Source organism: Mixophyes fleayi, chromosome 3, assembly GCF_038048845.1.
Source record: "Mixophyes fleayi isolate aMixFle1 chromosome 3, aMixFle1.hap1, whole genome shotgun sequence".
NCBI classification, from domain to species: Eukaryota; Metazoa; Chordata; class Amphibia; order Anura; family Limnodynastidae; genus Mixophyes; species Mixophyes fleayi.
Window position 1 is genome coordinate 8,085,529 of NC_134404.1, and position 144,179 is coordinate 8,229,707.

General features: G+C 45.0%; 1 protein-coding gene across 4 annotated transcripts; it reads right to left on the minus strand.

Annotated features, from left to right (window-relative positions):
- Positions 1-17,101: 17,101 nt before the first annotated feature.
- Positions 17,102-105,919, minus strand: MAPRE3 (microtubule associated protein RP/EB family member 3). 4 transcript variants are annotated; one of them, XM_075201060.1, is made up of 8 exons: positions 105,830-105,919; positions 76,734-76,787; positions 31,657-31,784; positions 30,282-30,427; positions 28,758-28,959; positions 23,323-23,471; positions 21,691-21,843; positions 17,102-21,301 (listed from the first exon to the last, which is right to left on the minus strand). In XM_075201060.1, exons 3-8 carry the CDS (start codon positions 31,775-31,777, stop codon positions 21,233-21,235), a joined length of 840 nt encoding a protein of 279 aa, XP_075057161.1. In that variant the 5' UTR covers positions 31,778-31,784; positions 76,734-76,787; positions 105,830-105,919; the 3' UTR covers positions 17,102-21,232. The 4 variants fall into 4 exon arrangements, with proteins under 4 accessions (XP_075057161.1, XP_075057163.1, XP_075057164.1 ...); XM_075201062.1 differs by lacking the exon at positions 105,830-105,919 and adding an exon at positions 90,887-90,983; XM_075201063.1 differs by lacking the exon at positions 76,734-76,787 and having other exon boundaries at positions 105,830-105,879.
- Between the last annotated feature and the right edge of the window lie 38,260 nt (positions 105,920-144,179).

Genomic DNA, 144,179 nt, shown 5'->3' on the forward strand with positions numbered 1-144,179 from the left:
CTTGATGATACGTTCTGTGGAGTATCATACAGCTGAGATAGTTGCAGCATGAGCTGAATAGTCTGTGGAATAGTACACAGCAGAGACAGTTGCAGTTTGATCTTTATGGTCTTTAACAGCAACACAATCAGCTTGATGATACGACCTGTGGAGTGTCATACAGCAGAGATAGTTGCAGCATGAGCTGAATAGTCTGTGGAGTAGTACACAGCAGAGACAGTTGCAGTTTGATCTGTATGGTCTTTAACAGCAACACAGCAAGGCACTGACGATCCAGATGAGAGCTCACAGAGTAGGTAGGAACCTAATCAGACTGGTAACATGCTCAACAGGCCCAGAGGAAAGAAAGGAAGTGCCTTTTCAAGTCTGGAGCCAACGCAGGAACCAATAGGAATCTAATTAGAAGTAGACAGGTAATCAGTCTGCACCTGTGCAGATCAGAACTTGGAGGTTTGAAGTCTGTTAATGAGACACCTGTGAGTGTCTCAGTCTTTGTCTGTGGAAGCCAAATGAGCAGCGTGTGACAGTTCGTGACAGATTGAGATTCTTCCATAGATTTAGCAGATAGTAACATAGTAACATAGTAACATAGTTGATGAGGTTGAAAAAAGAGACCAGTCCACCAAGTTCAACCTATTTTGGATCTCCTGCGATCCTGCACTTATATTTGAAATTGACCCAGAGTAGGCAACCGCCAATCTGTTTGAATTGTGAAAATCCCCCCCAGACCCAATATTGCAGTCCTATGTTTACCCTATATCCACTACTATCCTTCATTTTAATTAACGGTCGTATCCCTGGATACACTTTTCCGCTAAAAATTTGTCTAACCCTTTCTTAAACATAGCTATTCAATCTGCCATCACAACCTTCCCTGGCAATGAATTCCATAATTTGATTGCCCTTACTGTAAAGAACCACTTCCTTTGCTGGTTGTGAAATTTCCTCTCCTCTAATCTTAGGGGGTGACCGCGTGTCCTGTGTATAGTCCTTGGGGTAAAAAGTTCCCATGAGTTCTCTGTATTGACCCTTAATGTATTTGTACATAGTAATCATATCTCACCTTAGATGCCTCTTATCTAATGTAAACATGCCTAAACTGGCTAACTTTTCCTCATAACTTAATGACTCCATACCTTTTATCAATTTTGTCGCCCTTCTCTGAACCCTTTCTAGTTCCAAATTATCTTTTTTATAGAGTGGTGCCCAGAACTGTACTGCATATTCAAGATGAGGTCTTACCAATGATTTATACAGTGGCAAAATTACACTGTCTTCCCTTGCATCTATGCCCCTTTTTATGCATGCAAATACTTTATTTGCCCTTGCAGCTGCTGCTTGACATTGAGCACTATTGCTAAGTCTACTGTCTACGAGCACTCCCCAATCCTTTTCCATTATAGATTCTCCTAAATTAATTCCATTTAATTTATAGATTGCGTTCATGTTTTTGATCCCTGAATGCATAACCTTACATTTATCTGTGTTAAACCTCATATTCCATTTGGCCGCCCAATCCGCCAGTTTATTTAAGTCCCTCTGTAGAGAAGCTACATCTTGCTCTGATTTTATTACCTTACAGAGTTTAGTCTCATCTGCAAAAATAGAAACTTTACTCTCTAAACCATCACCAAGGTCATTAATAAATATATTAAAAAGGAGTGGCCCCAGCACGGAACCTTGAGGTACTCCACTTAAGACTTTTGACCAATTAGAAAATGTTCCATTTATCACAACTCTCTGTTCCCTATTCTCTAACCAGTTTTCGATTCTCTAACCAGTTTTTATCATCTTTTTGGATCTGGAGGGCAAAAGGGAAGCCCAAATTGTATTTTATGTTGTGATCTCTAAGAGTTTGAACATTTCTTTCATCTCTTTCCGTTTGCGTAAAGCAGAGGGGGCTAAGTCTTGGAATTTTAATCCCATCCACAGAGATCTCATGGTGTTTTCTAGGTTAGCTGAGAATGACGTCCTGTGATCGGGGGTGAAAAGCCTGATGGGCTCTGTCTAATAGAAGTAATCAGAAATGGAGGGTGCAAGTATACGAGAGAGACGTAAAAGAAAGTGTGGCCCCCCAATATTTTCTTATGAATTCAAAGATTATTAAGTCCGCTTCTGTTCTCAGCGTCCGCTTGTTTATCAGTAAGAGATTGTAGACTGTTGTGTATAGAAGCAAATTCTTTTTCGGAGAATTTTTGGAATTGGATAATTTTATTCTTGAGATCATTCTAATGTATCAACTCGATTACCAATGTCGGCGACTTCAGAAGAGAGATTGGCCAAAGCTCTGGTCACTTCATCTTTAATAATCTGTTTAATGTTTCTCATTTCATAGAGAAAGGTAGCGATGTCTGCTTTGGTGGAATGGGCAGAAGGATCATCTACTGTGGAATCCATCTCAGAGTCACTACCAGCAAAGATGGTGAAGATGGCGGTCTGGATGAGGTGGGACAACTCGGCATACGGTATTTTACAATTGATTGAGAACCAGATCCCTAATTTTTAGGCATTCTTCCTATAAAGTAGTGAGAGATTAGGAGTGAAACACGTCTAGTTTGGTTTACATAAAATGTTCCATTAATGAATGGTCCACGCACAGGACAGAAAGAAATAATACATTGTATTTAGTTGACTGAACAAAAAGAGCAGAATACACATATTGGAATTGTGTTTCTTGTTAATGGTGGCTCGAAAAATAACAGATGATTGTGCTTTTAGATTGTAGGTGTCCAGAATGTGGTTGTGGGGTATATATATATATATATATATATATATATATATATATATATATATATATATATATATATATATATTAGAGGGCTATGCAGAATTCAGAGCTTTGAGAAAAATAATGAGCTCTATACATATAGAGAGTTAGATTGGAGTGTTATATCACTCTCCCGTGCAAAGAATATACAGTATGTGGGTTCCAGAAGCAGACACAGATGGGTTAGTTATTAAATAGTAGTTGTTGAAAAGTTATTAGTAGTTTAGAAATCAAGACGTCTTAGTATCTAATTTTGGACATAATGTGTTTTGATATAGTGTGAAGAAAATGTTGTCACAATAGCTGAAATATATCAAGTCACCACTTAATGGTAATGTACACCCAGTTTAAATCACATTTATATATTGTGCTATTCAGACAGTTATCAGGAAATAGTAAAACAGATGTAATGGTAATATTATACACAGTACTTATTATAAGAAAAAAACCCAAATACGATGAAGTTAGACTACTGCAAAATTTAGTTTTTCTTTCCTTTTTTTTCAGTTTAGAATCTTCTGCTTTGCTATGTTGTACTATGATAGCATTGAGGTGGGAGAGGTGTTTTAATGCCTGTGGCTGGATCACATAGGAATAACTTATTGTAGATATTTATTTTAATTAAGGGTGCAGTGCACCACTGTATATCATTGCAAATTGTCACGAACACGCTCCCAGCTGCCGTGACTTTGGGGTGTTTGCTGTATGAGGTCACACACGATTCCAGCCCGCAGTCTCTCTACCTATCACACAGGTTATAGACCTACGGAATCGTCCCCAAACACAGCGCTCTCACAGCCCCAGACACGTCAGGTTTGCCACCACCTATTGAATACAGGCAATAGAAACCCAATATACTGTCCCACACTGCCACACAGGCTTCTAGTTATCCACAAACTAACAAGACCCACTCCAGCACACACAGGGTTAACTCTTCACACCTCCAGACTGTTACACAAATGTAAATACAAGCACACACAGCTTGTTAATCAAATGTATCAACAAATCACACACTGGCATTCCAAGGGTTAACCTGGTTGAGGAATCTCTCATCTAATAGGCTAATGGATCCGTTAGAGTATCAAGGACGCAACTTATTAAATTATAGATTTAATATACAAAAAATACAGGGCATTCAGATATAAAGAAAAATAATGAATAGACAATTAATATATTTACATAACAAGCAAAAACAGTTTAAAATAAAAAGGCCTACATTCAGATTTGCACTTACATGAATTGCATTCTGGCCAAGGGGAATTGGCTAGGAAGATGGACAGCTTATCAATGTAACTTGATTTCCCCAAAAGTCTGGCAATTTTTCCTTTCCACACACAGGTTTTTAAGCCAAATGAAATGGGATGGTCTTCACAGGGGCAGTGTATAATGCTAATAGGGGGTAGGGATGTCCCCTGGGTGTCACTATACTTTGCTCACAAATATTCCCAGAGTCTTGTCCTGTTGGTAATTCTTCACAGATATATCTCAGAGAAATAACTCCCCCTTCAATAAACTGGTTACAATCTCCCGCACATTTAAATACCAAACATAATGGAATTATGACAATGGGAGATACCTCTTCCAAAGATATGTGATTTTAGCTGTTCCCTGATACCCCCCGAACCATCATTCCCAACCCTGGTGTGATTTCTGCTCCTCAGTTTGGAGTGACTCCCAGATTTCCAGAAATATGAACTATGACAACATTTTCCTTTGAAGGTCATATTTCTATATACCTGTATAGGCTTTCACATGCTGCCTACCAGGATCTCCAGCTGTGATTGGCACCACAAAGTCTATTCAAGTGTCTAAAGCGAACAGTGAGACATCCTGGAAGCTGCTAAAAGTGGCAGGCTTATCTCCTCACACTAGGATGTAAAAAGCCATCAAACACAATTACATCAGACTCTCCGGGCCTGAGTCATTAAGGAGAGCAAAGCATAAAAAAGGAGTAACATTTGCACCTGGGAAAAAACCATGTTACATTGGAGGGGGAGGTAAATTTAAAATGTGACGACAGATTCATAGTTGGGGTAGGACATGTCCTAGATCAACTTTAAATTTCAGTGTAATAATAAATCAAGTATTTGTGTGCTAGATGAAAAAACAGCCAGTATTTAACTTATGTGCAAAATAATAAACTAATTTGCACCCCTTTCATTGTAGCATGGTTTGTCCCAAGGAACATTTACTCCTTTTTTGCCTTAATGACTCAGACCCTCCGTCTTTAATTTTTACACTAACTTATCAATGGATTCATTTGATACAACCTATTTACACTGCAGTTATGAATTATCCCTTATAAATAACTGCAAGCTCTCTATGTTCATGACACAAATGTACTGATTTTTTTTTAGATTGTGTGTATTTCGGTATAGGAAATGTATTGATGTCTAATGTATTATACTAGGTCAGAGGAAGTCTGTTTTGCTGATAGTAGGAAATGCTAAGTAAGTGTTTTCATCGCAGAAGTGACAAAAACCTGCTTTAGCCTGAAGGTCCAGCAGGAGATCGTTGTCACGTCGTGACCTGTTGTCACGTCTTGTTAGAGAGACAGGAACCTGTCTGAACAATGTAGACTCAAGATACACACAATGTAAGATATCAAAGATTGCTGTAAATTTTAAGTTAAATTTCAAGTTAAATTGCGTTAACTCCACGTCTAGAGAAATATCACATCCTGATGTTGAATCATCTGATGTGAAAACAGAAGCTTCGGTGGCGGTTGGATCAGGGGGCTGGTTTACTCCCTGCCAGGAGTTGTGTCAGAATCTGTATAAAAAGGAACTCTGTTTGACCAGACATTATTATACCATCTGTACTTCTGGAGATCACTTAAACTAGTGTATGTAACTGTTCTTTTTAGGAGCTATTAAACATCACTGCTTAAGTAGCTTGCTGTGACGCCTACTTACCTGCTGTAATTTCTGTGACCACAAATTAGACCAATCTGATCTGTTATCCAGCTGTTCTGAGGTTGGGACCCAGTGTTTCAGTACCAATGCTCTATCCGCTACCTACAACTCTGTCCAGTGTGATAGGTCAGGTGGAACCATCCACAACAATCCTGATCTGAAGACAAGAAGTCACGGGTACCAGCCCAATCTGATTGGTTGCTGTAGGCAACATCTCCACTTTTTCAAATCTGCAATTTAGTAAATATACCCCTTAGTGTTTTAGTCAATGTGTAATAATGTCTTAATTATGGTGGCTATAATAGATATACAGTATATTTATGTGATATAGATACTATTCTGTTGGTGATGTTTAAGGGTTATTACTGCGATCAGTAAATAAATATATAAAATTTCTTCACAGTGAGAACCAGGAAATATGTAGTAATGCTACTTGGAAATCTTTTAGTTATTAGATCAATCAGTTCCGGAACAAGTGATTTTGGATGATAAATAATAGGAGGATTTGTTATGTTGTGTTACTGTCTTAGAATAGAAATTAAACAGTGAGGTATTCAGGAGCTGTTGTGGAGCAGCCACCTCTATGAAGACTATAAAGACAATACTCGTCTCTTGTCGGATAACTCATGCCCAGACCCGTTCTTCTATTTAGCACTTCTCCAGCCCCTTCTTATTGGCTCCTCATAATTATTTGGGTATTTAAGGTACCTGACATGGCAGTCAGGTGCCTGTTCTTTGTGCTCACTTCTGTGTAGAGTGTGGACTTGGCTCCCTATGCTCCTGTATACCTTTCTGCAGACTATATTTGTGTTGGACTCCACGCTGTTCCAGTGACTCTACAATCAGCTGGTCAGAGTCACCTCCTCATGTACAGCCCACAGTTCAGCATTATTCCTCATCAGACTATATTTGTATTGCTCTCCTTGCTGTTCCAGTGACTCTCCTTGCTGTTCCAGTGGATCTCCATTCAGCCATCCAGTGTTTCTTCCTCGTGGTCTTTCTACAGTTCTGAGTTACCTTTAGCAATCAGCTATCCATACTCAACTCTCCTAGTGGGCCTGTCTACTGCTCACCCAGGGGGCCGCAACCTGCGGGGCAGGGGCTGCAAAGACCATACCTCCTTGCGGGGGTTCCTGGCGAAGACAACCTGTCCTGTTAGGGTAAATTAGTGCCAAACTAGTCAGATCTGGGGGATCCAAAGTTTGTCCTTGTACTCCATGACAATCACCTTCCCAAATACCCCCCCATTTTCTTTTTTTTATCTTTAAATAATTATTTACTTATTTTATTTCTACTCCACCCTTTTTTTATTTTTGTTTTTTGATCGCGGATCACTGTTACACTCTTCACTTTCTATAATATTACAGCATTTGTATCATTTTTTGGGTGACCCCATCTCCAGATGTAATATATGAATACGGAAGGAAGCAAATCTTTATCCTGTATAGTTTCGATTTTTGTAAGGATGTATTTATTGGTCTATGTGAACACGACCTGTGTAACTGTCACGAGCCGCGGCGGCGACTCGCTCCTACTTGCGCCCCCGCATCCCAGCCGTCGTCATGACCACTGGGACGTCACTTCCGCTTTGTCCTGGTCGTTGCCAAGGCAACGGTTGGGACGCTCTCTGGTTACAGCGCCGCGTCCCGGCATCTAGGGCAACCGGGCGAGCGCGCAAAGTAAATTAAGTTATTTCCCAGCTGGGCTGTTGACTCCCCCTGCTGTGCAGGACATTTTCTATTGGGCCACATCTGTATATATAAGGCAGAAAGGAACAAGCCCTCCCTGCCGGTTATAGTCCCTACTACATGCAAACTACCCTGCTGTATTCTGTCTCATTGCCTGCTATTCTTCATTTGATTACCGTTACAGACCCTTGCCTGGATATTGACTTCATGGATTGCCTGTGACCCTTGACCTCTTGCCTGGATTCTAACTCTTCATATTTGCCTATGACCCTGACCCCTTAGCCTGGACCTCAACACTGCTACTTTACCTGTGACCTTTAGACCTCTGGTCTGGACCTAGACGCTGTCATTGCCGGCTACATATATACCTTGCCGGACTTTCACTCCACCTCTGTATTACACCAGCGCTACGTTCTCAGGTATCAGCTCCTACTACTAGAGTACAAGACCTGGGGGCATCAGAGTACCTGTGAGCGCATCTAGCTCTACGGGAAAAGCGGTTCCTAAAGGCGAAGACCTCTGAAGCGGTTCTAGGAGCCGATGCCTGGGACGTGAGCCGTAACAGTAACACAGATCTTTCTCAGCTAACGATCATCCCAATCATACTAGGCAGGTCTTAATCTTTTCTTAGTACGGAACAATATTACCAGTACTGCCGTCTGTGTTAAATAGAGGTCTTACAGAAAGGGATAAAAGCAATGATAGTCCTGGTAGCAGTTAGCAGCTGTCTTCTTTACTCAGTGTAGGTAGCGGTGTACTCAGCACTGATTCCTTTCTCAGCTGATATCAGGATGATGACAGAATTATGGGCAATCCATGTAAATGGCGCTGTATCTCCCAGCCACTCGGTATCAGACTAAAGTAGGCTGTGTAGAGCTGTGATTACTCCCCACACATCGGTGTCAAAGACCAGGGGTGCAGCCGATTCAGGGACAAATATGGACAGCTCCATTGATCACCAGCATTTGTCAAAATCAGAGATAAGCAGGAACAGCCCCACTAATCGTCAGTAGCCATCCAACCGAATCAGAGGTTTATATTCAATAAACAGTATTATTCTGTAATAATAATTAGAATATTTACGGCATCGGGTAGGTTAGGCCGCCGGAGGAGGCTTAATTTATATATATTGGAGCAGGGTATTACAGGAGCTGACGATTGTAAGTTCAGCTAGACAGATGGATAAAAACTGTCAATATGGTGTATGTATTAAAAAGATTCCCCAGTGAGGAACAATGACAGAAAGTCCAGTAAAAGAGCTTCTCCCTTGGCAACAAACATCTCAAACTAAAGCTCCTCTATTTCAGAAGAAGAATCAACAGTATCTGAATATGTCAGTAGCCCTTCAAAGCAGATATATCCTTCTAAAACGAATCTGTTGTATAGAGCTCACAGAAAATATGTGTAGCCATCTTGGCTTCCAGGCCCCTCTCTGTCAGTTTATTTTTATGCGTGGAAAAAAAATCTATCTGAGGCTAGTTGAATCACACTGGACTGGTGTGATTTATCTGACTGAAGTGTGTGAAGTTCAGCTTTAGAACCCCAGAAGACGATAACTCCAATATGATCTTATGACAGTGTATATTGTAACCAATGTGTTTACAATGGACATATAAAAATAGAGATGAGCGCACTCGGATTTCTGAAATCCGAGCCCACCCGAACGTTGCGGATCCGAGCCGGATCCGAGACAGATCCGGGTATTCCCGCCAATTGCAAAACTGAAACCGAGGCTCTGAGTCATAATCCCGCTGTCGGATCTCGCGATACTCGGATCCTATAAATTCCCCGCTAGTCGCCGCCATCTTCACTCGGGCATTGATCAGGGTAGAGGGAGGGGGTGTTAGGTGGTCCTCTGTCCTGCTATATCTTGTGCTGTTCAGTTCTGTGCTGTGCTCTGTGTTCTGCTCAGTCCAGTGGTGCTGTGTCCTGTGCTCTGTCCTTCTAAGGGCATTGTTATTTCCCCATTATTCCCAAATTATAAAAAAATTCAAAAAAAGTTATAAAAAAAATTACAAAAAAAGTAATTATAAAAAAAAATAAATAAATATCCCTAAACAATCCTGCAGTATAAGTCTAGTGGTACTGCTATATTACAAAGTTCACTCATTCTGCAGTATAAGTCCATTGGTACTGCAATATTACAAAGTTCACTCATTCTGCAGTATAAGTCCAGTGGTACTGCAATATTACAAAGTTCACTCATTCTGCAGTATAAGTCCAGTGTTACTGCGATATTACAAAGTTCACTCATTCTGCAGTATAAGTCCATTGGTACTGCAATATTACAAAGTTCACACATTCTGCAGTATAAGTCCATTGGTACTGCAATATTACAAAGTTCACTCATTCTGCAGTATAAGTCCAGTGGTACTGCAATATTACAAAGTTCACTCATACTGCAGTATAAGTCCATTGGTACTGCAATATTATAAAGTTCACTCATTCTACAGTATAAGTCCATTGGTACTGCAATATTACAAAGTTCACTCTTTCTGCAGTATAAGTCCAGTGGTACTGCGATATTACAAAGTTCACTCATTCTGCAGTATAAGTCCATTGGTACTGCAATATTACAAAGTTCACTCATTCTGCAGTATAAGTCCAGTGGTACTGCTGTATAACTCCAGTCCAGTGGTACTCTCCTGTGCCGCATATAATTTTTAAAGGCTTTGCCGAGTGTGTGTGGCTTCGGGGTACACTCTCTTGGGCTACATATAATGCAGAACAAAAATTTGGAGGATAAAGTAGGGAAAGATCAAGACCCACTTCCTCCTAATGCTGAAGCTGCTGCCACTAGTCATGACATAGACGATGAAATGCCATCAACGTCGTTTGGCAAGCCGGATGCCCAATCTCCTAGTACAGGGCATGTAAAATCCAAAAAGCCCAAGTTCAGTAAAAGTAGCAAAAAGTGAAACTTAAAATCATCTGAGGAGAAACGTAAAGTTGCCAATATGCCATTTACGACACGCAGTGGCAAGGAACGGATTAGGCCCTGGCCCGTGTTCATGACTAGTGGTTCAGCTTCACCCAAGGAACTAAGCCCTCTTTCCCCCCCCTACAAAAAATTTAAGAGAGTTATGCTGTCAGCAACAACACAGCAAACAACTCTGCCTTCTAAAGAGAAATTATCACAAATCCCCAAGCTGAGTCCAAGGGTGTTGGTGGTTGCGAAGCCTGACCTTCCCATCACTATACGGGAAGAGGTGGCTCCTTCCACCATTTGCAGCACGCCCTCTGCATATGCTGAAAGGATCCCCCACAGTCCAGTTACAGATTTGGCTAATGAAGGTGTGAATGTTGTACACCGGGATGAGAATATTGATGTAGCTGGCGCTGAGGAAGATGTTGATGATTATGATGCAGACAGATACCAAATTGCCTTTCTCAATTTCTATTTATATTCTAGATGATATAACTGCTGAATAGTTTTCTATTTTACTCCTAGTAGAGAGGGGATCTGATGCAGACAGATACCAAACTGCCTTTGTCCATTTCTTTGTATATTTGAATTTCTAGTTCTATAGTCTATGCAGGCTGCTTTTTTTATATTCAACTACAAGTGTAGGGTGGGGGGGGGGGGGCATAGTTAGCCACCAAAGTAACGTAGTCCATTTAATTTCACTTTCTAGCTCCACAGTCTGTGCAGCCTGCTTTTTTTATCTTCAAAGTATTTACAAGCCTTGCAATCTAAATTAACAAGAGGTAGTGACGTGCTAGAACTCCACCCTCTATATGCTGCAGAGGATGGAGGAGCATCAAAAGGCCATTCAAGCCTACACAGCCACCAACGACATAGGAAAAGGAGTGGGGATGCGCCTGAGTCAAGCGCACTGAAGAATGATTTCCGTGTTGTGCAAGTTTCTGCAGCCATTTGAACTTGGCACACGAGAAGTCAGTTCCGACACTGCCAGCTGGTACACCATTGCGATTCCACCAAGCATGTAGCTCTTGTGGATGAAGCCCTTCCTACGCTTTGCCGGGATCCGAGGGAGGTCAGTCTTTTAAAGTCAGAGGAATACATTCTGGCCACCGTTCTCGATCCTCTGTTTAAAGCGTATGTTGTGTCTCTGTTTCCAGCGGACACAAGTCTACAGCGGTGCAAAGACTTGCTGGTCAGGAGATTGTCCTCTGAAGAGGACCGTGACATGCCACCAGCTCCACCTTCATTTTCATCACTGTTTGTGCAGTTCCAAAAAAGAGGAACTGCCATTTCTATTGCTACCTTCTTTCTTTCTCTATTTTAAAAAAAAAAACAACTGCCATTTCTATTACTACCTTCTTTCTTTCTATATTTAAAAAAACAAAAAACTGTCATTTCTATTACAACGTTAATTGTTTGTGCAGTCACAAAAAAGAGGAACTGCGCCCTTAACTGCTATGTTGGTTTTAGACGTCCATCCGGTGTCCGCCATCTGTGCACTGGAATTCAGACCAGTTGAGGGTTTTATTATTATATTGTGGCCCCGGTACCAAATTGGGTACCGGGGCCACTCCACTACGCAGTCCAGATACTTTTTTGGTGGAATTCAGACCAGTTGAGGTTTTTTTTATTATATTGTGGGGACCACTCCACTACGCAGTCCAGATACTTTTTTGGTGGAATTCAGAACAATTGAGATTTTTTTTTATTATATTGTGGGGACCACTCCACTACGCAGTCCAGATACTTGTTTGGTGGAATTCAGAACAATTGCGTTTTTTTAAATTATATTGTGGTCCCGGTATCAAATTGGGTACCGGGGACACTCCACTACGCAGTCCAGATACTTTTTTGGTGGAATTCAGACCAGTTGAGGGTTTTTTTATTATATTGTGGGGACCACTCCACTACGCAGTCCAGATACTTTTTTGGTGGAATTCAGAACAATTGAGATTTTTTTTTATTATATTGTGGGGACCACTCCACTACGCAGTCCAGATACTTGTTTGGTGGAATTCAGAACAATTGCGTTTTTTTTAATTATATTGTGGTCCTAGTATCAAATTGGGTACCGGGGCCACTCCACTACGCAGTCCAGATACTTGTTTGGTGGAATTCAGAACAATTGTTTTTTTTTTATTATATTGTGGGGACCACTCCACTACGCAGTCCAGATACTTTTTTGGTGGAATTCAGAAAAATTGTTTTTTTTTAATTATATTGTGTGGACCACTCCACTACACAGTCCAGATACTTTTTTGGTGGAATTGAGACCAGTTGAGGGATTTTTTATTATATTGTGGGGACCACTCCACTACGCAGTCCAGATACTTTTTTGGTGGAATTCAGATCAATTGAGTTTTTTTTTATTATATTGTGGCCCCGGTATTAAATTGGGTACCGGGGCCACTCCACTACGCAGTCCAGATACTTTTTTGGTGGAATTCAGACCAGTTGAGGTTTTTTTTATTATATTGTGGGGACCACTCCACTACGCAGTCCAGATACTTTTTTGGTGGAATTCAGACCAGTTGAGGTTTTTTTTATTATATTGTGGGGACCACTCCACTACGCAGTCCAAATACTTTTTTGGTGGAATTCAGAACAATTGAGGTTTTTTTTATTATATTGTGGCCCCGGTATCAAATTGGGTACCGGGGCCACTCCACTACGCAGTCCAGATACTTGTTTGGTGGAATTCAGAACAATTGAGGGTTTTTTATTATATTGTGGGGACCACTCCACTACGCAGTCCAGATATTTTTTTGGTGGAATTCAGAACAATTGTTTTTTTTTTTATTATATTGTGGGGACCACTCCACTACGCAGTCCAGATATTTTTTTGGTGGAATTGAGACCTGTTGAGGGTGATATATTGTGGCCCCGGTACCAAATTGGGTACTGGGACCACTCCACTATGCAGTCCAGAAAGCTACCTCGGTGAAACGTTTTGGACTAAAAACAATATTGTGAGGTGCAGACGCGGGCTGGGAGAGGCGTGGCAGGTGTGGAAGTGTCTTTAAAAAGCTGAGACCAGCTACAACAAATTGTCAGACTTGTGGGAAATCAATTCACATTGATAAGCTGTCCATCTTCCAAGCCAATTTCCCTTGCCCAGAAAATGCAACTCATGTAAGTGCTACTCTGAATGTAACCCCTTTTATTTTAAACTGCTTTGCTTGTGTATGTTATCTCAATATATTGTTTATTAATTATTTTTTATATCTGAATGCCCTGTACTTTTGCATATTTAATCTATAACTTAATATGTTGCGTCCTTGATACTCTAACAAATCCATTAGCCTGTTAAGAAGAATATAGCTCGACCAAGCTAACCCTTTGATTGCCAGTGTGTGATTTGTTGATACATTTGATTAACAAGCTTAGTGTGTGCTTGCATTTACATTTGTGTAACAGTCTGGAGATGTGAAAAGTTAAACCTCTGTTTCACTGGTGTGGGTCTTGCTAGTCTGTGAGCAGCTAGAAGCCTGTGTGCCAGTGTGGGACAGTATATTGGGGTCCTATTGCATGTATTCAATAGGTGGGGGCAAACCTGAAGTGTCTGGAGGGTGGGAGAGCGCTGTTTGGGGGCGATTCAGTAGGTCTATAACCTGTGTGATAGGTAGAGAGACTGCAGACTGGAATCGTGTGTGACCTCATACAGCAGGGGTGGGCAAACCAGTCCTCAAGGGCCATAAACAGTTCATGTTTTTAGGATTTCTGTCTGTAGAAACAGCTGGGATAATTACTGACCCAGCCAAATAGATTAACTCAGCTGTGCATGATTAAAGAAATCCTAAAAACATGAACTGTTTATGGCCCTTGAGGACTGGTTTGCCCACCCCTGTCATACAGCAAACACCCAAAGTCACGGCAGCTGGGAGCGTGTTTGTGACATACTCCCTTGTTTCATTTTAGTCTACCCAGCCACATTTCCTCATATCTGACCCTTTTTGTGTCATTATATCTGAAAGTCCTACTGCCCCTGTGCCTCTCGTCTCTCCGGATTCAAATTTGATCCATTTCTCTGTAACCCTCCTCTTCTGCCCGCTTGTTGCAACTTTGCTTTACCTTGTTTTATATCTGTCTTGTATTCTTCTGGTCACTCAGATCTGCTCTACACTTCAGGTGTGTCTTCCTCTGAGTGCTCATTGTAAGACTCCACTTTATAAACCCTCACCTCTCCTTCACTCATTTACAGTGATAGCGCTTGATATGCTAGTTTCCTGGTTCCTGTATCTGTAAATATATATGCTCCTCACCTTTCCTCGGTAGTTCCTGACTCTACATTTATTTGTCTCCTGATACCTGGATTGGCATCTTACAAGTCTGCTGGTTCTAGGCTCTGCTTACATTTGTCTCCTCTGACTCCTGTCATTTGTTTTGCATCTAAATGCTATTCATGTAGCTCAACTCAGTATTCCCAGGCACGGACTGCACTATTGCTCATTTGTGATGCTTTGCAGTGATCACTGGACGCTGTGTTACTCTGTATCAGAATTGCCTCAGAAACATTGTTTATACTCTTGCATTCTATCAAAGATTGTGTAAACTTGCACCAGCATTTCTTCAGGGACACTGTTGATAACCTTGCATTTGCCTCAAAGTCTGTATATATATATATATATATATATATATATATCATATATATACATATATTGTGGCTGATTACTCATCCCTGCATTACCTAAGGGCCTGTTTTCCCTGTCTGCTCTTGATTACTGCAATAAACTCCATATTATTTTTACTACAATATAACCGTGTAATTCTTGTGATTTCCTAACAGTACCACTCACACTATTTCCTCATATCTGAACGTTAACTTCTCATGTTAACCCTCTAGTCTGCCGCTATGCTATCTGTCCTCATATCTTGTATGTTACACCTTATCTCTAGTCTGCCGCTATGCTATCTGTCCCTATGTATTGTATGTTACACCTTATCTCTAGTCTGCCGCTATCCTATCTGTCCCTATGTCTTGTATGTTACACCTTATCTCTAGTCTGCCGCTATCCTATCTGTCCCCGTGTATTGTATGTTACACCTTATCTCTAGTCTGCCGCTATGCTATCTGTCCCCGTGTCTTGTATGTTACACCTTATCTCTAGTCTGCCGCTATGCTATCTGTCCTCATATCTTGTATGTTACACCTTATCTCTAGTCTGCCGCTATGCTATCTGTCCCCATGTCTTGTATGTTACACCTTATCTCTAGCTTGCCCCTACATCTGTCATTTCTTGTATGTTGCTCCTTATCTCTTGCTTGACCAATGCCTGTCTATCCCCATGTCACATATCTGTTACCCCTTATCCAGTCTGCCCAATGCCTGTCTATCCCCATTTCACATATCTGTTACCCATTGCTTCATGTTTATTGTTTGCCCGCTTATTTATCTCCGCCAGTCTGTCCTTCTCCGTCAGTATGTCTGTTTACCCTCTTGCCTCGATGCTTATGCATATTTGTTTCTGTCTCTTGGATCACCCCATTTTTCATGTAGATTATGTTTTATTTCCTGAGCCCTTGTCTGTTTTCATTCTTTGCCTCATAACTGTTGTCTGCTCACAGCCTTGTTGCTTATTGCTGTGACCAGTCTGTTGTCTGTGTGTGATCTATATCCTTCTTCTCTACCCACCTCTTCTCTTGTCTGCCTCTGCACTTTCCTCGGTCTCTCATTCTGGCCATGGTGTGAATGCTGGCACTGCCCAACTCCTCACTGTACGGGCACAGCCGAGGATGCTCTTGGCATGACCTCAATCTGCCTGATTGGATACGTAGAACAAAGTAAATCAGGGATCATGACCCCCTCCCCTGATCAGCCGCCCCCAGCAATTAACTTGGATCCAATTCAAAGCCTTCACTTTCATTCTTGCTCCTCCCAAGCCAGAGAGGATCACTTCATCAAGGAGACCGATCCCCTTTGTTACCATGATGAAGTGCCTATTGTTCTGTAAGGAATTCCAGCAGACACCTAGGTACCTACCCAGCAGGGAGTAGAAGGATTTGCAATGAATGAAGAGACACCTCAGTCATCCCCTTTGTGACTGTGTCCAATTCTGGAGCTTCAAGATATTTTGCAGCTACCCAGGGTGTATCCCGACATCGTGGCTATTTGGGTCCCTTTTAAAAATAAGTGTGTTCTATCCTGAAGACTGGTGTTAGAGTTTCAGCTCCTATGAGACTTTGCTGTGCTACTGTCTCCATCTGGAGAAACCTGTGCTTCTGATAGCCTGGTGTGCCTACAGGACTAGCGTGAATGGGTGTCAGTTCTCTACTAAGCTGGCAGAAGGTGATGTGGCCGAGCAGCCGGGATCTGCAAGTGGACATCTCTATCCATAAAGAAGTGTCCGGAATGGACATCACTTGGAAGGAATGTTTGTACAATGCCTGCACTCATACTTTATACATCACTCATGAGGATTGCACTGCTGTCATTGGTGAACCTGCATCAATCAGAGACTGTGTTTGCATAAGGGAACTACCAAGGGGTTGATGGCTCACCTGGCTGTTGCTAAGTGTATTTGTACATAGTGTTGCTACTGTTTGCATTATGTCATTGTATTTTGCATTAAAAGATCGCTCCAGTGTGATCTGTGAACCCAGGCAGGGGGTGTGGGTGGGGGAGATATAGTTTGAACTACGGCTCTAGTACCCCATACCATAACTTCCAGCTGCGAAAATTAAAGTTTTGAGGACATCCTGAAAACCTACCCTGTAAAGCCCAGGGATAATAGCCTTGGTGATCAAGCATCAATATAATCAATGTTGAGTAATCATCGCAGCAATATAAGAAAGGAAACGTGCTATGTTATTTTTCCACACCAGTTTATTTGAAATAAAAACGTAACACAGATGCAAGTAGTGCGCAGTAGTGGCCATAGTGCTGATTGACAGATGATAAGAGGGCTCTGGTTTGGCCTTGGATAGAAGCCATGAATGGAAGAGCCCCACAAATTTCCTGCATGGTTCCATGATGCATTGAAAGGTGTGTGAGAAACTGAAGGCAGCAACTCAAACTTCATGTTCATCTTGAGCATGTTCAGATATTAAATGATATTAGGAAGAGCAGCAAAGACATAATTAAAATCAAATCAGAGTGAATCGAAACTTTTAAATCTGTTTCCATTCTTCAAAACAAACCTGTCCATGCAATTTACCTCTAGTGACGATCGCCCGCTTGGTAAATCTCCTACGCAGTGTAACATCCCAATTTACAATTATTTATATAAACAGTTTTCTGTAAATATTTTCTGGTAACTCTTATCTCTTACCTTTTATTTACTTAAATACAACAGAATGCAAAAAATAAATTAAAACATTGAATGTGTCATAAAATATTAGTCACAAATGAATAAAAAAGAAACTTAAAGTGACATTGGATTTACTACAACATACAATGTCTACAAGTCTGTACATTTTGCCACTTTAAAGGTTATTCAGACATGTTGAAGTGTGGGTGCATGTAGATTTGCTTTGTTTCAATGTTTTTACTAGGTAGTGAATACTGATCACCAAACACGTGCGCTCTGAAATGCCAGTGGAAGCGCGTTCTAAGCTCTCTATTTTGGACAATTGAGTACAGAACACTTGATTTTCAGGGGGCACCTCATACAGAAATATTAACCATACTGCTCGCTGTTAACGATGGATATAAAAATGCTGCAAATATGTATGCACCTGTACTTCCAAGATGTCAGGAGTGAAAGAAACCATTAAACAGACATCTATAGCTTGCAACAATGACAAAGAGTGCACCTGAAGGGTTAACATCATGCTGTTAGTAGCAACCAGAGACTTAGTACCACTGTGTGTCAGACCATTAAACTTCCATTGAGTTGCTTTTTCAGATATGCCTCTGTGCTTTCTATTCTGTAAATAAGCTGCATCCTACACGTCACTCTTTCTTCTTGTAGCAAAGAGCTGGACATGGAACCAACCTCAAGTATGATGTCAGACTAAGGGCTAGAATTACTAAACTGCGGGTTTGAAAAAGTGTAGATGTTGCCTATAGCAACCAATCAGATTCTAGTTATTTATTTAGTACATTATACAAAATGACAGCTAGAATCTGATTGGTTGCTATAGGCAACATCTACACTTTTTCAAACCTGCAGTTTAGTAAATATACCCCAAAGTGTTGGGAGCAGCAGCCTTACACCTGCATTATTGTATACATTCCCAATATCTGTTTATACCATAAGCTTGCTCATAACGTGCACAAAAAGGGAGCGATCACTGCACAATAATGCAATAATGTCCTGTTATGATTTTTTTTCTGAAAATAAAAGCAATCACATTTCTTTATCCTGTGCTGTTTCATAGCCAGTAAAATATGAACCTATTGTGCCACCACGGCGGTCCCCCGTCGTAGGCTGCTCCGGTAGAACAAATAATTCATTTTCAGCAAATACGTTAAAATAAATAAGCAATTCCCGTTCTCATTACAACACAGAGAAATCTCATTCCTAGTCATTTCCACTTGTGAGCGACGGATGAGATCCCAATGATCCCTAACCCTCTCACTACCATAGGGCGAGACCCCGGGCCAGGTTTACTACTCGGAGTTGGAACTTCAGCTATGATGGAATCTATGGACATAAAAGTACTCCGTACTTCTTCCGTGACTCTGATGTGGCTTTGCTATGGTTTATGATGTGAGATACAGTAACTCTATGTTGTTACAGATATTTGGAACTAGCGTCACATAGCTCGAAATGTATTTCCCAATTATTAGAAAACACTCACTGTGGAAATAGCTTGGAAGCTGCAGAATGTATCTTATTATGAATCTAAATAGATCCTCTATGGTTTTGCTACAAATCACTTGAAAATCATATATCTGTTTTATTGTAAAAAGTAAAAGTGGGATATAGCTAAACTATAAATTGCAGGGCTCCCTGACAGTGAAAGGGTTTAGGTGCGGAGCTCGTCACAGTGACCAATGTTTGATGTCCCTTTTGATTTGGAGAAAACTTCTCTTGTGTTGCTATATGAGTTGGGAAAAAAAGTGCATGAAGAATATATATATAAAAATTATACACAACTGAGCTCTAATGTCAACCAGCCCCGGACCAAGTAGAGCCCAAAACTCAGTGGCAGCAAAGAAATATATTACAACAGACTTGGAACCTGGGAGATGGAAGAAACATGGAAGACAACATGGATCCCAGAACAACGATTCAAGAGAATAGGACAGGAGACTAGAAATAGCATATTTATTATGAATTCTGTGTCCTACTGCTTAATGTATAGATGCAGCGTTTCTCTACATGCTGGAGATTCATTGCAGGTTTATGAATGCTCTGTGATTAAATGATCAGCCAGGTCAGACGGCTTGAAGGTTTTTGTGACAAAAGTTGTAGAGTCTCAAAAATGGGTATTAACAATCCCGTGTTATAAGTCGAGGTTCTTGAGGAAACAGGAGACCAGTCGATATGTTCATGTTAATTCTTCAGAAAGGTGGAGATTTCATGTGTCATGGTGACATAATCTGAGCAACATGGAACTGATTGGACTTTATCGGTAGACAGAGATTATTAGGATGAGGTCTACATGTGAAAGATGAAGCTGCAGACATACATACCTTAATGGTATCTCGCAAGTGCAGTATAGGTGTATCACAGTCTTAGGTACATCTATAAAAAATGTGTTTAACAATTTAGCAAACAAATGTGTTATTAGGTATTCTCAAGAAGGATTTACCAAATTTGCAACATATTTTTAAATGTACTTTTATCTTCGAACATCTCTAAAAATTTGCTTTTCTATAATATCACTACGGTTGTTGGATAAAACTGGGACAATCCAAAACAAATTTATGATTAGATCCTATAAGGGGAAATATTCAAGTTATCTGTTCCAGTTTGTACAAGGCTCAGTGTTCAATCTAGGTCTGTCTGGAGTAGATTACAAGAAGTGCCATGTAGATCACGGCCTAGGATGACAGAACTCCAGGGGTGACTAGCTGTCTGTTAAGTTCCCATTTATGTCCCCAGTTTTCTTACTATTTGTATCTTTATTAGGCCTTGAGGAGTGAGTGTGGTGAGTTACACCTAGCATATAAAAATCTATGCTGATTTTGAATTACTAGCAGATATATTTATTTATTTTATATAGATTTAAGGAGGTGGAGGACTGCATTGAATCTCTGTGGAAACTGGAGGCAGTCTAGGTGTAAACAAAATCTTAGACTGCACATAGAACAATGACCTAGTAATCTGCTTCAGGTTTCTTGGCGATTTAGTTATTTGTTCCAATTTGTACATAGAACAATGGTAATGTTAATTGTATCAGACTGTGCACAGTAGGTGAAAGGTCTAGTTATTTCTTAAAGACCATGAGGACGAATGTTCCGTCTCTCTGCAGGTCCCATTTTTCTTGTAGGTCTGGTTGAGGTTGGAGGTTTGGTTGCATTTTTACTAATAAATACAATATAGTAAGAAATTTACAACAGCCATTTTTCAATTTTGAATACCCCATTTCAGAAGTAGAATAAGGAATAAAAGAAGAGGACAGATGAAATGAAAGGAAGACAGGTATAGAGGTGTAAAAACACAATAACCAACCCCACATCGACAATTGTGTGATCAGAGATCATATTAAAAAGGGTTAACGGAGAACAAAGGCAATTAACATTAGCTATACATCTCCCGGCAGAGGGCGGGGGGGGGGGGGGGGGTCACAATCGCCTGATAAATAAATGAAGTGCTATGTTCAGCAAAGCAGAAATCAATGCCCCAAGAGATGTCAATCCCACACCCGCACTACAGAATCCCCATTTCATGGACTGGAGGCCCATTGTAGCTGTGATGGATGACACGAGCATTGTGAGTGTTGATCCCAACCTCAGGTGTTCATCTTGCAAAATGGATGATGGGTAACGGGCAACAAGGAGCATCACCGTACGATGCAAAGGGGCCACGGGGACATGAAGGGGCGGTCAGTATTCATCCTGATCCTCAGGCTGAAGATCCTCAGTCTCATCTTCTTCTGGAGGAGCAAACCCTTCCTGCAGTAATAAGATAGTACAATTTAATGGCCCAGGTCTAGATATAGAAGGGGGGGCTAGGACTCAGAATAAAGGGGTTGCCCACCTTCAAGTCACTTTAATTTACTGACTTGTACATGCAACATATTACTATGTACATTTCCTTATCTTTGTGCCATATAAATACATTATAAAGCAGAGTTGATTATTTTCCATATACTTGACCACAAGTCCCGGGCACAGTAAATACCCAGTGATGAGGGACCGGGTCCAATGTATCAGTGTGGGGTAAAGGTGGGATCCCCTTTTAATGTTTTGGCACAGAAGTAATTTTTTTCTCGGTGGCTGGATCATGTAAACCGATATCTGGAGTGCTACAGAGACAGGATATCCCTGAGGGGTGACCGCACCTCTGTGGCATAGAGGATGTCGATGATTTTGGAGAGGACTGCCGGATTCTCGCTCTCATGCTCCTGACAGATCAGCTCTATGTCTCGCAGTTTACTGAAGTAGAAATCCCGTTCTTTCTCCAGCCCATCAACAGTCAACTTCAGCTCCATTAACTAAATATGGGGAGGGGAGACAAGGGATTAAAAGAAGTGCACTTGCCACCTACACGCAGTGGAGTCAGCCATATTGTGAGCTGAATGAAAACTTCCAATTCACTAGGAGTCAGTGCCTGATGGATTTCATGATGCTGCATTTGGATGAATATCAGTGCAGTCAACAACTATGAAGACATAACACTCAGACCTTATGTTAATCTTTTATTGTTTACACTTTCTGCAGATATTACAGGTCACTTATGAAACCACAAAACATGCATCTTCCGCATTGGAAATGCCTTTTGTGCCTATTTTTGCATGTGAAAATGACACCACTTGCAGAATTTTCTACCTTCTAGTAGGAGGTGCTGAGCGGATCGGTACATTTTTTACTGAATGAGAGCTTAATATGCATGGTTGAGGCATTCTCTGTTTGGGTAGGGGGAGGGGGGTAGTGGTCATTCTACCTCAAAAGGACTTAGATTATACAAAGCCTTGTACATAATGAAAAGCCGCTATTGGCTATACTTTCGTCCTTTTTTAACCTTCCATGTACAAGAAAGCACTTCTAGGTATAGTTTGACCAGTATAATTAGAAAATTGTAAACACAAACTTGCAACATTTGATCCAAACAGACCCAATGTCCTCTAACTCCCATAAACGGGAGGAAACAAGGAACAGATGAAGTCATAGTCTCCCTCTTTCCACCATGCAAGTTGGACTGGCAAACCTACACAAATAGGCATAGGCTGGTTTTCTGGGTACAGGAGTGTGAATATGCCAGGCAGACATATGGGCACACTGAAACCTTTGCATGCCCTCATGATTTGTACTTTGGTATTGACCATTACATACAATCACAGGATGGCCTGTTGCATATGCAGCACAAAACCATATAACCAGGTGCTAAAATTCAAAGAAATAATAATATTAAAAAAATATAAAGAGAACATACATAGAATGCTGGCAAACCAGTTGTAACAAGACAATATGTGCTGCTTCTAAAAGAGGTCAACAAATGTGAAATAAGAAAAATGTGGAAATATCCAATAGGACCAAATATGCAGAAAGATATTAGGTCCTCTGTGTCCTAAATCATTGTAAGAAAACAAAGTTACACCTCTCCTGAACACACACCCAATGCTTCACTTAAAGGATTGGGTGCTTTGTGGTAAATAGGGTTCCCCAGGGCACACGGTGGTGTTTTCGGTGAATGGGAATTGAGTAGGGTCTAAAGAGTGTTTTGGGGCAAGTCAGGGGTTTTATAGTCATGTAGGGAAATGTGAAGGGTGTTTTGGAATCTAAGGTCATGTGATGTCTCTTTCTTTGATTAAGTGTTTGGTTTTAGCTTGTTACTAACATTAAGTGGAAGTGTATTATTAGTGACGTTAAGTGCAAGTGTATCAGGTGGCCATTACGAAGATAGAACCAAACACACATTGCATGCAGGTGGTCACCTAAAACTTGGCCCTGGTATCTGTGCTGTTCCATCTCACCTGCTGGTTAAGCTCCATTATTTGCGTGTCCAGCTCGCTGCCACCGTTCCTGGCAATGGGGAGGATTTTTCGCACAGGGTGGGACATGTTCTGCAATCGTACCAGGGGCTGCAAAGTCTTATGACCTGTTGGAGACGTTCTCTGTGCAACTGTGTGAAACAAAGAGAGGAAACAGTTACTTTATAACAAAGAGACGCATATGAATCACAGAGATAGCTGATTTATTGTCTAGGATGGGAAGCCAATAAGCTGGTAGCAATTTGCGCTGGCTAGGTCTGAGGTGTTGAGTCTAATGGAATCTCCAGTTTCCACCCGGGACCTCCGCAAGGTCAATATGTAGTTTAAGGTTGCGGCAAGCAAAACAGGTACAGAAATGTAAAACAAGCCTGCATCAGAGTCACAAGCAAACCATGAGAGTCAGGAACAAGCTAGGTCAGTGTCAAAAACAAACCATGAGAGTCAGGAACAAGCTAGGTCAGTGTCAAAAACAAACCATGAGAGAGTCAGGAACAGGCTAGGTCAGTGTCAAAAACAAGCCATCAGAGTCAGGAACAAGCTGGGCCACAGTCACAAGCAAAGATCAGAGTCAGGAACAAGCTGGACCACAGTCACAAGCAAACCATCAGAGTCAGGAACAAGCTAGGTCAGTGTCAAAAACAAACCATGAGAGTCAGGAACAAGCTAGGTCAGTGTCAAAAACAAACCATCAGAGTCAGGAACAAGCTGGGCCACAGTCACAAGCAAAGATCAGAGTCAGGAACAAGCTGGGTCAGAGTCACAAGCAAACATCAGAGTCAGGAACAAGCTGGGTCAGAGTCACAAGCAAACATCAGAGTCAGGAACAAGCTGGGTCAGTATCAGAAGATCAGATAAATAACACTTAAATACAAGGAATGCAAACACAACCTACAGCTTTGACACAAGGGAAAAGACTGAGCAGTTTAAATAGAAGGCGTCTGGCATCACAGGCATACCCCTGAACGCGAGCATATAGGTCACTGGGAGTGCCTCAACAGGCACCAGTATATAAAATGTGCCTATTCAGAAAATACTGACTAAAATGCACCTAGCTGGTCATGCATGAGGACAGGCCTCTACAGAGTGACGGTTGTAGAAACACAAGGAATGGATCACTATACTATCTCTATATGAAGGATTTTAAGTGTATTACTGGTTAAGCATATGTGCCAGATTTAGAGGTCATTGATAGCTCTTGTCTCTGCCTTCAGAACTAGAGAGCCTAATATCAGCCTCTATCCCAGGAACTACAGGTATACTGCTGATCTCAGCCTCTATCCCATGAACTACAGGTATACTGCTGATCCCAGTTGATTTGCAACTTTTAATTCACTGTCCTTGTCCTTTGTTTAATATTTTGCGTAGCTTTACTTTGCTAGGATGACTTCATTTTAATGTATACTAATAAAAATCTACTTTTATTTACACCTTTTCTAACCAATTATCCTTGAGTGCCCCGGTATATAACCTCTGTCCTGTCTCTCTTCTCAAATACTGCTGATCTCAGCCTCTATCCCAGGAACTACAGGTATACTGCTGATCTCAGCCTCTATCCCAGGAACTACAGGTATACTGCTGATCTCAGCCTCTATCCCAGGAACTACAGGTATACTGCTGATCTCAGCCTCTATCCCATGAACTACATGTATACTGCTGATCTCAGCCTCTATCCCATTAACTACATGTATACTGCGGATCTCAGCCTTATTCCATGAACTACAGGTATACTGCTGATCCCAGCCTCTATTCCATGAACTACAGGTATACTGCTGATCTCACCCTCTATCCCAGGAACTACATGTATACTGCTGATCTCAGCCTCTATCCCATGAACTACATGTATACAGCTGATCTCAGCCTCTATCCCATGAACTACAGGTATACTGCTGATCTCAGCCTCTATCCCATGAACTACATGTATACTGCTGATCTTAGCCTCTATCCCATGAACTACAGGTATACTGCTGATCTCAGCCTCTATCCCATGAACTACATGTATACTGCTGATCTCAGCCTCTATCCCATGAACTACAGGTATACTGCTGATCTCAGCTTCTATCCCAGGAACTACAGGTATACTGCTGAGCACAGCCTCTATCCCAGGAACTACAGGTATACTGCTGATCTCAGCCTCTATCCCAGGAACTACAGGTATACTGCTGAGCACAGCCTCTATCCCATGAACTACAGGTATACTGCTGATCTCAGCCTCTATCCCATGAACTACAGGTAAACTGCGGATCTCAGCCTTATCCCATGAACTACAGGTATACTGCTGATCTCAGCCTCTATCCCAGGAACTAAAGGTATACTGCTGATCTCAGCCTCTATCCCATGAACTACAGGTATACTGCAGATCTCAGACTTATCCCATGAACTACAGTTATACTGCTGATCTCAGCCTCTATCCCATGAACTACAGGTATACTGCGGATCTCAGCCTTATCCCATGAACTACAGGTATACTGCTGATCACAGCCTCTATCCCAGGAACTACAGGTATACTGCTGATCCCAGCCTCTATCCCATGAACTACAGGTATACTGCTGATCTCACCCTCTATCCCAGGAACTACAGGTATACTGCTGATCTCAGCCTCTATCCCATGAACTTCATGTATACAGCTGATCTCAGCCTCTATCCCATGAACTACAGGTATACTGCTGATCTCAGCCTCTATCCCATGAACTACATGTATACTGCTGATCTCAGCCTCTATCCCATGAACTACATGTATACTGCTGATCCCAGCCTCTATCCCATGAACTACAGATATACTGCTGATCACAGCCTCTATCCCATGAACTACAGGTATACTGCTGATCTCAGCCTATATCCCATGAACTACAGGTATACTGCTGATCCCAGCCTCTATCCCATGAACTACAGGTATACTGCTGATCACAGCCTCTATCCTATGAACTACAGGTATACTGCTGATCACAGCCTCTATCCCATGAACTACACGTATACTGCTGATCCCAGCCTCTATCCCATGAACTACAGGTATACTGCTGATCTCAGCCTCCATCCCAGGAACTACAGGTAAACTGCTGATCACAGCCTCTATCCCATGAACTACAGGTATACTGCTGATCACAGCCTCTATCCCATGAACTACAGGTATACTGCTGATCACAGCCTCTATCCCATGAACTACAGGTATACTGCTGATCTCAGCCTCTATCCCAGGAACTACAGGTATACTGCTGATCCCAGCCTCTATCCCATGAACTACAGGTATACTGCTGATCTCAGCCTCTATCCCAGGAACTACAGGTAAACTGCTGATCACAGCCTCTATCCCATGAACTACAGGTATACTGCTGATCACAGCCTCTATCCCATGAACTACAGGTATACTGCTGATCCCAGTCTCTATCCCATGAACTACAGGTATACTGCTGATCACAGCCTCTATCCCATGAACTACAGATATACTGCTGATCTCACCCTCTATCCCATGAACTACAGGTATACTGCTGATCTCAGTCTCTATCCCATGAACTACATGTATACTGCTGATCTCAGTCTCTATCCCATGAACTACATGTATACTGCTGATCTCAGCCTCTATCCCAGGAACTACAGGTATACTGCTAATCTCAGTCTCTATCCCATGAACTACAGGTATACTGCTGATCACAGCCTCTATCCCATGAACTACAGGTATACTGCTGATCTCACCCTCTATCCCATGAACTACAGATATACTGCTGATCACAGCCTCTATCCCATGAACTACAGGTATACTGCTGATCTCAGCCTCTATCCCATGAACTACAGATATACAGCTGAACTGTTGGCATGAAAGGACAGGACTTGTCTATTCCACATATAAATGAGCCATTAGGGAGGGATGGGAGTCATATATTCATAGAAGAATGTTTGACCTCCTCTAGGTGGCTGTAAAGCAGATTGCTTTCTAGCTTACTGGAAGGTGAATCTCGATATATCTGTGAGCATCAAGCAAATCCCGGTCACTGAGCAGATCAGAACTTGCTGAAAATGTAAAAAAAATACGACAAGACTGAGTTTTAAATCTATTATTTGTTTTGGGCATCGTTATGTTTGAAAGGAGATGCTCTCTGTTAGTATGAAGAATTATAGGCATATCTTAAATGTCTCAAATGATATCCATGTAATCTCTCAAAAAGATTTCTACTTTCTGTATTAAACTTTTTAGTAGTTGAACAATTTCTTCCGAGGGGGCGACTGCTTTAAGGTTGTTTGTTGCTGTCAGTTTCCGACCTTGGTTTGTATATGTTCTAATGTATCTTTCGTAATTGTGAGATCTAGAAAAGTAAGAGCATCTTTCTGAATTTTGTAATTGTAATTTGTATTCCCACCTATCATTGTTTAAGATATCTAAAAAATATTCAAATGGTAGTGGTAAAGTATTCGCAAACCATTGTACTCCCCTTTTGTTCAAAAGGGGGAGCCCCTTCACTGGCTCCCCCTCCCCTACAAAATCCTTTTCAAGCTCCTCACTCTGACTTACAAGGCCCTCGCCAACTCCACTGCTCCCTACATCTCTAACCTTATCTCTATTCACACTGCCTCCCGCCCACTGCGATCGTCCAACGATTGTCGCCTCTCTTCCCCTCTGATTACCTCCTCTCACGCACGTATCCAAGACGTCTTCCTCGCTGCCCCCTCCATTGGAACAAGCTCCCCCGCTCCATCAGAACTTCCCCTAATCTGTCCTCTTTCAAACGAACATTAAAAACCCACATTTTCTTAAAAGCATTCCAGTCACATGCCTAACCTTCCATCTGTCGGCTACCTCTCCCTCTAATCCCTTCTTCCCTTCTCCCCCCCTCCTCGACTCCATCTCCATTTCTCCCGTCTCATCCTTGTGTATGTCTTCCCCTCCCTTTAGATTGTACGCTCCTTTGAGCAGGGCTCTCCTACCTCCTGTTTCCATCACTTTTAACTGCGCTCTCCAGCTACTCAGCTCACCTCCTCTCTGTCCCTCTGTCTCCTCTCTTCTCCCCTCAGTGGCTCTTAACCTGTCATCCATGTCCACCCTCTTGGGCCCAAGTTACCTGCCTGTACTGACTATTCCCCACCCTCTCTTTCTAGCTGTGCTTTGAGCCCCCAGAGTTATAGTGCTTACTGTTACTTGTACTGTGCTGTTTCACCTTGTACTGTGCCATTGTTTGTCCTTGAACGGCGCTAAGGATACTTTGTGGCCCTATAAATAAAAATTAATAATAATAATAATAATCTATCTCAGCCTCTGTCTACAGAATCTGAGGCTGCTGTGGAATTCTGTCTCTAGAACCAGATGTTAAAATCAGCCTCTAACTTCAGATTTAGAGGCTGTTACTGAGTTTCATTCTACTTCCATGTTTGAAGATAATGTTTACATTATCATACATGGTTTGTTGCCAGACAGATGAAGGTTACTGTACCTGCTGTGCCAATGGGCTTCTTGGGCTTGTAGAAGACCTGGTCTCCAGGGTTGGGAGCGGCAGCCAGGTCCTGCCCTTGTCTCGCCAGCACGGGGTCATAGTCCTTCCCATCATAGTTTGCATCAAACAATTTCTTGAACCATTGGACAAATTCAAAGTTGTCCTGGAATCTCCCTTTAACGAGTCTTTCTACGGGGATAATCTGTAAAGAGTAGAGAAGGTGCCTGGTGTTTATGTGTATACTGCACACTCTGGTGCCATAATATAGGGTTAGAAAGTCATTAGGAATATGCTCATATGGAAACAATTTCACAATATAACCTAAAAAAACCTATATATATATATATATATATATATATATATACATACATATATATACATATATACATACATACATACACACATACACAATACTGTGCAAAAGATTTAGGCAGGTGTGGAAAAAATGCAGCAAAGTAAGAGTGTTCTCCTTTCAAAAGTAGAAGTGTTAATAGTTTACTTTTATCAATTACCACAATGCAAAGTGAATGAACAGAAGAGAAATCTAAATAAAATCAATATTTTGTGTGACAATCATTTGCCTTTAAAACAGCATCAATTCTTCTAGGTACACTTGCACACAGTTTTTAAATGAACTAGGCACGGAGGCTGCTCCAAACATCTTGGAGAACTAACCACAGATCAGAGATGGGAGTGATGTGGAGCTACGTTTAAAAATTGCTTTTGAAATATGAATGGCTCCATTTACTTAATTACACAGCTACAGAGCCTCTACGTTAATGACACATGGGCACTTCAGTGTTCATAGAGCGAATCAGTACCTCTGTGTCAGGAGCTTGGTGCTTATACTGAATGATATGTGCAGGCAAATAGAGTGATTAATAGCCGGTTCTTGGGCTAAAACATACATGAGCACAAAGTGGCTATGTGCGTTAGCTTCAGGTGGGAAAAAAACCAGTGAGGGACTGTTGATGTGGGATTTGGGTTACACCGTCTGTAGAACAATTCTCCAGAAGTAGATTTTTCCAAAAACTGATAAGCTGCAAGTCCACGTTCTAATTACTGTTAATTCAGTAGAAGGTGAAACACCTCATCCTAATTGCCCAATAATGATTCCACCTTGTATCAGGTTTGTAGTTCAGCATCAATAATTTGCTCCTGCTCTATGGATGTTGCCAAACACAAACAAATCAGAGTAAAAGAACATACCACTATGACTGCCATGTATTTTATTTAATGTCTTCTATCATAGAGTATTAAGATGTATCAAAACCTGTTTATTTAACAGCCAGTCTGAAATAAATGGACTGCCATTATCTCCTGAAGCATGATAAGCGATAACCATATCTAATAGGAGACAGTCAAATCTTCCAGTGACACAGTTTATATTTTTCGTAACTAATTATGCGTGGACAAAAAGCCATGATAAGTTTCGTAAGTTACATACAAATCAACATGCACGTACAGGCTCTGCATGAGCACAGACACTCAATCATACACTTTTAATGGGGAAAAAGAACCTACTTTGTCGACAGCCTTTTTCTTGAAGGCTGCCTGTAAGACTTTGAAGTTGTTGATGTATTCGTGCTCCAGCTTTGCCTGGAACTTGACTTTCTTCAGCAGGATAGAGCCTGGGAAAAGCATGTCCATAAACTGACAGTATGCGGCCCCTGTGGAGAGATAACAGCTCTGTCCACCAGTGCACAGGATGTGGGATTGGTCTTACTAACTTGATAGACAGGGACATCTATAACCGTATTAATCATACAAATCTTTTCTCACACCTCACTCCTTCACTACTTTCCTGAATGGGTAACTCCACTTACAAATGTTAAAATATTATATTTCCTATTTAAAATCATAATGCTGAGTGCCAGAACTAACTGCAATAACTTCTAAAGCTTTAAATAGTGTTCCGCCCCAAAATCAGCAGTTGATGACTCAGACATGGCTGTTGCTGCCATTTCACAATTGAGCAGCAACAATAGGAGACAGAATTGAATAATGCCCATCTCTCCACTTAATGCATGCAACACATTATAAAAACCCTGCAATGTAACGTCCCCTAATATGAGCAAGGCTGGGTCTGCAAAGAAAACGCAGCTGTTCTAGTGCATTATTACAGCACAGAACACTCTCCATTTGCATCCTGCAAAGTAGCAGAGATGAAACTGGAAGTTCCTTGGTTTCTGAGTGCTCCCAGATTTAATGGTGGCTACACAGCAGTAGAGAGCAGCCAACTCCTGATGGCATCACGCAGAGGCAGCACAGTACAGCACCTGACTGCTGTGACAGCACATTGTGTCTCCTCGCTGAGCATGACCTCCACGTAGCCCTCACTGCCTGATCGTATCAAGGTCCTATTATTATACTGTCCCTGTATATCAATGTGCTTGAAAATAAAATAAAAGGTGCCTATAACCCTTAGGTGATTGGTTCATGACTTTAGCCCCATCAGTGGCTGACGACTTAAACTTTAGTGTTCTGCGCATATACATTCCCATAGCCATTAAATTCTATAGCCGGGGGACGTCATTGTTTACACCCAGTTTGATTCTCTTACACACACCGTCATTATAGCATGTCCGTGGGAGATTGGTATATGGCGTCAGAATCTTTTACCTAAGAATAGTTGCTCTATCTTGGTGTAGTTTGGTATGAGGGTTATGGCCAGTGTATCCGGGTCTCTTACCTGAGCACAGCTGCTCTATCGTGGTGTAGTTTGGTATGAGGGTATGGCCAGTGTATCCGGGTCTCTTACCTGAGCACAGCTGCTCTATCTTGGTGTAGTTTGGTATGAGGGTATGGCCAGTGTATTCGGGTCTCTTACCTGAGCACAGCTGCTCTATCTTGGTGTAGTTTGGTATGAGGGTATGGCCAGTGTATTCGGGTCTCTTACCTGAGCACAGTTGCTCTATCTTGGTGTAGTTGAGTTGTAAGGCGTCATTGACCCATGCCAGCATGTCATGTCGACTCATGTTTTCAATGGTCACAGATGTCGAGTAAACATTCACTGCCATCCCCCAGCTGAAACACAGAAATCTCATCATTAATTGACATTCATTCTTGATAAGTCTTGATAAGTCATTGAAAAAATGTTACAGCACTGTTACCTGTTCGCAGCAACACACTTTTCTAAGAGATAACATCCACCCCACCATCATACAGTACAGCAGTTACTATCCCTCCATCACTGAGATAACATCCATCCCATCATCATACAGTACAGCAGTTACTGTCCCTCCATCACTGAGATAACATCCATCCCACCATCATACAGTGCAGCAGTTACTGTCCCTCCATCACTGAGATAACATCCATCCCACCATCATACAGTACAGCAGTTACTGTCCCTCCATCACTGAGATAACATCCATCCCACCATCATACAGTACAGCAGTTACTGTCCCTCCATCACTGAGATAACATCCATCCCACCATCATACAGTACAGCAGTTACTGTCCCTCCATCACTGAGATAACATCCATCCCACCATCATACAGTACAGCAGTTACTGTCCCTCCATCACTGAGATAACATCCATCCCACCATCATACAGTACAGCAGTTACTGTCCCTCCATCACTGAGATAACATCCATCCCACCATCATACAGTACAGCAGTTACTGTCCCTCCATCACTGAGATAACATCCATCCCACCATCATACAAATCAGCAGTTACTGTCCCTCCATCACTGAGATAACATCCATCCCACCATCATACAGTACAGCAGTTACTGTCCCTCCATCACTGAGATAACATCCATCCCACCATCATACAGTACAGCAGTTACTGTCCCTCCATCACTGAGATAACATCCATCCCACCATCATACAGTACAGCAGTTACTGTCCCTCCATCACTGAGATAACATCCATCCCACCATCATACAGTACAGCAGTTACTGTCCCTCCATCACTGAGATAACATCCATCCCACCATCATACAAATCAGCAGTTACTGTCCCTCCATCACTGAGATAACATCCATCCCACCATCATACAGTACAGCAGTTACTGTCCCTCCATCACTGAGATAACATCCATCCCACCATCATACAGTACAGCAGTTACTGTCCCTCTATCACTGAGATAACATCCATCCCACCATCATACAGTACAGCAGTTACTGTCCCTCCATCACTGAGATAACATCCATCCCACCATCATACAGTACAGCAGTTACTGTCCCTCCATCACTGAGATAACATCCATCCCACCATCATACAGTACAGCAGTTACTGTCCCTCCATCACTGAGATAACATCCATCCCACCATCATACAGTACAGCAGTTACTGTCCCTCCATCACTGAGATAACATCCATCCCACCATCATACAGTACAGCAGTTACTGTCCCTCCATCACTGAGATAACATCCATCCCACCATCATACAAATCAGCAGTTACTGTCCCTCCATCACTGAGATAACATCCATCCCACCATCATACAGTACAGCAGTTACTGTCCCTCCATCACTGAGATAACATCCATCCCACCATCATACAGTACAGCAGTTACTGTCCCTCTATCACTGAGATAACATCCATCCCACCATCATACAGTACAGCAGTTACTGTCCCTCCATCACTGAGATAACATCCATCCCACCATCATACAGTACAGCAGTTACTATCCCTCCATCACTGAGATAACATCCATCCCATCATCATACAGTACAGCAGTTACTGTCCCTCCATCACTGAGATAACATCCATCCCACCATCATACAGTACAGCAGTTACTGTCCCTCCATCACTGAGATAACATCCATCCCACCATCATACAGTACAGCAGTTACTGTCCCTCCATCACTGAGATAACATCCATCCCACCATCATACAGTACAGCAGTTACTGTCCCTCCATCACTGAGATAACATCCATCCCACCATCATACAGTACAGCAGTTACTGTCCCTCCATCACTGAGATAACATCCATCCCACCATCATACAAATCAGCAGTTACTGTCCCTCCATCACTGAGATAACATCCATCCCACCATCATACAGTACAGCAGTTACTGTCCCTCCATCACTGAGATAACATCCATCCCACCATCATACAGTACAGCAGTTACTGTCCCTCCATCACTGAGATAACATCCATCCCACCATCATACAGTACAGCAGTTACTGTCCCTCTATCACTGAGATAACATCCATCCCACCATCATACAGTACAGCAGTTACTATCCCTCCATCACTGAGATAACATCCATCCCACCATCATACAGTACAGCAGTTACTGTCCCTCCATCACTGAGATAACATCCATCCCACCATCATACAGTACAGCAGTTACTGTCCCTCCATCACTGAGATAACATCCATCCCACCATTATACAGTACAGCAGTTACTATCCCTCCATCACTGAGATAACATCCATCCCACCATCATACAGTACAGCAGTTACTGTCCCTCCATCACTGAGATAACATCCATCCCACCATCATACAGTACAGCAGTTACTGTCCCTCCATCACTGAGATAACATCCATCCCACCATCATACAGTACAGCAGTTACTGTCCCTCCATCACTGAGATAACATCCATCCCACCATTATACAGTACAGCAGTTACTATCCCTCCATCACTGAGATAACATCCATCCCACCATCATACAGTACAGCAGTTACTGTCCCTCCATCACTGAGATAACATCCATCCCACCATCATACAGTACAGCAGTTACTGTCCCTCCATCACTGAGATAACATCCATCCCACCATCATACAGTACAGCAGTTACTGTCCCTCCATCACTGAGATAACATCCATCCCACCATCATACAGTACAGCAGTTACTGTCCCTCCATCACTGAGATAACATCCATCCCACCATCATACAGTACAGCAGTTACTGTCCCTCCATCACTGAGATAACATCCATCCCACCATCATACAGTACAGCAGTTACTGTCCCTCCATCACTGAGATAACATCCATCCCACCATCATACAGTACAGCAGTTACTGTCCCTCCATCACTGAGATAACATCCATCCCACCATTATACAGTACAGCAGTTACTATCCCTCCATCACTGAGATAACATCCATCCCACCATCATACAGTACAGCAGTTACTGTCCCTCCATCACTGAGATAACATCCATCCCACCATCATACAGTACAGCAGTTACTGTCCCTCCATCACTGAGATAACATCCATCCCACCATCATACAGTACAGCAGTTACTGTCCCTCCATCACTGAGATAACATCCATCCCACCATCATACAGTACAGCAGTTACTGTCCCTCCATCACTGAGATAACATCCATCCCACCATCATACAAATCAGCAGTTACTGTCCCTCCATCACTGAGATAACATCCATCCCACCATCATACAGTACAGCAGTTACTGTCCCTCCATCACTGAGATAACATCCATCCCACCATCATACAGTACAGCAGTTACTGTCCCTCTATCACTGAGATAACATCCATCCCACCATCATACAGTACAGCAGTTACTGTCCCTCCATCACTGAGATAACATCCATCCCACCATCATACAGTACAGCAGTTACTATCCCTCCATCACTGAGATAACATCCATCCCATCATCATACAGTACAGCAGTTACTGTCCCTCCATCACTGAGATAACATCCATCCCACCATCATACAGTACAGCAGTTACTGTCCCTCCATCACTGAGATAACATCCATCCCACCATCATACAGTACAGCAGTTACTGTCCCTCCATCACTGAGATAACATCCATCCCACCATCATACAGTACAGCAGTTACTGTCCCTCCATCACTGAGATAACATCCATCCCACCATCATACAGTACAGCAGTTACTGTCCCTCCATCACTGAGATAACATCCATCCCACCATCATACAAATCAGCAGTTACTGTCCCTCCATCACTGAGATAACATCCATCCCACCATCATACAGTACAGCAGTTACTGTCCCTCCATCACTGAGATAACATCCATCCCACCATCATACAGTACAGCAGTTACTGTCCCTCCATCACTGAGATAACATCCATCCCACCATCATACAGTACAGCAGTTACTGTCCCTCTATCACTGAGATAACATCCATCCCACCATCATACAGTACAGCAGTTACTATCCCTCCATCACTGAGATAACATCCATCCCACCATCATACAGTACAGCAGTTACTGTCCCTCCATCACTGAGATAACATCCATCCCACCATCATACAGTACAGCAGTTACTGTCCCTCCATCACTGAGATAACATCCATCCCACCATTATACAGTACAGCAGTTACTATCCCTCCATCACTGAGATAACATCCAACCCACCATCATACAGTACAGCAGTTACTGTCCCTCCATCACTGAGATAACATCCATCCCACCATTATACAGTACAGCAGTTACTATCCCTCCATCCCACCATCATACAGTACAGCAGTTACTATCCATCCATCACTGAGATAACATCCATCCAACCATCATACAGTACAGCAGTTACTATCCCTCCATCACTGAGATAACATCCATCCCATCATCATACAGTACAGCAGTTACTGTCCCTCCATCACTGAGATAACATCCATCCCACCATCATACAGTACATCAGTTACTGTCCCTCCATCACTGAGATAACATCCATCCCACCATCATACAGTACAGCAGTTACTGTCCCTCCATCACTGAGAAAGCATCCATCCCACCATCATACAGTACATCAGTTACTATCCCTCCATCACTGAGATAACATCCATCCCACCATCATACAGTACATCAGTTACTATCCCTCCATCACTGAGATAACATCCATCCCACCATCATACAGTACAGCAGTTACTATCCCTCCATCACTGAGATAACATCCATCCCACCATCATACAGTACAGCAGTTACTATCCCTCCATCACTGAGATAACATCCATCCACCATCATACAGTACAGCAGTTACTGTCCCTCCATCACTGAGAAAGCATCCATCCCACCATCATACAGTACATCAGTTACTATCCCTCCATCACTGAGATAACATCCATCCCACCATCATACAGTATATCAGTTACTGTCCCTCCATCACTGAGATAACATCCATCCCACCATCATACAGTACAGCAGTTACTATCCCTACATCACTGAGATAACATCCATCCACCATCATACAGTACAGCAGTCACTGTCCCTCCATCACTGAGATAACATCCATCCCACCATCATACAGTACAGCAGTTACTGTCCCTCCATCACTGAGATAACATCCATCCCACCATCATACAGTACAGCAGTCACTGTCCCTCCATCACTGAGATAACATCCATCCCACCATCATACAGTACAGCAGTTACTGTCCCTCCATCACTGAGATAACATCCATCCCACCATCATACAGTACATCAGTTACTGTCCCTCCATCACTGAGATAACATCCATCCCACCATCATACAGTACAGCAGTCACTGTCCCTCCATCACTGAGATAACATCCATCCCACCATCATACAGTACAGCAGTCACTGTCCCTCCATCACTGAGATAACATCCATCCCACCATCATACAGTACAGTAGTTACTGTCCCTCCATCACTGAGATAACATCCATCCCACCATCATACAGTACAGCAGTTACTGTCCCTCCATCACTGAGATAACATCCATCCCACCATCATACAGTACAGTAGTTACTGTCCCTCCATCACTGAGATAACATCCATCCCACCATCATACAGTACAGCAGTCACTGTCCCTCCATCACTGAGATAACATCCATCCCACCATCATACAGTACAGCAGTCACTGTCCCTCCATCACTGAGATAACATCCATCCCACCATCATACAGTACAGTAGTTACTGTCCCTCCATCACTGAGATAACATCCATCCACCATCATACAGTACAGCAGTTACTATCCCTCCATCACTGAGATAACATCCATCCCACTATCATACAGTACAGCAGTTACTGTCCCTCCATCACTGAGATAACATCCATCCCACCATCATACAGTACAGCAGTTACTATCCCTCCATCACTGAGATAACATCCATCCCACCATCATACAGTACAGCAGTTACTGTCCCTCTATCACTGAGATAACATCCATCCCACCATCATACAGTACAGCAGTTACTGTCCCTCCATCACTGAGATAACATCCATCCCACCATTATACAGTACAGCAGTTACTGTCCCTCCATCACTGAGATAACATCCATCCCATCATACAGTACAGCAGCTACATCCATCCATCACTGAGATAACATCCATCCCACCATCATACAGTACAGCAGTTACTATCCCTCCCTCCATCACTGAGATAACATCCATCCCACCATCATACAGTACAGCAGTTACTATCCCTCCATCACTGAGATAACATCCATCCCACCATCATACAGTACAGCAGTTACTATCCCTCCATCACTGTGACAAAACGAGTATGATATGTGAATTATAGCAAATACTTTGTATAGCCCTTCTTTTGTTTCCCCAGCCCATCAGACTACAACTGCATTGTCCAATTACATGTGGTTAAGGGGACATTGTAATTCAATTTAAATATGTATATTTTGTATTATATATTGATGACTTGAAGTAATGTTATTCATTGTCCTTAAACTGAAGCCAGGAGGGTTATGGGTAAAGATCAGGTGGTGTCTAGGATACAGGTGAGAGGGCTTGAGCTGCATTCATTCTCCCCCCTCCTTCCTCTACAGGAAGCATGGAACAGCTGGGGACCCTGTGACATCACAAAGTAGTGTAAGGGGTTAATTTTAGGAGGGGCTCACTGCTACCTTATCCTTGGAAGTAGGGGAAGCCAATTAAGCATCAATTGTTCTCCTTAGGACTAGTCCAGACGTTCTGTCTGCATCCCAGCAGGGGGCTTCTGTGAAAGGACATCTCATCTCCACTGCCCTGTCCAAACCCCCTAGTCCTGCACTGGCCAATGGGGAAGTAGAATAGATGCAGGGGTTTGTCCAGGGAGGGGAAAGACTGTGGAAATTAGACCTGTGATATATAAGGAACAACTCCAGGGGGGAGGGGTGTTCATGCTTGGATTTCATTCAGGAAGGTGCAAGATGGAGTTTTGAATTGTCGTTTTCTAACTCGAGTCTATATATGCAGCTGAGAGGGATCCATGGGTCATGAAGTCTGGACAGCAGGTGACTATATCTCCTTAAGTTATTGGGGTAAGGGACAGATGATGTGGTAAATCAGCCTGGCATTTATTTACTGTGTGTACATAATATTGTAGTGTGATTTGTATGACAATAAATATACTGTTGTATGTTTATAACTGCATTTTGCCTGAGTGACCATACGAATCCTAGAAGGTACTGGGTAGCACTGGGCCAGATAAACCCGGTATCTTCACATTTTTGGTGGCAGCGGTGGGATCACTCAGTCCCAGGTCCTATCTGGGTAGAGCTGCAGGGGAACTGTATCGTGATACATTCCAGGGCTCTGCAAAGCAGTTAGCACTAGAAACCAGTTACCACATTATCCTGAACTTACTCCTAAAGGCTTTAAGGTAGAAAGTGTCACGAAAAGCGTTGTGGGCTTTAGGCGAGGGAAGATGCCGTCTAAGTGCCGATTTGATAAGGGGAAGCGCACCCCGCCAGAGGAGAGCGGAAGATGGAACCGTGTCTCAAAGAGAGGAAATCACAGTGAGGTGATCCCTGGAAGTAAAATGGGTGTGAGCTCTAGGAACAAGAGAGCAGATCACAGCCCAGTGTTGAAAAAGTTCCCAAAGGAAGGGATGAAGCAGTCCAGTACAACCAGGAGAAAGGTGTACTGGGATGAAGGACTGTGGGAGTGTCTGCAGGATGGGGATATGGATGTGTTGCACCACCCCACCACAATGCAGCACATTTTGGATTATTGGGATGAGGAGTGCCCAAAGATTATTATGTGGGAAAGAGCCAGTCTACAGGAGAAATTGGAGAACCTGTTGGATGTGTTCCTAATGTTGAAAGAGGAGGCAAGTGCCTGTAATTTTCAGGATGAACCAGCATGGGATGATTTTACACATGAAGTTATTTGTACTATGCAGAATCTGGCCAAGGGAGAATCCAGATACAACAATAATCAGCAGTACAAACAAGACGTAAATGGACTATTACAGCACAGGGACATGCCTGATGAATCCCCTGCAAATGTATTAATAGAATCTGTCCCATTAGCAGATTCTACAGATCCACTAGAGACAATGAGTATGGAGGAGCTGATAGTGGAATGCCAGATCCGGGGTGTACCTTACCTGTACAGCACACACATGGATATCCTGAAACGTTTGTTAAAAGATCAGGAGAATCCCGTCAATGCCTTTAGTGTTTATAGAAAATGGATGCTCACTTTAGGTCCCCACATACCTCTCTGGGAACAAATGCAATGTCTGCAACAGAGTTTTGAAGAAGCAGAGGATGAGGTATGGCGGCAAGGATTTACGGACACTGAAATGTGGCAGGATCAGTGTTATCGAGTGAATACTGAAAAATGCCAATTGGAATATCTTTTATCACACTCTAAAAAGATGGCTGCTCAGTTTGTTAATCAGGGGGAGGTCCATCCCAGTGGATTAAATACAGTTGCCCAAGCTACTATCTTGGGGGAGACTGGAGAAGAACTGCTTGGTGAGGATGTTGTACCTCTGACTACTCAGAAAGGATTAGGAGAAATTCTCCCATTTGGTGACTTGGATGGAAAAGAGCTACCAAGTAAGTACCATGTAGTAGCATCTTCTGATAATTTGCCAGTGTTATTGGAACCTGAGACTGTGTCTGAGTTAGAACAGAATTACAGAAAAGACCAGTTATCCTATCCATCCCTGTTGTGCCTGAAAAGAATTTGTTTAATGAAGTAACGCAGGATACCGCATGTGTGCTCTCCGGGGCAAGTGATGTACAGCTTTACCCAATTGTGACAGAAGAGAATCATAAACTTGCGCAACATATGATCTCAGCAGAAATCATGTTTACAGACTGTAGGACAGAATTAATGGGAGAGGATAAAGGAATTGTCATGTCAGAGGCCACTACCATGGGGCCCTGGGAAAATTACACTTATGCCTTCCCCTATGCAGAATTGGCAGATGAGGAGATGTTGACTGAGTGAGTGTCTGAGAGGGCACCAGTACAGCAAGATTCACCAGCCCCACCAGCTTTGATGCATCGCACTCCGGCTCCAAATCTGGGAATCCAGGACCCAATACCAGAGGCCTGCACTGGACCATCCACTTTGCTTTGCTGCCAGGAGGACAAGTCTGTGTCCAATGAGGATTCACACTACCCCGATGCGCCAGAGGCGAGGGAAGTAGTGCAACAGTTGGATGTGGTAGCAGGGGAGGGGAGATGCACACAAACATACTTACAGGGGCACCCACATGTGGTTTGGGAGGGGGACAGAGGATTCCCCATAAGCAAAGAATTAATGGAGCCCCCACGCTTGCCTGCCACTGGGCAGTTGTCCCTTGAGTGTTTGGGGGAGGGGGGATTGGATCTTTGCCAGAAACAAACGGACAAGGAGCCAGAAAGTTTGCCTGCCACTTGGCAGTTTTCACTTGAATATGTGGGGGAGGGGAGCATGGTCTCCAGAAACAGAGGACAGGCCAAGGGACTATTTGCAGTTGGGCAATTAAGGGTGGATAAGGCACACAAGGGATGTTGGACTACAACTCTCCTACCATGGATGTGTGCACAGGAGTGGCCCAGTTTTATTGTTGTCTCATCTTATGACACAGGGCAGCATAAACCCCCACTCCAGCGGAGTGGGAAGATATGCCTGCAGCCATGGGACCCTGGTGGGAGATTGAGGAACTGTGTACTGCTGTCTACCTTGCCATCAGACCCAGGAGAAACCACAGCAGGCCAGAAACTTTGGACTTGGAAGAAATGATTACTTGGGGCTAGGGAGCCACTGGGAAACAAGGGCTAAAAAAGTAGGGGAGGAATGTGACAAAACGAGTATGATATGTGAATTATAGCAAATACTTTGTATAGCCCTTCTTTTGTTTCCCCAGCCCATCAGACTACAACTGCATTGTCCAATTACATGTGGTTAAGGGGACATTGTAATTCAATTTAAATATGTATATTTTGTATTATATATTGATGACTTGAAGTAATGTTATTCATTGTCCTTAAACTGAAGCCAGGAGGGTTATGGGTAAAGATCAGGTGGTGTCTAGGATACAGGTGAGAGGGCTTGAGCTGCATTCATTCTCCCCCCTCCTTCCTCTACAGGAAGCATGGAACAGCTGGGGACCCTGTGACATCACAAAGTAGTGTAAGGGGTTAATTTTAGGAGGGGCTCACTGCTACCTTATCCTTGGAAGTAGGGGAAGCCAATTAAGCATCAATTGTTCTCCTTAGGACTAGTCCAGACGTTCTGTCTGCATCCCAGCAGGGGGCTTCTGTGAAAGGACATCTCATCTCCACTGCCCTGTCCAAACCCCCTAGTCCTGCACTGGCCAATGGGGAAGTAGAATAGATGCAGGGGTTTGTCCAGGGAGGGGAAAGACTGTGGAAATTAGACCTGTGATATATAAGGAACAACTCCAGGGGGGAGGGGTGTTCATGCTTGGATTTCATTCAGGAAGGTGCAAGATGGAGTTTTGAATTGTCGTTTTCTAACTCGAGTCTATATATGCAGCTGAGAGGGATCCATGGGTCATGAAGTCTGGACAGCAGGTGACTATATCTCCTTAAGTTATTGGGGTAAGGGACAGATGATGTGGTAAATCAGCCTGGCATTTATTTACTGTGTGTACATAATATTGTAGTGTGATTTGTATGACAATAAATATACTGTTGTATGTTTATAACTGCATTTTGCCTGAGTGACCATACGAATCCTAGAAGGTACTGGGTAGCACTGGGCCAGATAAACCCGGTATCTTCACAATCACTGAGATAACATCCATCCCATCATCATACAGTACAGCAGTTACTATCCCTCCCTCCATCACTGAGATAACATCCATCCCACCATCATACAGTACAGTAGTTACTGTCCCTCAATCACTGAGATAACATCCATCCCACCATCATACAGTACAGCAGTTACTATCCCTCCATCACTGAGATAACATCCATCCACCATCATACAGTACAGCAGTTACTATCCCTCCATCACTGAGATAACATCCATCCCACCATCATACAGTACAGCAGTTACTGTCCCTCCATCACTGAGATAACATCCATCCACCATCATACAGTACAGCAGTTACTGTCCCTCCATCACTGAGATAACATCCATCCCACCATCATACAGTACAGCAGTTACTGTCCCTCCATCACTGAGATAACATCCATCCCACCATCATACAGTACAGCAGTTACTATCCCTCCATCACTGAGATAACATCCATCCCACCATCATACAGTACAGCAGTTACTGTCCCTCCATCACTGAGATAACATCCATCCCACCATCATACAGTACAGCAGTTACTGTCCCTCCATCACTGAGATAACATCCATCCCACCATCATACAGTACAGCAGTTACTATCCCTCCATCACTTGCTGAGATAACAGTTACAGCTAACGTCTATTGACATAACCTTTTAGAACAGATGGTAAGGGGTCTTCACCTATAGCAGCCGCCTTTACCGTAGAGTTAATCACACTCACAGGTATTCGGATGCCCCTAGGACTTAACTCTAGTGTAGTAAAAGTTTATGTGAAGTACCGTAGCACAGAGGTAGGAGGCAGATAACCGTCATACAGCAAACATATAGCAGGAGCAGGCCGAGACTCATGGGTCCGAAGCGAGCAGAGAAGTCAGTGACAGGCCAAAGGTCAGGGCTGGTAGAAGACTGGGAGAATCCAAGAGACAAAGTCAAATGTCAGGGGCAATCAGAATACAAGCAGAGACAGAGTCCAGAAACAAGCCAAGGGTCACAACAGAAGTCAATCAGAATTCGGGCAGAGGTTCTTTAGGGAACAGAAGCAGGAGCAGATCAGGTAATGTGTGGCACAAACATTATATCCGGCAGGTAGGCTAAGCCCTCCCTGCCTTAAGTACTGCAGTGAGCCAATCACAGTGTAGCCCACTAAATCAGCCACAAACCCCCAGCTGTCACACTCATTGGAAGGACGCGGCAGTGGGCAGAAGAGCATCCTAGTTGCCATGGCATTGGCCGGGACACAGATGCTGGAAGTGACGCCCTGGCTGCCAGGGGAACAGCTGGGATGCCGCTACAGAAAAATTCAGCTGAGCTGTTGCGGCTAGCGTGATGGCTCGTGACAATAACATCTCACCGATGCACAGTAGAGAAGTGATCACTTAGTCATCATTAGTGGAGATAACTTTCATCCCACAATCGTAAAGTAGAACAACTCGCCACTATACAGTACAGCAGCTACATCCATCCATCATTATCTGAGACCATAAAATAGAGCAGTGATCATCCCTCCATAACTATTTTAATGACATTCAACACACCCCAGTACAGAAGTTACATCCTTTCATCAGTAGGTAAGATAACATCCACTCCACCATTATACAGTACAGGAGAGCAGAGCTGAGATAATATCCACCTCAAAACCTTGTACTAAAGCAGCGGTCATGCTTCCATCACCAGCTGAGATAACATCCATCCCACCACCATATAGTACAGCAGTGAAAATTTCTCCATCACTTCCTGATAAAACATCCATCTCACCACCAAACAGTGCAGCAGTTGCATGCCTCCATCACTAGCTGAGACAACATCCATGCCTCCATCATACAGTACAGCATTGATAATTCCTCCATTAGTTCTCGAGATAACATCCATCCCATACAGTACAGCAGTGAATATCTCTCCATCACAAACTGAGATAATGTCACAAATTGTGTTGCTCTGATGGCCTTACCTGCCGGTATTGGCGCTGCTATGTTGGGAGGCGCGGAGTCTAAACACGCCTCAGGTCTTCACCAGGGATCCCCACAAGGAGATTTGGATTTAGCTGCAGAGCATGAAGATCTTCCTTACACACCCAAGACCGTTCATCGGGTCCATAGCCCTTCCAATGGACAAAGTACTGGGAACGCATGTTACGGGTATCCAAAATGTAACTGATCTCATACTCGTTGCCAGAAGCAGTTAACAGAAGCTGTGGAGAAGAAGTCTTGCGGGGGAATTTATTGAGAATCAGTGTTTTCAGCAGAAACAAATGGAAGTTATTGTGAATCTTCAGAGAGGGGGAAGATGCAGCCTGTAGGTTACCAGGTTGATGACCTGTGTCACCAGATATGGCCCAAAAAATCGTGGAGCCAGTTTCATCGATGGGACCCGGAGTCTAAGGTTCCGTGTGGAGAGCCACACTTTATCACCTGGATGAAGAATGGGGATAAATCTTCGATGATGATCTGCAGACTGTTTATACCGTTGAGACGCTTTTAACAAGTTCTCTTTGGTTGAGGTCCAGATACGAGCAACATCTCAAACAAGAGAATGAGCGGCCGGAACAGTAGGTGCCAAAGGAGGAGAGAAATCAGCTAGGATGGGATGGGAGCCGGAGACCGTAAAGAAAGGGGAGGATCCAGTGGAATCGTGTATGTGATTATTATAGGCGAATTCTGGCCAAGGGAGCAAGTTGCACAAGTCATTTTGATTAAGGGTGGAAAAACAGCGGAGAAATAGTTCAAGATCCTGGTTTACACGTTCCGTCTGGCCATTGATCTGAAGGTGATACCCCGAGGAAAACTTTAGGTCAACTCCAACTACAAAAGGCTCTCCTGAAACGAGATATAAATTGTACCCCATGGTCCGATATAATCTCCTGTGGATAAACATGAAGCCGGAACATCTCTTCTATAAAAACTAAAAGGTACGAAATGGGCCATCTTAGAAAACCTGTCAACAATCACCCAAATAGTATTGAAACCCTCACTGGGGGGCAAATCAGTGATAAAGTCCATGGAAAGGCTTGCCCAAGGACGCTCAGGAACTGGTAAAGGCAGGAGCAACCCAGATGGAGGGAGCATAGGAATCTTGTTTTGGGCACATATATCACAAGAGTCTATGAACTCTTTAAGATCAATCCGGAGGGTGGGCCACCAATAGCATTGGGATAAGAGAGAGATGGATTTTTTGAACCGGCGTGACCAGCAAATTTAGTAGCATGGGCCCAGCGGAGGGCTTTGAGGCGAAGGTGAGGTTTGAGCTAGGAACATCCAACTGGAGGAGTCCTGACACTGGTCAGAGCAATTATGCTGGAAGGTTCGAGAATGTGAGGAGGTTCAGCTGAGGGTGCCACATCAGATTCATCAACGGACCTAGAAAGAGCATCCGCTCGAGAATTCTGAGTACCAGAGCGAAAGGTAAGTTTCAGGTTGAAGCGAGCAAAGAAAGAAGACCATCTCGCCTGAAGGGGATTTAGGCAGCGAGCGTCCCGGAGATAAATTCAATTTTTGTGGTCTGTAAAGACGGATCACTTTCAAGGAGGTGGCGCTATTCTTCCAACGCTGACTTGATGGCAAGTAATTCCATATCTCCAATCCCGTAATTGTGTTTAGAATAGGAAAATTTTTTAGAGAAGAATCCACAAGGACGAAGGATACAAGAGGAAGACTTTTGGGAAAGGACAACTCCGACCCCGACTGAGGAGATGTCTACCTCTAAGAAAAATGGTTTCCCTTGGTCCAGTTGGGTTAGGACAAGTGCAGACAAAAACTTTTTTTAAGGAAGTAAATGCGGAGATGTCCTCTGGGGACCATACCTTAGGATTCACTGATCATCGAGTGAGGGCTGTGCTGGGAGCAATAAGTGTGGAAAACTGATCGATGAATTATTTATAATAATTGGTGAAACCAATAAAACATTGAACAGCCTTTAGACTCAGTGGTTGAGGCCAATTGGTGATAGCAGAAACCTTCTCCGGATCCATCTGCAAACCTGAGCCAGAGAATATGTAACCGAGAAAAATAATTTGAGATACCTCAAAAATAAATTTTTCAAGCTTACAAAAAAGTTTGTTTTGTCGTAAGCGGGACAGAACCTCTCTAACATGAGAACGGTGGGAGATGAGATTGGGGGAAAAAAATCAATATATCATCCAGATATACCACCACGGACTTATAGAGAAGGTTTCGGAAGATCTCGTTAACAAATGACTGGAACATAACTGGAGTGTTGCAAAGCCTGAAGGGATACTCATAGTGCCCATCTTAAATACTAAAGGCAGTCTTCCACTCATCCCCCTCACAAATACGGATTCAATTGTAAGCCCCTCGTAGGTCAAGCTTAGAGAACATCCTTGAACCACTGATTCGATCAAATAGCTCTGAAATGAGGGGGAGAGGATACCTGTTCTTTACAGTAATGGTGTTCAACTGCTGATAACCGATGCAGGGGCGCAGGGTTCCATCTTTCTTATCAACGAAGAAGAATCCTGCTCCAGCAGGAGAAGAGTATTTTCTGATGAAGCCACGTTGTAAATTATCGGTGATGTACTGAGACATAGCCTGATCCTCTGGAAAGGGAAAGAGGAAAGAGGATAGATCCTACCCCTGGGAATGGGCTTACCAGTCTGCCAGTCAATCAGGCAGTCCCACGGACGATGCTGGGGAAGAATCTCAGAGGCTGTTTTGGAGAAAACGTCTTGAAAGGAAGAATAGGCAGCAGGGAGCTTCAGGTGAGAGGAGAGCATTAAACAAGATGTGGGAGAAATGTTCTGCTTCTTGGGCTTAACTGTGAGCAGACATTTCTTGAAACATTGAGAACCCCAGGAAGTGACCTGTGCTGAACTCCAATCGAACTGGGGATGCATGTAGTCTGAGCCATGGAAGACCCAGGATGACCGAATTTATGGACTGGAGTAGAACCAAAAATTTGATCCATTCAGAGTGCAATACCCCTACCGTCAGATGAACTGGAGAGGTAACGTTGGAAATGGAACCATTAACAACACGATTTCCATCCAAGGCAGTAAGGAATAACGGCTGAGGCAAGTCTCAGATTGAGATTTTAAGTTGCGATGCCAAGGTGGCAGAGATGAAATTTCGGTCACCGCCGGAATCCACGAAGGCAGAGGTCACTATGGGGGCCACTAGGAGTGTCCAGCGACATGGTCATCAAAAAGTCTGGTTTGGAAGTGAAACAGGGAGTGGAAAGTCTGACTCCTAGAACGGCCTTCCTGTCACCGACTAGAAGGGAGCGTTTCCCGGCCGTTTAGGGCAGGAAACTAGCAGATGACCAGCCTCTCCACAGTAGAGACAGTGATTCTGTCTTAGTCTTCTCTCTTCAGGGGACAACCGGGAACATCCTATCTGCATGGGCTTGTCCGGAGGAGCTGGGTTCGGATTCTGAAACCGAGGATCTAGGAAAGGAACAAAGCGTCTGGCAGAGGATATCTCTTGAGCACGTTCCTGGAAGCGGAGATCTACCCTATTACATAGGAAAATGAGGGAGTCAAGATCTTCTGGAAGTTCACGGGAAACCAATTCATCATTGATGCGATCCGAAAGGCCCTGCGAGAATGTTGCCACAAGTGCCTAAACGTTCCACTTAAGCTCGGAAGCCAGGGTGCGAAATTGAACCGCATATTGACCAACAGTCTGGGAACCTTGGCGTAGAGAAAGGAGGCTTGAAGCTGCAGAAGACACCCGACCTGGTTCGTCAAATATTTTCCAGAATGCTGTTATAAAAGAAGACATTCAGAAGGAGGGGATCATCTCGTTCCCACAAAGGTGAGGCCCATGCCAGGGCTTGTCCTGAGAAAAGAGAAATAATGAAACCCACCTTGGAACTTTCAGAAGACAAGGCTCCGGAGCTACATTCGAAATGAATGGAACATTGGTTCAGAAATCCCCGACATCTCTTAGGGTCCCCATCAAATTTCTCTGGTGTAGTCAGCCGCAAGGAGGAGAAATAGGAGGACTGACTCCAGACGAAGTCGTGGCAGCGGGTTGAGCCACTGGTAAGGAGGCCTGAAGGGAATCCAGACAGGAGGCAATACCTTGAATACATTGAAGGACCCTGGCCTGCTCGGCATCGTGTTGTTCAACCTTTTGAGCCAAGTGGAGCAGCAAATCCCGGGTGGAGGGTTCACCTTGTCCTTTAGAGGTCATGGTCAGAGTATTTTGTCACAAGCTGTGTTGCTCTGATGGCCCTACCTGCCGGTATTGGTGCTGCTACGTTGGGAGGCGTGGAGCCAAAACACGCTTCAGGTCTTCACCAGGGATACCCGCAAGGAGATTTGGGTTTAGCTGCAGAGATGTGCAGGTCGCAGCCATCCCAGGTAGCGACCAGGTCAAAACTGAGCGGGCAAAAACAGGTACCGAAGGATAAGGCAAAAAAAATCATCAGGAGGTCAAAGGTGAAACCAGAGAATCAGGATGGGTCCAAGGGAGAAAGCGAAAGAGTGGTCAGGCAGAGCTGGGGTCAAGAATCCAAATAGTTAATCAGTACAGGATACAAACAGTGCTAGAGCCTAGGAACTAGATACTCTGGCACCCTAGTGGTGCCAGAGTCAGGGTTAAATACAGGGTGTCTGTCAATCATTGGTGGACGTGGGGTCGGCGGTCAGTTGTTCTGACCGCCGACAGGAAGCGCTGGCCGGCATCTCCGTTGCTAGGAAACCTGGTGTGTGTCCGGGGACGGCGCCTGAATGACAACTTGCATCCCACCATCACCATCAAAGTAGAAGATTGACCATCCATCCATCACTACTGTAATGACATCCATCTTACCGCCATACAGTACAGCAATTAAATCCATCCATTGTTAGCTGAGATAACATTCATCTAAACACCATAAAGTATACCAGTGATCCTTCCGCCACCACGAGCTGAGAGAAAATAAATCCCACCACAATTCATTACAGCAGTTACCATGCCTTCATAACTATCTGAGATAACATTCATTCCAACAGAAAGTACAGCAGTGACCATTCCTCCATCACTAGCTGAGATAGAATAAGTCTCACCACCATTCAGTACATCAGGTACCATGTCTTCCATGTCTTCATAACTGGCAGAGATAACATCCATTCCACCACCATAAAACACAGAAGTGACCATCCTTCCATAATTAGCCTACATCCAACCCACCACAAACAATAATATTAGAATGTAGTTATGAAAATGTTTTATATGTCATTGGAACCATTTCTTTACAATTTTGAATATAACTTTTGGAAATGGAAGTGAAGTCAAATTTATTATTTCTGGCCAACCAACTGAACAGTATCCATGAATAAGTTGACGCTTATTTCATTGGGCACCACCTTTAGTAAATGAGTTGTACATGGTTGACATTTGACTTACATGGATGATAAGTTTCCATCTTTTTGTACTACAGAGTTTGGCCTGGTTAGCTCTAACTGCTCCAGCCCAGAACAACATGGGCAGCTTAGTAACACTCCAGTGTTTCGGTGTAATATTTTTTATAGATGCCGGTTGTGGATGGATCACTAAGATATAACTTAGATATAAATTTATTTAAATTAGTGGTGCAGTGCGCAATGTATGTAATGGCACATGTACTGCAAATGTACTGGAAAGTATTGATGTCTGAGGTTGTATGCCATGTTGGAGGAAATTTGTTTTGTAACTTTTCTGAAGAAAGGAAAATCTATGCTAGTTAAACCTTTTCATCCGAGAGTAACCAACACATAATTTTAGCCTAAATACACAGCAGAGGATCATTACCGTTCTATCCTGTGTAATCTGTCCTGTTAAAAAGATAGGGGAACTACATGAATAATGCAACAGCAAGTAATTTGAGAAATCACAGGCTGGTGTCAATTTTGTTAGGTTTAAAAGCCGTTAAATACAACTTTAAAGATTATTGCATCCTGATGCTAAACATTGAATGTAATATCTCAGACTTTGTGGTGCCAGGGGCAGGAAGCTGTTTTAGAGACAGTATATAAAGAGTCCTGTTTGACCATGTAATGTATTATACCACCTGTACTTCTGGATGATCACTAGTACCTCCAGCTAGTGTGTAAATGTCCTTATGAGGACCCTTCAGCAATAAATATCACTGCTTGAAGATTCTACCTGACACCTATTGCCTGCTGTCTCCTGAGACCAACAGATAAGAGCTTACACTCTAATCCATTCCCCGGCTGTCCTGTGTTGAACCCAGCGTCTCTGTGTCAATGCTCTACCTGCTACTCAGCAGTCCTGATCAATAGTAAGTGGTCAGGAGATACCTGTCAGTCTCCTGCAAAGAGTTGCCTCAGAAGCTATACCAGCTACCGAGAAGTAATCAGTTCCAGGTGCCGGTGAAGAAGACTGGTGGTAGTGAGTAAATCCGGTTACACTAGAGATAAGTGATTATGGTAACTGGTGATGTAATAAATCATACTCATAGATGCAAAGGGAGATTTAATAATAAATAAGCCCCACTGTGATAAAGGTATCCACAAACACTCAGCAAACGCTGGGCTGCAACAGGATAGTATCACAGAATTAAGTTACTAGTAATTTATTTATGAACGGCGCACACAGCTCAGAGGTACAAAGTGAAACCAGAGCATCTAATGTCATTGTCCTGCTCACTATAACAAGAAAGAGACGCGTGTAACAAAGAGACCCAGGTAATAGTAGATTTTACACAAGTGACAAATAACCACAATATTCATAAGTTTTCTATACAAAAACCCATCTCCAAAAAAATCAGTACAGCACTACCCACCTTATAACACAATTCATAATGTAGCAGGGAACTACCATGTGCCAATACCAGGGGATGTGTATAATCTTATATGGCCGCAGTATATAGATAACGGATACAATGATAGGGGGTGTGTATACTTTTCATCAGGCCGCAGTATATAGATAACAGATACAATGTTAGGGGTGTGTATACTTCTCATCAGGATGCAGTATAGAGATAACAGATACAATGATAGGGGGTGTGTATACTTTTAATCAGGCCGCAGTATATAGATAACAGATACAATGTTAGGGGTGTGTATACTTCTCATCAGGCCGCAGTATATAGATAGCAGATACAATGTTAAGGGTGTGTATACTTCTCATCAGGCTGCAGTATATAGATAGCAGATACAATGTTAGAGGTGTGTATACTTCTCATCAGGCCGCAGTATATAGATAACAGATACAATGTTAGAGGTGTGTATACTTCTCATCAGGCCGCAGTATATAGATACCAGATACAATGTTAGAGGTGTGTAAACTTCTCATCAGGCCGCAGTATATAGATAACAGATACAATGTTAGGGGGTGTGTAAACTTCTCATCAGGCCGCAGTATATAGATAACAAATACAATGTTAGAGGTGTGTATACTTCTCATCAGGCTGCAGTATATAGATAACAGATACAATGTTAGGGGGTGTGTATACTTCTCATCAGGTCGCAGTATATAGATAACAGATACAATGTTAGGGGGTGTGTATACTTCTCATCAGGTCGCAGTATATAGATAACAGATACAATGTTAGGGGGTGTGTATACTGCTTATCAGGTCGCAGTATATAGATAACAGATACAATGTTAGGGGGTGTGTATACTTCTCATCAGGCCGCAGTATATAGATAACAGATACAATGTTAGGGGGTGTGTATACTTCTCATCAGGTCGCAGTATATAGATAACAGATACAATGTTAGGGGGTGTGTATACTTCTCATCAGGCCGCAGTATATAGATAACAGATACAATGTTAGGGTGTGTGTATACTTCTCATCAGGTCGCAGTATATAGATAACAGATACAATGTTAGGGGGTGTGTATACTTCTCATCAGGTCGCAGTATATAGATAACAGATACAATGTTAGGGGTGTGTATACTTCTCATCAGGCCGCAGTATATAGATAGCAGATACAATGTTAGGGGTGCGTATACTTCTCATCAGGCCGCAGTATATAGATAGCAGATACAATGTTAGGGGTGCGTATACTTCTCATCAGGCCGCAGTATATAGATAACAGATACAATGTTAGGGGTGTGTATACTTCTCATCTGACCGCAGTATAAAGATAACAGATACAATGTTAGGGGTGTGTATACTTCTCATCAGACCGCAGTATATAGATAACAGATACAATGTTAGGGGTGTGTATACTTCTCATCAGGCCGCAGTATAGAGATAACAGATACAATGTTAGGGGTGTGTATACTTCTCATCAGGCCGCAGTATATAGATGACAGATACAATGTTAGGGGTGTGTATACTTCTCATCAGACCGCAGTATATACATAACAGATCCAAGTGAAAAACAGAACCACTCTGAACCAAGTCACCGGCCCCAACTCCCAGTACGTTAGATACTGATATAAATGCAGGAATATTAAATGAGCCCCTCATCCTGTTTCAGAATACAGGGACAACTCTGTGATGGTAACTAGTAACATTCAGGTTATAAGTGGAATACCAGAAGAAACGATCTGCAATATTTGCCGTTGTATATTTAGATGTAGCTCTGCAAACTACTAACACAGAAAGCAAAGAAAATATTCTGCAAAAAGTTAAGAAGAGCTTTAAATAATACAAACGAATAAATCAACAAGTTGAGCATCTGTAAGAGAAGCATAGTGTCCCATCCCCTGTACTGTGTATAATCACTCACACACCTGCAGAGTGAGGAGACAGCAATAACTGGACCCTGGATCCTACCTGTACCATCGCTCCTCTCTGACTATGTGCTTTCTGTAGGGGATGATGGGATCCTCCTCAGGGCTGCAGTGGCCTCGGGAGGTCAGAAGCGGGGAGGGCATTGGGTGTGGAAGTGTCTGAGATGCAGAGAGGAGATGCTGGCTCAGCGTAGAGACATCTGACTGCACTGAGTACAGAGGAGAGCAGCAAAGGGTTTAATGATGGGAGGAGCTCAACTAATACACAGTACACTGTGCCAGCCTTATATATGTACAGTACTGATACCCGGCACATCACACACAGTACACTGTGCCCTGACACAGTGCCAGCCTTATATATGTACAGTACTGATACCCGGCACATCACACACAGTACACTGTGCCCTGACACTGTGCCCGTCTTATATATGTACAGTACTGATACCCAGCACATCACACACAGTACACTGTGCCAGCCTCATATATGTACAGTACTGATACCCGGCACATCACACACAGTACACTGTGCCAGCCTTATATATGTACAGTACTGATACCCAGCACATCACACACAGTATACTGTGCCCTGACACTGTGCCAGCCTTATATATGTACAGTACTGATACCCAGCACATCACACACAGTACACTGTGCCAGCCTCATATATGTACAGTACTGATACCCAGCACATCACACACAGTACACTGTGCCAGCCTCATATATGTACAGTACTGATACCCGGCACATCACACACAGTACACTGTGCCAGCCTTATATATGTACAGTACTGATACCCGGCACATCACACACAGTACACTGTGCCAGCCTTATATATGTACAGTACTGATACCCAGCACATCACACACAGTATACTGTGCCCTGACACTGTGCCAGCCTTATATATGTACAGTACTGATACCCAGCACATCACACACAGTACACTGTGCCAGCCTTATATATGTACAGTACTGATACCCAGCACATCACACACAGTACACTGTGCCAGCCTCATATATGTACAGTACTGATACCCAGCACATCACACACAGTACACTGTGCCCTGACACTGTGCCAGCCTTATATATGTACAGTACTGATACCCGGCACATCACACACAGTATACTGTGCCAGCCTCATATATGTACAGTACTGATACCCAGCACATCACACACAGTACACTGTGCCAGCCTTATATATGTACAGTACTGATACCCAGCACATCACACACAGTACACTGTGCCAGCCTCATATATGTACAGTACTGATACCCAGCACATCACACACAGTACACTCTGCCCTGACACTGTGCCAGTCTTATATATGTACAGTACTGATACCCAGCACATCACACACAGTATACTGTGCCCTGACACTGTGCCAGCCTTATATATGTACAGTACTGATACCCAGCACATCACACACAGTACACTGTGCCAGCCTTATATATGTACAGTACTGATACCCGGTACATCACACACAGTATACTGTGCCCTGACACTGTGCCAGCCTTATATATGTACAGTACTGAAACCCAGCACATCACACACAGTACACTGTGCCAGCCTTATATATGTACAGTACTGATACCCGGCACATCACACACAGTACACTGTGCCCTGACACTGTGCCAGCCTCAAATATGTACAGTACTGATACCCAGCACATCACACACAGTACACTGTGCCCTGACACTGTGCCAGCCTTATATATGTACAGTACTGATACCCAGCACATCACACATAGTACACTGTGCCCTGACACTGTGCCAGCCTTATATATGTACAGTACTGAAACCCAGCACATCACACACAGTACACTGTGCCAGCCTTATATATGTACAGTACTGATACCAGCACATCACACACAGTAAACTGTGCCCTGACACTGTGCCAGCCTTATATATGTACATTACTGATACCTGGCACATTACACACAGTACACTGTGCCCTGACACTGTGCCAGCCTTATATATGTACAGTAGTGATACCCAGCACATCACACACAGTACACTGTGCCCTGACACTGTGCCAGCCTTATATATGTACAGTACTGATACCTGGCACATTACACACAGTACACTGTGCCCTGACACTGTGCCAGCCTTATATATGTATAGTACTGATACCCAGCACATCACACACAGTACACTGTGCCCTGACACTGTGCCAGCCTTATATATGTACAGTACTGATACCTGGCACATTACACACAGTACACTGTGCCCTGACACTGTGCCAGCCTTATATATGTACAGTACTGATACCTGGCACATTACACACAGTACACTGTGCCCTGACACTGTGCCAGCCTTATATATGTACAGTACTGATACCCAGCACATCACACACAGTACACTGTGCCAGCCTTATATATGTACAGTACTGATACCTGGCACATTACACACAGTACACTGTGCCCTGACACTGTGCCAGCCTTATATATGTACAGTACTGATACCTGGCACATTACACACAGTACACTGTGCCCTCACACTGTGCCAGCCTTATATATGTACAGTACTGATACCCAGCACATCACACAGAGTACACTGTGCCAGCCTTATATATGTACAGTACTGATACCCAGCACATCACACACAGTACACTGTGCCAGCCTTATATATGTAAAGTACTGATACCCAGCACATCACACACAGTATACTGTGCCCTGATACTGTGCCAGCCTTATATATGTACAGTACTGATACCCAGCACATCACACACAGTACACTGTGCCAGCCTTATATATGTAAAGTACTGATACCCAGCACATTACACACAGTACACTGTGCCCTGACACTGTTCCAGCCTTATATATGTACAGTACTGATACCCAGCACATAAGACACTGTGCCCTGACACTGTGCCAGCCTTATATATGTACAGTACTGATACCCAGCACATCACACACAGTACACTGTGCCCTGACACTGTGCCAGCCGTATATATGTACAGTACTGATACCCAGCACATCACACACAGTACACTGTGCCCGCCTTATATATGTACAGTACTGATACCCAGCACATCACACACAGTACACTGTGCCAGCCTTATATATGTACAGTACTAATACCCAGCACATCACACACAGTACACTGTGCCCTGACAATGTGCCAGCCTTATATATGTACAGTACTGATACCCAACACATCACATAGTTCACTGTGCCCTGACACTGTGCCAGCCTTATATATGTACAGTACTGATACCCAGCACATCACACACAGTACACTGTGCCCTGACACTGTGCCAGCCTTATATATGTACAGTACTGATACTCGGCACATTACACACAGTACACTGTGCCAGCCTTATATATGTACAGTACTGATACCCGGCACATCACACACCGTACACTGTGCCAGCCCCATATATGTACAGTACTGATACCCAGCACATCACACACAGTACACTGTGCCCTGACACTGTGCCAGCCTCATATATGTACAGTACTGATACCTGGCACATCACAGACAGTACACTGTGCCCTGACACTGTGGCAGCCTTATATATGTACAGTACTGATACCCAGCACATCACACACAGTACACTGTGCCAGCCTTATATATGTACAGTACTGATACCCAGCACATCACACAGAGTATACTGTGCCCTGACTCTGTGCCAGCCTTATATATGTACAGTACTGATACCCGGCACATCACACATAGTACACTGTGCCCTGACACTGTGCCAGCCTTATATATGTACAGTACTGATACCCAGCACATCACACAGAGTATACTGTGCCCTGACACTGTGCCAGCCTCAAATATGTACAGTACTGATACCCAGCACATCACACACAGTACACTGTGCCAACCTTATATATGTACAGTACTGATACCCAGCACATCACACACAGTACACTCTGCCCTGACACTGTGCCAGTCTTATATATGTACAGTACTGATACCCAGCACATCACACACAGTACTCCCACTGGTACACCCTCACACCTAACCTACTCCCACCTATACTACTCACATTAGTACACCCTCACACCTACCCTACTCCCACCTATACTACTCCCATTGGTACACCCTTACACCTATCCTACACCACCTATACTACTCACACTGGTACACCCTCACACATACCCAACTCCCACCTATACCACTCACACTGGTACACCCTCACACCTACCCAACTCCCACCTATACTACTCACACTGGTACACACTCACACCTACCCTACTCCCACCTATACCACTCACACTGGTACACCCTCACACCTACCCAACTCCCACCTATATTACTCACACTGGTACACCCTCACACCTACCCAACTCCCACCTATACTACTCACACTGGTACACCCTCACACCTACCCAACTCCCACCTATACGACTCACACTGGTACATCCTCAGACCTACCCTTCTCCCACCTATACTACTCACACTGGTACACCCTCACACCTACCCTACTCCCGGATATACTACTCACACTGGTACACACTCACACCTACCCTACTCCCAGATATACTACTCACACTGGTACACCCTCACACCTACCCTACTCCCACCTATAGTACTCACACTGGTACATCCTCAGACCTACCCTACTCCCACCTATATTACTCACACTGGTACACCCTCACACCTACCCTACTCCCACCTATACTACTCACACTGGTACACCCTCACACCTACCCTACTCCTACCTATACTACTCACACTGGTACACCCTCACACCTACCCTACTCCCACCTATATTACTCACACTGGTAGACCCTCACACCTACCCAACTCCCACCTATACTACTCACACTGGTACACCCTCACACCTACCCTACTCCCACCTATACTACTCACACTGGTACACCCTCACACCTACCCTACTCCTACCTATACTACTCACACTGGTACACCCTCACACCTACCCTACTCCCACCTATACTACTCACACTGGTACACCCTCACACATACCCAACTCCCACCTATACCACTCACACTGGTACACCCTCACACCTACCCAACTCCCACCTATATTACTCACACTGGTAGACCCTCACACCTACCCAACTCCCACCTATACTACTCACACTGGTACACCCTCACACCTACCCTACTCCCAGATATACTACTCACACTGGTACACCCTCACACTTACCCAACTCCCACCTATACGACTCACACTGGTACACCACACCTACCCTACCCCCACCTATATTACTCACAATAATGCACCTGTTCAGTAGACATTAGGATCACCCTAATAAATGTTTTTTGTTTTTTTTATTTAAATTTCTGTGTGTTCATTTACAAACTTTAATCCACATTGGTGTTGGACGTATCGTGCAGTGTCTTGTGTAGAAGAGCACAACAGACCTACACCCAAATTCATCAGTGCTCGTATCTTCAGATCAGTTCCTTTTTAAATTCTGGCACATGCAGAGATAATTTATGAGCGTTCTAAAACAAACGCACAATGCGCTCACTATGCGTCCCTTTTATGAATCAGGCCCTGTTACTGGTTACCATGATCAAGCAGCATCTTACATACCGTCATCGGGATATGAGCTGTATAGATGCCATACAAACCTGCAGGAGTTGTAGCTGCTACTTGTGACAACCGTGACCACCGCCACAGTCAACCACGTCCTGCTCCACAGCAAATCACATACTACAGCACTGCCAAGAGCATCCTGCATCCCTGCTAGATACATACAGTACCACAGCCTACCGTATCCTACCGCACAGCCAACTACATCCTGCATCCCAGCCAAAGACACCACAGCCACCTGCATCCTCTATGTCAGACAACTGCCTCCTACCCCACAAACAACCACAGCCTGCTCCAGACATCTACTTCCTGCACCACAGCTAACCACATCGTGCACCACAGACAACTGCTTCCTGTACCACAGCCAACCGCTTCCTGTAACACAGCCAATGGCCTCCTGCAACCCAGCAAATTGCCTCCTGCAACCCAGTCAACGGCCACCTGCACCACAGCTAATGGCCTCTTTCAACACAGCCAACCAAGTCCTGCTTCACAGCCAACCGCACCTTGCACCACAGCCAATGATCTTTGGCACCCCAACCAACTGCCTCCTGCTCCCCGGCCAACCGCCTCCTGCTCCACAGCCAACCACGTCCTGCACTACAGCCAAGCACACCCTGCACCAAAGCCAACTGTGTCTGAAACTATAGCCAACTGTCTCCTACACCACAGTCTACTACATCCTGTATCACAGCCAAAGACATCCCACAACACAGCCAACTGCTTCCTGCACCACAGCCAATTGCTTCCTGCACCACAGCCATTGGCCTTCTGCACCACAGACACTGCTTCCTGCACCACAGACACTGCTTCCTGCACCACAGACAACTTCTTCCTGCACCACAGACAACTTCTTCCTGCACCACAGCCATTGGTCTCCTGCACCACAGACAACTGCTTCCTGCACCACAGCCATTGGCCTTCTGCACCACAGACAACTGCTTCCTGCACCACAGACAACTGCTTCCTGCACCACAGCCATTGGTCTCCTGCACCACAGCCAACTGCTTCCTGCACCACAGACAACTGCTTCCTGCACCACAGCCATTGGTCTCCTGCACCACAGCCAACTGCTTCCTGCACCACAGCCATTGGCCTTCTGCACCACAGACAACTGCTTCCTGCACCACAGCCATTGGCCTCCTGCACCACAGCCAACTGCTTCCTGCACCACAGCCAACTGCTTCCTGCACCACAGACAACTGCTTCCTGCACCACAGCCATTGGTCTCCTGCACCACAGCCAACTGCTTCCTGCACCACAGACACTGCTTCCTGCACCACAGCCATTGGTCTCCTGCACCACAGCCAACTGCTTCCTGCACCACAGACAACTGCTTCCTGCACCACAGCCAACTGCTTCCTGCACCACAGCCAACTGCTTCCTGCACCACAGACACTGCTTCCTGCACCACAGCCATTGGTCTCCTGCACCACAGCCAACTGCTTCCTGTACCACAGACAACTGCTTCCTGCACCACAGCCAACTGCTTCCTGCACCACAGCCAACTGCTTCCTGCACCACAGCCAACTGCTTCCTGCACCACAGACAACTGCTACCTGCACCACAGACAACTGCTACCTGCACCACAGCAATTGGTCTCCTGCACCACAGCCAACTGCTTCCTGCACCACAGACAACTGCTTCCTGCACCACAGCCAACTGCTTCCTGCACCACAGACAACTGCTTCCTGCACCACAGCCAACTGCTTCCTGCACCACAGACAACTGCTTCCTGCACCACAGACAACTGCTTCCTGCACCACAGACAACTGCTTCCTGCACCACAGCCAACTGCTTCCTGCACCACAGACAACTGCTTCCTGCACCACAGACAACTGCTTCCTGCACCACAGACAACTGCTTCCTGCACCACAGACAACTGCTTCCTGTAACACAGCCATTGGTCTCCTGCACCACAGACAACTGCTTCCTGCACCACAGACAACTGCTTCCTGCACCACAGCCATTGGTCTCCTGCACCACAGCCAACTGCTTCCTGCACCACAGACAACTGCTTCCTGCACCACAGACAACTGCTTCCTGCACCACAGACAACTGCTTCCTGCACCACAGCCATTGGTCTCCTGCACCACAGACAACTGCTTCCTGCACCACAGACAACTGCTTCCTGCACCACAGACAACTGCTTCCTGCACCACAGACAACTGCTTCCTGCACCACAGCCATTGGCCTCCTGCACCATAGACAACTGCTTCCTGCACCACAGACAACTGCTTCCTGCACCACAGCCAACTGCTTCCTGTACCACAGACAACTGCTTCCTGCACCACAGCCAACTGCTTCCTGCACCACAGCCAACTGCTTCCTGCACCACAGCCAACTGCTTCCTGCACCACAGACAACTGCTTCCTGCACCACAGACAACTGCTACCTGCACCACAGCAATTGGTCTCCTGCACCACAGCCAACTGCTTCCTGCACCACAGCCAACTGCTTCCTGCACCACAGCCAACTGCTTCCTGCACCACAGACAACTGCTTCCTGCACCACAGACAACTGCTTCCTGCACCACAGACAACTGCTTCCTGCACCACAGACAACTGCTTCCTGCACCACAGACAACTGCTTCCTGCACCACAGACAACTGCTTCCTGTAACACAGCCATTGGTCTCCTGCACCACAGACAACTGCTTCCTGCACCACAGACAACTGCTTCCTGCACCACAGCCATTGGTCTCCTGCACCACAGCCAACTGCTTCCTGCACCACAGACAACTGCTTCCTGCACCACAGACAACTGCTTCCTGCACCACAGACAACTGCTTCCTGCACCACAGCCATTGGCCTCCTGCACCATAGACAACTGCTTCCTGCACCACAGACAACTGCTTCCTGCACCACAGCCATTGGTCTCCTGCACCACAGCCAACTGCTTCCTGCACCACAGACAACTGCTTCCTGCACCACAGCCAACTGCTTCCTGCACCACAGACAACTGCTTCCTGCACCACAGACAACTGCTTCCTGCACCACAGACAACTGCTTCCTGTAACACAGCCATTGGTCTCCTGCACCACAGACAACTGCTTCCTGCACCACAGACAACTGCTTCCTGCACCACAGACAACTGCTTCCTCCACCACAGCCATTGGTCTCCTGCACCATAGACAACTGCTTCCTGCACCACAGACAACTGCTTCCTGCACCACAGCCATTGGTCTCCTGCACCACAGCCAACTGCTTCCTGCACCACAGACAACTGCTTCCTGCACCACAGACAACTGCTTCCTGCACCACAGCCAACTGCTTCCTGCACCACAGCCATTGGCCTTCTGCACCACAGACAACTGCTTCCTGCACCACAGACAACTGCTTCCTGCACCACAGACAACTGCTTCCTGCACCACAGACAACTGCTTCCTGCACCACAGACAACTGCTTCCTCCACCACAGCCATTGGTCTCCTGCACCACAGCCAACTGCTTCCTGCACCACAGACAACTGCTTCCTGCACCACAGACAACTGCTTCCTGCACCACAGCCATTGGCCTCCTGCACCACAGACAACTGCTTCCTGCACCACAGACAACTGCTTCCTGCACCACAGCCATTGGTCTCCTGCACCACAGACAACTGCTTCCTGCACCACAGACAACTGCTTCCTGCACCACAGACAACTGCTTCCTGCACCACAGACAACTGCTTCCTGCACCACAGACAACTGCTTCCTGCACCACAGCCAACTGCTTCCTGCACCACAGACATTGGCCTCCTGCACCACAGCCAACTGTTTCCTGCACCACATCCATTGGCCTCCTGCATCCCTTCCAGCCGAGTTCTGCACCAGAGCTAACTGCTTCCTGCACCACAGACAACTGCTTCCTGCACCACAGCCATTGGTCTCCTGCACCACAGACAACTGCTTCCTGCACCACAGCCAACTGCTTCCTGCACCACAGACACTGCTTCCTGCACCACAGCCATTGGCCTTCTGCACCACAGACAACTGCTTCCTGCACCACAGCCAACTGCTTCCTGCACCACAGACACTGCTTCCTGCACCACAGCCATTGGTCTCCTGCACCACAGCCAACTGCTTCCTGCACCACAGACAACTGCTTCCTGCACCACAGCCATTGGTCTCCTGCACCACAGCCAACTGCTTCCTGCACCACAGACATTGGCCTTCTGCACCACAGACAACTGCTTCCTGCACCACAGCCAACTGCTTCCTGCACCACAGACAACTGCTTCCTGCACCACAGCCAACTGCTTCCTGCACCACAGACAACTGCTTCCTGCACCACAGCCAACTGCTTCCTGCACCACAGCCAACTGCTTCCTGCACCACAGACAACTGCTTCCTGCACCACAGCCATTGGTCTCCTGCACCACAGCCAACTGCTTCCTGCACCACAGACACTGCTTCCTGCACCACAGCCATTGGTCTCCTGCACCACAGCCATTGGTCTCCTGCACCACAGCCAACTGCTTCCTGCACCACAGCCATTGGCCTTCTGCACCACAGACAACTGCTTCCTGCACCACAGCCAACTGCTTCCTGCACCACAGACACTGCTTCCTGCACCACAGCCATTGGTCTCCTGCATCCCATCCAGCCGAGTTCTGCACCACAGACACTGCTTCCTGCACCACAGCCATTGGTCTCCTGCACCACAGCCAACTGCTTCCTGCACCACAGACAACTGCTTCCTGCACCACAGCCATTGGCCTTCTGCACCACAGACAACTGCTTCCTGCACCACAGCCAACTGCTTCCTGCACCACAGACACTGCTTCCTGCACCACAGCCATTGGTCTCCTGCACCACAGCCAACTGCTTCCTGCACCACAGACAACTGCTTCCTGCACCACAGACAACTGCTTCCTGCACCACAGCCATTGGTCTCCTGCACCACAGCCAACTGCTTCCTGCACCACAGCCAACTGCTTCCTGCACCACAGACAACTGCTTCCTGCACCACAGCCATTGGTCTCCTGCACCACAGCCAACTGCTTCCTGCACCACAGACACTGCTTCCTGCACCACAGCCATTGGTCTCCTGCATCCCATCAAGCCGAGTTCTGCACCACAGACACTGCTTCCTGCACCACAGCCATTGGTCTCCTGCACCACAGCCATTGGTCTCCTGCACCACAGCCAACTGCTTCCTGCACCACAGCCATTGGCCTTCTGCACCACAGACAACTGCTTCCTGCACCACAGCCAACTGCTTCCTGCACCACAGCCAACTGCTTCCTGCACCACAGACACTGCTTCCTGCACCACAGCCATTGGTCTCCTGCACCACAGACAACTGCTTCCTGCACCACAGACATTGGCCTCCTGCACCACAGACACTGCTTCCTGCACCACAGACACTGCTTCCTGCACCACAGCCATTGGTCTCCTGCATACCATCCAGCCGAGTTCTGCACCAGAGCTAACTGCCTTGTGCACCACAGACAGATCTTTATATGTTATACCAAAGCTGGACACGGGTAGAGAAAACAAGACCATAAAGCAAATCATTCCTGTTTTGTGCTGAACACAACAATGACACAAGTAAAGCAGTTTCAAGGTAATAAGTATGGGTTTATGGAAATACAAGTGAGCTATATCAGTGTCCTGATGGTCTTTATAAGAGCACTAATTCTAAAATACAAGTTGGCTTATAAAACAGAGCTATTAACAAGGTTTGCAAAGAAATCTGTAAATGTTTGATTAGATTATCAGATCGAAAGAAATTTCCTATGAAGTGCTTCTCCTTTGGGGCATATGGCGGCATCGGAAAACCTGCGGAGTTTGAGGCCAATATGCCGTACTCCATCTGTTCTGTTTACCACACTCTCTCCCCCCTGTAGTCAGGGGAGCGTCGAATGGTTGCGCCATTTGTGTATAACAAACTTTCTCCACATAAATAAGGTAATTATATTGTACATTAATTGATTGTATTTTAGAATTATTGGTGGTAAAACCACAGTAATCAGAGACCATAAACAAGCCTGAGCATTGCTGAAAAAACAGACAGTACCAGATCTCATCCAACACAGTCCTGGGGGAAAATGTATCAAGCTGCGAGTTTGAAAAGTGGAGATGTTGTCTATAGCAACCAATCAGATTCTAGCTGTCATTTATTTAGAGTATTCTACAAAATGATAGATAGAATCTGATTGGTTGCTATAGGCAACATCTCCACTTTTCAAACCCGCCAGAAACTTTCAGCTTTATACATTTACCCCCTGGTGTTGTTAAAAACACAGATGATGCAAGAATCCAATAAAGTCATTCTGGGATTTCCAGAACGCATAGATATCACAGGGCTGTAAATAAATCAGTCTGGGTGTTGCTGAAAAACAGATATAAGCAGACCCCAATCAATTCAGTCACTGTAATCCTGAGCACATAGATGTTACCAGGCTCAAGTACAGTAAGTCCTGGGTGTTTCTCAACACATAGATGTTACCAGGCCCCAATACAGTAAGTCCCAGGTGTTACTGAACACATACATGTTACCAGGCCCCAATACAGTCAGTCCGGGTGTTCCTGAACACATAGATGTTACCAGGCCCCAATACAGTAAGTCCTGGGTGTTCCTCAACACATAGATGTTACCAGGCCCCAATACAGTAAGTCCTGGGTGTTCCTCAACACATAGATGTTACCAGACCCCAATACAGTAAGTCCCGGGTGTTCCTGAACACATAGATATTACCAGGCCCCAATACAGTAAGTTCCGGGTGTTCCTGAACACATAGATGTTACCAGGCCCAATACAGTAAGTCCGGGTGTTCCTGAACACATAGATGTTACCAGGCCCCAATACAATAAGTCCGGGTGTTCCTGAACACATAGATATTACCAGGCCCCAATACAGAAAGTCCCGGGTGTTCCTGAACACATAGATATTACCAGGCCCCAATACAGTAAGTTCCGGGTGTTCCTGAACACATAGATGTTACCAGGCCCAATACAGTAAGTCCGGGTGTTCCTGAACACATAGATGTTACCAGGCCCCAATACAATAAGTCCGGGTGTTCCTGAACACATAGATATTACCAGGCCCCAATACAGAAAGTCCCGGGTGTTCCTGAACACATAGATATTACCAGGCCCCAATACAGTAAGTCCTGGGTGTTCCTGAACACATAGATATTACCAGTCCCCAATACAGTAAGTCCGGTTGTTCCTGAACACATAGATATTACCAGGCCCCAATACAGTCAGTCCGGGTGTTCCTGAACACATAGATATTACCAGGCCCCAATACAGTAAGTCCCGGGTGTTACTGAACACATAGATATTACCAGGCCCCAATACAGTCAGTCCGGGTGTTCCTGAACACATAGATATTACCAGGCCCCAATACAGTCAGTCCGGGTGTTCCTGAACACATAGATATTACCAGGCCCCAATACAGTAAGTCCCAGGTGTTACTGAACACATAGATATTACCAGGCCCCAATACAGTAAGTCCCGGGTGTTCCTGAACACATAGATGTTACCAGGCCCCAATACAGTAAGTCCCAGGTGTTCCTCAACACATAGATATTACCAGGTCCCAATACAGTCAGTCCGGGTGTTCCTGAACACATAGATATTACCCGGCCCCAATACAGTCAGTCCGGGTGTTCCTGAACACATAGATGTTACCAGGCCCCAATACAGTAAGTCCCAGGTGTTCCTCAACACATAGATATTACCAGGTCCCAATACAGTCAGTCCGGGTGTTCCTGAACACATAGATATTACCCGGCCCCAATACAGTCAGTCCGGGTGTTCCTGAACACATAGATGTTACCAGGCCCCAATACAGTAAGTCCCAGGTGTTCCTCAACACATAGATATTACCCGGCCCCAATACAGTCAGTCCGGGTGTTCCTGAACACATAGATGTTACCAGGCCCCAATACAGTAAGTCCCAGGTGTTCCTCAACACATAGATATTACCAGGTCCCAATACAGTCAGTCCGGGTGTTCCTGAACACATACATGTTACCAGGCCCCAATACAGTAAGACCCAGGTGTTCCGGAACACATAGATGTTACCAGGGCCCAGTACAGTCAGTCCGGGTGTTCCTGAACACCTAGATATTACCAGGCACCAATACAGTAAGTCCCGGATGTTCCTGAACACCTAGACATTACCAGGCCCCAATGCAGTCTGTCCGGGTGTTCCTGAACACATAGACATTGCTAAGCCCCTGTACAGTCACTCCGGGAGATCAGAGGCCCCTAGTTAAGTCCGGGTGTTGTGGAACACACACGTTAAACAGGAAGCCCAGGCAAATCAGCGTGGCTCTTCCTGAACACCCACGGTCTAACACAGGAGCGCCATGCTGGTCAGCCTGTGCCTAGGAGAATGCACCTGACAGGCGATCCCGGAGAATTCTTCCACTTTGGCATTGTGGTTACAGCTGCAAGATGGCCAGAAGAGGAGCGGGTGCTCATGTTGACACGTGACTGGTGAATCCCAAGTTGCTTAATGCCACCACCCAGAGGATTCTAGGGAGTTAAAAAAAACAATGATGACCTATAGCACTCCTTATAGGAAGCACTGACCTATACTATCTGGAAGAGAAATAACTACTTCATTTTCTCCATAGCAAACATTCACTTGTTTAATAAATTGGTAACAAATTCTCATCCATCGTGCAGATAATGTAATGGTAACACTACTGCCAGTTTAACACACTCTGAGCCAATGACACTCAGTGTAAAGTAATGTAACAAAAGGATAGTATAGATATTGTGGCAAAGTGGCATATTTTCCACAGTTCCCCTATAACGGAACTGTTAAAAACACAACTAGTCTGCAGCAGCAGGCTGCAGACAGGGTTAAAGTTTCCCTGTGATCCACTTTTAGCACACAAACAGGTGTTCCACATGGGTGTGATTGGTTTGCTGTGATTTGTTTGTAGTGCTTAGGGTGGAGGATAGAGACACTGTCTGTATGTGTAGGTGGGACCACTGATGCCAGTAAGTGGCCGGCTTGCAGACAGGGAAGTTATGTCTAGCCAGATGTAGGTGGTGGGGATTTTGCGTTACTGTTTCTGGATGACTGCTGTACCATTGCAGGAGCTGTTTACCATCATGACTACTCCAAAAAAAAAGTTATAGAGACAGGAGAGAAGAGGGCCCTGCTCATAAGAGCTTACAGCCTAAAGGGAGGGCAAAGAGACAGGCACAAGGGGAGTCAGTGGAGGAGATAACGTGGGAGAGGATCGAGTACAGGGAAGAGAGAGGTGATGAGAACAAGCATGGACAAGGTTAGGTGGATGGCTTGAAGGCTTTGAGGAACCGGTGAGTTCTAAGTGCCCGTTTGAAGGAGCACAGATTAGGGGACAGTCTGATAGGAGGGCGATCGTTGCAGTGGAGGGGGCAGCCCGGGAGAAATCTTGGATTCTGGAGTGAGATGGACCTTACGGCAATTAATACATTTCATGTCCAAATGCAAATGACAATTATTCCTTCCTACAATTTCCAACCATATCCAGTCTTAAGGATTAAATAATAGTTGTCCTTACCTCACTCTCCACATTTTCAGGAATGCTGGTAACATTGAGAAGATTAGTAACCTCTTACAGCACAAACATAACTATTTTAGTTTCCCAACAAGATTCTGCGGTAACCTTGCAACACTTAAATATTGGTAAAACTGATACTAAAAGGAACCCGAGAAGCAGAACATTCAAACCTTGTAGCACAATTGTATCTATACTGGAACACGGCCAACAATGTCTACAATCAATAACACTACCATTAAATTGTACTTACTTTGTCTTGTTACATTAGCACACATATAATAACAGTTATATAACAAAATGCTGCTATTGTGTAGTCGATATCATGTCAGTGAATGAATGCTCTAATTGCGTCAGATCTAATTATCTGTTATGGTGGAACACACGTGGTCAGAGGAGTTCCTAGCTGGCGTGGACGAGGAGCAAGGTTGGTACAAAATATTTCCTTGTTTAGTTTATGGTTGTGCTCTTTATGTATTAATAAAAACATACTACAGCATAATACGCCTTAGTATATGGCAAGCACAATTCGGATAGTTTTGTTAGAATTAGGCTGGGTACACTCTACAAAAACTTTCGACCAATTTGTTATTAATAACCATTTTACAAACGACTGAAGTTCCAATCAGTCGCCCGATTCATGTGTACACACTGTACACCATTTACCTTCACCAGCTCTTCTCACTACCTCCAATCATATATCAGTCACTCTCTTATCTTAGATCTCTGTCCTTTTCTTCTGACCTCTGGGCACTGGACATTGAACTCCCCGTCTTGTCAGAAGGATTCGCCGTTACTTCCTTCAACGCCCAACTTAACTGTCTAGCTTTAGGTCGTTTCAACACCATTACAATTAAGGTCAGTTACCACAGTTAATTAGTTTCCATACAAATAATGTCCAGTGCAGTCCCTATTTTTACATGGACGTACCAGGGGTTACATGTACATAGCAGACCAAAATCTAATTTAATAAGTAATTTACCGAGAGTCCGATTCTGAATTCATTTGGAATATACTATATATGACATAAGTAATTTGTGGGTCTGAGCACTCCAATAGGGACAGAGGTTAGATTGAATTATTATGGACTTAGTACACTATATTTTGTAACCCTTAAATTTAAGCTGGACATTTCGTGTTATACTGTAGGGGAACTTTATCCACAATAGGGCTAGATTATTTTATTGGCTGATTTGTTTATTGTCTGATTACTAACGGGACCAATCATAAATCAGAAGAGTCCACTTATACTGACTGCCCACACAAGTCCAATATCTTTGAGAAAGGGGGAGGTGAGCAATTGAAGCACGTTATCATCATCATATGCTACTTATATAGCGCTACTAATTCTGCATCGCTGTATAGAGAACTCACTCACGTTAGCCGGACATCCCTGTGTGGGCGGAGCTCCACCGCGCTAGATATATGAGACTTGCAATTTCCATACAGCGGCATCAATAGAAGTCTCATTACAGCCCACTTAATTATTAATAAGTAACATTGTACGTAACAGAATATATCGATGACAAGTTTAAGTCAAACTATTGAGGAGAGTGAAATTTGGGAACATTATTTTATATACTTTCTTTATATATATTTTTTCAATACTACTAGAAAACTGGTGCGATTTAATATATTTAGCAGCACTTGTTAGAGTCTATAATTAAGTTTGTATAGGGGTAATGGTTACGCTTGTATCTCGTTGTAACTAGTGCCTGAGGCTAAACACAAACTTGCAACAAGCTTACGTAGCTTTAGAGATAAAACACAAACAGATCACTGAAGGTCTTTGTGCTGATGCTGACCTTGGCAAATACAAGTTGACTGTAATTTTTTCTCTATTGTAAGTGCTTTCTTTCCTTTGTCAAATGTTATTAAATCTGCAATCCCATTGAAAACCAGTAATGATGTGTTTTATAATATAATTCTCTCAGGTCTACTGTATAACGATTATCGGTGGAGGTCCTTCTACCTTACCTTTATTCTTCAAGCTGCTAGTAATGATTTGCAGTTTGCTAAGCGGCATGCGGCTATCACGGTTACATATCCTGTACTCAGAGAGGCTTGGAACTGCCCCTTTTCTCAGCATGCCCATTCCCAGCACAATCCCCTACACCCTCCATTCTCTGCCATCATGTACATAGAGGGAGATCTCTAACTCACCGATCAGGTGACTCTCTCCTCGGGAGCAAGCTTGAGTGCTGAAATGCAAACACGTTGGAAAAAGTCTTTACGACATAACTACCCCTAAGGGGGTAGTGTAGGTGTACAAAAAAAAAACACAACCCACCGAATCACTAGAAAAATCTTTGCATCTGTGTATTTATTTAATATTGTTTATCTACATCTACATAGCACCACCATATTACACAGCGCAGTACAAAGAATACTTTGCCATCCACATCGGTCCCTGCCCCGTTGGAGCTTACAATCTGAATTATCTAGCACAAATGTGCGCACACTTATACACACACTAGGGTCCATTTTGTCAGCAGCCGATGATCTTACTAGTATGTTTTTGGAGTGTGGGAAGAAACCGGACCAGCCAGAGGAAAACCACACAAATACGGGGAGAACATACAAACTTCACACAAATAGACCCCTGGTCAGAAAACAAACTCCTGACCTCAGCGCTGTGAGACAGCAATTACTTTTTTCTCTATCAAAGTGATTAATTACATGCTGCTAATTTGGAGATGCCTTCTTGTCTACCTGGTGAGTCTTCTTGCACATGAGAACATAGCAAAACCGAGGGGGGGTTCATAGTGCCTGGAAACCCCCCTCCAAGCCTGGGGCACTGTATAATCGAGGTGGCTGGACCCTGCCCCCGCTTCACACGACTCTGCTTGAAAAGGTAGAGCTGCGTGCACCTAACAGTAGTACACGCATCATTGCCCATGTATATTATGGGGATAGGGAGAGTTGGAGAGCAGCCAAGCACTGTCTAAAATTATAGCCACGCCCCCCATGCATGCTGGTCACGCCCACTGGCGGCATGGTGTGGAAATCTCCCTCTACAAATCTTGCGTTTACCCCTGGAGAATTGTACCACACACTATAATGGACTAACCGTTGATCAATTCATCTATTTATTCATTTATGTTTTTCTAGTAAATGTGTTGTGCTGCATTTGTGACACAATATTATTATATTTATTTTAGGAATGTTTTAATGAACATACCGTATATCTCATTCATGATCTGTAGAGGAATATGTATGTGCACTTTACAATTTATGGTGTTTTCATTTCATTGATTAACCCTATGATGTCCATTTGTTTTTTTCCTGCCTTTTGTATCATATTTTAACATGGCACAACAAATATTTTTCGATAATCTACTGAAACTTAAGTTATCAGACAAATGTAAAAGAATGGTGTTTAAACTGAGATAGAGGGAGTTTTATGTAGGATTATACAGTATATTAGTATATTTAGATCTATACTATCCATTTATCACTTCAGATGGTCCTTTCTTATATGTCATTGGCACAGAGAGTGTTTGTATTGTTATTTAACCTTTTATCTTGTATTCTCATTGGTGGGTTGGAACGGTCGTGGTGGACAGACACTTAGATTTTTTTCTCACTTTTGTTTGGCGCACCTGAAGTTACCTGTTCAGGCTTAAATTATCTTGCGATACATTCCCTCTGCACTGGCATATTTAGTGAGAGAAAACAGGAGTCTGGAATCACCCCCAAGCCAAGTCGTAATGCCAACAAGATGCCAAAAAATTAAAACATAAAATAAAAACTGCACTACTTCTTGTGACAGCCAGGAGGCAATGCAGAGTCTTTGTACACTGTAATATACTTGTCTGACAAAAGATAAGGTGGGATGGCACAAATGCAAATCACATGACTGTCCATGTAATAAATCAGTCTTCTGTGCGGCTCACATTTGGAATTCCCCTTTAGAAATCCTGCACTACCTTCACTCCCGAATCCATTCTAGGTGGCATGAAGCTAGCGAGCACGTTTATCCCTAAAACTCGATTTCCTCATTGGAGCTGTGATGTCCAGCCCAGATATAGACCCTGTGGCTGGATCACTTACAAATAACTTAATTGTGGCTGGATCATGTAGAAATAACTTATTGAAGATATTTATTTTAATTAGGAGTGCAGTGCTCCTCTGTATATCATTGCAAATGTACTTATCCTTTTATATTGGTATGTGTTTGTATGGAAATATATTGATTTCTGAGACAGTATGTCATGTTTGGGTTTTACAACTGTCTAGAGACAGGTAATCTCATGTTAATTATACCTTTTTATTGCTGTTGAGCCTAAAAGACAGGAGGAGGTCATTATACTTGCTGGTAGACTCCCTATGTAAGTGATCACAGATGAATGTGAAATTCGCAAGTTAAATTGCATTCAAAGCAAGATTAGAGAAATGTTATATCTTGATGGTAAACATTCAATAGAAAACCTCAGACGTTGTGGTGCCGCTAGCAGCAATGTAACAAGGTGTTAAACCCCTACAGGCTGAGTTATATGCAGGCTGCTGCGTGAATCAGTCTAGACTGGTTAAAGGGGCAGGAGGCTGAATTACCTCCTGCCAAACTAGTGTCCAAAATTGTATTTACAGAGCGCTGTTTTACACTGAAATGCATTATACAATCTGTACTCCTGGATATCACTAGTACCTGAAACTAGTGTAACTGTCCTTATTAGGACACTTGAGCTAAAAAAACATCACTGCTTCAAAAACCTGCTTTGAAGCCTACTTACCTGCTATAATTCCTGTCACCTGCAGATTAGACCAAATCTAATCCGTTATCCGGCTGTTCTGAGGATTGGACCCAGCATCCAGTACCACCGTTCTGACTGCTATCTGCAGCTCAGGCCAGTGTGATAAGCCAGAGGGGGACTATCCACAGCAGCCCTGATCTGAAGGCAAGAGGTCAGGGGTACCAGCCCAGGTGTACCAGCATGGGGGCACACTAGCAGCGTCAGTTACCCAGAAGGAAGCGGTTCTAGGTGTCATTAAGGAGCCTGGTGGTGGCAGCAGTAAATGCCCCTCCTACTGTGATTAGAGGGTGATTTTGGGATAAAGAAAGGGGGCGGTGGCAAGGCAAGCCCAGCCTGTCCCCAGCAACACAACAGACAGGGTGGCATAGGAGGTCCATCCTGTCACAGACCCACTATGCCACTAGTGATTTGCACTGCCTGCTCTTGTGTGCGGAGTCTAAAGGAAACCCTGTCAATCCACCATGGACCCCTGCAAGGGAGTAACTGACCTTACCAAAGGGAACACGCAAATCACGGCCCCCTGGTAGGTCTTGTTAGAGCAGCTGCTGACTAGTACGAGGGTGGTCAGTAAGAGCTTTAGAGCTTGGGCTAGCAGCACAAAATCACCGTCAGTAACTCACCAAAAGTCAGGGTGCGCAGTACAGGTTCATGAATGGTAAACGAGGAAGAGGTCAGGGTCGTGGGAAGACAACCACAGTCATAACAAGCTAGGTCAGTACAAAGTAAGTCAGGCAAGGTATACAGGAAAGTCTACAAAAACTGGGCCTGAACTGGGATTACTGAAGGGTCAGGCTTGTTACACTGATTTTCTGCTCCCTTTCTCATTGGGCTGGGTCCATGGATACTCCACTACCGCCCTGTATGTAGACATAAAAGATGGGAGTTTGTTGAGGTCCCCAGGTAAAAAAAGTTGATCCTAGATCAAGAGTCATCTTCATCAGGGGTTTCTCCTCTTGAATACTTTATAGGAATTCTGCAACAGATGATTCACTGCACTGTGCTCTTATTGTCGTCTACAAACAGCTGTCTTAACCTTCCTTGTAGTAGATCCAGTGATTGACAGATCAATGCAGCAGGGCCAAGGTTAAGAACTGGCAAACTAAATGGTAAGTGTGTCAGGAACCCATGGGCCATCTGAGAAAAGTAAATGCCTATACCTACCTATTTTTTTTTTGCTCCAAATCGGCCAACATGTTCTACATCCACAGTGTAATAATATCCTTCTCCAGGTTTTCACGTATTCTTCTAGTGCGCTAACCCTGCTTGTTTCATGAGCTGGTGTGCTTGTGACATCAATTGCCTAATGCCCATGTTATCACGTAAGGAAAACTTTGTCCGATTTTGGAAATGATTCATGTAGTTGGGTCTATGGGAGAACACAACTGCAAATGCTAAGCCCTGTGTGACATAACAAAATACTGCCATCTAGTGGCCGAAATAAAAATGTGCTGGAATCTGGAAAGCAGGAGAAGACTATGGTACATGACTTGCTTCTGATGTCGTGTCTGTTTCTGCACTATATACAACTTATCCCTGCCTATAACAGATATTTCTATAGACCACGAGTATTAAACATCCCCATGCAGCTATGTGCTTACACTGCATTGGTTCAGATCATTATATGGCCGATTCCTCTCTGTGTACAGTAAAAAAAAGAAATTCTGTCCTTTAGTTCTGGGATTGGCAATATTATACATTGTATAGCGCCGAGCCTTGCCCGGTGAGCAGACTCCTGCGCTTCAATGTCTTCCCAGCGATAGGCCAGGTAGAGGAGCTGCGTGGGAGAGAATACCACAGAAGCTGACGATCTATTAACATGACAGAGGCGCTAATGTGTTTTATACATGTAAAATGCCCAAGGTGCCCAGATACATACATAACATACCAGAATCACGGTGACTTGTTTATTTAACGCTGTCTAGTACAAAGATACATTTGCTAGAGATCTATTGTTGGATTCCTGTGTACAGTACTGTCTTCCTGCTTTGACCCTAGTCTCTGTCTGTCTGTCTATCTCCCTCTTTGTCTGTCTGTGTGTGTCTATATTAGGGAATTTAGACTGTAAGCTCCAATGGGGCAGGGACTGATGTGAGTGAGTTTTCTGTACAGCGCTGCGGAATTAGTGGCGCTATATAAATAAATGATGATGATGATCTTGATGATGATGATAGCGTTCTCTGGCCCACTAACAAGGATGTCACAAGCAGCGTCTACCAGCTGTAATATCACCAGTGGTTTATCACACATAAATAGGACGGGAAGGCTGATTCTGGGAGAAGATATAACCAGGACCAAGACAAAAACAACAGTGTTCTGCTTAAAGAATTCAACTAGAGTAAGTGACACCTTTGTAGAAGGTAGGTGGGTCTTACAACAGAAATATTCATATACTATCAGCGTTTAATATTTTCATCAGACAAATGGAGAGGGAAAATAAAATATAGACTCGGTGCAATGTTTACATGTTCAGTAAAACAAGTCAGCGATCTGCAGAGATAAAGTGAAGTAACATCCATAGACCATAATACAAAGAGCGCCACCCGGTGGCCACATTCTCGTGAAATCTAACAGAAGCTGAACTAAGTGAGCACAGCAGCTTTCAGACGTGGAGAAGCTCTGTGTAATCTACAGCATAATGAGTTAATGAGTCACTTATATAACAGTGTCAGTATAGCATATGTTGTGGTGTCTGATTAATCATTAATCAGCAGCGAGTGAGACGGACGTTTACAGGAGTTATCACCCACTCCCAATGTATGTGTCATATATGTATTTACCTATTAACTATGAAAGCTGCTGGACGGGTGTGAAGATGTAATATGTGTCTTTATATAGACACACAATGCGCATCATTATACACAAAGCAGCCACTTATACTCGAGTCATTAAGGCACGTAGTATCTGCCGACTTTGAGCCTATCATACGTAAAATCACTCTGTGCACGTCCGGAACTGGGAGATAGGGCCTTGAACGCAACCCCGGCCGCTGCCTGCGCGAGGGCAACAAACAATTACTACAGCCTACGATTTCAGGCAGTGAACGGGGCAGAGAAGAGGCGTTTGCCCAGAGTCAAATTACAGTGAGAGCATGCCAAGCTGGGGCGCATGCAACTGTGTCCGAATCAGGCTCAGGGTCGTCTCAAAGTTACTTGTTTTTCTGTCTTATCTCTTACTCCAGCTACGGGGCTAGTCCTAGTGATGTCAGTCACCTAATAAATGTGTTGTCAAGAGGAGGAAATATATATATATATAAAGACAAAATTAAATTTCCATTTATGATCAGAAATGACTATATTATTGACATGTAACACAGGTAACATTAAATGGTTATTTCTTCTGTGCGTTCTTGAGGTTTTATATTCCACATACATACGTATTGTACGTATCCTGTCTGGTCTAGTACAGCAGAGTGAACCTACACTCATAGTCATCACCACGAGTATCTAGAGATCCGTCCCTTGTTGACTTCGGGAGTACGCCGACCCAAGTTACATGCGGTGTAAGACAACTGCGCGCTGCGCTCAGTCTGCGTGGCTTAATGACTCAGACCCAGGAACTTCTACACATTTACAGAACAGAATGAGAGAACCTGAGAAGCCTCCATGTAAGAGGTATCTCGTTGTGACTGAGAGCAACATTGATGATGAAAGTAAACGGGTACGGGGGGATAGTAGAAGTCATGTGACCAGTCAGCTATACATTGAATCCCGGTTGGGTCTTACCTTACTGCATATAGAAGCTTCTAGTTACCAGACAGCTGGATGTAGCAGGAGTTCCTGCAGAGAAAACACAATCACCAGAGTTAGATGTTACGTCAGCACCACAGCATACGAAGAACAGATGAATGGTAGAACAGTATGCATGACAGAACTATGGGACGTTTAGACCCTGTCTAGCCCCTCTGCCAAGCTGGTTTCCCATCATCCTTTGCAGCATTTAGCTGTTCCCCGTCCCACACAAAAATTATCACTAAAGCATGTAGAACATCTCAGAACCGTAGAACCATGACAGAGGCGGGGAACCCGGGGAGACATTGCCAAAACTCTAACCTGTCTGCTTCGCAATCTCATGAGTAATTTTGGTGACCCTATTTTGTCTCCCTCTTGTGTGGTGACCCTGTACACCCTCTCTCCTTGATGAATGACCATAACAGACTTGACTGTGACGGGTGATGAACCACAGAAACCTCTCCTACAGTCTTCCATGTTATATAGAAGTGACACAGGAGATGTTTATGTCACACACATGTACCACGATCTGAGAGTGATGACCTAGTGTTCACTAAATACACTCTGCTCCTCAAAACACAAAATAATATATATAAAGGAAATGCCTTATCTTACTCAAATAGCAAAACCTCACATCATACCAGGTAATCCCCAGGTAATGTTAATGAGACAACTCTTCCCATGAGAGAACCCTGCTGAGCTACAAGAGGAAACTCCTGAGTCGGAGAAGGCTACAGAGAGTTCCTATGGTTGTGTATTACAGCCTGGTCCATTGTGGCTCTCTACTGATGGCACCTATGATAGTACGGCCATAACTTGCTCGTATGCACCACTGGGAGACACACGTGATGAAAGAAAGGATGATTTCATTGGACTATTTTGCTCCAAATGTTACATCTGTTGCTCAACATACGTGACCAATTTGCCAGGTACATAATGCGGGCAAATTTGAGATGACACAGAAACTGGCACAACCCCTACTCCGGGGAGCTTCTGTAAATATTTAAATTTATTTTATTCTAATAAAGAAGCATGTTTTAATGGGTACTTGTATTTATTAATATATTTGGACTGAGTTGAAACCTACTCAATCACTTAAGGATTTCATTCCAGTCTTTGGATAGTTTTGGCCATCAACTGAGACTAAAGCAGCCACGTTACTGGCCAGGTAACAACAGAAATATAGGGATAAAACAGTAATGACATTGTTTTATCTTCAGATCAGGTAGAGACTGAATGGTATCAGCTAACGTATGCGCGGAAGCAGATGACATATGGCGCCATGCGCTCCTCTTCATGGGCTTGAGGTCCACCAGGAACAGACTGGACTTAGCGACTGTACATCTATTCGGGCTTTATTACTATCATTATTGTTTATTTATGAGGTGTCACAAAGGGTCCGCAGCGCCGTACACAGAGCAGTACAGGATAACAGTACACAGCATACAGCCCAGTACAAAAACAAACTGCAATAAGTGCAAAATTATAAACGCAGCAGAGAACAGGTGGACAGGTAATAGGTAAACGTGACGTCCAGTGCAGATAGAAAGGAAAGGGAAGGTGGGGAGTGACAAAGACCCAATAGTGTGGGCGCCATTAACAGGATCAGGGCAAAGATGGAGGTGCAAAGGCAAGGGCAAGAGGAGAGACAGTGGCAGGAGGCAAGTGACGAGGAGAAAAGAGGCTGGTGAGTCAAAGGCAATGGTAAACAGGAGGAAAAGGATAGAGGGCCTTGCTCAAAAGAGCTTACAATCTACAGGTGACGGGGAGACTGACAGGAGACACAGAGCGGGAAGATAGGATGAGAGGACGAGAACTCTAAGGGGAGAGATGATTAAGAGTAAGTAAGAGGAGGAATAATTAGGGCGAGGTATAGTATGGTTAGTGTAGAAGGATAGTGAAGAGGGTTAGAGGAGGGCAGGGATAGATGGACGAAGGGTAGGCTAATCTGAACAGATGGGCTTTGAGGGAGCGTTAGAAGTTCAGCAGGCTGGGGGGAAGCCTGATGGAACGGGGGAGATCTTGAATGCGGGAATGAGAGGTGGTGACAAGATGGGAGGTGAGGTGGTGGTCATTGGAAGACCAGAGAGGGCAAGAAGGAGTGTAAGTGGAGATGTGGTTGGAGGGATAAGGAGCAATGAAGTTACAGAACGCTTTTCTAGGATTCTAAAATGGAGTTGGAGCCAGTGTAGATCATGACAGAGAGGGGAGGCAGATGACGATTGGCAGGACAGGATGATAAGTCAGGCTGCAGCATTGAGTATGGACTGAAGAGGAGCGAGAGGGGGAAAGGGGAAGCCAGTGAGGAGAAGGTTGCAGTAATCAAGGTGGGAGATGATCAGAGTGGATAAGTGTTTTGGTGGCATCAGTGAAGAAGGGTGTGATCTGGGATATATTGTGGAGCTAGAAGAGGCAGAATTGGGCGAGGGATTGTATGTTAGGGGTGAAAGAGAGGTAGGAATCAAGGGTGACCCCCAGACATCGACCTATAGGCTTGACCATTCACTGACTGATGAACTAGTTCTGGAATATTTCAAGAACCTAGTTAAATATATTAATACTTTCCATTCACAGGTTTAAGCTGCAATTCCTAAAGATTGGTGCCAACATTGTCATTCGATCCAGCCAGGCAAATGGGTCTTTGTGAAGGTGCACCAGAGGAAGTCCTCCGCAGAAACTAAGCAGAAAGGCCCATATCATGTACTTCCGACCTCTTATACAAATGGATAAATGACAAGTTTTAAATACCAGGATCCATGCAACTCAGTGCAAAACAACATGTGTCATTCATAGAGACAAGAATCCCATGCCTGGGTATAGCTGATACTAAGTCAAAATGTCCCTCTTCGGCCCTTGGTCTTTGCATTAGTTTGTTATCCCCATGTCTTCATTTCAGACACTTCAGAGCCAACCCAGCAGGTGTTCAGAGTGGGAACCTCCCGTGCCCCCACCTGGTCCAGCCCATTTCCAAGTGCTTTAGCTAATGGCTGTCCCCAGATGAGTTGATCCACCCCGGGAAAAGGGGGGGGAGGGGCATGTCTGTGAGACTCTAGGGCCGTTGCTGCCTACTATAAGTGGTGGTGTGTAAACCATGTGATACATGGTAAATGGACTAACATTCTATACCGGTTGTGAGGTCGAGAACTAAGAGGGGGCTAAGAGCTGGTAATATTACTTGGCTGTTAGTGTGCACTTATACTATTATTATCATTTATTTGTTGGGCGCCACAAGGTTTCCGCAGCGCCGTACACAGTACAAACAGTAGTACAAAACAGGGTGACAAAGTACAGAACAATAAACACAAAGTACCATGAAAGGGAGCCAGTGAAGCAGGGGGAGAGAAGAGAGGGGCCAGGGAAGATTAGTAGAGATTACTGTAGTGTTGCGAATCTTGTGGAGGTTAAAATAAATATGCTTTATATTGCATTAATCTCTGTGTGAGCTAAAACACCTACCAGACCCTCTGCTCCTTGCTCCCTAATAAGGGGTTCAGCTAGGTCTCGTAACCACTCAGACAAAACTGAGCGGTATTAAGACAAAATGTGGTGTGATGTGATGATACCCAAGGGAAAGGATAGTTCTTACCCTGGGTATCATCACACGCACTGGTCTGTGTTCTGTGCAGTATGCTGCAAATTTCAATGCAGGAAAACATAAGTCCTTATCCCGCCTCCAACTACGTCGCTCTGGCCTAGCTGCTTAGCAGCGTAAAGAGGATCTGCAGTGATGCACCAAGAGGATTTTCCCCTGCAATGAACTTGCTGCACACGGCTGCCCTCTTGGGACTGTGTAGCCCATCATGACCGTTGTCTTCTTCCAATTCCTATCTAGCCACTCTGCATCAACATGGCAAATCCCTTACTAACTACTGGATATGTGCTCATGTGCCTTACCATTAGAAGGGAGGTATAACGATGAGGCCTGTCCCGTGTACACTTGGACAGACTATTGCAGGTACTTTTCCAAGGACAGTAAATCACCAGTTTTGTGTAACGGGGGAAGCAGCAGGTGGGCTGGGAGAGTAATCATGGACAAGAGCCAAATATCTAAACAAAACCATATCTGCAATTAACCACGTCTGTTTCTGGCCTGATTTGCTTTGTAAACAATGGAACTAGCCCGGTGGGATACAGACTATGTAATGTCTCTAGAGGGAACAATCTGCTGTAGAACGTTGGCCCTGCAGAACAGACACGTTATGGTGGCCAGAAAATAGGGCGGGGGGTGACCTAATTGAAAAGGAACGCTGAGTCTATATTACTGATAACCCACAAGAGATATTTCATCATACCCAACATATTAAATAAGTAAACAAATTGCACCAAGACGCATGTTGGAGTTTGGCTGGTTAGGAGCTTTAGGGACACAGATATTTATGGTATCTTGATCATTTTTGTTTTTCTTTGCTTGTTTATCAAGTAATACCTAAACTCAACTGTGCACTAAAGTGACCGAAGACTCTGCAAATAGTAGTAATCTATTGTATATAAGATCCTGCGTTTTAGCATATATACCTCAAAGTGGTAAATGTAACAAGCTGCGAGTTTCCGTCGGGTTTGAAAAGTGGAGATGTTGCCTATTGCAACCAATCAGATTCTAGCTGTCATTTAATTAGTACATACTACAAAATGACAGCTAGAATCAGATTGGTTGCTATAGACATCATCTCCACTTGTCAATCTCGACGGAAACTCGCAGCTTGTTACATTTACCACTTTGAGGTATTTACCCCAAAGAGATCTGGCTGCTTGGTTCAAGTACTGAACAGATGGATCCAGGAGCGGAAATGTGCATCGCTGGGCCCCAAAGCAAATTCTGGGTAGGGGCCCCTGCTCCGCCCGGGGACTTCCGAGGTGGAAGTTCATGCAAATACTGTCTCTCAGCCCATATTGCATGTGTCATGGCACTAGCAGGGATTGGTTGTGTTATTTGGGGTTATCTCCCAGGTTCATTCATTTCAGTTAGTTTCATTCATTTGCTAATTAGTTCACTCTCAGGTGACTGTTCCCTTAAGCTGGGTACACACTACAGAAATTTTAACCATCTTTTTATGCCGAGCGATTTTACATGCGATCAATGGTCCGATCGCTCGGTCCATGGACTGCATACACACTAGCCTTGTTTAGGACGATAAACGGAAGAGCGGACGTCCCTTTAGCAACTTTTTACAGCCATGTTGTCGTGAGCAATGATTTTAATTTCGTACACACTGCAGCGACATTTGCGGGAAATGTAACGAGATACCAAATACATTAGCATAAAGGGGCAGAGCTTTCACTATAGTTAACACCCAAAGCTGCATAAAAAGAGAAGGCAACACTGTCTCTTCGTTCATTCATATAAAATAGAAGTTTAGTAACATACATAAAATTTAGAAAAACATTAAACTGCTACAGTGCAGTGCAATGCAATGAATATTCCCTAATAATAAAATTCCTTCGTATGTAATGGAATGCTCCATTCTCGGCGTGCATCATCGCTGATTGGTCCACAGCAGAAATGAACACCCATGTCTGAGTGTATAAAATGACAGAGGAACCTGTTTGGTGCCGAGGAGCGTCAGAAGATGGCGAGTGAGCAAGTGTCAGTATGTGTTAAGGTTGAGGAGAAGGTGTCAGTGGGGGTTGCGGGTGAGGAGAAGGTGTCAGTGGGGGTTGCGGGTGAGGAGAAGGTGTCAGTGGGGGTTGCAGATATGGAGACGGAGACGGAGTCAGAGATCGTGCTGGAAGGGCCAAAAAATGTTGGAAAAGTTAAGGTGGATGGAGATACTCAAGAAGAGCAAAAAGCAAATCCAATGAGCCCAAGAGAGGTGGAGATGATGGTCAAAGTACTGGACCAGGACGACAACGACATTAAAAAAAGGTCAGTAGCACGTGTAGTGTACCTGCTTGAAGGACTTTATTTCATTCTAGTTTAACACGAAGCAATGTAAACGCCTAATTTGTAACCTGATTTTTTTATGTCAGAACGAAGAATTAACGGTGAGAAGGTCTGTTTATATACCACTGATACCACTAATGTTACACCTGTTATCAAACAAGAAAAAATTGAAAAAGAAAAATATACTAAAGAAGTTCTACACGAAGGTATTTCAGTGAACATGTATAGACAGCTAAATGCTTTGGCCGCATACCTATACTTCTCATGCGGGTCTTTCAGACAGCTGTGTGTAAAAAATTTTTGTACCTTTTTCCTGCAATAAAAATGTTGCATGAACACTGTGTGGTTTATTCTGGGTACTTCACAATTATAAGTTAATAAAGGTTAATATAACTTTAATAGGTTATAAAGGTTAAAGTTTATAAAGGGTAAATATGAATACATTGCCAACATAGACGCAAAGGGTAATAACTAGAGATGGTCGCTGACCCCCGTGTTTTGGTTTTGCATTCGGTTTTGGATCTGGATTACCTTCGTGTTTTGGTTTTGCAAAACCGCCCTTGCGCGTTTTGGTTTTGTTTTGCTATTTTCGAAAAAAATACAATTTTTTTGGTCTAAAATAACCTAATATAGTGCTCCACCAGTTTCTTAGATAAGTGAGATAATTCTAAAGCTAATAAATTATGAAAAAAACAGTTTAATCCCTGGTAGGCCGTCCTTAATTCGAACATTTGTCTGCAAATTATACAGACAAACCTGGTTGTCTACCTCCTCCATCTTTGATTATTGGCAATGTAGCGATCGTCTTTGGGTGTATATTACACCCTACACTTGGAGTTGAATATTAAAAAAAGCAACCTGCACAGACTGTGGAACTAGAAAGTAAAATTAAATGGACCACGGTAGTTTGGTGGCTATCTATGAGTAAAATAGAAAACTATTCAGCCATTATATAATCTAGAATAGAAATAGAAATTGAGAAAGGCAATTTGGTATCTCTCTGCATCATAATCATCAACATCCTCATTAGCGCCCTCGTCGCCTCCACAAATCTCCCCCTCATCCTCTTCTATTTCCAAAGTGGCATCCTCAATTTGTGTATCACCTGCTACACTCGGGCTGTTCAGGTACACATCAGCAGAACTGCTGAAAGGGCACTTCTTTATGGGTACACTAACAGAATGCACACGATTAGACATCCCACTGTTGGATGGACTCTCCACAGGGATTGGTGTCATTTGTGAATCAGAGCAAACATTATCCTCTAATGGTTTACTGTTATCGTGCAGCTCGGCTTTCACGCGTAACAGTACTTGTGCACCAATAGTAGGCTGGGTATCTTTTTGGGATCTGCCACTAATAGCCAAAGGTGAAGCCCTCATTCTCTCTTTGCCACTGCGTGTGTTGAATGGTATGTTGGCAATTTTTTTTTATCGGCACTTAACTTTTGCTCAGTAACACTTCTTTTTCGCTTCAACACAGTAAATTTTTTAGGGGTTTTTGTTTTTTGGACTGATTTCGAAACACTGTGTAGCTTGACATCGCCTTGCCCAGATGACGTACTGGGAACACTAACATCAGGACTGGTGACAGAACCTGGTTGCTCATTCTGATCATATGTGGACTGCTTTGAATCCATTCTGAGCGCAAAGCACTTGTAGTGGTGAAAATTATTTGGCAAGATACTGCTGACAAATATGACTTTTTACAGCCAGAAATATTTATGCACAATTATGGGGGACACCCCAAAAGCACTGGGGAGTGCTAAAAATTATTTGGTAGATACTCCTGACAAATATGACTTTTGACAGCCAGAAATATTTATGCACAATTATGAGGGACACCCCAAAAGCACTGGGGAGTGCTTAAAATTATTTGGTAGATACTGCTGACAGACAGTAATTTTGACAGCCAGAAATATTTATGCACAATTATGGGGGACACCCAAAAGCACTGGGGAGTGCTAAAAATTAGTTGGTAGATACTGCTGACAGACAGTAATTTTGACAGCCAGAAATATTTATGCACAATTATGGGGGACACCCCAAAAGCACTGGGGAGTGCTAAAAATTATTTGGTAGATACTGCTGACAAATATAACTTTTGACAGCCAGAAATATTTATGCACAATTATGAGGGAAACCCCAAAAGCACTGGGGAGTGCTAAAAATTATTTGGTAGATACTGCTGACAGATAGTAATTTTGACAGCCAGAAATATTTATGCACAATTATGGGGGACACCCCAAAAGCACTGGGGAGTGCCAAATATTGAAAAAAGAAAAAAAACCTCTAGCCTCCTCTCTTCTCTAGCGATTTTTGTTACAATAATTGTAATCAGAATATTGGATTCTCTGTCCCTGCTCTAATCATCCTGTGACTACACCCTGCTCTCTCCCTCTGTCAAATGGCGATGGATTGCTGTGGAGGCAGGTATTTATAATCTTGAAGTATCGCAAGAACCGAGCCCCGAGATCCAACGACGTCACAATGATGTTCGGCCTCGATTTGGATTCGGAGCGGGCGGGAGAGTACCGAGCTAGCTCGGTACCCAAAATTCGGGTGGGTTCGGTTCTCGGGGAACCGGACCCACCCATCTCTAGTAATAACACACGTGCTTTATACAAGTGTAATGGTCTGCAGCCAGACAGGTGCAATACACATCTATACAAAACACAAGTCAGTGATGTGCAGATTCCGCACCACGTGGGACTGGGACAGACATCAAAAAATTTACATACACATGCCCCCTAGGTCGAGGAAGTATCGGAGGATTGTCATGGATCGGTCGGAAGTTTATACACACTACACAACGAAACCGAGATTGGAAAGAAAATATTAAACGTCACGACCAACCAAATGAGGCGACAATCGTCCATTTGGGCAGACTTTCGACCATCGTGTCACTAAACACACTGACCCGACTTTTGAACGAGCGGTCATATGTCGGCTGATTGAGCCGATTATTGGACGAAAACCGTGTAGTGCGTACCCAGCTTAAGTCCCAGCCCTGAAGGTCAGATAGGTTTCACCTGTTCATTCACTGGTGTTTGATTTAATTACCTTCACTTCAAACACACAGGACTAAGCACTGAACACAGGACATTATTTACAGCTTGTTTAGTGTAGAGTTATGTGATCATTTCTTGCATGATTACATTAGTATTTTTCAGGGCTCTTCATGTTAAATGTAGCAATTTACTTGTGTATATTTACTAAGAGGTGATGGACATTTACATGTATCTACCCTCCGGAGGGCTTTCACTTTTGCTGACTTATGTTGGCACCATATTTGGAGAAACTGCTTTCATATGGTGACAAAAGATACTTTTATTTCGCTTTACTAGATCTTATTTATACATTTGTTACATATTAGCTATACAGTTTTCACTAGGACAAATATTTCTAAACATGATTATTGGGAACAATGCGGAGATTATTTTTATGCTGTGATTTGTTTTAACTTTTGTTATCTACCTAATAAAGTGATGAGATTCGTTTTTCTCAGTGCTATGAATTATAGTGTTTGTATTGTTATTTGAGAACGTAAATGTGTTCCATTTAGTTGTCAGTTGTGTGTGCCTATCATTTTCGGATGGGGGTGAATGTATCAAGCTCTGATCGCAGTAAATTGCGACTGATGACCCGCGGTTTTAGTCCCCAAGTCTGCAGATGTATTAAGCTGCAATTTTTACTCTGATCTTCAAAATCACTGGTCACCTCTAGCAATTTGCTAGGATTTTAAACACTCCCGTATTTAGCAAACTCTCCTCTGTTTCAGCATGCCCAGACAGTTTATGGCACCCTGGCATGGCTGGGACTTGTAGTTCCACAAAACACAATTGCGTCTGTTTGTTTGTCTTACATTATAATCGCTGATATTACCCTACGCCTACCGCCCAGGGGTGTAGGACACTGGGCTGGTTATTCCTAGAGGCGGGCCCGCACGGTTTTTTTTTTCCGGACCCTACTTCCCAGGGAATCCAGCCTTGCCCGCTGTCACTGTGAAGGTCAGTGTATATTGTCATCATGTTGTTTTTTAACAAATCGTTTTTTTTTGTGTAGGAATGGTGGTTGTCGGTGTCCCAAGCATCGTATACCGATCACCACTGATTTGTGTCTGTTTCTAACACTTCAACGACTGTAAAATAAATGTATTCATTCAAAAATGCTACAATGGAAAAACACAGACAAATTCACTTTGCTAAATTAAGAGACATAAAAAGAATTTCCATTAAACAGAAGCGTTGTGAAAACAGAAGAACTGGTTGGGTCGTGACGGAACGAAGTTAAATATGAGATGGACCATTTTCTGTATTCAGATAGCATGTTTGGAGCAACATACGTGTGCTGGGCTCAGTGCACATACAGTCACAACAGCCTCCCACTATAACAGTGTCTGAGCCTGACACAACTGCAAATCACGACGCCACAAATTGTACATCACATAACACTCATTGTCTCTGATTGTCAGACATTTAAATACTCGACTCCGGGGCTCTCAGCATTCCGGAGATGAACCATTATTTTTCATGGTAATTTCCTGCAAACGGCAAGGAGTAATGGTGTGCAGGATATTACACATACTAAACTCACACACTTTAATGTTAGGAAACATTACCATAAAGAACAATTAAATGGAACTCTATGGGGCATATTCAATTAGGGTTCCAGTCCACGGTAACGCGTGTTACCGCGGAAAGTGCGCGTTATTGCCGGTATTACGGTACCGCAATAACGCAGATTTTCGTACTCAACCCTATGGGCTTTGAACGAAAATCCACGTTATTGCAGTAACGTGTATTCAGTTCACGGCCCGTTCCAGCGAACCGGAATTGTAATTAAATATGCCCCTATAAGTCACAAGCTTTACTATGTCACCGCAAGGAGTCACTGGAGGGTGACACTGCTGATACACACGAGCCCAGTGCGGCCTCACTTCATTGTCTTCTCACTGTCCTAGAGAAGGCTCGGTGTCCTGCTACACCCGGGCCAGCTGGCGGGTAAGACGGACTGCAATTACCATTTATAATGTCACTGGACCTCACAAGCAGAGCTGGACCCAACCAGTACAGACCTAGACCTAGACTATCCAACTCAGAAATGACCTTCAGAAGATTTTAGAGCGTTGCATTGGGTGGGGCCTGGTCTGGATTAGCTTTGAGTTTTAGATGATGACCTGGGCAGAAATGATGGCCAGGAAGCAGAGAGGATAGTCTTGATATCTCTCTCTCTCTGATGCAACATTCAATGTAAATAGCCAGGTTAGTACAGGAACAGGAAATGTGCCAAGATGTCCTAATAGATTCTAAATGAGTATTTCAAAGCAGCCTCATTCCATTACAGAAGCAAGATGATGCAGATCATCATAAAGGGGTCTTGAATGTTGTCCATGCTGGGGATTCTGGATCCAGGCTAGGTCTGAGGATGACTTTTGACAATAGAAACTCCTTGTTTCGCTGAGAAGATGTATGTTGGCCTCTGAAATTATTTGGGTAAATTCATACTGGGTTCAAGCTGAACTTGAGTAAAGGTGTATTCACAGGAACCTGATGAGTTTTGGTGGAAAGTTCCTGGACAATCTGGGCCAGAATTCCAAGCTGGTCTGACAGAATTTGCCCTGGACTGGGGTTGATGTTCTTATCACAGGCTTACAAGTTTTATTTCACATCTGGGCCCACTCCCTGTCAATAAACACCAATGACCAGGACAGCGTGCTCTTCACCTACAGCAGCCCCATTTCTCTTAAAGCTAGCTGAGCTTACCGTTACTCAGTTACCCCCAGGACTTCTGGTCAGAGGTACCAGGAGACAGCAAAGATATACAGGGTCCAAATTCACAGACATAGAAGGCGAGATGCAGCAAGAGTTAGGCAGATGTAGCATGACATACTGCAAGTACCCAAAAGCAATGTCAGGGTAAGGCTGGATACACACTACAGAAAATATCCCCCAATGCGACGATATCTTTACCAACGACTGAAAAATAAAGTCCTTTCAGACATGTGCTCTTCATCTGTCATAACCATCGGCTGAAAAGATTCTGTACACCCCATAAGGATCTATGGACAGCAGTGTCCATAGACCCCATAAGGATCTATGGACACTGCTGTCGTCAGTACATACACACTGCAGAATTTGCTCGACATCGTTCCATCATTGAACGAGATTTTTAGTTCGGTTTAAAAATCAAATGAAACGATACAATGTGCTTTAAAACAATAATCGTTCATCGTTGAAGCGTACACACTAATGCAATACCGCGCCGAGCGGTTTATCATGTGATTGGCCTGATAATCTTCTGAAATCCCTGCAGTGTGTACTCAGCCTAAGGATGAGATCATCAATAGTTAAGCAGACATTACTGAAAGCATATCCAGGAGAATAGCTCAAGTCAAGATCAACACAGATAACAGGCACAATAAGGAGCCAGGCAGAGGGAAAACAGCACACTGAGTATCCTAGGACCTATCAAGGCCACCAGACAGTATGTGCGCTGGACTCATATAGGTGCTTAATATATGTCTATTACATGAGTGCATCCTAGTACAGCAGGAACTTTGAGAGCATCTTTCAACCATTCTCGTTCTGCCCACAGGCGCACCAGCATTCTGACAGTCAGAGATGAGGAAGTTTAATTTTGCAGTAATTAGAGTGATGATTTGCGGAGGTCGGGGAGTTTATTTCAGGGCAGAGAGTGCAAAATTGTAGAAATCAGTGAGTCCAGATCTAGATTAGTGAGAAAATACAGCATTGTGGAGTCTGGTCCTGCATTAATCAGAGTGAGGATTGATGGAGATCAGGGCATTCAGTTCTGGAATAGTTAGAGAGTGAGGAGTTGTGGAAATCAGAGAGTCTGTGTTTGGAGTAAAGTGCATGAGGAGTTGGGCAGTTTAAGAAGTCTGGCTCTGGAGTGGTCAGATAATGGCAAGCTGTTGAGGTCAGGAATTCTGGTTCTGGGGTGGTCAACTAATGAGGAGTTGTGGAAATTAGGAACTTAGGTTTTGCAGTAGTCAGAGAATGAGGAGTTGTTCAGACCAGGGAGTCTAGTCTTGGAATAGTCAGAGTGAAAAGTGTGGGGGATCTACGAGTTTGGTTCTAGGTTTGTCAGAGATTGAAGACGTCTGTAGAACAAGAGATCTGGTTCTGGAACGGTGAGGAGCTGTGGAGACTACAGATACTGGTTGTGGACTGGTCAGAAAGTTTAGCATTGTGGAGATCACAGAGTCTGGATCTGGAATAGTCAGAACGAGGAGTTGTGGAGATCAGAAAGTTTGGTTCTGTGGCAGTTGGAGAGAGTGTGGAGTTGTAGAGATCAGAGAAGTGCAACACGAAAGCCCAAAACAGGTCCCACTAAAAGTACAGGATGAGACCTGATCTCCTCCATCAAGTGAAAATAGCTGTATACCCCTTTACACTTCAAGGAACAGCCCTGAAACTTCATCCTGTCTACCTCTGTGACAGGATGGGCTTACTTAGCCACCCAATCTGTGGGGGAAGAAGGGAAGACACCTAGAACCGCTTACTTCTGGGTAGCTGGAATAGCTGCTGTGGGCTAGCTGGTACCTCCTATGGATCAGGACTGCTGGATAGCGGGCAGAGTGTTGGCACAGAGACGCTGGATTTAACACAAGACAGTCGGGGGAACGGATTAGAAGGTAAGCTCTTATTTGTTGGTCACAGAGCGGTTATGTTTATTTGCTCAAGGGTTCCTTACACATTACACACTAGCTGGAGGTACTAGTGATTTTCAGAAGTTCATAATACAGTTAAAAAACAAAATACAGTCTTATATACTCTTTCTGACACACATATTGGCAGGAGGTAACCCAGCCCCCTTCCTAGCTGGCACCACAAAGTCTGAGATATTACATCAGATATTTAGCATCAGGATCTAATATATTCTCTAATCTTGGATTTAACAAAATTCACATCAATCTGTGATTTCCTAAATTATTTGCTGGTTGCATTGTTCATGTCGTTTGTCTATCTTTTTAACAAGACAGGATAAAACGTAACGACCCCCTCCTGTGTATTGAAGCTAAAAAAGTGTTTGTCACTCACAGATGAAAAAGGCTGAATTAGCATAGGATTTCCTATCTTCAAACAGTTGCAGAAACAAATTTCCTCTAACATGGCATCAGTACATTTGCAATTAAACATTGGAGGACTGTGCCACTAAGTGCAATAAATGTATAGGGATTCAGCCACAACCTCCTTTATCTCATTTCAATAACCTATGAAATTGCAGTGCAAAAGAAAACGTACCGATGCAACTACTCCGTACTTAGCAGGATACGTCCTCCCTCCGCCTCTGCAAGCTTTAACCCCTTCGTCACCGCCGCTGTCTTGCTTCGTAACCCCCTTCAGCGGGTTCTGCACTGCGCCATGGCTGTTCTAAGCTTTGCATGTAACCTCCAATGTGTTCAATAAGACTAGATGAGGCATGAATGTTTCCGTACTGTGTTTACAATGCCTGATAACTCTTACAGCACAAACACTGGTCTGTGCCTTCTCTACATCTATGTACATAGTGGGATGTCACAGTATAATCCTTCCCCTGTGTAAGAACACACCAGCACTTTATCAGGGTCCCCCTGTGTAAGAACACACCAGCACTTTATCAGGGCCGCCGGCACATTCCTTACCACACAACCTGGTTTATATAGTAAGTACTGGGTCAATGTTTAACTACACAGACTCTACAGATCGGCCTCTGATACTGCGGACCCTGTAAGTCCTTCAGCTGCGGCTTCTAGTAAATGAATCTGACTGTCTGAATTCATACTGTGGGGGGGATACATTTCAGTGAATGTTTTGTAAGGTTCAGGTCAATATTATTTCACTGTAAATACAATAACTTGGTGTTTTTTATAACAGACTGACAGATGGAGCGTTCTGAGAGAAGTTTAGTACAGAGTCACTAACTGTAAAATAAAAATCATCTTATATAAATATATATACAGTATATGTGTGTGTAAAGGTTCTCATACTGTGACAGGACTTAAAATGTGTCACATTATATTTACAGAGAGCTTGGTGAAGGTTATTGTACAGGTGTATTCACTACTGAGCGACACATTTTAAAAGATCCATTCTGTGGGGAAACCTGGAAAACATGCAGTGTTAGTGGTCGCCAAAGACCGGATTTGAGAAAGACACGGTTCCTAGAGTATAGCAATAGTGGTGTGAGGTGGTACAAACCAACTCTAGGCTTCAGCTAAAAGAAGGGTGGAGGGTGGGTTGACTGAGGGGGGAATTGTCCAAAATGGATAAAATTTTAGGCCACGTCCTTTCATCAACCTGACACACAACCTAGAATCTATTATGGAATTGAGAAAGAGGATATAGGATCTTATTCCACTAAGTTTCTTAATTCTCCACATGATTCTCACCTGATACAGATGTCTGATGTGGTCATTCATGGGCTGCAGGTACATGTTTTATTAGCCATATCACTGCCATCAGCTACAGGGCAGGTGTAAGTGCCGAGTGATAGTGATGACGGACACATACGTGTGCACAAACATGTGTTTGCAATTAAGAGCAACTGTAAAATGCACTAAATGTGTGTTTCCTGCAGTGTGTGTCTACGGCAAGTACCGTATAGCCAGAGCCTATTTATAACTGTATTCAAATGGAAACGTTTCTTGAGATCCGCTGGTACTCGCGTGCAAGCTACGTGCAAATTTTAAAAATGCTTTTTGTTCCTTGATGAACCAGGCTCTCTGTGAGCAGCTGAACCAAACTAAGAAAATTCCTCAAAACACACAGAAGTCCTACATACAGTATAGACAGTCCGATATCCCCACAGTGATAGACCAAACGGTATTTTAGCAGAACAACTGAACAGTTGAAGCGTTAGTAAGTTGGACGTTGAAGTGACGTTCCACAAATGTACAACGAGAGGGGCACATTGATGTTTGAGGGGGGGTGTACGAGCACACGGAGCGACTCTACATTATTTCCCCACCACCACCACACATAGAGACAATATCACACACACTGCGATGGGCTGGTGACAACTCCCAGTCTGACAGCAACGAAGAAGCAGATTGTGTTTCATCTGCTGTTTTACAGAAAATCTCTGAACTGTTACTGGAGACAACGTCGGTTGTAATTGTGTTTATTGCAGCTCGTCCTTGGTAACATGGAAACTTAGTATATTCTCCAGAGGACGTGCAGACAACTCTCCCGCAACACAGATATATTTATAGAGAGCGTAAGAACTACTGTTATTTATCTCATCTCTCCACTGACAAACTGAAGGGTAAAGGGACCAAGGGGTGAGTCTGGGCCCCTAAATTATAAATGGGGTCATTCCAGGGGCGGGGGGGGGGGGCAGTTTCTATAGACAGTATCAGCTGTGGACAGGTGACATCAGCGCAGTTTGTGAGACGAGACGGCAGCATTTGCAGTGATGATGGGTAGATTGGGGCGACCTATTCTCGATGCACAGAGATTATGGCTGCCTCACGCCACTGGAGTCATCAGTTCAATTCAATTTACATGGGGGTGCTCCGGTTCCTTTCCACAATCCAAAAACTTACTGGTAGATTAACTGGATTTTGACAAAATAGACTCTACTGTGTGTGTAGAATTTAGATTGTAAGCTCCAATGGGACAGGGACTGATGTGATTCTCTGAACAGTGCTGTAATATGATTGGTGCTATATAAACAGTACTAATATAGTGATGTATTAAATACGTGAACTACCACAAATATGACAAGTGAGGACAACACTACGTCCCCACAGGTTAATTATTAATATAATGAGGGGCAAAAGGGCGGTTCTTAGAAATCAGGAAAGTTTAATTGAATGAGGAGAAGGCTAAGAACATAAAGTAGGCAGACTGACTGCTTCCCCTCTACACTCCATGCACAGGGAAAGCACATAGGACACAGAACCATGTATTATGCTGTGGGACATGAATCTGCCACGAGGGCACACGTTCAGTGGCAGGATCCATGCATCTCTTACTGCAGTTGGAACTAAAGTTATCAGCCGGCTGCATTTATATACATAAGTTTAACTGGATCCCTCTTGGACATTGCATAAAACAATACTGGGACAATCTGTCGATATATCTGCACATCTGACAAATATATACCGTCTGTGAGTAATGAACGCACCACTCAGCACTTCACTCAGCACTTCACTCAGCACTTCACTCAGCACTTCACTCAGCACTTCACTCAGCACTTCACTCAGTACTTTACTCAGCACTTCACTCAGCACTTCACTCAGCACTTCACTCAGCACTTCACTCAGTACTTCACTCAGCACTTCACTCAGCACTTCACTCTGTACTTCACTCAGTACTTCACTCAGTACTTCACTCAGTACTTTACTCAGCACTTCACTCAGTACTTTACTCAGTACTTTACTCAGTACTTCACTCAGTACTTTACTCAGCACTTCACTCAGTACTTCACTCAGTACTTCACTCAGCACTTCACTCAGCACTTCACTCAGCACTTCACTCAGCACTTCACTCAGCACTTCACTCAGCACTTCAATGACTCGCAGAGAAAGTAAAACACAGCTATATATGAGGCTGGGACAATCAGAACGCTGGAGGTATAGTTACAGGTTATCTGCACAGGAACCAGTAGCTGAAGATGTCACTGATCCCAGGACGCTGGAGTACTACAGAGGAAGGTGTTACTATCCTCACACTGGACGCTGGAGTACTACAGAGGAAGGTGTTACTATCCTCACACTGGACGCTGGAGTACTAGAGAGGAAGGTGTTACTATCCTCACACTGGACGCTGGAGTACTACAGAGGAAGGTGTTACTATCCTTACACTGGACGCTGGAGTACTAGATAGGAAGGTGTTACTATCCTCACACTGGACGCTGGAGTACTAGATAGGAAGGTGTTACTATCCTCACACTGGACGCTGGAGTACTAGATAGGAAGGTGTTACTATCCTCACACTGGACGCTGGAGTACTAGATAGGAAGGTGTTACTATCCTCACACTGGACACTGGAGTACTAGATAGGAAGGTGTTACTATCCTCACACTGGACGCTGGAGTACTAGAGAGGAAGGTGTTACTATCCTCACACTGGACACTGGAGTACTACAGAGGAAGGTGTTACTATCCTCACACTGGACGCTGGAGTACTACAGAGGAAGGTGTTACTATCCTCACACTGGACGCTGGAGTACTACAGAGGAAGGTGTTACTATCCTCACACTGGACGCTGGAGTACTACAGAGGAAGGTGTTACTATCCTCACACTGGATGCTGGAGTACTACAGAGGAAGGTGTTACTATCCTCACACTGGATGCTGGAGTACTACAGAGGAAGGTGTTACTATCCTCACACTGGACGCTGGAGTACTAGAGAGGAAGGTGTTACTATCCTCACACTGCTCTGCTGGCTTCGGATGATGGAGTACTACAGAGGAAGGTGTTACTATCCTCACACTGCTCTGCTGGCTTCGGACGCTGGAGTACTACAGAGGAAGGTGTTACTATCCTCACACTGGACGCTGGAGTACTAGAGAGGAAGGTGTTACTATCCTCACACTGGATGCTGGAGTACTACAGAGGAAGGTGTTACTATCCTCACACTGAACGCTGGAGTACTACAGAGGAAGGTGTTACTATCCTCACACTGCTCTGCTGGCTTCGGACGCTGGAGTACTACAGAGGAAGGTGTTACTATCCTCACACTGGACGCTGGAGTACTAGAGAGGAAGGTGTTACTATCCTCACACTGCTCTGCTGGCTTCCTTCCCGCATTAGTCGCTACAAACAGATCACTGTTCAGCACACGTTGTATTGCACAATGTTTACACATTCCGGCTGCCGGCTGTTACCTGTCTGCACCTAGCTACATGCTCACTGACAACACTGCACTGGCCTCAGCCACACATAAAGTTTATTTATAATGAACAACATAGTCCTACTGTGCAGTGGATAAAGTCAGAGGATTCAGATAATCTTATGAGGCGATTGGACCACGTCATTCCCACGACCTAACGTCATTCACCTGTACCACAGATATTCACCCAGCCCACCGCCATTCCCCTGTACCATCGTCATTCACCTGTACCATCGTCATTCACCTGTACCATCGTCATTCACCTAGCCCACCGCCATTCCCCTGTACCATCGTCATTCACCCAGCCCACCTCATTCACCTGTACCATCGTCATTCACCTAGCACACCTCATTCACCTGTACCACCATCATTCACCTGTACCACCATCATTCACCTGTACCACCATCATTCCCCTCTACCATCATTCCCCTGTACCACCATCATTCCCCTGTACCACCATCATTCCCCTGTACCACCATCATTCCCCTGTACCACCATCATTCCCCTGTACCACCATCATTCCCCTGTACCACCATCATTCCCCTGTACCACCATCATTCCCCTGTACCACCATCATTCCCCTGTACCACCATCATTCACCTGTACCATCATCATTCACCTGTACCACCATCATTCACCTGTACCACCATCATTCCCCTGTACCACCATCATTCACCTAGCCCACTGTTGTTCACCTGGCCCACCATCATTCCCCTGTACCACCATCATTCCCCTGTACCACCATCATTCCCCTGTACCACCATCATTCACCTGTACCACCATCATTCCCCTGTACCACCATCATTCACCTAGCCCACTGTTGTTCACCTGGCCCACCATTCACCTGTATCACTGTCATTATCCCAGCCCACCATTATTCACCTGTACCTCCGTCATCCATCCGGCCCTGCCACCGGGCATGAGAATAGAACATAAACCCGTCAGACAAAGTAACTCATTTAATAAGGTCCTATTTCCACAGCAAATGTTTACAGAAGTCATATGATATAAACTTCCATCTGTTCTTCAAGACAATGAAAGACTGAAAGAGTTACAGATACACGGAACAACCACCAGCACTCTACGGGGCTCAGGCAGATTACACCCATTTGCTTAGCGTAAAGTATGACAATCTGTACACCAGCGTGTGCCTGCGCACATGTGAAGAATAACTTACATGTGAGCATCGTGACTTCTTACGAATGCAGAGGACAAAGGGTAGAGGGAAGGGCCTTATTATACCCAGTGGTGAGTGTATGTTACCAGGACTTATTAGCTACTTAAAGGGCTTAATTTAATAACAGAACAAACGTAATAATAAATGTGTCTTTATCTCCTCAGATCTGGTGTTTCTCCCACTCAGACACGTAACGCTGCTGACACTTTGTGTAAATGATGCTGGTTCTTGGGTGTGTTACCTGTGCAGCCCCGCCCTGGCTCTAAGGATGATATTACAGAGGAGTTAGTGTTCTACACTCTGCATGTTTAATTACAGGTAACAAATAAAACGACACTTCCTTACTATATCCTTACACACCAGACTGCAGCCAGCTCATCCACCTGGTATTATACCTGCAGAACTAATGAATGATACTATAAACTATAGTGATATAAACTAATCTCCACCAATACACACACCTGATGCAAAAATAGGTCGTTCTAATCTGCTTTTCTATTTGAACACACAGGACCATCTTCAGTTCTGACAAGTTCCTGAAATGTCTATATACATATATCATAGCTCCCAGAATCAGGCCAAGGCCCCACCTCTGATCCAACCAAGCCCCAGATAGATCGTCCCCTGCTCACTTGTACATCGCCTCCCCCCTGCAGCCACATCGCCCCTCTCTCCCGCAGCAGTAAGGGTCCATGTAGGTTCAGGAAGATGCTCATCGCATCCGGCACCACTGACCGCCTACTACATCTAGACGCCCCCCCCCACCCCCTCCGTAACTGCTGGATGTATTCAGTGTCAGGATCATCACCTCACCGCTCATACTGTCCCATGGGGGAAATTCAATTGACCGCAAGATGTTTTTTTTCCCGCAGCGCGAAAACAAAGAAAAACTTGTGCGGGTTTTTAACTACTATAGCGACCGTTTTTAGTTAGCGCAGAGTTAAAACTCATGCGATTCCATAAAAAAAGAGGTAACGTTGCCCCCGTACGTTAATCATTGGTACTTGCGAATTTTTAGGGGAGGGTTTAACACGGTCATGTATAAAAAAAAAAAAAAGGATTAGCGTGTAAGTACATACATTAGATTGCATTACACAACCTTTCTATTTCATATCTACATACACAGATACTTTCTTTCAGCATATTTTTTTATTTCACTATTTTTTACTATAGAATCATCTATACCATGTCATAACACATTAGTACAGAAATATAATTAGTGATTTTTATTTTTTTTCGTTTTTTTTTTTCATTATTTTTTTAAAATAAAATCAACTTTTTCATGTTAGGCATTACTGATAAACATAGTTTATCTTTTTACATGATTTCAAATAGTTTTCTTAGGATTTTTATTTTTAGCACACCCCAAAGAGGTGGGAGATAAAACAGTATATTGGCCTGTTTAACGCCCCGCGTTAAAAGACAATTAAATAGCTTATAACGCGGCGGCTCTCACCCAATCTATACTTTCAATAGACCGTCTACCGGAGCGCAAGAGGTTCGTTTGATGAAAAAAACCGCTGCGTTAAAAATGGAATTGAATCGCGGGTAAAGTTAACCCACTCGAAAAAGATAAAAAAAAGTTTTAAAATGAATTTAAAAAAAACTCCCGGTCAATTGAAATCCCCCCATGGAGCGTTACCCTGAGGTTCCTTTCATTTAACCCCGAGGATATTTGTTCCAGTAACTCCGCCTGATGCAGCAATTTAATTACTTATTGATAAAGCAATCAGCAGGCAGAGCCGTGATACACTGGTATTAATGGATGGCTGGATACTGACAGATCTCTCATTACTCAGAATACCAATGTAAGATTTTCCATAATCAATAATCGCTGCAACAAACGTTTACCCAGATCAGCTGCAGGTCTCTGTATTCTGAGGATCGGATTTTATTGGGGGTGCTTCTGTGACTCTGCACCCCAACTCCTAGGACACCAACACGCTACCTGGGCACACAAGGCTTATTACCCATGTCTGGGGGTCAGTGACATGGATTCTATCTACTCAGGTGTGTTCCCTTCCGCTAAATTCACTTTCCGTCATCTGCCATTAGCCCGCTGGCTACTTGCCCCCCAAGTCAATCTAAGTCCTCTCTTTACTGCAAATCTGGTCCAGCGTTTCCATTCTGAGTCTCCCTCATTGCTGAAAACCCGCAAAGTGCAGGTTCCTATTAATTACCAAATGTAACTCATAAGGAAAGTTTCACAAATAAAACAAACATCACAAATACACTTTACTAAATAAGTGTAAAGATCTGTACATGACAACACACTACCACATATACCGGAGAGTCTGCCTGTCTAGCGACACAATCACATTCTCTACGGCATAGTGGAAGAAAACACACAGAACATAACACCACGGGTCCTACAGCAATCAGATGCGGGGGATATATTACAGGGAAAAGGTACTTACATGAGAGGACACGGCTGGAGGCATCCCCTGTGTATCCCGTTACTATGTGACACTGGAATGTGCTGTGTTCAGTGTCCTGGTCAGAGAGCCAACCTATTATTGTAGACACTGGGGGAAGTGATTAGTGCACTGTCACCCAGTCTGTGAGCTGGGGCCAGGAGGATTCTGGGAACGCACATTACACACACCCAGCACCTCACACTTCTTTATAGCAATTTTTAAAAACAACAGTGAATACTACTTCTAAAAAAAATTTAAAAAATTATTTGTATCAGAGACCTCACTGTAAATTAACGCAGCAGTGACTGGTCCCGCAGACCAGATAATTGTGTATTATTCTCATACAGCGCTCAGTCACCATAGGAGTCGCAGAGAGACCGCTGTGCTTTACATCAGCTCTGGGTCCCACCTCCCACATAACCATAAGACAGACATGTGTGAAGACAATGGGAGATGGCACGGTGGAGCCACCTACACACCAAGGACGGGGATGTGCAAGACATGTACTGGAATAACCCCTCCGTTCAGCTGCTGGACCCAGCGAGTGTAACGGCCGTGGTGCCATCTCTGCTCCTCCTCTGGGGATCTCTCACAAACTCCGTGTTGGCAGCAGATGCCGCCGAACATGGGGAACAACTGGCTCTACTTCCAGGAGGAAGACGACACCTAAGATAAACACCGGGCACATGGCTACGGCGGGCTGGCAGATATCACCCAGAGTGCAACAAAATGTGACACTCGTCTCCAAGAAGGAAGTTCAGGAAATATCAATGGCGGAAGTCAGTTAAGGCTGCCAGAATCTGACTCTGCCTACAATGACGGCGTCATCTGTCATTCCCCCGCTGCCTCTCCACATTCCAACCAATGGCGGCTTCATTACTGGCGGCTGATAATGCTGCAGCTGCAGCCGCATTCACTGCCCCGACCAGCAGCTGCATTGTTACACCTTATGTATCACGCGTTCCCCACACCTTTTAGATTGTAAGCTCATCTGGGCCGGGGTCATCTCTACCTTCTATTTTCCGTCAAGCTATGTATTTGGTATCACGGTGCCATCCTTGTACAGCACTGTGTAATAAGTTGGCGTTTTATAAGCAAAGGAAATAATGTTGATAGTCAGGGACTCACACAGATGTTGAGTCTGATTCATCAAAGCAGGTACCAAGTAACCATGAGCAAGACGCTGTACACAGATTGACTCTGCACAGGCCCAGATATGGCCGTGGGTGCAGCCCTGTCCACATGGTCTGACAATGGACACTTACTACAGTATATGATTTGGTGAAGTGAACGGAGAATGGAAGGGGGGGGGGAGGGGGGTCACCTGTAGTCAATGTACAGTAAGGGAGAACCAAACTCTGGGCATCTGAACGTTACTTGTTCTTCTGCCATATCTCTGGCTCCAGCTACAGGGACAGTATCGTATAAATACTAGAACAGGTGTCTGCAAATATAAGCAAATGTATAAATGTATTTTATGTTCAGTAGACATTAAGAAGATCCCAATAAATGTATTTCATGGGTACAGAACAATAAAAAAAAAAAGTTATTTATTTATTATTAACATGTGGTATTAAATTATATATATATATATGGGACGTATCCTGCAGTCTTCTGTATTAGAGGACAGCAGACCTACACCCAAATTCAACAACATACGTATCTTGAGATGTACAAAGCCAAAATACATGTGTTTGATTCCAAACGCAGGTTGCGCTCAGTGTTCGTTGATGAATCAGGCCGGTTACGTCTGTAATACAGAGGAAATGTTGCGGAGAAGCATTTTAAACTCTGACTTATTTATAAGTAGGATTCCTGATCAGCTCATCTTTGATGATGATGATGAGTAAAAGGGGCTCAGGCTATTTTGTGCAGTTACTCAGAAGTAATTATCCCCCGTCCCCCAGGTCGTGCTCCCCTCACCATGCAGACGTCAGATGACACCAGTGAGCTACACTTCAGAGAAGGTGAAGAGCGCGGCTCTCAGGTGCCGTCAATAAAGGAGACAGAGTCTCCCTGCACGTGGTATAACGTGACCAAGACGTTCACAAACATTGTAAGAAATATTGCTGGAAAAACCAAGATGACTGTTATTAGGAATATGACAATCGTGATGGAATAACTGCAGAAAAGTATCAATATAACTATATACATATCTATATAAATATATATCCTAAATCTGTCATGGACTTTCACAATAAACTAACTCCACAACATGATCACACCTGGGATTCCCTGGGGCCAATCACAAGTAGCCAATGTGGGAAACCATTTCTGATTGGCTGAGGGGAAGAGGAGTCCCAATCACCCTCGATCACAGTAAGTTTACATTTGTCGATCTTTGTGAGTGTGTCGGTCATTTTTTATTGGGAATTTTTTTGATTTTTAATTTGGACTATATCAGATCTCAGCCAGTCAAAAAATCTTAGTTTATATTCAAGTGGTGAACAAGGATTTTGGGTAATCTCTTATTCAATTAAAGTTTATTTTAAAATCTGGTGTTATTTATTTTTACTTTAACGATATAATATGCAGGTGTCTTAGGATCCCTGCAGCTCCAGATGTGGCAATACTGTTGTCTTAGTGAAGGGGAGGGGGGGGGGGGGGGGGCTTTGTCATTCTGTATAAACTGCAGTTCTCACAGTGACTGCACACGTTTATAATGATTTAACGTCAAAACATGCAGAGAACTGAAGTATTACAAGTACAATTACTAATGGTTTGTGGCTTAACATTTATATTAATCCTGGAAAAAATTGCACTGTACAGGCTACAGGAGAATCACTGAATACTCTGTGCTGCTGGGGACCCTGCTCCTTCCACTATATAACTCAGTCTGTGGCTTCCTGTTGCTTCCATTCCCCTTCTCACATCATGTCACTGCCCCTGCCACATGCAGCCCTGTCCTCACTAACACACCACTCATCTCCTGATATACTCTGTGCTGCTTGGGGACCCTGCTCCTTCCACTGTATAACTCTCAGTCTGTGGCTTCCTGCTGCCTCCATCCCCCTCCTCACATCATGTCACTGCCCCTGTCACATGAAGCCCTGTCCTCACTAACACATCACTCATCTACTGATATACTCTGTGCTGCTGGGGGAATCTGCTCCTTCCACTGTATAACTCTCAGTCTGTGGCTTCCTGCTGCCTCCATCCCCCTCCTCACATCATGTCACTGCCCCTGTCACATGAAGCCCTGTCCTCACTAACACATCACTCATCTCCTGATATACTCTGTGCTGCTGGTGACCCTGCTCCTTCCACTATATAACTCTCAGTCTGTGACTTCCTGCTACCTCCATTCCCCTCCTCACATCATGTCACTGCCCCTGTCACATGCAGCCCTGTCCTCACTAACACATCACTCATGCCCATGTGCCGGGAGCTTCCCAATGATCTTACTAGATTCTAGTTGTTCTATCTCCGTCCACTTCAACTAGTTTCCGTGTGTCCCCAAAAGTGTGAGGATCTCTGTTGCCCCTACACACTGTCCATTCCTCGCACACTAGGGTCACTTATCAACAAGGAGAACCGTATGGGCACACAGGCGTACAGGGTACATACAGAGGCTACATACATAGGAGCATTGGTTACATACACAGGTTACAAATAAATATATCACCTGAGAGTCTCCAGCTGTCAGTTGTACCAATCACTACACCAATAACATGCGGCTCTCAAGGGGACATTGAGACATTTACATATTTTTGGGTTCCATATGTTATGGACACACCTATGTGCGTCCTGTATGATCTGCTCTGACGCCCTGCTGGCAGTTACTGCCCCCCTCAGAGACCGTAACATCCCAGGACCGTAACACCCGCTACCGCCAGAAGGCTCCTCCCCTGGAACATTTATCCTGCTGATCACAATCTCATACAATACGGTGACACACACCGATCCCTCCAGGGTCCCCTATAACACCATGCACCATCTTACCGCCCCGCCGGTGCCACCATCTAGATCCCTGGGCAATGTGTGTACCCGTAAAAACAGACACCCCATGGCCGTCTCATATCCTATGGAAGTAACCTGCCCACACTAGTCCCTACATTGTGACTCCCACAGCACTGTCCGCCCCTGCCATGATGCAATGTGTTGTCTCAGCTCTGAGTATTCACCCTGTCATCATTATCCTGTAATCCCGGCACAATGTAGGGTGCTGGGGTCACAATACAGAGGATTTGGGCTGCATTGGGCAGGGGATCAGTGCCGATGTCGCTGGAAGGACTACGCTGCTGCCCCAAACGTTACAGCAAGTCTGATCAACAACCGACTGTGTGACAACAGCTCAGACACTCTATGTACACCTGTATTTATGGCTTGTTCATTCCTGTGTACAGCGCTATATAGACTTGTACAGGCATAAAGTTATACACTGACAATCACTTACATTCCCTCCTAAGAAACTATCAGAATTTTCTTGTATGTTATACATATATTTGTAGCAGACACAACTGAGCGCACAGCATTAGTGTACAGCCTCACACAGACTCATACAAACATTCCCAGTGAGATGTCCCAGGAACCACGGACAGCAGCCGGTATCTGTCAGTGCAGAGAGGAAACACCCGATACAGACCACCGGCAGTCAGGCTGTCGCAGGATGTGTGTTGTCTGGCAGTTACTGTGGGTCAGGTTGTATGCTGTGTCCTCTCATGTATCAGGGTCTGTGCTGTCCAGCAGAGATGTTGCCTCTCAGGTTGTGTTTTAAGGCAGTGGTTTTGTCATGTTGTGCATTGTTAGATAATGAGACTGTGTCAGCTTGTGTTGTGTCATGCTGTGATGCAGAGTCATGTTGTGCGTTGTCAGGCGGTGATGCTGTCAGGTTGTGTCAGGCAGTGATACTGTGTTCCGTTGTGTTGTGTCAGGCAGCGATAAAGTGTCACGTTGTGTTGTGTCAGGCAGTGATACTGTGTTACGTTGTGTTGTCTCAGGCAGTGATAATGTTGTAAGGTTGTGTGTTGACAGGAGGTGATAATGTGCCATGTTACGTCAGGTTGTGTGTTGTCAGGAGGTGATGTGCTATCAGGCAGTGATAACCTGTTATACTACATGTCAGGAGGTGATAACATGTTATACTACATGTCAGTCAGTGATAACATGTTATACTACATGTCAGGAGATAACATGTTATACTACCATGTCAGGAGGTGATAACATGTTATACTACATGTCAGGAGGTGATAACATGTTATACTACATGTCAGGAGGAGATAACATGTTATACTACATGTAAGGAGGAGATAACATGTTATACTACATGTCAGGAGGTGATAACATGTTATACTACATGTCAGGCAGTGATAACATGTTATACTACATGCCAGGAGGAGATAACATGTTATACTACATGTCAGGAAGAGATAACATGTTATACTACATGTCAGGCAGTGATAACATGTTATACTACATGTCAGGAGGTGATAACATGTTATACTACATGTCAGGAGGTGATAACATGTTATACTACATGTCAGGAGGTGATAACATGTTATACTACATGTCAGGAGGTGATAACATGTTATACTACATGCCAGGAGGAGATAACATGTTATACTACATGTCAGGAGGAAATAACATGTTATACTACATGTCAGGAGGAAATAACATGTTATACTACATGTCAGTCAGTGATAACATGTTATACTACATGTCAGTCAGTGATAACATGTTATACTACATGTCAGGAGGAGATAACATGTTATACTACATGTCAGGAGGAGATAACATGTTATACTACATGTCAGGCGGTCATAACATGTTATACTACATGTCAGGAGGTGATAACATGTTATGCTGCATGTCAGGAGGAAAAACCATGTTATACTACATGTCAGGAGGTGATAACATGTTATACTACATGTCAGGCAGTGATAACATGTTATACTACATGTCAAGAGGAGATAACATGTTATACTACATGTCAGGCAGTGATAACATGTTATACTACATATCAGGCAGTGATAACATGTTATACTACATGTCAGTAGGATATAACATGTTATACTACATGTCAGTCAGTGATAACATGTTATACTACATGTCAGTAGGAGATAACATGTTATACTACATGTCAGGAGGTGATAACATGTTATACTACATGTCAGTAGGAGATAACATGTTATACTACATGTCAGTCAGTGATAACATGTTATACTACATGTCAGGAGGAGATAACATGTTATACTACATGTCAGTAGGAGATAACATGTTATACTACATGTCAGGAGGAGATAACATGTTATACTACATGTCAGTAGGAGATAAAATGTTATACTACATGTCAGGAGGTGATAACATGTTATACTACATGTCAGGAGGAGATAACATGTTATACTACATGTCAGGAGGAGATAACATGTTATACTACATGTCAGTCAGTGATAACATGTTATACTACATGTCAGGAGGAGATAACATGTTATACTACATGTCAGGAGGAGATAACATGTTATACTACATGTCAGGAGGAGATAACATGTTATACTACATGTCAGGAGGAGATAACATGTTATACTACATGTCAGGAGGAGATAACATGTTATACTACACAGTCACTGTATCATGTTATCAGACAGTAATACTGTGACTTGTAGGGTCAGGTTGTAGTGACAGGTAGTGATGTGTTGTCACATTGTGTCATGTTATGTCCCAGGCAGTGTTGCTGTATCACGCTGTATATACTGTGTCATACTGTGTGATATTGTGTCAGGTTGTGTATCATACTGTGTATCAGGCTGCACCACCAGTGACACCGCCGTGTACTCACCGTGCTCTGTGCTCCGTACACCCGGTGTGCGGGCTCCGGGGTCGCGGTGTCTCCTCCCCGCCCCTGTGTCTCTGTATCCCGGGCTGAGGCCCCTGCACTGTGCGGCTGCGATACCTGATAACTGCGCATGTGCGAGACCGGAGCGGAGACTGGAGGGGAGGGGGGGACACAGGAGAGAGACAGGAGGGGGGGACAGGAGAGAGACAGGAGGGGGGGGGGACACAGGACAGAGACAGGAGGGGGGACAGGAGAGAGACAGGAGGGGGGGACACATGAGAGAGACAGGAGGGGGGAACACAGGACAGAGACAGGAGGGGGGACACATGAGAGGGACAGGAGGGGGGGACACATGAGAGAGACAGGAGGGGGGGACACAGGACAGAGACAGGAGGGGGGACACAGGAGAGACAGGAGGGGGGACACATGAGAGAGACAGGAGGGGGGGACAGGAGAGAGACAGGAGGGGGGGACACATGAGAGAGACAGGAGGGGGGGACACAGGACAGAGACAGGAGGGGGGACACAGGAGAGACAGGAGGGGGGACACAGGACAGAGACAGGAGGGGGGGACACATGAGAGAGACAGGAGGGGGGACACAGGAGAGACAGGAGGGGGGGACACAGGAGAGAGACAAGAGGGGGGACACAGGAGAGACAGGAGGGGGGACACAGGAGAGACAGAAGGGGGGACACAGGAGAGACAGGAGGGGGGGACAGGAGAGAGACAGGAGGGGGGGACACAGGAGAGACAGGAGGGGGGGACACAGGACAGAGACAGGAGGGGGGACACAGGAGAGAGACAGGAGGGGAGAGACAGGAGGGGGGACACAGGAGAGACAGGAGGGGGGACACATGAGAGAGACAGGAGGGGGGGACAGGAGAGAGACAGGAGGGGGGGACACATGAGAGAGACAGGAGGGGGGGACACAGGACAGAGACAGGAGGGGGGACACAGGAGAGAGACAGGAGGGGAGAGACAGGAGGGGGGACACAGGAGAGACAGGAGGGGGGGACACATGAGAGAGACAGGAGGGGGGGACACAGGAGAGACAGAAGGGGGGACACAGGACAGACAGGAGGGGGGGACACATGAGAGAGACGAGGGGAGAGACAGGAGGGGGGGGACACAGGAGGGGGGACACAGGAGAGACAGGAGGGGGGGGACACAGGAGAGAGACAGGAGGGGGGACACAGGAGAGACAGGAGGGGGGGACACAGGAGAGAGACAGGATGGGGGACACAGGACAGAGACAGGAGGGGGGGACACAGGAGAGAGAAAGGAGGGGGGGACACAGGAGAGACAGGAGGGGGGGACACAGGAGAGACAGGAGGGGGGACACAGGAGAGAGACAGGAGGGGAGAGACAGGAGGGGGGACACAGGAGAGACAGGAGGGGGGGACACAGGAGAGACAGGAGGGGGGACACAGGAGAGATAAGAGGGGGGGGGACACAGGAGAGAGACAGGAGGTGAGAGACAGGAGGGGGGACACAGGAGAGACAGGAGGGGGGGGACACAGGAGAGAGACAGGAGTGGGGGACACAGGAGAGAGACAGGAGGGGGGACACAGGACAGAGACAGGAGGGGGGACACAGGAGAGAGACAGGAGGGGGGGGACACAGGAGAGACAGGAGTAGGGGAAACAGGAGAGAGACAAGAGGGGGGACACAGGAGAGACAGGAGGGGGGACAAAGGAGAGACAGGAGGGGGGGACACAGGAGAGAGACAAGAGGGGGGACACAGGAGAGACAGAAGGGGGGACACAGGAGAGACAGGAGGGGGGACACAGGAGAGACAGGAGGGGGGGACACAGGAGAGAGACAGGAGGGGAGAGACAGGAGGCGGGACACAGGAGAGACAGGAGGGGGGGACACAGGAGAGAGACAGGAGGGGAGAGACAGGAGGGGGGACACAGGAGAGACAGGAGGGGGGGACACAGGAGAGAGACAGGAGTGGGGGACACAGGAGAGGGACAGGAGGGGGGACACAGGAGAGACAGGAGGGGGGACACAGGACAGAGACAGGAGGGGGGACACAGGAGAGAGACAGGAGGGGGGACACAGGAGAGACAGGAGGGGGGACACAGAAGAGCGACAGGAGGGAGGGACACAGGAGGGGGGGGACAGGAGAGAGACAGGAGTGGGGGACACAGGAGAGAGACAGGAGGGGGGACACAGGAGAGACAGGAGGGGGGACACAGGAGAGAGACAAGAGGGGGGACACAGGAGAGACAGGAGGGGGGACACAGGAGAGACAGGAGGGGGGATACAGGAGAGAGACAGGAGGGGGGGACAGGAGGGGGGACAGGAGAGAGACAGGAGGGGGGACACAAAAGAGACAGGAGGGGGGGGACAGGAGAGACAGGAGGGGGGAACACAGGAGAGAGACAGGAGGGGGGGCACAGGAGAGAGACAGGAGGGGGGGAACACAGGAGAGAGACAGGAGGGGGGGCACAGGAGAGAGACAGGAGTGGGGGACACAGGAGAGAGACAGGAGGGGGGACACAGAAGAGACAGGAGGGGGGACACAGGACAGAGACAGAAGGGGGGACACAGGAGAGAGACAGGAGGGGGGACACAGGAGAGACAGGAGGGGGGGACACAGGAGAGCGACAGGAGGGAGGGACACAGGAGGGGGGGACAGGAGAGAGACAGGAATGGGGGACACAGGAGAGAGACAGGAGGGGGGACACAGGAGAGACAGGAGGGGGGACACAGGACAGAGACAGGAGGGGGGACACAGGAGAGAGACAAGAGGGGGCACACAGGAGAGAGACAGGAGGGGGGGCACAGGAGAGAGACAGGAGGGGGGGAACACAGGAGAGAGACAGGAGGGGGGGGCACAGGAGAGAGACAGGAGTGGGGGACACAGGAGAGAGACAGGAGGGGGGACACAGGAGAGACAGGAGGGGGGACACAGGACAGAGACAGGAGGGGGGACACAGGAGAGAGACAAGAGGGGGGACACAGGAGAGACAGGAGGGGGGACACAGGAGAGAGACAGGAGGGGGGACACAGGAGAGACAGGAGGGGGGATACAGGAGAGAGACAGGAGGGGGGGACAGGAGAGAGACAGGAGGGGGGGGCAGGAGAGACAGGAGGGGGGAACACAGGAGAGAGACAGGAGGGGGGGCACAGGAGAGAGACAGGAGGGGGGGAACACAGGAGAGAGACAGGAGGGGGGGCACAGGAGAGAGACAGGAGTGGGGGACACAGGAGAGAGACAGGAGGGGGGACACAGGAGGGGGGACACAGGACAGAGACAGGAGGGGGGACACAGGAGAGAGACAAGAGGGGGGACACAGGAGAGACAGGAGGGGGGACACAGGAGAGAGACAGGAGGGGGGGACAGGAGAGAGACAGGAGGGGGGACACAAGAGAGACAGGAGGGGGGACAGGAGAGACAGGAGGGGGGGACAGGAGAGAGACAGGAGGGGGGGAACACAGGAGAGAGACAGGAGGGGGGGCACAGGAGAGAAACAGGAGGGTGGGAACACAGGAGAGAGACAGGAGGGGGGGCACAGGAGAGAGACATGAGGGGGGACACAGGAGAGAGACTGGAGGGGGACACAGGAGAGAGACAGGAGGGGGGACAGGAGAGACAGGAGGAGGGGACAGGAGAGAGACAGGAGGGGGGACACAGGAGAGAGACAGGAGGGGGACACAGGAGAGAGACAGGAGGGGGGACACAGGAGAGAGACAGGAGGTGTGACACAGGAGAAAGACAGGAGGGGGGGACACAGGAGAGAGACAGGAGGGGGGACACAGAAGAGAGACAAGAGGGGGACACAGGAGAGAGACAGGAGGGGGGACACAGGAGAGAGACAGGAGGGGGACACAGGAGAGAGACAGGAGGGTGACACAGGAGAGAGACAGGAGGGGGGACAGGAGAGACAGGAGGGGGGACACAGGACAGAGACAGGAGGAAGGACACAGGAAAGAGACAGGAGGGGGGACACAGGAGAGAGACAGGAGGGGGGGGACACAGGAGAGACAGGAGGGGGGACACAGGAGAGACAGGAGGCGGGGAACACAGGAGAGAGGCAGGAGGGGGGGCACAGGAGAGAGACAGGAGGGGGGGACACAGGAGAGACAGGAGGGGGGGCACAGGGGGGACAGGAGAGACAGGAGGGGGGGACACAGGACAGACAGGAGGGGGGGCACAGGAGAGACAGGAGGGGGGACACAGTAGAAAGATAGGAGGGGGAATACAGGAGAGCGACAGGAGGGGGGGACAGGAGAGAGACAGGAAAGGGGACACAGGAGAGACAGGAGGGGTGGACAGGAGAGAGACAGGAGGGGGGACACAGGAGAGAGACAGGAGGGGAGGACACAGGAGAGACAGGAGGGGGGACACAGGAGAGACAGGGGTTGGGACACAGGAGAGAGACAGGAGGGGGGACACAGGAGAGACAGGAGGGGGGACAGGAGAGACAGGAGCGGGGACACAGGAGAGACAGGAGGAGGGGACACAGGAGAAAGATAGGAGGGGGGATACAGGAGAGAGACAGGAGGGGGGACACAAGAGAGACAGGAGGGGGAGACAGGAGAGAGACAGGAGGGGGAGACACAGGAGAGCAACAGGAGGGGGGACACAGGAGAGACAGGAGGGGGGACACAGGAGAGACAGAAGGGGGGACACAGGAGAGAGACAGGAGGGGGGACACAGGAGAGACAGGAGGAGGGGACACAGGAGAGAGACATGAGGGGGGACGCAGGAGAGACAGGAGGGGGGACACAGGAGAGAGACAGGAGGGGGGACACAGGAGAGAGACAGGGGGGGACACGAGAGACAGGAGGGGGGCACAGGAGAGAGACAGGAGGGGGGACACAGGAGAGAGACAGGAGGGGGGGACAGGAGAGAGACAGGAGGGTGGGCACAGGAGAGAGACAGGAGGGGGGACACAGGAGGGGGACACAGGAGGGGGGACAGGAGAGACAGGAGGAGGGGACAGGAGAAAGACAGGAGGGGGGGACACAGGAAAGAGACAGGATGGGGGACACAGGAGAGAGACAGGAGGGGGGACAGGAGAGAGACAGGAGGGGGGGACAGGAGAGAGACAGGAGGGGGGACACAGGAGAGACAGGAGGGGGGCACAGGAGAGAGACAGGAGGGGGGACACAGGAGAGCGACAGGAGGGGGGGACACAGGAGAGACAGGAGGGGGGGACAGGAGAAAGACAGGAGGGGGGACACAGGACAGAGAAAGGAGGTGTGACACAGGAGAAAGACAGGAGGGGGAGGGACACAGGAGAGAGACAGGAGGGGGGACACAGAAGAGAGACAGGAGGGGGAGACAGGAGAGAGACAGGAGGGGGGACACAGGAGAGAGACAGGAGGGGGACACAGGAGAGAGACAGGAGGGGGGACACAGGAGAGAGACAGGAGGGGGACACAGGAGAGAGACAGGAGGGGGACACAAGAGAGAGACAGGAGGGGGGACAGGAGAGACAGGAGGGGGGACACAGGACAGAGACAGGAGGAAGGACACAGAAAAGAGACAGGAGGGGGTACACAGGAGAGAGACAGGAGGGGGGGGACACAGGAGAGACAGGGGGGGGGACACAGGAGAGACAGGAGGGGGGGAACACAGGAGAGAGACAGGACGGGGGGCACAGGAGAGAGACAGGAGGGGGGACACAAGAGAGACAGGAGGGGGGGCACAGGAGAGACAGGAGGGGGGACACAGGAGAGACAGGAGTGGGGGACACAGGAGAGACAGGAGGGGGGGCACAGGAGAGACAGGAGGGGGGACAGGAGAGACAGGAGGGGGGGACACAGTAGAAAGATAGGAGGGGGGTTACAGGAGAGCGACAGGAGAGGGGACACAGGAGAGACAGGAGGGGTGGACAGGAGAGAGACAGGAGGGGGGACACAGGAGAGCGAAAGGAGGGGAGGACACAGGAGAGACAGGAGGGGGGACACAGGAGAGACAGGGGTTGGGACACAGGAGAGAGACAGGAGGGGGGACACAGGAGAGACAGGAGGGGGGACAGGAGAGACAGGAGCGGGGACACAGGAGAGACAGGAGGGGGGGACACAGGAGAAAGATAGGAGGGGGGATACAGGAGAGAGACAGGAGGGGGACACAGGAGAGACAGGAGGGGGAGACAGGAGAGAGACAGGAGGGGGGGACACAGGAGAGCAACAGGAGGGGGGACACAGGAGAGACAGGAGGGGGGACACAGGAGTGACAGAAGGGGGGACACAGGAGAGAGACAGGAGGGGGGACACAGGAGAGACAGGAGGGGGGGACACAGGAGAGAGACAGGAGGGGGGACACAGGAGAGCGACAGGAGGAAGGGACACAGGAGAGACAGGAGGGGGGACACAGGAGAGACAGGGGTTGGGACACAGGAGAGAGACAGGAGGGGGGACACAGGAGAGACAGGAGGGGGGACAGGAGAGACAGGAGGAGGGGACACAGGAGAAAGATAGGAGGGGGATACAGGAGAGAGACAGGAGGGGGGACACAGGAGAGACAGGAGGGGGAGAAAGGAGAGAGACAGGAGGGGGAGACACAGGAGAGCAACAGGAGGGGGGACACAGGAGAGACAGGAGGGGGGACACAGGAGAGACAGAAGGGGGGACACAGGAGAGAGACAGGAGGGGGGACACAGGAGAGAGACAGGAGGGGGGACACAGGAGAGACAGGAGGAGGGGACACAGGAGAGAGACAGGAGGGGGGACACAGGAGAGACAGGAGGGGGGACACAGGAGAGAGACAGGAGGGGGGGACACGAGAGAGACAGGGGGGGGACACAAGAGAGACACTAGGGGGGACAGGAGAGACAGGAGGGGGGCACAGGAGAGAGACAGGAGGGGGGGACACAGGAGAGACAGGAGGGGGGGACACGAGAGACAGGAGGGGGGGAAGACAGGAGGGGGGGCACAGGAGAGAGACAGGAGGGGGGAACCAGGAGAGAGACAGGAGGGGGGGACACAGGAGAGACAGGAGGGTGGGCACAGGAGAGAGACATGAGGGGGGACACAGGAGGGGGACACAGGAGAGAGACAGGAGGGGGGGACAGGAGAGACAGGAGGAGGGGACAGGAGAAAGACAGGAGGGGGGGACACAGGAGAGAGACAGGAGGGGGGACACAGGAGAGAGACAGGAGGGGGACACAGGAGAGAGACAGGAGGGGGGGACACAGGAGAGAGACAGGAGGGGGGACACAGGAGAGAGACAGGAGGGGGGGACACAGGAGAGAGACAGGAGGGGGGACACAGGAGAGAGACAGGAGGGGGACACAGGAGAGAGACAGGAGGGGGGACACAGGACAGAGACAGGAGGAAGGACACAGAAAAGAGATAGGAGGGGGTACACAGGAGAGAGACAGGAGGGGGGGGAAACAGGAGAGACAGGGGGGGGACACAGGAGGGGGACACAGGAGAGAGACAGGAGGGGGGACAGGAGAGACAGGAGGAGGGGACACAGAAGAGAGACAGGAGGGGGACACAGGAGAGAGACAGGAGGGGGGACACAGGAGAGAGACAGGAGGGGGACACAGGAGAGAGACAGGAGGGGGGGACACAGGAGAGAGACAGGAGGGGGGACACAGGAGAGAGACAGGAGGGGGACACAGGAGAGAGACAGGAGGGGGGACAGGAGAGACAGGAGGGGGGACACAGGACAGAGACAGGAGGAAGGACACAGAAAAGAGACAGGAGGGGGTACACAGGAGAGAGACAGGAGGGGGGGACACAGGAGAGACAGGGGGGGGGGACACAGGAGAGACAGGAGGGGGGGAACACAGGAGAGAGACAGGACGGGGGGCACAGGAGAGAGACAGGAGGGGGGACACAAGAGAGACAGGAGGGGGGGCACAGGAGAGACAGGAGGGGGGACACAGGAGAGACAGGAGGGGGGACACAGGAGAGACAGGAGGGGGGGCACAGGAGAGACAGGAGGGGGGGACACAGTAGAAAGATAGGGGGGTTACAGGAGAGCGACAGGAGAGGGGACACAGGAGAGACAGGAGGGGTGGACAGGAGAGAGACAGGAGGGGGGACACAGGAGAGCGACAGGAGGGGAGGACACAGGAGAGACAGGAGGGGGGACACAGGAGAGACAGGGGTTGGGACACAGGAGAGAGACAGGAGGGGGGACACAGGAGAGACAGGAGGGGGGACAGGAGAGACAGGAGCGGGGACACAGGAGAGACAGGAGGGGGGACACAGGAGAAAGATAGGAGGGGGGATACAGGAGAGAGACAGGAGGGGGACACAGGAGAGACAGGAGGGGGAGACAGGAGAGAGACAGGAGGGGGGGACACAGGAGAGCAACAGGAGGGGGGACACAGGAGAGACAGGAGGGGGGACACAGGAGAGACAGAAGGGGGGACACAGGAGAGAGACAGGAGGGGGGGACACAGGAGAGACAGGAGGGGGGGACACAGGAGAGAGACAGGAGGGGGGACACAGGAGAGCGACAGGAGGGAGGGACACAGGAGAGACAGGAGGGGGGACACAGGAGAGACAGGGGTTGGGACACAGGAGAGAGACAGGAGGGGGGACACAGGAGAGACAGGAGGGGGGACAGGAGCGGGGACACAGGAGAGACAGGAGGAGGGGACACAGGAGAAAGATAGGAGGGGGGATACAGGAGAGAGACAGGAGAGAGACAGGAGGGGGGACACAGGAGAGACAGGAGGGGGAGAAAGGAGAGAGACAGGAGGGGGAGACACAGGAGAGCAACAGGAGGGGGGACACAGGAGAGACAGGAGGGGGGACACAGGAGAGACAGAAGGGGGACACAGAAGAGAGACAGGAGGGGGGGACACAGGAGAGAGACAGGAGGGGGACACAGGAGAGACAGGAGGAGGGGAAACAGGAGAGAGACAGGAGGGGGGACACAGGAGAGACAGGAGGGGGGGACACAGGAGAGAGACAGGAGGGGGGGACACAGGAGAGTGACAGGGGGGGGACACAAGAGAGACACTAGGGGGGACAGGAGAGACAGGAGGGGGGCACAGGAGAGAGACAGGAGGGGGGGACACAGGAGAGACAGGAGGGGGGGACACGAGAGACAGGAGGGGGGGAAGACAGGAGGGGGGGCACAGGAGAGAGACAGGAGGGGGGAACCAGGAGAGAGACAGGATGGGGGGGACAGGAGAGAGACAGGAGGGTGGGCACAGGAGAGAGACAGGAGGGGGGACACAGGAGAGAGACAGGAGGGGGGACAGGAGGAGGGGACAGGAGAAAGACAGGAGGGGGGACACAGGACAGAGACAGGATGGGGGACACAGGAGAGAGACAGGAGGGGGGACAGGAGAGAGACAGGAGGGGGGGACAGGAGAGAGACAGGAGGGGGGGACACAGGAGAGACAGGAGGGGGGCACAGGAGAGAGACAGGAGGGGGGACACAGGAGAGCGACTGGAGGGGGGGACACAGGAGATACAGGAGGGGGGGACAGGAGAGACAGGAGGGGGGACACAGGACAGAGACAGGAGGAGGGGACAGGAGAAAGACAGGAGGGGGGACACAGGACAGAGACAGGATGGGGGACACAGGAGAGAGACAGGAGGGGGGACAGGAGAGAGACAGGAGGGGTGACACAGGAGAGAGACAGGAGGTGTGACACAGGAGAAAGACAGGAGGGGGGGGACACAGGAGAGAGACAGGAGGGGGGACACAGAAGAGAGACAGGGGGGGACACAGTAGAGAGACAGGAGGGGGGGACACAGGACAGAGACAGGAGGGGGGACACAGGAGAGAGACAGGAGGGGGACACAGGAAAGAGATAGGAGGGGGGACACAGGAGAGAGACAGGAGGGGGAGGACACAGGAGAGACAGGAGGGGGGGACAGGAGAGACAGGAGGGGGGACAGGAGAGATAAAGGAGGGGGGCAAGACAGGAGGGGGGGCACAGGAGAGAGACAGGAGGGGGGACACAGGAGAGAGACAGGAGGGGGGGACAGGAGAGAGACAGGAGGGGGGACACAGGAGAGACAGGAGGGGGGACACAGAAGAGAGACAGGAGGGGGGACACAGGAGAGAGACAGGAGGGGGACACAGGAGAGAGACAAGAGGGGGGACACAGGAGAGAGACAGGAGGGGGACACAGGAGAGAGACAGGAGGGGGACACAGGAGAGAGACAGGAGGGGGGACACAGGAGAGAGACAGGAGGGGGGACACAGGAGAGAGACAGGATGGGGACACAGGAGAGAGACAGGAGGGGGGGACAGGAGAGACAGGGAGGGGGGACACAGGAGAGAAACAGGAGGGGGGACACAGGAGAGAGACAGGAGGGGGGACACAGGAGAGACAGCAGGGGGGGGACACAGGAGAGAGACAGGAGGGGGGGACACAGGAGAGACAGGAGGGGGGACACAGGACAGACAGGAGGGGGGACACAGGAGAGAGACAGGAGGGGGTGGACACAGGAGAGACAGGAGGGGGGACACAGAAGAGAGACAGGAGGGGGGACACAGGAGAGAGACAGAAGGGGGACACAGGAGAGAGACAGGAGGGGGGACAGGAGAGACAGGAGGGGGGACACAGGAGAGAGACAGGAGGGGGACACAGGAGAGAGACAGGAGGGGGACAGGAGAGAGACAGGAGGGGGGACACAGGAGAGAGACAGGAGGGGGACACAGGAGAGAGACAGGAGGGGGGGGACACAGGAGAGAGACAGGAGGGGGGACAGGAGAGAGAGGAGGGGGGGACACAGGTTAGAGACAGGAGGGGGGACACAGGAGAGAGACAGGAGGGGGGGACACAGGAGAGAGACAGGAGGGGGGACACAAGAGAGACAGGAGGGGGGACAGGAGAGACAGGAGGGGGGGACAGGAGAGAGACAGGAGGGGGGACACAGGAGAAAGGCAGGAGGGGGACACAGGAGAGAGACAGGAGGGGGGATACAGGAGAGAGACAGGAGGGGGGACACAGGAGAGAGACAGGAGGGGGGACACAAGAGAGACACTAGGGGGGACAGGAGGGGCGAACACAGGAGAGAGACAGGAGGGAGGGCACAGGAGAGAGACAGGAGGGGAGACACAGGAGAGAGACCGGAGGGGGGACACAGGAGAGAGACAGGAGGGGGGACACAGGAGAGAGACAGGAGGGGGGACACAGGAGAGAGACAGGGGGGGACACAGGAGAGAGACAGGAGGGGGTACACAGGAGAGAGACAGGAGGGGGACACAGGAGAGAGACAGGAGGGGGACACAGTAGAGAGACAGGAGGGGGGACAGGAGAGACAGGAGGGGGGACACAGGACAGAGACAGGAGGGGGGACACAGAAGAGAGACAGGAGGGGGACACAGGAGAGAGACAGGAGGGGGGACACAGGAGAGAGACAGGAGGGGGGGGACACAGGAGAGAGACAGGAGGGGGTACACAGTAGAGAGACAGGAGGGGGACACAGGAGAGAGACAGGAGGGGGACACAGTAGAGAGACAGGAGGGGGGACAGGAGAGACAGGAGGGGGGGGACACAGGAAAGAGACAGGAGGGGGACACAGGAGGGAGACAGGAGGGGGACACAGAGAGACAGGAGGGGGGGACAGGAGAGACAGGAGGGGGGCAGGAGAGATACAGGAGGGGGGGCACAGGAGAGAGACAGGAGGGGGGACACAGGAGAGAGACAGGAGGGGGGGACAGGAGAGAGACAGGAGGGTGGGCACAGGAGAGAGACAGGAGGGGGGACACAGGAGAGAGACAGGAGGGGGGACAGGAGAGACAGGAGGAGGGGACAGGAGAAAGACAGGAGAGGGGGACACAGGACAGAGACAGGATGGGGGGACACAGTAGAGAGACAGGAGGGGGGACAGGAGAGAGACAGGAGGGGTAGAACACAGGAGAGAGACAGGAGGGGGGATCACAGGAGAGAGAGAGGGGGGGACACAGGAGAGAGACAGGAGGGGGTACACAGGAGAGAGAGGGGGGACACATGAGAGAGAGAGGGGGGACACAGGAGAGAGACAGGATGGGAGGGGGACACAGGAGACACAGAAGAGGGGGATATAGGAGAGAGACAGAAGGGGGGGCACAGGAGGGGGGATATGAGAGAGAAATGGGAGTGGAACACAGGAGAGGGAGGGGGAGGGTGACACAGGAGAGAGACAGAAGGGGGGATATTGGAGAGAGACAGGAGGGGGGACACAGGAGGGGGGATATAGGAGAGAGATGGGAGTGGGGACACAGGAGAGGGAGGGGAGGGGGACACAGGAGAGAAACAGAAGGGGATATTGGAGAGAGACAGGAGGGGATATAGTAGAGAAGGGAGTGGGACACAGGAGAGAGACAGGAGTGGGATACAAGAGAGAGACAGGAGTGGGATGAAAGAGAGACACAGAAGGGGGGACACAGGAGAGAGGCAGGAGGGGGAACACACAGGGGATAGACAGGAGGGGGTGCAAAGTAGAGAAACAAGAGGGGGTCACAGGAGAGAGACAGGAGGGGGACACACAGGATAGAGACAGGATGGGGAAATATGAGAGAGAGTGGGGGCACTCAGGAGGGGACACACAAAAAAGAGACGGGAGCAGGGGACAGACATGAGAGACAGGAGGGGACACACAGGAGAGAGAGGGGGGCACTCATTAGAAAGACAGAAGGAACACACAGGAAGGGGGCACAAGGGAGAGACAGGCAGTGGACATGGGACAGAGAAATATTAGTACTGCAATATATAAATACATTCACTGTTCCTGCAGTCAAGAAATATTAGTACTGCCATATATAAATACGTTCACTGTTCCTGCAGTCAAGAAATATTAGTACTGCAATATATAAATACATTCACTGTTCCTGCAGTCAAGAAATATTAGTACTGCAATATATAAATACGTTCACTGTTTGTGCAGTCAAGAAATATTAGTACTGCAATATATAAATACGTTCACTGTTCCTGCAGTCAAGAAATATTAGTACTGCAATATATAAATACGTTCACTGTTTCTGCAGTCAAGAAATATTAGTACTGCAATATATAAATACGTTCACTGTTCCTGCAGTCAAGAAATATTAGTACTGCAATATATAAATACGTTCACTGTTCCTGCAGTCAAGAAATATTAGTATTGCAATATATAAATACGTTCACTGTTCCTGCAGTCAAGAAATATTACTACTGCAATATATAAATACGTTCACTGTTCCTGCAGTCAAGAAATATTAGTAATGCAATATATAAATACGTTCACTGTTCCTGCAGTCAAGAAATATTACTACTGCAATTTATAAATATGTTCACTGTTCCTGCAGTCAAGAAATATTAGTACTGCAATATATAAATACGTTCACTGTTCCTGCAGTCAAGAAATATTAGTACTGCAATATTTTACTACGTTCACTGTTCCTTCAGTCCAGAAATATTAGTACCAGAGATTAAACTGTAATGGAGTACAAAAATTTGGAGGATAAAGTAGGGAGAGATCAAGAACCACTTCCTCCTAATGCTGAAGCTGCTGCCACTAGTCATGACATAGACGATGAAATGCCATCAACGTCGTCTGCCAAGGGCGATGCCCAATCTCCTAGTAGAGGGCATGTAAAATCCAAAAAGCCAAAGTTCACTAAAATTAGCAAAAAAAGAAAATTTAAATCATCTGAGAAGAAACGTAAACTTGCCAATATGCCATTTACGACACGGAGTGGCAAGGAACGGCTTAGGCCCTGGCCCGTGTTCATAACTTCAGCTTCACACAAGGATCTAAGCCCACCTCCTGCCCCCCCTCTAAAAAATTTAAGAGAGTTAAGCTGTCATCAACAACACAGCAAACAACTCTGCCTTCTAAAGAGATGTCATCACAAATCCCCAAGGCGAGTCCAAGGGTGTTGGTGGTTGCGAAGCCTGACCTTCCCATCACTGTACGGGAAGAGGTGGCTCCTTCCACCATTTACAGCACGCCCTCTGCATATGCTGGAAGGATCACCCACAGTCCAGTTACAGATTTGGCTAATGAAGGTGTCAATGTTGTACACCGGGAGGAGGATATTGATGTAGCTGGCGCTGAGGAGGAACTTGACGAGGAGGATGCTGATGTGGTTATCTTAAATGAGGCACCAGGGGGGGAAACAGTTGTTGTCCATGGGAAGAAAAAGCCCATCATCATGCCTGGCCAGAAGACCAAGAAATCCACCTCTTCGGTCTGGAGTTATTTCTATCCCAATCCGGACAACAAATGTATGGCCATATGTATCTTATGTAAAGCTCAAATAAGCAGGGGTAAGGATCTTGGCCACCTAGGGACATCCTCCCTTATACGTCACCTGAAGAACCTTCAAAATTCAGTGTTTAGTTCAGGACCTGTGGCTAGGACCGTCAGCAGTCCAGGGACACCTAAATCCCTTGGTCCTGTTGTATCCACACCAGCAACACCCTCCTCGTCAATTTCCTCCACGATCGCGATCAGAGATAGTCCTGCAGTCCAGAAATATTAGTACCAGAGATTAAACTACGTTCACTGTTCCTGCAGTCCAGAAATATTAGTACCAGAGATTAAACTACGTTCACTGTTCCTGCAGTCCAGAAATATTAGTACCAGAGATTAAACTACGTTCACTGTTCCTGCAGTCCAGAAATATTAGTTCCAGAGATTAAGCTACTTTCACTGTTCCTGATTGGTTTGTTAAAGTGTGAATGTCCTATTTCAACAACATCAGGGTGGGTGGGAGGGCCCAAGGACAATTCCATCTTTCACCTCTAGCAAACTCTTGCAAACTGCCATCCTGTCTGCCACTGCAGTGCCCCTCCTAGATGGGCCACGTGTTTGTGCCGCCCACTTGTGTCGCTTAGCTTAGACATCCAGCTACCTCAGTGCAACCTTTTGGACTAAAAACAATATTGTGAGGTGTTCAGAATAGACTGGAAATTAGTGGAAATGAATGTTATTGAGGTTAATAATAGTGTAGGAGTGAGAAAAAAAACAAAAATATTGATATTTAGCACTTTTTATGCTTTTTTAAAAAAAAAAACAGAACCCAAAACCCAAAATCAGAACCAAAACCTTTAGTGGGGTGTTTTGGCAAAACAGATCAGAACCTAAAACCTCAAGCTAATCAGAACCCAAAACCCAAAACACCAAAAGTGGCCGGTGCACACCCCTAGTTTATATACAGAGAACCCATCATATTATCACATGTTTATATTAGAGATGAGCGCACTCGGATTTCTGAAATCCGAGCCCACCCGAACGTTGCGGATCCGAGACAGATCCGGGTATTCCCGCCAATTGCAAAACTGAAAGCGAGGCTCTGAGTCATAATCCCGCTGTCGGATCTCGCGATACTCGGATCCTATAAATTCCCCGCTAGTCGCCGCCATCTTCACTCGGGCATTGATCAGGGTAGAGGGAGGGTGTGTTAGGTGGTCCTCTGTACTGCTATATCTCGTGCTGTTCAGTTCTGTGCTGTGCTGTGCTGTGCTGTGCCCTGTTCAGTCCAGTGGTGCTGTGTCCTGTGCTCTGTCCTTCTGAGGTCAGTGGTGCTGCTGGGTCCTGTGCTGTGTCCTGTTCAGTCCAGTGGTGCTGTGTCCTGTGCTCTGTCCTTCTGAGGTCAGTGGTGCTGCTGGGTCCTGTGCTGTGCTCAGTCCAGTGGTGCTGTGTGCTGTGCTCTGTGCTTCTGAGATCAGTAGTGCTGCTGGGTCCTGCGCTGTGTCCTGTTCAGTCCAGTGGTGCTGTGTCCTGTGCTCTGTCCTTCTGAGATCAGTAGTGCTGCTGGGTCCTGCGCTGTGTCCTGTTCAGTCCAGTGGTGCTGTGTCCTGTGCTCTGTCCTTCTAAGGGCATTGTTATTTCCCCAATATTCCCAAATTATAAAAAATTTCAAAAAAAGTTATCAAAAAAATAACAAAAAAAGTAATTATAAAAAAAAAAAAATATCTCAAAACAATCCTGCAGTATAAGTCCAGTGGTACTGCTATATTACAAAGTTCACTGATTCAGCAGTATAAGTCCAGTGGTACTGCTATGTTACTGGCAGGAAAAAAAGGCAGTTTGGATGCCCCTGTACAAACTGGCTCTATTTTACCTGAGTTGTCCCCCCTCCAGTGTGTACTTGGAAAGAGTTTTTAGTGCAGTGGGGAACCTGGTCAGTGAGCGGCGAAGGAGGTTGCTTCCTCATAACGTTGAAAAAATGATGTTCATAAAAATGAATTATCAATTCCTCAATGAAGTACAGCACTGCCCTCCAGATAGTACAGAGGGACCTGTGGAGTCCAGCGGGGACGAATTGATAATGTGTTAGGAGGAGGAAGTACACACTGTAGGGGGAGAGGAATCAGAGGTTGAGGATGAGGACGACATCTTTCCTCAGTAGAGCCTGTTTAGTTTGTACAGGGAGAGATGAATTGTTATTTTGGTGTGGGGGCCCAAACAAACCAATCATTTCAGCCACAGTTGTTTGGTAGGCCCTGTCGCTGAAATGATTGGTTTGTTATAGTGTGCATGTCCTATTTCAACAACATAAGGGTGGGTGGGAGGGCCCAAGGACAATTCCATCTTGCAACTCTTTTTTTGCCATTATGTGACCATTCAACAGTCGTTTGCCGCGAGCACAAAGTAAAACAAAATTAAAACAAATTCAACAAATTAAACCAAAAGTAAAATGCCCTGTCATAATCAAAAACAAGAGGTATTGACGTGCTAGAACTACTGTAGTGTTTATAACTTATAAACACTACACTTGAAAGCTTGAGCCTTTAAATGAAAAAGTCACTCTTCATTGCACGAATATTTGCAACAGGGACAATTTTTTAGTTAACAAAGTCAACAAATAACACTTCGACGCTGTCTGTCTTTCACATACTTAATGGGATCTCAATGATGAATGCTCTGTACCATGGTCGTCTAAAACAAGAGTTATTGACGTGCTATAACTACTGTAGTTTTTATAAATTATAAACACTACACTTAAAAGGTGGAGGAGGTATTGTGGCCCCGGTACCAAATTGTGTACCGGTACCACTGCACTATGCAGTCCAGAAAGCTACCTCGGTGAAACGTTTTGGACTAAAAACAATATTGTGAGGTGTTCAGAATAGACTGGGAATTAGTGGAAATGATTGTTATTGAATGTTATTGAGGTTAATAATAGCGTACGAGTGAAAATAAACAAAAAAAACTTGATTTTAACACTTTTTATGTTTTTTTCAAAATAAATCCGAATCCAAAACCTTAAATCCGAACCAAAACCTTTCGTCAGGTGTTTTGCGAAACAAATCCGAACCCAAAACCTCAAGTAAATCCGAATCCAAAACACAAAACACGAGACACCAAAAGTCGCCGGTGCACATCCCTAGTTTATATACAGAGAAACCATCATATCTCAACATGTTTACATACAGAGAACCCATCATATTATCACATGTTTATATACAGAGAACCCATCATATTATCACATGTTTATATACACAGAACCCATCATATTATCACATGTTTATATACACAGAACCTATCATATTATCACATGTTTATATACACAGAACCCATCATATTATCACATGTTTATATACACAGAACCCATCATATTATCACATGTTTATATACAGAGAAACCATCATATTATCACATGTTTATATACAGAGAAACCATCATATTATCACATGTTTATATACAGATAAACCATCATATTATCACATGTTTATATACAGAGAACCCATCATATTATCACATGTTTATATACAGAGAACCCATCATATTATCACATGTTTATATACAGAGAACCCATCATATTATCACATGTTTATATACAGAGAACCCATCATATTATCACATGTTTATATACAGAGAACCCATCATATTATCACATGTTTATATACACAGAACCCATCATATTATCACATGTATATACAAAGAACCCATTATATCTCCACATGTTTATATACAGAGAACGCATCATATTATCACATGTTTACGTACAGAGAACCCATCATAACTCCACATGTTTATATACAGAGAATCCATCATATTGTCACATGTTTATATACAGGGAACCCATCATATTATCACATGTTTATGTACAGAGAACCCATCATATCTCCACATGTTTATATACAGAGAACCCATCATATTATCACATGTTTATGTACAGAGAACCCATCATATCTCCACATGTTTATGTTCAGAGAACCCATCATATTGTCACATGTTTATATACAGGGAACCCATCATATTATCACATGTTTATATACAGAGAAACCATCATATTATCACATGTTTATATACAGAGAACCCGTCATATAATCACATGTTTATATACAGGGAACCCATCATATTATCACATGTTTATGTACAGAGAACCCATCATATCTCCACATGTTTATATACAGAGAACCCATCATATTATCACATGTTTATGTACAGAGAACCCATCATATCTCCACATGTTTATGTTCAGAGAACCCATCATATTATCACATGATTATATACAGAGAAACCATCATATTATCACATGTTTATATACAGAGAACCCATCATATTATCACATGTTTATATACACAGAACCCATCATATTATCACATGTTTATATACATAGAACCCATTATATCTCCACATGTTTACATACAGAGAAACCATCATATTATCACATGTTTATATACAGAGAACCCATCATATTGTCACATGTTTATATACAGAGAGCCTATCATATCTCCACATGTTTATATACAGAGAACCCATCATATTATCACATGTTTACGTACAGAGAACCCATCATATCTCCACATGTTTATGTACAGAGAACCCATCATATTGTCACATGTTTATATACAGAGAAACCATCATATTATCACATGTTTATATACAGAGAACCCATCATATTATCACATGTTTATATACACAGAACCCATCATATTATCACATGTTTATATACAGAGAACCCATTATATCTCCACATGTTTATGTACAGAGAACCCATCATATTATCACATGTTTTTGTACAGAGAACCCATCATATTACCACATGTTTATATACAGAGAACCCATCATATTATCACATGTTTATATACAGAGAATCCATCATATCTCCACATGTTTATATACAGAGAACCCATCATATTATCACATGTTTATGTACAGAGAACCCATCATACCTCCACATGTTTATATACAGAGAACCCATCATATTATCACATGTTTACGTACAGAGAACCCATCATATCTCCACATGTTTATGTACAGAGAACCCATCATATTGTCACATGTTTATATACAGGGAACCCATCATATTATCACATGTTTATATACAGAGAAACCATCATATTATCACATGTTTATATACAGAGAACCCGTCATATAATCACATGTTTATATACAGAGAAACCATCATATTATCACATGTTTATATACAGAGAACCCATCATATCTCCACATGTTTATGTACAGAGAACCCATCATATTATCACATGTTTATGTACAGAGAACCCATCATATCTCCACATGTTTATGTACAGAGAACCCATCATATTATCACATGTTTATATACAGAGAACCCATCATATTATCACATGTTTATATACAGAGAACCCATCATATCTCCACATGTTTATATACAGAGAACCCATCATATTATCACATGTTTATATACAGAGAACCCATCATATTACCACATGTTTATATACAGAGAACCCATCATATTATCACATGTTTATATACAGAGAATCCATCATATCTCCACATGTTTATATACAGAGAACCCATCATATTATCACATGTTTATGTACAGAGAACCCATCATACCTCCACATGTTTATATACAGAGAACCCATCATATTATCACATGTTTACGTACAGAGAACCCATCATATCTCCACATGTTTATGTACAGAGAACCCATCATATTGTCACATGTTTATATACAGGGAACCCATCATATTATCACATGTTTATATACAGAGAAACCATCATATTATCACATGTTTATATACAGAGAACCCATCATATTATCACATGTTTATATACAGAGAAACCATCATATTATCACATGTTTATATACAGAGAACCCATCATATCTCCACATGTTTATGTACAGAGAACCCATCATATCTCCACATGTTTATGTACAGAGAACCCATCATATTATCACATGTTTATATACAGAGAACCCATCATATCTCCACATGTTTATGTACAGAGAACCCATCATATTATCACATGTTTATGTACAGAGAACCCATCATATCTCCACATGTTTATGTACAGAGAACCCATCATATTATCACATGTTTATATACAGAGAACCCATCATATTATCACATGTTTATATACAGAGAACCCATCATATCTCCACATGTTTATATACAGAGAACCCATCATATTATCACATGTTTATATACACAGAACCCATCATATTATCACATGTTTATGTACAGAGAACCCATCATATCTCCACATGTTTATGTACAAAGAACCCATCATGTTATCACATGTTTATATACACAGAACCCATCATATTATCACATGTTTATATACATAGAACCCATTATATCTCCACATGTTTATGTACAGAGAACCCATCATATTATCACATGTTTATGTACAGAGAACCCATTATATCTCCACATGTTTATGTACAGAGAACCCATCATATTATCACATGTTTATGTACAGAGAACCCATCATATTATCACATGTTTATGTACAGAGAACCCATCATATTATCACATGTTTATATACAGAGAACCCATCATATTATCACATGTTTATATACAGAGAACCCATCATATTATCACATGTTTATATACACAGAACCCATCATATTATCACATGTTTATATACACAGAACCCATCATATTATCACATGTTTATATACAGAGAACCCATCATATCTCCACATGTTTATATACAGAGAACCCATCATATTATCACATGTTTATATACACAGAACCCATCATATTATCACATGTTTATGTACAGAGAACCCATCATATCTCCACATGTTTATGTACAGAGAACCCATCATATTATCACATGTTTATATACAGAGAACCCATCATATTATCACATGTTTATGTACAGAGAACCCATCATATCTCCACATGTTTATGTACAGAGAACCCATCATATTACCACATGTTTAGATAAAGAGAACCCATCATATTATCACATGTTTATATACAGAGAACCCATCATACCTCCACATGTTTATATACAGAGAACCCATCATATTATCACATGTTTACGTACAGAGAACCCATCATATCTCCACATGTTTATGTACAGAGAACCCATCATATTGTCACATGTTTATATACAGGGAACCCATCATATTATCACATGTTTATATACAGAGAAACCATCATATTATCACATGTTTATATACAGAGAACCCATCATATTATCACATGTTTATATACAGAGAAACCATCATATTATCACATGTTTATATACAGAGAACCCATCATATCTCCACATGTTTATGTACAGAGAACCCATCATATTATCACATGTTTATGTACAGAGAACCCATCATATCTCCACATGTTTATGTACAGAGAACCCATCATATTATCACATGTATATATACAGAGAACCCATCATATTATCACATGTTTATATACAGAGAACCCATCATATCTCCACATGTTTATATACAGAGAACCCATCATATTATCACATGTTTATATACACAGAACCCATCATATTGTCACATGTTTATATACAGAGAACCCATCATATTGTCACATGTTTATATACAGAGAGCCTATCATATCTCCACATGTTTATATACAGAGAACCCATCATATTATCACATGTTTACGTACAGAGAACCCATCATATCTCCACATGTTTATGTACAGAGAACCCATCATATTGTCACATGTTTATATACAGAGAAACCATCATATTATCACATGTTTATATACAGAGAACCCATCATATTATCACATGTTTATATACAGAGAAACCATCATATTATCACATGTTTATATACAGAGAACCCATCATATTATCACATGTTTATATACACAGAACCCATCATATTATCACATGTTTATATACAGAGAACCCATTATATCTCCACATGTTTATGTACAGAGAACCCATCATATTATCACATGTTTATGTACAGAGAACCCATCATATTACCACATGTTTATATACAGAGAACCCATCATATTATCAAATGTTTATATACAGAGAATCCATCATATCTCCACATGTTTATATACAGAGAACCCATCATATTATCACATGTTTATGTACAGAGAACCCATCATACCTCCACATGTTTATATACAGAGAACCCATCATATTATCACATGTTTACGTACAGAGAACCCATCATATCTCCACATGTTTATGTACAGAGAACCCATCATATTGTCACATGTTTATATACAGGGAACCCATCATATTATCACATGTTTATATACAGAGAAACCATCATATTATCACATGTTTATATACAGAGAAACCATCATATTATCACATGTTTATATACAGAGAACCCATCATATCTCCACATGTTTATGTACAGAGAACCCATCATATTATCACATGTTTATGTACAGAGAACCCATCATATCTCCACATGTTTATGTACAGAGAACCCATCATATTATCACATGTTTATATACAGAGAACCCATCATATTATCACATGTTTATATACAGAGAACCCATCATATCTCCACATGTTTATATACAGAGAACCCATCATATTATCACATGTTTATATACAGAGAACCCATCATATTACCACATGTTTATATACAGAGAACCCATCATATTATCACATGTTTATATACAGAGAATCCATCATATCTCCACATGTTTATATACAGAGAACCCATCATATTATCACATGTTTATGTACAGAGAACCCATCATACCTCCACATGTTTATATACAGAGAACCCATCATATTATCACATGTTTACGTACAGAGAACCCATCATATCTCCACATGTTTATGTACAGAGAACCCATCATATTGTCACATGTTTATATACAGGGAACCCATCATATTATCACATGTTTATATACAGAGAAACCATCATATTATCACATGTTTATATACAGAGAACCCATCATATTATCACATGTTTATATACAGAGAAACCATCATATTATCACATGTTTATATACAGAGAACCCATCATATCTCCACATGTTTATGTACAGAGAACCCATCATATCTCCACATGTTTATGTACAGAGAACCCATCATATTATCACATGTTTATATACAGAGAACCAATCATATCTCCACATGTTTATGTACAGAGAACCCATCATATTATCACATGTTTATGTACAGAGAACCCATCATATCTCCACATGTTTATGTACAGAGAACCCATCATATTATCACATGTTTATATACAGAGAACCCATCATATTATCACATGTTTATATACAGAGAACCCATCATATCTCCACATGTTTATATACAGAGAACCCATCATATTATCACATGTTTATATACACAGAACCCATCATATTATCACATGTTTATGTACAGAGAACCCATCATATCTCCACATGTTTATGTACAAAGAACCCATCATGTTATCACATGTTTATATACACAGAACCCATCATATTATCACATGTTTATATACATAGAACCCATTATATCTCCACATGTTTATGTACAGAGAACCCATCATATTATCACATGTTTATGTACAGAGAACCCATTATATCTCCACATGTTTATGTACAGAGAACCCATCATATTATCACATGTTTATGTACAGAGAACCCATCATATTATCACATGTTTATATACAGAGAACCCATCATATTATCACATGTTTATATACAGAGAACCCATCATATTATCACATGTTTATATACACAGAACCCATCATATTATCACATGTTTATATACACAGAACCCATCATATTATCACATGTTTATATACAGAGAACCCATCATATCTCCACATGTTTATATACAGAGAACCCATCATATTATCACATGTTTATATACACAGAACCCATCATATTATCACATGTTTATGTACAGAGAACCCATCATATCTCCACATGTTTATGTACAGAGAACCCATCATATTATCACATGTTTATATACAGAGAACCCATCATATTATCACATGTTTATGTACAGAGAACCCATCATATCTCCACATGTTTATGTACAGAGAACCCATCATATTACCACATGTTTAGATAAAGAGAACCCATCATATTATCACATGTTTATATACAGAGAACCCATCATATTATCACATGTTTATATACAGAGAACCCATCATATTATCACATGTTTATATACAGAGAACCCATCATACCTCCACATGTTTATATACAGAGAACCCATCATATTATCACATGTTTACGTACAGAGAACCCATCATATCTCCACATGTTTATGTACAGAGAACCCATCATATTGTCACATGTTTATATACAGGGAACCCATCATATTATCACATGTTTATATACAGAGAACCCATCATATTATCACATGTTTATATACAGAGAAACCATCATATTATCACATGTTTATATACAGAGAACCCATCATATTATCACATGTTTATGTACAGAGAACCCATCATATCTCCACATGTTTATGTACAGAGAACCCATCATATTATCACATGTTTATATACAGAGAACCCATCATATTATCACATGTTTATATACAGAGAACCCATCATATCTCCACATGTTTATATACAGAGAACCCATCATATTATCACATGTTTATATACACAGAACCCATCATATTATCACATGTTTATGTACAGAGAACCCATCATATCTCCACATGTTTATGTACAAAGAACCCATCATGTTATCACATGTTTATATACACAGAACCCATCATATTATCACATGTTTATATACATAGAACCCATTATATCTCCACATGTTTATGTACAGAGAACCCATCATATTATCACATGTTTATGTACAGAGAACCCATTATATCTCCACATGTTTATGTACAGAGAACCCATCATATTATCACATGTTTATGTACAGAGAACCCATCATATTATCACATGTTTATATACAGAGAACCCATCATATTATCACATGTTTATATACAGAGAACCCATCATATTATCACATGTTTATATACAGAGAACCCATCATATCTCCACATGTTTATATACAGAGAACCCATCATATTATTACATGTTTATATACACAGAACCCATCATATTATCACATGTTTATGTACAGAGAACCCATCATATCTCCACATGTTTATGTACAGAGAACCCATCATATTATCACATGTTTATATACAGAGAACCCATCATATTATCACATGTTTATGTACAGAGAACCCATCATATCTCCACATGTTTATGTACAGAGAACTAGGGATGTGCACCGGCGACTTTTGAGGTCTCGTGTTTTGTGTTTTGGATCCGGATTTTCGTTATTTTTGAGGTTCGGATTTGTCTCGCAAAACACTTGACGAAAGGTCTCGGTTCGGATTTAAGGTATTGGATTCGGATTTTTTTGAAAAAAACATAAAAAGTTTAAAAATCAAGTTTTTGGGCTTATTTTCACTCCTAGGCTATTATTAACCTCAATAACATTCAATAACAAGCATTTCCACTAATTTACAGTGTATTCTGAACACCTCACAATCTAGTTATTAGTCCAAAACGTTGCAAAAAGGTATCTTTCTGGACTGCGTAGAGGAGTGGGTCACCACAATATATATTAAAAACCCTGAACTTTTATGATTCGCACCAATAATTGTACCTGGACTGCGTAGAGGAGTGGGTCACCACAATATCTTAAAAACCCTGAACTTTTATGATTCGCACCAATAATTGTACCTGGACTGCGTAGAGGAGTGGGTCACCACAATATCTTAAAAACCCTGAACTTTTATGATTCGCACCAATAATTGTACCTGGACTGCGTAGAGGAGTGGGTCACCACAATATCTTCAAAACCCTGAACTTTTATGATTCGCACCAATAATTGTACCTGGACTGCGTAGAGGAGTGGGTCACCACAATATCTTAAAAACCCTGAACTTTTATGATTCGCACCAATAATTGTACCTGGACTGCGTAGAGGAGTGGGTCACCACAATATCTTAAAAACCCTGAACTTTTATGATTCGCACCAATAATTGTACCTGGACTGCGTAGAGGAGTGGGTCACCACAATATATTAAAAACCCTGAACTTTTATGAATCGCACCAATAAATGTACCTGGACTGCGTAGAGGAGTGGGTCACCACAATATATATAATAAGAAAACCATCAACTTGTTTGATTCGCACCAATAAATGTACCTGGACTGCGTAGAGGAGTGGGTCACCACAATATATTAAAAACCCTGAACTTTTATGAATCGCACCAATAAATGTACCTGGACTGCGTAGAGGAGTGGGTCACCACAAGATATATTAAAAACCCTGAACTTTTATGATTCGCACCAATAAATGTACCTGGACTGCGTAGAGGAGTGGGTCACCACAATATATTAAAAACCCTGAACTTTTATGAATCGCACCAATAAATGTACCTGGACTGCGTAGAGCAGTGGGTCACCACAATATATATAATAAGAAAACCATCAACTTGTTTGATTCGCACCAATAAATGTACCTGGACTGCGTAGAGGAGTGGGTCACCACAATATATTAAAAACCCTGAACTTTTATGAATCGCACCAATAAATGTACCTGGACTGCGTAGAGGAGTGGGTCACCACAAGATATATTAAAAACCCTGAACTTTTATGATTCGCACCAATAAATGTACCTGGACTGCGTAGAGGAGTGGGTCACCACAATATATTAAAAACCCTGAACTTTTATGATTCGCACCAATAATTGTACCTGGACTGCGTAGAGGAGTGGGTCACCACAATATATTAAAAACCCTGAACTTTTATGAATCGCACCAATAAATGTACCTGGACTGCCTAGAGGAGTGGGCACTGGGCACCACAATAAAATATATAAAAAACCTTCAACAGGTCTGCATTACACTACACATACGGCTGCTCCTCCATCCTCTCCATCATATACATGTTGGAGTTTTAGCGTGTGACAACCTCTTGTTTTTGATAATGTCAGTGCATTTTGAATATTTTTCAATTTGCCCCACACCACTGAATGTACTTTATCTATGATACGCATCTATCTATCTTGACTGCGTAGTGTGGTGGCCCCGGTACACAATTTGGTACCGAGGCCACAATATAATTAAAAAACCCTCCACGTGTCAGAATTCCACCAAACAAGTATCTGGACTGCGTAGTGGGGTGGCCCCGGTACCCAATTTGATACCGGGGCCACAATAAAATAAATACACCCTCCACGTGTCAGAATTCCACCAAACAAGTATCTGGACTGCGTAGTGGGGTGGCCCCGGTACCCAATTTGATACCGGGGCCACAATAAAATAAATATACCCTCCACGTGTCAGAATTCCACCAAACAAGTATCTGGACTGCGTAGTGGGGTGGCCCCGGTACCCAATTTGATACCGGGGCCACAATAAAATAAATACACCCTCCACGTGTCAGAATTCCACCAAACAAGTATCTGGACTGCGTAGTGGGGTGGCCCCGGTACCCAATTTGATACCGGGGCCACAATAAAATAAATACACCCTCCACGTGTCAGAATTCCACCAAACAAGTATCTGGACTGCGTAGTGGGGTGGCCCCGGTACCCAATTTGATACCGGGGCCACAATACCTCCTCCAAACATGCTACAGACAATTCGTCATTGAGATCCCATCAAGTATGTTAAAGACAGACAGGGTCCAAGTGTTATTAGTTGACTTTGTAAACAAAAAAACTGTCCCTGTTGCACATAGTCGTGCAATGAAGACTGACTTTTTCATTTAAAGGCACGATCTTTCAAGTGTAGTGTTTGTAAGTCTAAGTCATATTATACTTTTGGTAAAATTGGTTTTTTTTGTTCCTCTTTATGGTAATTAATTAGTAATAGAATTAAAGTAGGAAATAGAATTAAATAGAATTAAAGTAGGAAATAGAGTGGTATAGAGTTGTAGTGTGGTATAGATAGAGTGGTCCACACAATATAATAATAAAACCCTCAACTGGTCTGAATTCCACCAAACAAGTATCTTGACTGCGTAGTGTGGTGGCCTCGGTACACAATTTGGTACCGAGGCCACAATATAATTAAAAAACCCTCCACGTGTCGGAATTCCACCAAACAAGTATCTGGACTGCATAGTGGGGTGGCCCCGGTACCCAATTTGATACCGGGGCCACAATACCTCCTCCAAACATGCTACAGACAATTCGTCATTGACAGACCCCAGACAGACAGGGTCGTAGTGTTATTGTTTGACTTTGTAAACCCAAAAAAATGTCCCTGTTGCACTTGCACATAGTCGTGCAATGAAGACTGACTTTTTCATTTAAAGGCACGATCTTTAAAGTGTCAGAAAGAGAGAGAAGACACAGGAGAGGAGAGTTGTAGCTGGGGACCTGGGGTGGAAGCTCCCAGGCTCCCCCAGCATTGCCTGGAAGTCTGAGCGTGGTGACTGAGCCAGGGCAAGGAATGTGTGCCCTGGATGAGGGGGAGAACTCCATGCCACTATAGTGAACCCAAGAGAGAGGGGGACACTGCACATGGAAGAGGCCCTGGAGTGAGGGCTGCTACAAGAGGCATGGTAGCTGTAGTGTCAGATCCTGAGGCTGAGAGTACACAGAGTGACGTGTCAGAGCACAGGAGACATTATCCCCGCAGAGGAGGGATGAGCTGCAGTTGAGAGGTCTGTTGTTGAAATAGGACATGCACACTTTAACAAACCAATCATTTCAGCGACAGGGCCTACCAAACAACTTTGACTGAAATGATTGGTTTGTTTGGGCCCCCACACCAAAAAAGCTATTCATCTCTCCCTGTACAGACTAAACAGGCTCTACTGAGGCAAGATGTCGTCCTCATCCTCAACCTCTGATTCCTCTCCCCCTACAGTGTGTACTTCCTCCTCATCACACATTATCAATTCGTCCCCGCTGGACTCCACAACCACAGGTCCCTCTGTAGTATCTGGAGGGCAGTGCTGTACTTCATTGAGGAATTGATTATTCATTTTTATAAACATCATTTTTTCAACGTTGTGAGGAAGCAACCTCCTTCGCCGCTCACTGACCAGGTTCCCCGCTGCACTAAAAACTCTTTCCGAGTACACACTGGAGGGGGGACAACTCAGGTAAAATAGAGCCAGTTTGTACAGGGGCTTCCAAACTGCCTTTTTTTCCTGCCAGTAACAATATGGACTGTCTGACATGTCTACTTGGATGGTGTCAGCAAAGTAATCATCCACAATTTTTTCTATTGTCACAGCATCCAATGCAGCGAGAGTAGACATGTCTGCAATGGTTGGCAGGTCCTTCAGTCCGGACCAGATGTTATCAGCATCCCCGCCAGTGCCTCTTTTGGGAAAACTGAGCTTTTTCCTCGCAGCCATAGATGTGGAAGAAAATGAGGGTGGAGCTGTTGGCATGTCACGGTCCTCTTCAGAGGACAATCTCCTGACCAGCAGGTCTTTGCACCGCTGTAGATTTGTGTCCGCCGGAAACAGAGACACAACATACGCTTTAAACCGAGGATCGAGCACGGTGGCCAGAATGTATTCCTCTGACTTTAAAAGAGTGACCACCCTCGGATCCTGGCAAAGCGTACGAAGGGCTACATCCACAAGAGCTACATGCTTGCTGTAATCGCAATGGCTTACCAGCTCCTCCCTCACTTTCTCCAGCTGCTTCTGCAACAGCCTGATCAGGGGAATGACCTGACTCAAGCTGGCAGTGTCGGAACTGACTTCTCGTGTGGCAAGTTCAAATGGCTGCAGAACCTTGCACAACACGGAAATCAGTCTCCACTGCGCTTGACTCAGGCGCATCCCCACTCCTTTGCCTATGTCGTAGGTGGCTGTGTAGGCCTGAATGGCCTTTTGCTGCTCCTCCATCCTCTGCAGCATATAGAGGGTGGAGTTCCAGCGCGTCACAACCTCTTGTTTGAGGTGATGGCAGGGCAGGTTCAAGCTTTTTTGATGTGCCTCTAGTCTGCGGTAGGCACTGGCTGAATGCCGAAAGTGTCCTGCAATTTTGCGGGCCACCGCAAGCATCTCCTGCACACCCCTGTCACTCTTGAGGTAATGCTGCACCACCAAATTAATGGTGTGGGCAAAACATGGGACGTGCTGGAAATTGCCCATATTTAATGCCCGCACAATGTTACTGGCATTGTCTGACACCACAAATCCCCATGAGAGTCTAAGTGGGGTAAGCCACTGGGAGATAATTTCCCTCATTTTCTCTAATATGTTGTCAGCGTTGTGCCTCTTATTAAAGCCTGTAATGCACAATGTTGCCTGCCTTTGCATGAGCAGCCATTTTGTAGATGCTGCTACTGATGCAGCTGTTGCTGTTGCTGCGGAAGGGGATGCATCTACCCAGTGGGCTGTCACAGTCATATAGTCCTTCGTTTGCCCAGAACCACTTGTCCACATGTCCGTGGTTAAGTGGACAGTGGGTACAACCGCATTTTTAAGAGCACTGAGGACACTTGATCGTACTTCTCTGTACATTTTTGGTATCGCCTGCCTAGTGAAGTGGAATCTCGAGGGGATTTGGTACCGGGGACACAATACCTCCATCAACCCTCTAAATCCCACTCCACTGATGGCGGACACCGGGCGCACGTCTAACACCAACATTGCAGTTACAGCCGCAGTTATACGCTTTGCAATAGGGTGACTACTATCGTATTTGGTGGTCATGGCAAACGACTGTTGGACGGTCAATTGTTTGGTGAAAGACTTAGCGGTCTTACGACTTCCCCTCTGGGAAGATGACCGACTAACAGCAGCAACAGCAGCAGTGGCAGTAGTAGGCGTACCGCTGCAGGATTCCTCGGATGAATCCCGTATTGAGGAGGACTCAGTCTGGTGCTGACTTGGGCTGCAGGACTGAATCTGATGGAGATTGTGGAGGAAGTTGACGAGGAGGGTGTTGCTGGTGTGTATCCAACTGGACCACGGGATTTAGGTGTCCCTGTACCGATGAGGGTCCTAGCCCCAGTTCCTGAACTAACCACTGAACTATGAAGGTTATTCAGGTGACGTATAAGGGAGGATGTTCCTAGGTGGGCAAGATCCTTACCCCTGCTTATTTGAGCTTTACATAAGCTACATATTGCCATACATTGGTTGTCTGGATTTGGATAAAAATAACTCCAGACCGAAGAGGTGCATTTTTTGGTCTTCTGACCAGGCATGACGATGGGCTTTTTCATCCCATGGACATCAGCTGTTTCCCCCCCTGGTGCCTCATTTACAATAACCACATCACCATCCTCATCATCAAGTTCCTCCACAGCGCCAGCTACATCATCAATAGCCTCCTCCCGAGCCACCTCTTCCCGTACAGTGATGGGAAGGTCAGGCTTGACAACCACCAACACCCTTGGACTCGCCTTGGGGATTTGTGATAATTTCTCTTTAGAAGGCAGAGTTGTTTGCTGTTTTGTTGCTGACAGCATAACTCTCTTCAATTTTTTGTAGGGGGGGGAGGAGGAGGAGGGCTAAGATCCGTGGGTGAAGCTGAACCACTAGTCATGAACACGGGCCAGGGCCTAAGCCGTTCCTTGCCACTCCGTGTCGTAAATGGCATATTGGCAACTTTACGTTTCTCCTCAGATGATTTTAAGTTTCTCTTTTTGCTACTTTTTCTTAACTTGGGCTTTTTGGATTTTACATGCCCGGTACTACGAGATTGGGCATCGGGCTTGGAAGACGACGTTGATGGCATTTCATCGTCTATGTCATGACTAGTGGCAGCAGCTTCAGCATTAGGAGGAAGTGGGTCTTGATCTTTCCCTACTTTATCCTCCAAATTTTTGGTCTCCATTATATGTAGCACAAGATACTGCAGAATGTGTGAACTTGGTAATATTGCAGTACCAATGGACTTATACTGCTGGATTGGTTTTGCAAATTTGGTTATAATTATTATATATTTATTTTTTTTTTAATTTTTTATTTTTTTTTACTTTTTTTTTATTTTTAAAAAACTTGGGAATAGTGGGGAAATAACTATGCCCTTAGAAGCACAGAGCACAGGACACAGCACCACTGGACTGAACAGGACACGGCACAGGACCCAGCAGCACTACGGAACTCAGCAGGACAGAGCACAGGACACAGCACCACTGGACTGATACTGCAGAATGTGTGAACTTGGTAATATTGCAGTACCAATGGACTTATAATGCTGGATTGGTTTTGCAAATTTGGTTATAATTATTATATTTATTTTTTTTTTTACATTTTTTATTTTTTTTTACTTTTTTTTTATTTTTAAAAAACTTGGGAATAGTGGGGAAATAACTATGCCCTTAGAAGCACAGAGCACAGGACACAGCACCACTGGACTGAACAGGACACGGCACAGGACCCAGCAGCACTACGGAACTCAGCAGGACAGAGCACAGGACACAGCACCACTGGACTGATACTGCAGAATGTGTGAACTTGGTAATATTGCAGTACCAATGGACTTATAATGCTGGATTGGTTTTGCAAATTTGGTTATAATTATTATATTTATTTATTTTTTTAAATTTTTTATTTTTTTTTACTTTTTTTTTATTTTTAAAAAACTTGGGAATAGTGGGGAAATAACTATGCCCTTAGAAGCACAGAGCACAGGACACAGCACCACTGGACTGAACAGGACACGGCACAGGACCCAGCAGCACTACGGAACTCAGCAGGACAGAGCACAGGACACAGCACCACTGGACTGATACTGCAGAATGTGTGAACTTGGTAATATTGCAGTACCAATGGACTTATAATGCTGGATTGGTTTTGCAAATTTGGTTATAATTATTATATATTTTTTTTTTTTTAAATTTTTTATTATTTTTTACTTTTTTTTTATTTTTTAAAAACTTGGGAATAATGGGGAAATAACTATGCCCTTAGAAGCACAGAGCACAGGACACAGCACCACTGGACTGAACAGGACACGGCACAGGACCCAGCAGCACTACGGAACTCAGCAGGACAGAGCACAGGACACAGCACCACTGGACTGATACTGCAGAATGTGTAAACTTTGTAATATTGCAGTACCACTGGACTTTTACTGCTGAATGTGTGAACTTGGTAATATTGCAGTACCAATGGGCTTATACTGCAGGATTGGTTGTGAAAATTTTGTGGTAATTAAAAAATATTAAAGTAGTTTTTGGTATTTTTTAAAAAAACTTTTTTTTATTTTTTTAAACACAGGGGAATATTGGGGAAATAACTATGCCCTTAGAAGCACAGAGCACAGGACACAGCACCACTGGACTGAACAGGACACAGCACAGGACCCAGCAGCACCACTGACCTCAGAAGGACAGAGCACAGCACACAGCACCACTGGACTGATACTGCAGAACACAGCACAGCACAGCACAGCACAGCACAGCACAGCACAGCACAGCACAGCACAGAACTAAACAGCACAGAACTAAACAGCACAGAACTAAACAGCACAGAACTAAACAGCACAGAACTAAACAGCACAGAACTAAACAGCACAGAACTAAACAGCACAGAACTAAACAGCACAGAGGACCACCTAACACACCCTCCCTCTACCCTGATCAATGCCCGAGTGAAGATGGCGGCGACTAGCGGGGAATTTATAGGATCCGAGTATCGCGAGATCCGACAACGGGATTATGAGTCAGAGCCTCAGTTTCACTTTTGAATTTGGCGCCAATACCCGGATCTGTCTCGGATCCGACTCGGATCCGCAACGTTCGGGTGGGCTCGGATTTCAGAAATCCGAGCGCGCTCATCCCTACAGAGAACCCATCATATTACCACATGTTTAGATAAAGAGAACCCATCATATTATCACATGTTTATATACAGAGAACCCATCATATTATCACATGTTTATATACAGAGAACCCATCATATTATCACATGTTTATATACAGAGAACCCATCATATCTCCACATGTTTATATACAGAGAACCCATCATATTATCACATGTTTATATACAGAGAACCCATCATATTATCACATGTTTATATACAGAGAACCCATCATATCTCCACATGTTTATATACAGAGAACCCATCATATTATCACATGTTTATATACAGAGAACCCATCATATCTCCACATGTTTATATACAGAGAACCCATCATATTATCACATGTTTATATACACAGAACCCATCATATTATCACATGTTTATGTACAGAGAACCCATCATATCTCCACATGTTTATGTACAGAGAACCCATCATATTATCACATGTTTATATACAGAGAACCCATCATATTATCACATGTTTACGTACAGAGAACCCATCATATTACCACATGTTAAGATACAGAGAACCCATCATATTATCACATGTTTATGTACAGAGAACCCATCATATTATCACATGTTTATATACAGAGAACCCATTATATCTCCACATGTTTATATACAGAGAACCCATTATATCTCCACATGTTTAGATACAGAGAACCCATCATATTATCACATGTTTATATACAGAGAACCCATCATATTATCACATGTTTATGTACAGAGAACCCATCATATTATCACATGTTTATATACAGAGAACCGATCATATTATCACATGTTTATATCATCATCATTTATTTATATAGCGCCACTGACTCCGCAGCACTGCACAGAGAACTCACATCAGTCCCTGCCCCATTGGAGCTTACAGTCTAAATTTCCTAACATACACACACAGACAGGGAGAGAGAGAGACTATGGTTAATTTTGATAACAGCCAATTAACCTACTAGTATGTTTTTGGAGTGTGGGAGGAAAACGGAGCACCTGGAGGAAACTCAAGCATACATGGGGAGAACATACAAACTCCACACAGATAAGGCCATGGTTGGGAATATAACTCATGACCTCAGTGCTGTGAAGCAGAAGTGCTAACCACCATGCTTGCCCGTGCTTTAATGCCTTTCTTTTCTCCCAGAAATTTGAACAACAGGACGGCATACGAGTGTGAGTATACTTACAGTTGAGTGTTATATAGTAATAATTTAAGAACACTCACACGCATTTACAGAGAAACAGAAGAACTTCCATGAGCAACAAAAGTCCACGTGCAAGTATCTGCTGTCTTCTAGACGTCAGCTAGCAGACTTCAAATAAGATCTAATTATCCCTATTTCTGGTTTTATTGAGGAATTGCTTTCCTAATCTGAGCTCCTTCAAACGGGATCTCAAAACCCATCTGTTCCTCAAAGCCTACCAGCCATCCACCTAACCTTGTCCATCCTTCTTCTTATCCTCCCTCTTCCCTGCTGCGCTCTTTTTTCATTTGATCCTCTCCACTGACTCTTTTCGTGCCTGCTGTCTGTTTCCCCTTCCTTTAGTATGTAAGCTCTTAGGAGCAGGGACTTCTTCCCTTCTGTCTCAATACCATTTCTTCTTCTGCCACGTCACTGTACTTCTAGACGTCAGATAGCAGACTATGTTTAGAGCTATTGGAGTATTGGTTTTACTCGTTTTGTTCTGTAATGTTGTACCCAGTATGCTCTAATGTTTGTATTGTATTTATATTTTGTACCTTGTGGCACCATACAAATAAACAATAATAATAGTAAAAAATAATAATACCATTGGGAAAGTGTTTGGAACTTGTAATCTGTTTATGTGGATGTAGATATCTTCCAACAGACTTTTTAGTGGCATACTATCATGGAAGAGTACCAACTTCCAGTACGAATTTAGGTGGGATTTTATGGTGGAATTTTATGGTATTGACATGCGCTTAAGTTGAGGCTAATCAAGGTGAATATGTCCACGAACACTAATGTATGTCACTCACCGGGCCGTGAGTGCCTCTGCGCTGGTGCGTGGTTCTCTAGCCTTCCTGCCGGTGCCTGTCCTGAGCCGCGGCCGTCCGCCATCTTGATGGACTGCGCATGCGCAGCATCCAAGAACTTATGACCTTTGCTTTTAATCTAATTGGTGGATCAGGCACCTCTCCCTATTTAAGGCACCTGTGCTCATTACCTCGTTGCCTGATCTTAAGTCTCATTCCCTGTGAGTCTCTGAAGGTATCTCCTGTGTCCTGCTAGTGTCTTCAGCTTCCTGCTGATTACCTGCTCTACTCATCGGGGGTTCCCATACCCGCTACTGATTCCAGTATCCTGCTCGTGTCCTCAGCTGTCTGCTGGATTACCTGCTCTGCTCATCAGCAGTTCTCATACCCGCTACAGACTCCTGTATCTTACTCGTGTCCTCAGCTGGCTTCTGGATTACCTGCTCTGCTCATCAGCGGTTCCCATACCCGCTACAGACTCCTGTATCCTGCTCGTGTCCTTAGCTGGCTTCTGGATTACCTGCTCTGCTCACCTGCGGTTCCCCTTACCCGCTACAGCCGTTCAGCGCTCCTGCAGTGCCTGCATATCCTCGTTGGACAAGCTTCTCTACTTAACAGCGGTATGCTTACTTGTTATTGACTATCAGCTGTTACCTGGCATATCCGCTAAGGACAAGCCTCTCTACCCTGCAGCGGTATCCATACCCGCTATAGACTATTAGTGGTTACGCTGCATATCTGTTTGAAACAAGCTTCTTTACTCAGCAGCGATATGCATACCTGTGATTGACTATCAGTTATTATCCCGCATATCCGCTCTGCGCAAGCCTCTCAACTCAGCAGCGGTATACATACCGTTATAGACTATTTAGCAGTAACGCTGCATATCTGTTTGGAACAAGTTCCTCTGTGCTCTCATTGTCTTCATACAGTTATTGACTCTTTTCATGCCTTCACTTATCCGCACCTGAACAAGTCCTCACTTACTAGCAGTGGTACAACTTGCTGTACGCAGACCACTGACGCCTCCTCTACCTTCCTGCACCTGGACAAGTCTTCTCATCACAGCAGTGGTACAACTTGCTATACGCAGACCACTGACTTCCCCGCTACCTACCTGCACCTGGACAAGTCTTCTCATCACAGCAGTGGTACAACTTGCTATACGCAGACCACTGACTTCCCCGCTACCTACCTGCACCTGGACAAGTCTTCTCATCACAGCAGTGGTACAACTTGCTATACGCAGACCATTGACTTCCCTGCTACCTACCTGCACCTGGACAAGTCTTCTCATCACAGCAGTGGTACAACTTGCTATACGCAGACCATTGACTTCCCTGCTACCTACCTGCACCTGGACAAGTCTTCCCTTCACAGCAGTGGTACAACTTGCTATATGCAGACCACTGACTCTCCTGTTACCTTCCTTCACCTGCTCTCTGTGGTTGTAACCTGCCTTTCCACTATAGCTGCAAGTCGCTGACTCATCTATCAGTATAGCTGCAAGAAATATCTCTGTTGATTTGAATACTTTCAGAATGTTTGTCTTCAGACTTTCTTCTAAAATCTCTATGTATGGGATCCATTTTTAATAAAACTTTTTAAGTATCTTCTCAACGTCTGGAAGACGAGCCCACCTACCGATGTAAAGAGTTCAATTCCATGAAATTACTCTTTTTTCAATAGTGACAATCACTGTGCCTGATTCATCAGGAACGCATACTCAGCACAATGTGCGATTCTTTTAAAATGCACGTAAATCGCCTCTACGCACTCCCAAATTCAACAAGGAGCAGATCTGAAGATACGAGCTCTGATGAGTCCTAGTGTAGGTCTGCTCTGCTCCACTAGACAAAACACTGCAGGATACGTCCAATACCTATGGGGAATATACATTCGCAAAAGAACGCACAGGGAAAAAAAAAAAGCATTAATAACAAAACAGTTTATAAAAAAAAAATTGTTGTCTTTCTTTCCCCATGAAATTCATTTATTAGGATGCTGTTAATGTCTACTGAACATAAAATACATTTATACAGTTGGTCGTGATTGCAAACACATTTTCTAGCATTCATACGAGACTGTCATCACTACTGATCTGGACTTAGACTAGGCCGTAGCTGGAGCAAGAATAAGCAAATAGCTATGAGATGTCCAAAGCTTTAATTGGACGAGACTGCGTGTGCTCGAGTTTGGCACGCCCTTACTGTACATTTTACTGTATATTGACTAAGAGCGAACGCCCCTTACCCCTCACCCCAGGCAGCCCCTTACCCCGTTTCCTCCGAAAAATCATAGGCTGTAGTAAGTGTATTTTGCATATGAAGATGAATTGAATGCTGATGCGTTAAGTTGTGTATGGTTCAGTTCTGCACTTGCGCAGATGAAATTTGCATACGTTAAGCACAGAATCGTCATTTACGTTGCTTGAAGATTCAGTCCCACTGTCAGCACCAATTTGTTGTTTTTCTTCTGCTAATACAGTTTTTTGACACAGAACTTTTCCTGGCAGGGAATGTCGGATGATGTCCAGGCCTACTGTAAGTCCTGTGATGTGTGTCTGCGGCTTGGGCGC

Excerpts from the sequence above, each read along its gene's own strand:
- MAPRE3 (XM_075201059.1), bottom strand. The coding sequence starts at position 67,184 with ATGAGCACCCGCTCCTCTTCTGGCCATCTTGCAGCTGTAACCACAATG. Across the intron at positions 31,785-67,101 it reads TCTCCGGGATCGCCTGTCAG|CTGGGGGATGGCAGTGAATG; the intron begins GTGCATTCTCCT and ends TCTGTGTTTCAG. Across the intron at positions 21,844-23,322 it reads TAATGGAGCTTAACCAGCAG|TTAATGGAGCTGAAGTTGAC; the intron begins GTGAGATGGAAC and ends CCCCATATTTAG.